At 38.0% G+C, this 144,179-nt stretch overlaps 2 protein-coding genes across 2 annotated transcripts in view; one reads left to right on the forward strand and one right to left on the reverse strand.

Moving 5' to 3' along the window:
* The window catches only part of UNC5C (unc-5 netrin receptor C), a 364,758-nt gene extending 351,832 nt beyond the window's left edge, over positions 1–12,926 (forward strand). Inside the window, exons 15-16 of the mRNA XM_070948266.1 lie at positions 7,751–7,929; positions 12,761–12,926. Coding sequence (XP_070804367.1) covers positions 7,751–7,929; positions 12,761–12,926 — 345 coding nt within the window. The remainder of the gene's footprint in view (positions 1–7,750; positions 7,930–12,760) is intronic.
* Positions 12,927–31,299: 18,373 nt separating this feature from the next.
* On the reverse strand, positions 31,300–104,888 carry BMPR1B (bone morphogenetic protein receptor type 1B). Its single transcript, XM_070949128.1, has 11 exons — positions 104,816–104,888; positions 62,257–62,416; positions 55,387–55,489; positions 54,251–54,353; positions 49,200–49,296; positions 45,914–46,061; positions 44,613–44,805; positions 40,960–41,257; positions 38,656–38,831; positions 34,546–34,676; positions 31,300–31,425 (listed from the first exon to the last, which is right to left on the reverse strand). The coding sequence occupies exons 1-11, from the start codon at positions 104,886–104,888 to the stop codon at positions 31,300–31,302; spliced, it is 1,608 nt and encodes a 535-aa protein (XP_070805229.1).
* Positions 104,889–144,179: the final 39,291 nt, after the last annotated feature.

Consider the following 144,179-nt stretch of genomic DNA (forward strand, 5'->3'; position numbering starts at 1 on the left):
ATAGTGGTGTGTCTTTTTTGGAAAGTATGTCTTTAATTGTATGAATGAAACAAATGTGCTTGCCAATCCTTACTACTGAAAACTGTAGCGAAGATAGTGGATTTTAGGACGAGACCTTCTGTTCTACCACTTCTTACAATACTAAACAACACAGTATCAATAGTAGAGACATTCAGGTTTTCTGGGTTCTGTAATCTCCCAGGATTTGAAACAGGCACCTAACATTAGAACCATCATTAAAAAGGCACAACAAAGAATGTTCTTCCTGTGTCAACTCAGAAAGTTCAAACTGCCCCAGGAGATGTTGATACAGTTCTACAGGGGAATTGTTGAGTCTGTCATTTGTACTTCTCTAACTGTCTGGTTTGGTACAACAACCAAACAGGACACCTACAGACTTCAATGGATAGTTAGGACTGCAGAAAAAATAACTGCAACCAGCCGGCATTTCATTTAGGACTTGTATGCTACACCGGTCAGAATGAGAGCTGAGAAAATATCTACAGACCCCTCACATCCTGGACATAAACTGTTTCAACTCCTTCCCTCAGGATGCTGCTATTGGGTGTTGTATGTCAAAACATTAGACACAAAAATAGTTTTTTCCCTTGAGCCATCACTCTGCTGAACACCTAATTACCACAATACTATCCTATGTCTAAGGATATTTACCTATGTAGTATGTCTGTATTACTATTATCCTTGTTATCTTTTCTATTATTTTTTCCTTTTGGTATCTTATGATTATATTACTTGGTTGTTTGTATGTACACTGAGAGTTTCTGCATCAAAGACAAATTTTTATGTGACCAATCATACTTGGCCAATAAAATATTCTATTCTATTCTATTCTATTCTATTCTATTCTATTCTATTCTATTCTATTCTATTCTATTCTATTCTATTCTATTCTACTCCATTCCATCCCATCCCATCCCATCCCATCCCATCCATCATAAATCACATAACTTTTGGTCATCTGCAATTATCTCTCTGTCAAGTGGACTTTTGGTGAAAACCAGAAATAATGAGCCACCATTCTCCAACTCATTTCATTATCGGATTTTACGGATTTATACCTTTAGTTATATTTTTAAAATCCATTTTCTGGTCTAGTGACCAATGACCTTGATGGGTGTATTTAAATGTATTAAAATTCTAATCAGTGAATATAATTCTTGAAACTTATAACTTTGAAATCAGTGTAACTGGAACAAATCCTCAAGCTGGAAAAGTCTAAGAAGTTAAAAGTTATTATGAATTATTTTAAAGCAATAACTAATCAAATCTGATCATATAGGCATTCTCAAAATATTGGTGTAAATATTAGAAAACTTATGAAAAAGGTGGTCTAATTATTAAGTATGAGAATTAATTCTTCAGAAGGCCCTATTAGGTGGTATTAAGCTTAAGATTTGACATGGTCAGATCACAAAGTCAAGTTAATTTTCATCTGATCATCTATCCTATCTCCTGGCTTCTGCTGAGACTCTATTTAGCAATAGTAATGTAGCACTTAAATTTATACAGTGCTTTACAGACCCCTCTAAGCGTTTTACAGAGTCAGCATATTGTCCCCAACAATCTGGGTCCTCATTTTACCGACCTCGGAAAGATGGAAGGCTGAGTCAACCTTGAGCCGATCAGGATTGAACTGCTGGCAGTCAGCAGAGCTAGCCTGCAATACTGAATTCTAACCACTGTGCCACCACAGGTCTATATTTATTATATTTACATATAATATTTATTTCTCAAGCAGTTAAAAGAAATCTGCGGAATTGCTGAACTTTTTTTTTTTTTTTTGCCTTTCAGAAGAATCTCTGTTCATTTGTTCATTTTTTTTCTTAATCACCCTGAAAAAGCTATTATATTTATTTTTTATTTATTTATTGGAATTTGTCAAACAAAAATTAGAACAAGAATAAGAGAATAAAAATACAATGATGATAGGCATGTTAGTGCACTTATGCACACCTCCTCTACTGACCACTTAAGTATGAAGTTATATATAAGTTCATTAGAATAACAGACTGGTTATATATTATAGGGCTGTGATGGCAAACCTATGGCATGTGTGCCACAGTGCCCATAGTGGGCATGCCAGCTCAACTCTGGCGCGCATGTGCGCCCCGGCCAGCTAATTTTCTGGGCCGACCAGAAGTAGGGAAACAGGCTGTTTCCTGCCTCCGGAGGGCCTGCGGGGGATGGGGAAGGCTCGTTTTTCTTTCTCACCTGGGTCCAGATCCTCTCTGTGCATCTGGGGAGGGTGAAAACAGCCTTTCCCATGCCTCTCTAGGAGTCTCTGGAGGCTGGGGACAGCAAAAAAGTCACTTCCTGTCCCACCGGGAGTTGGGAAATGGGCCATTTCAGGCCTCCAGAAGGCCGCCGAGGGAGTGGGAAAGGCTGTTTTCGCCCTCCCCAGATGCACAGAGAGGATCTGGAGCCAGGTGAAAAAGAAAAACAGGCCTACTGGGCCATCACATGCTAGGAGCAGGGGGGGAGGGGGGTTGCACACGCATGCGCAGGGCAGGGCACATAGAATAATGGGTGTGGACACGCGCACGCATGAACCTCCCCCACCCTACCCCCTCCTGCCACGCGATGGCAAAAAGGTTAGCCATCACTGTTATAGGGCATACAAAGTTGCGCCATTTTGTTCTTTATCTTAATTGCATTGTGGCATTTGAAAAGGAGAAAAAGCAACTATTTGCTTCACTTCACCAGAACGTACACTTGGGGGCATGAAGGGAGTGTCAGGATTTGAAGATTAAGTTTCCAGTTGGGAAAGCACAAACTTTACAATTCCTTTCAGTTGCTGCTTCCAACCACTATGGCAGACTCATTTTCACCTTAGAAAATCCATATTACATTATATAGTTGTCTTGTTGATAAAGTTCACCTTTCAAAAAGCAGTAACTGATTTTTGCACCATGCTGTCATTGTATTATATTATTGAGATAGTCCTTTCCTATTGCTACAGTGTCACTTCCATGTGAAGCCCAGACACCCAAATGCAATGCTACAGGCAAAGAAGCATCAATGTTTTGTTAATTTTTGTCGAATGAAAAATACTAGTGCTAATTTGATGAATGAATGAATTAGGAAAACCATTTCTAATTATATTTTGAAATGTTTTACCAGTTCTCATGTTTTTTTTCCTGTTTTTGATTAAAATCAGAGCATAATAATTTCTGCCTACTCTCCTGTTAGGTTTCTACATGAAACAAGGATTGTGTCTAAATTATGACATGTCCACAGTGATGACATGCAGCAAACTTCACTCTTGCTCTCCTCCATCTGACACGAGTATGCAAGTTATGGTTGTGTCATGAAGTCATGATATTTCATCATTTTCCTTTCTCCATGGTTGTCTATGTCCCTTTTTGTAACTCTAAAATAGGGGTGACCAACCTTGTCAACTTTGAGACATGTGGACTTCAACTTCCACAATTCTGCAGCCATTCATGCTGGCCGGGGAATTCTGAGAATTGAAGTCCAAAAATTTTAAAGTTGACAAGGTTGGACACCTCTGCTCTAACAAGAACCCTTCCGTCTTCTCCATGTACACCCCTGCCCAATAATGTAGAATAACCAAGGAAGAGGATAAAGGTATCATTTGCTATTAACTTTGCTTTAGCGCCTTGAGAGAAAAGGCATTTTAAAGATTCTTTTAGCCACTTCAAATTTTAGAGTACAGGAAAGCAATAAATTTTTTGAAAACATGGAAAGAAAGGGATAATCAAGAGGGACATGGAATAAGACCTCAGAAGTTTTGGTTGCCATGATGTAAAAAAGATGTGGAGACTCTAGAAAGAGTGCAGAGGAGAACAAAAAGATGATTAGGGGACTGGAGGCTAAAACATATAACGAACGGTTGCTGGAATTGGGTATGACTAATTTAATGAAAAGAAGGACTAGGTGTGACATGACATCTGTGTTCCGCTATCTCAGGAGTTACCACAGAGAAGAGGGAGTCAAACTAGTCTCCAAAGCAACTGAGGGCAGGACAAGAAGCAATGGATGGAAAGTAATCAAGGAGATAAGCAATCTCAACTAAGGAGAAATTTCCTGACAGTTAGAACAATTAGTTAGTGGAAAACATTGCCTGCAGAAGTTGTGAATGCTCCAAAACTGGAAGATTTTAAGAAGAGATTGGACAACCATTTATCTGAAATGTTTTAGGGTTTCTTGCCTAAGCAGAGGGTTGGGCTAGAAGACCTCCAAGATCCCTTCCAACTCTGTTGTTCTGTTAAGTGTTAAATAATTGAAAAAATGACAAAATCAGAGGATTGGAAATCTGTAGAGATTCTCAGTCATCCAGATCATGTTTGCAACTGGACTTTCTTGTTTTTTTTCTTTGGAGACGTTTTGCTTCTCATCCAAGAAGTTTCTTTAGCTCATCAGCTTCTTAGAACTGAAAAAGTTACCTTGGGGACAGAGGATCGGAAGTGACATCTGGCCCGAACTTTTAAAATAATACAATGGTACAATAATACAGTGGACCCTTTGAGCCCTTTGCAGAAGAGAAGAACATGCTAGAAAGCCAGAGAATGAATTTGGCTTTTCAAGGTTGGCCTTTTTCTTACTTTTTGATTTGGCCCCTTTAAAGTCTAGTCTAGTGTTTCTCAACTTTAGGAGGCATGGACTTCGATTCCCAGAATTCAACTCCCAGCATGGCTGGCTGGAGAATTCTGGAAATTAAAGTCTATCCCTCTTAAAATTGCCAAGGTTTCAAAACACTGCTATAGGCGCTGTATCCCAGCAGCCTGGCATCTTTAGGCACATAATTCCTACTTTGCAAAGTCAGTAGCACCCACACGACAAATTTGGCTGAGAGTATGCAAAATGCCTATCAGCCAGTAAAACTGGTCTTCCTTCTCTGCTATGGATTTTAGTCCAAGTAGGAATATGGGATCAGTCTTTATTGTTATAGCATCTATAAAACCTCACCCCTTTCCTATGTCCCTGAACTTCTTGCTGTCGTCTGTTTGGAAAAATTACTCTAGCAATTCTAATGTATAGAATATAGACTGTGAGCAATCACTTTGATCCAGCCACATCCACCTATGTCAGGCTTCATTCACTACACAGGTGAAATTTATTTACATTCTCAGGTGTTGACTATACTGTGACACTGACAAGGTCTAACATTGGTTTTATTTGTCGAAATGAGTTCTGGAACACTGCTGTACTCAAACCTGTAGATGAAATATAAAGAAACTGACATTTAAAGCAGATTCCTTTTTATTATTTAGTAGTTTACCAACAACATAACCTTTGCTTTGCTAGAGATAGAAGATCCTGAAACAATAAGTTTTTATTGGTTTCATCTCCTGTAAATGTCATCTAAGGTTTTCTTGTATGTGTGTGTGTGCATACTGTATATGTATTACCACAAAACAGATTTTTGATAACACACTTCTGCTTCTACCCGGCTTATACATAATCTTGTTTTCCAAGCAGTATAGTACTTTTCTCAAGAAAAGAAGCAAAAAGCAATGGCATAGTAGGGCTGTATTATAAAGGAGGAGGAAGTGGTGATGATAGTGTTTTACTCTTAATTTCCACATTTCTAAATGAACAGTCTCTAAATGGAGATAATTACACCTTGTAAATTGATTTGGAATATTACATCTTATGTGTCCATGAGTTATGGGAGCATTTTCAGGGTTATCAGGATTCCCAGAGTTGTGTTTACACTGTTATTTGTATTTCATTTGGGGGGGGGGGTTGGTTTCTCAATATAGTATAACCAGTGGATTTCAAATCTTCATTTTATTATGACATTTCCTGTTGCAGAAATGTTTTTTTTTTTTAAAGACTTGTGAATTTTATCTTTTATGGGCAAAAACAAACTGCAAATATATAGTGATGATAGTAGCATTTCAGGCTGAAATATTTAGGCACTACTCTCACTGCACTTTTTAAATACCATGATAAACTATGCATAGGTCCACCTATCATGTCTGAAGTATGATCTTACTTGTCCTTTTCTCAGCTTTGTTGATGCTTACCAATACTTTTGTTTGGGGAAAAAATGGGTGATTCCTAGGACTGAAGGAATTGTTCTATAATAGTTAGAACAGGGGTGAAATGCTACCGGTTTGCACTGGTAATAGCAGTGGCGGCGGGTGATTCAGAGAACCAGTAGCGGTGGCAGTGCAAGGCTCCGCCTACCTGCCCAGATGTCAGTACCTCCTGGTTTTAACCAGGAAGTAACCTGTTTTTACCCTCTGGACATGCACAGAAGGCTTTGCGTATGTGCAGAGGGTCCAAAATTACAGCACGCATGCAGGGCATGCACACTTCTGAATCGGTAGGGAAGGTAAGTAGATTTCACCCCTGGGCTAGAAGATTCATCTATCTGGTTCAGGACTATGGCAGTGACTGACATTAACTTTACAAATTTAAAGAGAGGAGTGTTGCCAACTCTGAAAAACCTACCTGAAAAACCTTAGAACCTTAAGCTTTTTACATACAGCATTGATAGCAAGAGCATCTTTTGACCAAGGGTTGTTCTCTAGCAGCAACACAGAGGAATTCTCTCAAGGGCAACACAAGGAATGATTTACTAGTGGCATTCAAGGATATGGACAGCATGGTGGCTTAGAGGTTAAGACACTGGGCTTGTTAGCTGTAAAGCTGACAGTTTGTGTTCAAGACCCTAGCTCCATGCGACCAGGTGAGCTCCCATCCTTGCCTCAGCTTCTGACAGCCTAGCAGTTTGAAAGCATGCAAATGCAAGTAGATAAATAGGTACCACTTCGGTGGGAAGGAAACAGTGTTCCGTGACGTCATGTTGGCCACATGATCAAGGAAATGTCTCCGGACAGCACCAGCTCAATGGCCTTGAAATGGAGATGAACACCATTTCCTATAGTTGGCAATGACTAGCAAATCTGCAGGGACTCCTTTACCTTTACTCAAGGATGTCTATGGAGATTCTCAGTCATCCAGGTCGTGGTCGTCCAAAAGATGATTTTTTTTTCAAGAGGCAACTGTACTGTCATGGTTTTTCTTTGAAGACGTTTCGCTTCTCCAGTTGACTCTTAAAAAAACACTTTTGGGTTTACTCAAGGATATTCCACTAAAGAATACTGAAAATACCTCAAGTCATTCCTGTCATATTAATTATCAATTGCAATTTAAAAAATCAAAGTCCTACTATATATGAGGACTATATAAGCATAGGAGAGAATGTAGTACCCAATTTGTTCCAGATAATCTTTTAAATAAAAAAAAGTAAGCAAATAAATAGGAAGCTGGTATTTGAAAGCCAAACACCAACTTCGCTTCATTTATTCATTGTTACATGAATGCCCCATTATGGTTCCACTGGGATGGTAATAAACATTCATTGTTACAACCACCAGATTGTAGAGAACTATATGACTGTGTCTCAGGCCGTTTCCTAAAATTAAGACTATGCTTAATTTATTAAGTTATTATGACACTATATAGGGGAAGCTGCATCAGACAGTGGTAAAATTCCCTGGATGCTATGGCTCGTATGAGGTATCTGAGGATACTAGTAATTTTAAAAGTTTATTTTAAAAGATTTTATGTTGTCTTTCTAGTAAAAGGTACTGTAGAAAAGCAATATAAAAGTAGAACTTCCAAAGATTCATGGCCATTAGGTTACGTCTAATACAACCCAAAGGGTTTATATTTCACAGATTGCTTCTTTGTTAATCTAATTCTGTCCCCTCGCTTATTGTCTGGCCATATTTTCTACTTTTCATATATGCAGGAACCAACTGGCATTGAATATCCACTTATGGATCCAGCAAGTACCATTACAACCGTAGTAGGACCCTGTGCATTCAGCATCCCTCTTCCTATCCGTCAGAAGCTTTGCAGTAGCCTAGATGCTCCTCAAACAAGAGGCCACGATTGGAGAATGTTGGCCCACAAACTAAAATTGGACAGGTAAGCAAGCATATTGTCAAAGTAAATTTGAAATTAGTTGAGTAACATTTTCATATGTGCTAGCAGTGCATTGCTGATCCTTCTGAAACTCGTAAGAGAGACTTACCATTGAAATCTGCTCTTCAAAAAGTTCCTTCCACAGACGTTTGTGTCAATAACCATGGGTATTGTGTAGGAGTAAGTCATATAATGATTTATGGCCATGATGGCGAACCTATGGCACGCCTGCACAAAGTGGCACGCGAAGCCATGTCGCACGGCACACATGGCCTTGCCTGTTTGTCTTCCGGGTTTCTGGTGCGCGTGCGCATGTGACGATCAGCTGCCTTTCGTGTGTGTGACAGTGCCGAAAACCAGTGTGTGCATGCGCGCTGGCCAGCTGATTGTCGGGCACGCATGTGCGATAGAATCCAGAAGTTTGGCTTTTCCGGAGCGTGATCCCTTTGTGCGTGCAGCAGTGCCAAAAACCGGCCTACACATGCCCGCTGGCCAGCTGATCATCGGGCGCACATGCGCGCTAGAACCCGAAAATTTGGCTTTTTCAGACCACAGCCCCGACAAGCGTGCAGCCGTACGTGCAACATTTCCACGCCATCACTGACTTACAATCCATGGCAGGGGTGTCAAACTCAAGGCCCAGAGCCCAGATCCGGGCCACGGGGTGCTTAGATCTGGCCTGCGGGGCTGCCCTGCAAACAGCAAGGACTGGCTTGCGGTGCCTCAAGCTGCCCTCCCGTGCTCTGTTTTTACTGGCAGAGAGTTGCAGGAGACTGTCACAGCCAAAAACAAAGCTTGGGAACCCAATTTCACTGGCAGAGCACTTGAGCCACCACAGGCACTCCTGATACGAGTGAGGTTGAGCTGGCCACGCCTACCCTGGCCACACCCACCCTGGCCTCCCACGGTCAAATACAACCCTGGTGCGGCTCTCAATAAAATCGAGTTTGACACCCCTGGTCTTTGGAAACAATTGTCTCAATCGACACTGGGGAACCCATCCAAATTGTAGCTGAGGGCTTGGTATATCAAATGGTCAAATCTTTTCACCCAAAACAGTAAAATTAATACATTAAAATATAGCTCCTGGGCATTAGTTTGGTATTTTTCACTTCTTTACACATTCCCATATACACACACCAGAGTAGAAAGCACTCTGTAAAAGTTCTAATTATGTTCTGTGTTCTTTAAAATGTGTAGCATGCGACAATTGAAGATTCATTGATGGCCTCTAGTGCATTTTAATTATATTATTCTACTGATCTGGAAAAAAAAAACCTGTTTAAAAAAGATGCTTCATTTTCTTCCTTTTCTTCTTTTCACTTTTGGAGTGACCACTATTATAACGGAGTTACAGATCAAACAGTAGAGAAGAACATAATATTCTGGATTGTTAATAAATGACAGTTGAAGGAAGAAGGACACAATGTCCTTATTAACATGGTATACCTGGAGACAGCAGAAGGACATGCAGAAATAATGTCTGTGTTTCCAGGTGGCTTATTTTATACGCTTATTAATTGCAACTGTTTCTGTATCCTTCACTTGATTCTCACTTATATTTTATTTTATTTATTTTATTTTATTTTGAATTTGTATACCGCCCTTCTCCCTGAGGACTCAGGGCGGTGAACAGCCAAGTAAAAACATCAAGTACAAATATTAAAATACAGTTAAAATATACATATATAAATTTGGCCCCATTAATTAAAAACAATAAACAAAACACTTAAAAACACTTAAAAAATTAGGCCAGCCCGGCTTGCTGGAAAAGGAAGGTTTTAAGGGCACGGCGGAAGGCACCGAGGTCTTGGATTCTCCTTATCTCTGGAGGCAATTGATTCCAGAGGGTAGGTGCCCCCACAGAGATATATAACATACTGTATATATTTTAATGCATTACAATAATTTAAAATTAATCAGACATATCAGATGCAAGAATAATAAATACCGTATTTTTCGGAGTATAAGACGCACCGGAGTATAAGACGCACCTACCTTTTTTGTGAGGAAAAGAAGAAAAAGAAATCTCTCTCTGCCTCTGAGCAATTTTGCCTCGTTGCAGCAAACAGCAAACAGCCTGCTTTACTTTCATTTTCGTTTTCGGCATAGCTTGATTAGCAAAAGAAAAAAAAAATCTGCTCCAGCAATTTACCTCTTTGCAGCAAGCAGCAGAGCCCTGCGCAAAACAGCTGAGAGCAAATCAGCTGAGAGTCAGGAGGCCGATCCAATCAACTTGTGCTAATTAACCTGTGCTGAAGCTGAAAGGAGCTATTTTTTTCTTGCTGTTTGCTTGCAAGGAGGTAACTGCTGCGAAGCAGAGGCCAAAGGGTGGGGGCCAGTGGGTGGGCAGGGCTACATTTGGTGTATAAGACGGGGGGGGGTAAATTTTCACCCCCTTTTAGGTAGGAAAAAGGTGCGTCTTATACTCCGAAAAATACGGTAATATTGGCAAACATTCAAAGTAATATTATAAATATGTAACATCAAGCATTTATTATAACCAGGTACATAATTCTTTATCTCCTCATTCCCCAAATATACATCTTATAAGCCAAGTTTTTAGAACCTTTCTAAATATTAAGAATTGGGGTATGGTTCTTCCTTACAATGACAGGAATGGAATGGAGCTTCTACAAAGACCACACTTCCTTCTGAATTCCTATTTCCTAGTTCCTCACAAGGGTAGGGACTCCCAAACATGCACTTCTGCAGGCATGATTTTGGATGGGTAGATTCAATCTGGAGTTTTCAAAGATAGAATGAACCACAAACCAGGTAGATCTTTAAAGGTGATCATCAAAATTTATCTTGAATTGCATTCAAAACAATTCTTGCCCAAAGATAGCAAAGGTTGTCCTAGCCACTGCTTCCATCTGTCTTCTAGCAGAAGATGACAGTCAAGGACCAGCTCCAGATTGCACACAACTCTTTCTGGACAAGCACAACCTTGTCTCAAACTAAAGTAGATATTATCCCAGCTTCCAATCCATTTAGTAGGGCTGAGTCTCAATTTGTTTCTCTCCATCCAGTCTCTAAGTAACAGAACAAGATTTAAGCTGCATCAACCAGACATCTGGGATAGATAGATATATAACCGACATATTACATGAATTTCCCCTGCAGCTTCATGTAACATTAAAGATAGGGATAAAGCCATTAAACACACTGTACTAAAATACCAGAGGGCTCCATCTGTCCTCTGTCCCAGGGTGCATACTCACTGGGAAACTCCACAATTACCACTATGAAACTCTAATAGATACATCCAGGGGTGGGTTGCTGGGGGTTTGCAGCGATTCAGGAGAACCTCTAGCTAAGATTCTGTGCAGTTTGGAGAACCCAAATCCCACTCCTGGCTGGCCCCACTCACCCTCCAGGAGTCCCCACACTGCCCGTTTTGGATGCAGGTAACTGCAGGGCATGCATAGAGGCTCGGGGAGGGTGAAAAACAGGCCTACCAGAAGTTTGGGAAGGCCAGAAATGGGCCCATTTCCGGCCTCCAGAGGGCCTCCGGAACCTGGGGCGGCCATTTTCGCCCTCCCGGAAGCTCAAAGAAAGCCTCCTGAGCCCAGGGAGAGAACCCCCACCCCACCATGGTGCAGGAAGCTGACTAGGCCACGACCACCATGTCCACGCCCACTCAGCAACTGGGCAGAGAATCCCTTGCTAAAATTTTTGAAGCCCACCCCTGGATACATCAAATGCCTGGAGAGATACAATACACCAATCTCTCTCCAAAGTTTGCACCCTTAGTCAATTCCATAGTCATAACAAAGTCCATAATAAGGACATAGTTCTTATATCCCCCCACTAACAGATTATTTCAAATGTCCTGAGGTATAAATGTGTGCCTCAAATGTGTGTCAGGCTGGCGATGACTTGAGATGAGTCCTTGGTTGTCATGGTGGCCATGAAATCTTGAACCCCCTGAGAACGCTCAGAAGTTAGAGATGATAAATTTGAATATCAACCTAGTCGTCTCAATCACCAACCCATATCAAAACATGGCAAAGTGATGCTATGGTATCTGCGTCACTGCGGTGGCGCAGTGGTTAGAGTGCAGTATTGCAGGCTACTTCTGCTGATCACCGGCTGCCAGCAATTTGGCAGATCGAATCTCACCAGACTCAAGGTTGACTCAGCCTTCCATCCTTCCAAGGTCAGTAAAATGAGGACCCAGATTGTTGGGGCAATATGCTGACTCTGTAAATCACTTAGAGAGGGCTGTAAAACACTAGGTATATAAACCTAGGTGCTATTGCTATTGCTATGGTAGAGGTGAGAAGAAACAACAGCAATAACATATCCATCTGGTCCTGTTACCTGTCAGACAACTACGTGTTCCAGTCCCATATCTTGTCTTTGCAGCATTTTGTTGATGCCCCCAAATATAAATGACTGCATAGTAACCCCCTGGCAATGATTCTGTAAAGTACTCCATCTACTATAGTCTCCAATTTCTGATGAGATTAGAAACAATGCCTAACAATGCTCACCTCTAATCTTTTACCTGAAGCAAAATGTAAGATATTTCATATTTTGCTCCATGTAAATTACATTTATATATAAGGTAGAAGCAATATATATATATTTATTTATTTATTTATTTATTTCACGGGTATATATGTGTGTACAGTTAATATCTCAGGTTTCTTCCCGTGTAATTGTAAACATATCCTTAAAAGGGTAGTAGCTACGTTTCGACGAAATCGCATTCATCATCTTCTGGCTGAAGTTCTCGGTTTGGTGCTTATGGGCAAACTGTGTGATCGTGACTGATATATATATAGCAAAGAGTACAGTTTTAATAGCAGCTGATTTCTCACTGCAGGTACCTCAATTATTTTGCTACAAAATCAAGTCCCACCGGTGTGATCTTAGACCTTTGGGAAGCCCAAAATTTTCCCGATGGAAATTTGAGCATGCTGGCCACCGTCCTCGAAGAGATGGGAAGACACGAGACAGTTGTTTCATTGGTAGCAGAAGAAAAGTACTGAACTGACCTTGGAATGAGAATGAAGGAATGTTAACCATCGCGTCAGCTGTGACTAACACAAACCAAGCACCCCCCAAACTAATGTGTTTCATAGCAAGAGGCATTCCAGAGGGACAAGACACAGAATCCTGCCTTTTCACGTGCATCCCTTTTTTGTATATTATCACAGGATTTGAAAGAAACCATGCAAAGTTGTTACCTTTATAGTATAATTCAACCTAACATTCCTCTCAGCTTGGCTGTACACTGCTTAGTGCAGGATTTTACAGTTTCCTAGGAAACGCTTTTTATTGCTATCCAGATATATGGATAAACTTTCTTAACAATCCCAGTTTCTATGAACGTTGTTTACATCAAATCCTGGGCAGCAGGATAGAAAATGACTGTCCATGGCTATCTTTTTATATATTGGTGTTTTTTTTTTCTTCTTTTGTTGAAAGCCATTTCTACACCAAGCTGTGGACAAAGCAGGGTTCTGGCTATTTTTCTGATGAATCGGTCTCCAACACACTTTTCAGACAATTTCATAATTGCAAATTTGCCCATTAGATGTCTTAAACTAACCTACCTATTCCGTTTCCTAGAATGAGTTAAGACAGAATTTTAAAACTTCTGCATCTGGCAAGAAAATAATCTGAAAGCTGATCAGGTATGCATGTTCCCTCTCTACCTTCACCAAGGTAGCTTGTGTCCCTTGGTGACTTCAACTGCAGGGATTCCCTCTTCCCTCCCCCAGTTTACAATATGCCCTGCCTTCATCTTTAAAGTGTGTGTGTGAGAGTGTGTGTGTGTAAGAGAGAGAGAGAGAGAGACAAATACTCACTTTGGTGTGCTTTGAGAAGAACCCTCCCTAAAAAAGAAAAAAGTTACTTGTACGATGATCGTAACTGAATAGTATTTAGTACAAATAATATTATATTTCTTTTAGTAGTAGTATTTTTGTTTACCAAAATTATCTGCAGCATTAATCATTTCAGCAATGGCAGCACCCTCCCTAAAAGCTGTTGATGGCTGCCTTGGGCCTTCTAATCCCTTTAAGAGGGAGAGTCTACCCCTCTCTGTCCTGGCCCTGGAGCTCCCTCTCTGCCTCCCCCCTCCCACCCCCTATCAATTTCAGTGAATTGCTGCATGAATTACTCTCATGCAATTCACTTTCTCCTGACAAGTTTTCTTTTTCAGATGAGTAACAGTGCATTCATCTTGATAAAGAAAATTCAGCCTAAAATGGATTATTTTACCCAGACAAGATGTTTCGCAAGAAACACAGCACGTTACTCCTGCTTATTTAGTAGTTTTGATATTAGATGCTTTTTCTCTTTGCTGTAAGCCATCAAAACTTCATGCATGTCCATGGGATCTGGATTAATTTTCTGTATCTGAATATTTACAATCTGTTCTTATGCAGTGATGGGTTTCAAAAACTTTTACTACCAGTTCTGTGGGTGTGGCTTGGTGGGAGTGGCATGGCTTGGTGGGCGTGGCATGGGAAGGATACTGTAAAATCTCCATTCCCTCCCAAATCCAGGGGAAGGTTACTGCAAAATCCCCATTTCCTCCCGATCAGCTAGGACTCAGGAGGCAGAGAATAGATGGGGGTGGGGACAGTCAGAGGTGGTATTTACCGGTTCTCCAAACTACTCAAAATTTCTGCTACCGGTTCTCCAGAACTGGTCAGAACCTGCTGAAACCCATCTCTGGTTCTATGCATATCGCTCCTTATTTACTATTCTTTCAGAGAGAAGTACAGATACTGGTTTTTATCCAAAGATGAAAAAGTATTTAATGCAAGTAATTGCAAAGTTTGAAGCTAAAGGACACAATAATTTCATTTGGGTGTTTCATATTTATTGTTAGGAATAAAAACCCCTATGCATTGTTGAGTTTTAAGTACTTGAGTTGGGTCCTGTTTTACATGCATGGGGTCTTGGATAGGTTTTGATGGCCTGTTAGCAAATGGTAATTAGCAAACCTAGTAAATTGTCCAGGTCTGGTACATTTTTCTCTTACAAAAACAATATTGTGGAATTTTGTTTCTAGCTTTCCCTTTCATTTTTCTCCCTTTCCATCTTAAAAAATGTTATTTTACCATCTTCACTTGCTTAAGATTCTGCATATTGTACGTATGTGCTCGTAATATTTTCTGTGAAGCTTCTTAAATCTGCATTTCTAAAAGTAACCATGGAAATACTGTTGGTTAGCAGGGAAGGTGAATTTTGCCTGACCTTTTCTTCATTTTGACATTTCCACAGAGTTTTATTATCCATCCAGTGACTAAGCTTTATTAAACACAGAGCACCATTCATAAAACATACCGTTAGGAAACTCAGACATTCGTCTTTCAGTAATCAGAAGCAGTGAACAGGTTTTGATCAAAGTTAATGTGGATTTTGTTTTGAAAGGGTAGTTAACATTTGGTCATGGAACGTCCTAGTTGGGCTTTAAAAGTAACTTTTGATCTGGTACAGTTGCCTTCTTGTGTTTAATCCAGTTCTGGCTCTTCAACAACCATTGAATTTAGATGAAGTCATTCCTAATGCCTCCTTTCACACATCTCTCTCTCTCTCTCCCTCCCTCTCTCTCTCTCTCTCTCTCCCTCTCCCTCTCTCCCTCCCTCCCTCCCTCCCTCTCTCTCTCTCTCTCTCTCTCATCTCTCTATATTTATCCATCTATCTATATCTATTATCTGCCTATCTATCAGTGGTGGAATTCAAAATTTTTTACTACCAGTTCTGTGGGCGTGGCTTGGTGGGCCTGGCTTGGCGAGCGTGGCAGGGGAAGGATACTGTAAAATCTCCATTCCCTCCCAATCAGCTGGGACTCAGGAGGCAGAGAATAGATGGGGGCGGGGCCAGTCAGAGGTGGTATTTACCAGTTCTCCGAACTACTCAAAATTTCCGCTACTGGTTCTCCAGAACTGGTCAGAACCTGCTGAATACCACCTCTGCTATCTATCCATCCATCTGCCATCTATATCTAGCCTCTATCTCTTATCTATCTCTGTTTATATCTATCTAGCATCTTATCTCTATCCATCATCCATCTCTCTCAGACATCTATCTGTCTGTCTGTCTATCTATCTCTGTCATCTATCTACTTTCAGTTTTGTTATCACTGCCTAATAATCATGTTAAACATATTCACTAATAAATGATCTATGTGATTTTTTTTCAAGTATCCATGCAAAAAAATAGCTATCGTGAAATGAAGTAGGCCTGATAACATACAGGTGAGAGAGAGAAAAGTGGGTATCTAAAGGAGGTTGATGAAACCACAGTTTTTCTCTCTGTGCCTAGAGATTCCATCTAAGAAACCTGAGAGATTATTAAAAGGGAAGCATCGTTTTAAAACATACACATACTTTCATTATCTGATCTATTTCTTTTTAATTGGACCATTATTTAGAATTGGCAAGATGGTGCCTATTAGCAGAAACCTCAAATAAAAAATAAAACTAACTTAACACATTTTTAATCAATTCTCTCGAGATCTACTAAGTTTTTGCATTTTTATTTTTATTTTTATTTTTTTATAAATAGTAATACCACACAAACGATACAGTGTCTGAAAAGTCATTTTCTGCTGTCAGCTTTACAGTGGATGCAGTGAATAGTAAATATACACATACATAGACTCACTATTTGTAAATTTAGAAAAGACAAGCTGGCCGTGAATTCCTACTTTAAAAATTTGAAAACTGTGTCTGGCTGAAGTGTGTATAGAAAATCCATGATTATAGGGATGAATGTGTATTTCTGTGATGTGGACTTACAGTCCATCAATGCTTAGCAAACTAGGAAATACACCTATCGTCATAGTTGTTCTGATATTGATCAAAGGTTTTTAAGTTACTGTAAAGCAGTTATGGAAAAGAAACATTCTATTCAGACTATTCTGAAGTAAGACTTGTGCAGTAGATGAGTGTGACCAAATAACCTTCAGGTTGCCCTGTAGTTTAAAGTACATAGAGTTAATCCCCAAGATGCAGCTTGACACACACTTCATATTTCAATAAGAAACATTGTTTGTGGAAGCAAAAAGAATGGTGGAGTTTATAAGGGAAAACAGATTCTCAGTTTGAATATGTTTGAGCCTACTGCCATCTAGTGGCGTAGTAGACCATCTAAATGCATTTTAGAAATATTGAAAACCAGTTTTTGTCTTAGCATTGAATGTAATTTTGTTTATCCTTGATATTTTTTTTAACTATATTGAGATCTAGTAGTAAGGTCTTCAAAACAGCATTTATGAGATACATATGTTTTTTTTGAGACCTATAGAAAAAAAATAAGGACTATCTGCTACAACTTCCCACTTAAGGTTCTAGAGACTTTGGGTACTTTTTAAAGGAATTTGTAAGTTTTCTCGCCTTTGAAGAATTCTGCAGATGTGTCTGTTGTGCATACAGGTATACACAATATATAGGTATTGTGCATACAGGTCCTCACAGTGATATATCAAATACTAGTGATAGAAGTAAAATATATAAATACTATACCTATACAGTTATATAAAGGTAACTAAATATATTTAAAACATTTTAGTTTTTCTCTTTTTTAAAAAAAAAAAGTCCTATAATGAAAAAGCATTTAAGGGTGTTTGATGGTTTGTTTGTTTTTGTTTATGTTTTGCTATTTTTTTTTCTTGAGAAAGTGATTCTCAAAATACTCATATGAAGTGAATTATAATATTCATATTGCTAGAATGTATGAACTTAACTCATTCTCAAACGTTACTGGAATGCTTAGCAGTAACTTCCTTTTTTGGCTGGTGCAGAAATAATATAATGCATTTCTGCACAATTCATTGAATTGGATGTTACCGTTGGATTATGATCAAGAGAATAATTATGCAGCTTTGCATTCACTGCTTGAACGGAGGAAAACTCACGTATCCCAATTCAGTCTTGAGGAAGGGGGAATCTCACATAGGGATGTACGGACTTGGTTTGCACAGTACACTTATCTAGATCAGTTATAAGATATAGCGGCTGCATTCATGTAACACGCTAAGTTTGAATATGTTAGACTATATCCAGTCTGTTCCTTGAACTCAGCCTATATTCTAGCAAATGTGTAAGATGTGATTCAATTCACTGTCCACATTGAGCATATTGTGTGAACCAATCCATGGAGTGACTGTGCAAATACTGAGATAATGTTTAGAATTTCTGCCGTGAACTAGTTTCATAGTTAGTCCCCATGAAAGCCTACAACTTTCCCCGATTCATCATTACCTTTCCCTGTGAGCTATTGTTTTCGTAGTAATATCAAAGACTCACACAGAAGCATTTTTCAATGATTACTTTTATGCATTGTGGAGTGCAATGGCTAAAAAACTGAGTTGTCTATGGAGAGTTGTCAGTCATCCAGCATCCAAAGGTGCTTTTTCAAGAGGCAACTGGACTTTCTGGTTTTTCTTTGAAGACATTTTGCTTCTTATGCGAGAAGCTTCTTCTGTTCTGACTGCATGGTGGGGAATGGAAGGATTTATACACCTTGCAGACAGCTGGTCATTTGCATTCTTTTAGTGAGATGTTAAGGCCACCTGGAGGTTTATCTGTGTCATCTGAGTCATCTGAGTCAGGAGTGGGTTCTACTTACCTTTACTACCCATTTGCATCGCACCCGCATGTGTGCTCCTCTGCGCACACGCAGATCACCTATGATGACATCCGGGTCAGTGGGTGGAGCCTCCTGCTGGTTTTACTACCAGTTCTTGCGAACCGGTCCAAACCAGGAGCAACACACCACTGATCTGAGTGCTGCAAACGGGTGTGGAGCCTTCTTGGAACTGCTGAAAGGACTATGTTGTAGACTGGAGTGAGATGATGCCATATCCCTCTTCCTCTGTTAAGAAAGGGCTGTTCAGTTTTGACATAGATGGTCCCTTTCATACCAGTGGCCCTTTCTGTCCAAAATGTAGAATTTGCTGTCTTCAAAAGAGTGGCCTTTGTATTTTAAATGCAGATGGACTGCTGAATCTAGCCCTGATGGGTTTGTTCTCCTATGTTGTGCCATGCTTTTATGAAGTGGTTGTTTTGTTTGCCCAATGTATAGATCTGCACATGCCTCTCTGCATTGTACTGCATATACCACGTTTCTCAGATTGTGTCTGGGTGTTTTATGAAAATGACCAGCTGTCTGCAAGGAGTATAGATCCTTCCATTCCCTACCATCCAGTCAGAGCTGAAGAAGCTTCTTGGATGAGAAGCAAAACATCTTCAAAGAAACACCCGAAAGTCCAGTTGCCTCTTGAAAAAGCACCTTTGAGGAATAAAAACTGAATTGGGCTCCCATTAAAAGGCTCTAAGCATGCCAGTAGCTACAATCTCAATTCCTTGTCTGACATGACATTGTCCATCTTATTGGTCAAATAACAGAGATAAATAATCCTTGACTCATCAACAGCGGTATGAAATTTTAAGTATACTATTCCATTAATTATGGGAGTGATTTTTTTTATCAATCAGCAGCAATAAATGTAAAACTGTCAAGAATTTTGTAGAAAATACGTTCTTTTTCTGCTTAGATTTATTAGGATAAGCAGACTTTCTGTTCGACTTTCACAAATTTTTGAGGATTTCTTTCTCTGATCCTCAATATCATGACCAGCATCTCTGGATGGCAAATATAATCAATATATCTTTCTTGAACGTAATTACTACCTATGCTACACAATGGCTTTAAGAAATCTACAACTTGAGCCCAGTAGGAAACATAGCTTGTTTGCTGGCAGGCTGAATTACCTACTTATCTTTCTTCAGTGTATTACATTGTGTGAATGAAGATATCAGTCTGATCAGGCAAATATATGCCCAGTCTGAGTAATGTATTTAAGAAGACAAGCAGTGCTGCAACTGATCACATTATACACATCAGCATTACAGCAATTATTTGAGTAGATAGAGCCAGAATAGAATTATAAGCCTATGGTAGAAGTATGGATAACAGTTGTGTCCATCAAACAACGTAACTTGAAACCTTGAAGCAAGCCTGCTGATTTTTATGTTTTGCATCTGTCCCCTTGTCAGTGTCAATTCTGTTTTAAGGCCTGTTGCTTTTGGTTTATGGAATAACGATGAGTGGAAGACATGTTTGATCTTTCTTCTTGGACAATAGTTGCCTAGTCCTAAAACTCAGGGCAAGGTTGAAGTTGAATTGTTTTCATAGAACATAAACTCATTTCCAAAATGGAATACTAAAATAGGAATACCGTGTTTCCCCAAAATTAAGACCAAGTCTTATTTTCTTTTAGGCTTGAAAATAAGCACTTGGGCTTATTTTCAGGGAAGTCTTTTTTTTTTCTTTTTTTTGAGGTGCAGGAGGCGGGAAGCACAGTCACTTCATGGCTGCTGGGCCCCTTAACTGCGGCCCGCAGATCAGCTACGGAACAGAGGGGCCCTCAGCTGCATAGCAAGAGTGTGCTGGAAATATCTCCAGACACCTGAAGAGACAGAAGTCCCAGCCCTTGCTGGATCAGCTGATCTGCAGGCTGCTGTTAAGGGGCCCAGCAGCTATGAAGTGACCAGGGAAGGGAAGGGAAGGGCTGCCTCCTGTGCTGGCCATGCCCACCCCCTTCACTAGAGCTTATTTTTGGGATAGGGCGTATATTAGGCCCACCCCAAAAAATCAGGCTAGGACTTATTTTGGGGGTAGGTCGTATTTTCGGGAAAACATGTTAGCAACAGTCTTGGTGATTATAGCATGTCATTCAATGCATCCATCTTTAGCAAGGATAAAAGGGCATAAAAATGTAAAGGCACAGGTCATTCATAGAAGATCATTGTTTGTGTGTGTGATGAATAACCTTTCCCCCCCCCTTGATCTTCAGGTAATAGCTGCTTTCATATCGCCATAGTTATTCCTTGTGATTCAAGTAGTGACAGTGTAGGCATATTTTGGATGTATGATCAATTCCCCCTATTAAATTAGTTGGATAGCTTTTTAGACAAATGGAGGTTAAGTCCATACAAAACCACCATTTTTTATGGCTGACTGTTGCTCCTCATGGACTTTATTCCTTATTTGATTAAATAGGCCTCACTCAAAGCCATTGGTTGAAGATCAATGGTTCAGACTATCTAAAGTGAAAGAAACTATCAGTAGTACACTTTGCATTATTGGTTAAAGACTTTGAACTTTGATCTGATCACAATATACTAGGCTGTTTCTTTATGAAGATATTTTTTAAAATGTGGCAGTTTGTGACTTCGCTGCTATTATAGTTCAATTCTCTTAACTGAGTCTTTGAAAAAGATCAAGACAGCCGGATGTATCTTACTGGGGGAAAAAAATAATAATTCAACCCTCTGTGACAACAGTGAAAATGTATATTGTGGTTTTAGTATTGATTTTAACTGACAAATATATTAATTCCTCAACTCCCTCTTTCTTATCTTCTTTTTATAAAATACAAATTGTGTGATTGATGTAAGCTTTGTTAGGTAAGATTATGATCTTTATGGTGCCCTTATCTGATAGTTTTGATTTTTAATTAAAATTTCACTTCTTTGGCAGTTCCATTTGGGCCTGCTGGGATTCAGATAAATGCCTTTTGCTGGGCTGGAAAAGTTTAGTTGAGCTTGTTGGTTTCCATATGTTGTGCTCAGGGGTGGGTTTTACTTACCTTTACTACCGGTTCGCAGCGGGGCCGCACGGTCTTCTGCGCATGCGCAGAAGTTTCTGTGTTTTGATGACGTTGGGGTCGATGGGCGGAGCCTCCCGCCGATTTTACTACCAGTTCTATAGAACCGGTGCGAACCAGGGACAACCCACCACTGGTTGTGCTTCGACAAACGAACTAAAATAAACCCAGAAGGAACAAGCAAACAAACAAACAAAGAAATAATAACCAAATTAAGTAGACAAGGTAGAATGAAGCAAAAATGCCTGATGTTCATTTTTATTCCCCCTTTGTGGCCTTTGCTGATTATCCCTTCTAAAATAATAACCATCACTACCACAATACATCACCTTCTAACCCCTCATTCTGTGAGCGGGCACTGAACATAATCATTGGTAAGAAATATGATTCTCTTGGGGCTGATAGTAGAGCATCTACATCTTAACTGAGATGCTCTTTCCATCTATTACTGAGCAGTAGCAGAAAGAAAGCAGACACTTGATACTGGTTTAAACCTGGGCTAAGACATCCCTGCTTAAAAGCAGGAGAGGAAAGAGGAAACAACGTACAATTTGAGAGGAGAATCTTGTTTCTTAACTTTTCACATTTCACAGTTGAACCGCAAGAATATTTGCTTTAGGTTTATGCTAGGAGTAGATTTTTGGGCTTGCATTTGTTTTGTTGAACCAGTTTAAGGGAACGGGTGTGGTTTGATTTTGATCTCCCTTATCGCTGTATCTTCTATGCAATTCTTTTTCTAAAGAATTACTATGACTAACAGAGCAAAGTGCTAGCCATTGCATTCTTTGTATTGCTGTACAGTGGAGGTGTAGTTTACTAGTTCAGAGTGTGCCTCTGTCCCCTTCTCCCTTTTTCCTTCAGCCCTCTGTTTGTAAATGCCTGCATTTATGCTGTCAGCCTGACATGTACAAAGTGTAAGAAAGAATTTTTAAACAGGTTATAAATTATATTTATAAGCAAGTGAAAAAAAAAATTGTGTGTGTCTTTTCATTTAGTAAAAGCATTTTCGGTTTTTCTTGTTGGTGGGAAAGCAGTTTGGGTTTTCCAGTATTATAGCCCAACTTGCTCACATTCACATTTATGCCTCCGCCTGAAGAGAGTCACTGCAGAGAATGACACATACAAATGCATTGGAAAATATACATATTTCAAGACATTAACTGCTTTGCAAACCACAATTCACAAATGAAACCATTTGCTTCATGAACCCAGAATTGGGTTTTTTTTTTCTGACATGTCATGCCATGGCCAAAGGTTGTATGCCTCGCAAAAATATTGGGTGTTCAAAGGAGCACATTAAAATTTCATCATATACTAGATTTAAGCAAATTAAAGGTAAGTCTTTGGAGCAATTAATGGTGGGCTGGTATTCTTATATTTTCCTTGGGGGGCCTTTCTGATTGGACAGAGAAGTTGGGATCTTGCTGATCAAATCATTGCAAAACACCAATCCATATGGTAACCAAGAAGAAGACATTGCACTAGAATGGACATTTCAATGATCGGACAACCAGTACTAAGGAAAAATATCTTCATAAAACACACTAAAAGCATAATAAAGGCTGCTAAAAAGCCAGACAAGAATTGGAATGGGAGTTAAATCAATCAATGACAATAACACTCTTTAAGTTACTGCCTTGTTCCCATGTAATACCATGTAGAATGTAGTTACACCAATTACTTTATTCCAAAAAGGAGAAAAATGGAGACGGAAATGCATAATTTGTTACCTGTCTCACTATTGTGTCCTGGATGAAAGAGTCTTTGCTGTTTTCTAAAGCATTCTTGTTGCTGCATCTTCCTCTTCAAAATGAATTTGCAGTTCCAATTTCAAAAGTGAAAGGCAGCTAAGTATCTCCTCTCCTTTTTCTACATCTCCACAGGCTCAGTGCACATGGCAAGTACTAATGTTAAAAGAGAGACTAGCAACCACAATGGAGACCGGCCAATCTGGTGCTAAGTGCTACGGTCATTAAGACCGTAGCACTACGGTCATTGGAAAAATCAGACTCATGATTTCACTTCCCCTTTGGTCATTAAACAGAACATTCTAAGACCTTACAACCTGACATCTGTGTTCTCTACTAATTCTTGTCGCAATGAATGATCTGATGGCCACAGAACATTGTGATTGTTGTAAAAGTGAGGATTGATCACAAAGATTTTTTTTTTACACTGTTGTAACTTTCCAGTAAGGACACGGTGGCTCGGTGGCTAAGATGCTGAGCTTGTCGATTGAAAGGTCAGCAGTTCGAATCCCTACTGCTGCGTAAGGGGTGAGCTCCCATTACCTATCCTAGCTTCTGCCAACCTAGCATGTAAAAATGCAAGTAGAAAAATAGGGACCACCTTTAGTGGAGAGGTAACAGTGTTCCGTGCGCCTTTGGTATTTAGTCATGACCACGGAGACGTCTTCGGACAGCACTGGTTCTTCAGCTTTGAAACGGAGATGAACACCGCCCCCTAGAGTCAGGAACGACTAGCACATATGTGCGAGGGGAACCTTTACCTAACTTTCAAGTTACTAAACAAGGTGATCAGTAAATAAGGTTTACATTTACTTTATTACAAGAGCTAACGTAAATCTAACTACATTCTTTTTCTGCTTTTAATGATTCTAAGAAAATAAATGTTTAGCTGCATTAAAGTCCTGTTTCTGTATGGTCATTTCAGAGTGACTACAGTTTGGCTGCAATAGGTTCCTAAAGAAGGAATGAACTAGCTTTTCCAGGCAATAATTCAATGTAAGTTTAGTAAACCCAACTAAACTATTAAATTTTGTAGGGTTTTTTAATTGAGTAAATAAATCTCTGAATATCTCAACCAATTTGTGTACCCCTTGGGTTCTCATCTAAATATTTTTATTTTTAGTCTAGAAAACATGGGGAAAATATATGTGGTTAAGAGTCAACAAGAACTTGATTGCATATACTGAATCAATAACTCCCTTTTTACGACCTTGTAATGTCTTAATTATGGAGGTGAGCATTTACTGACCTGATGCCCTTCCTGACACCACGTGGAGTTCACAGTAGCTGTTTTTTTTTCTTCTTTGCACTCTGAGAGAAAAACATCTACCTAGGATTGAACACTCAACCTTCCAAGTGGGTGGCAAGCCTCGTCACCACTAGGCCACCACACCGCTCATAAGAAATCAAATCCCCCCCCATTTTTTCTTTAAACAGCAGCCATTTATTTTTCTTTAATAGATTAAGATTAAGAAGTAATTTAAATACTAAGTGCAATAAACCAGGAATAAGGAAACTTCATACTTTTAAAACTTGTCAAAAAAATTGTGTTGAAAAACATTTTTCCTAATGACAATCTGCAATTTTAAAATAAATCTCAAACACTGCATTTCTATTTTGCCTATAATTCATGCCTATTAAAATAAACCTTTCTGCCAATTTAACACTGATCAGGAATTTCTTTGCACGTTTCCCAAACTGCAAAATTAAAAAATGGGCTGTGGGAATCTATGTTATTCTAGCCACAAAAATAAAATCAATTTCTGTTTTTCCGCCCACACCATATGCCAGCATTTCATAAACTAATCACTTTTTCTCACATATTATCCAATCTAGACAACTAATTATGGTTATTCCTTTTATGATGTGTACTAAATTTCATGGTGCTTGGATGGATATGTTTATTTTTATTGGCTGAAATTAAAGAAAATATTTTCTCTATGCTAAAATTCTCCTGTTTATGGATTTGTAACATTCAGTTGGGTGAAACGTTGCATCACAGAGCAACAGTTTTTGAATCAAGATACCACAAAAGGACTAATTTAAATAATGGTTCCAAAATCTGAGACCCAGGACGCCCATGGAATTGAAATTTCGAGAATCTTCATACTAGTACTGTTCATAGTTGTATGCAATTAGCCACGGTCATGTGATTGGGATTTCCAGCTACACTTCCCTGAAACCTGGTTGTGAGGTGTAAAGGAAGATGGGAGGGACAGATTCTCCATCCTATTTCCCACTTTCCTCTGGCCTCTACCTCCCTCCACCCCCACCCAATCAGCTAGCAACAAGACCTGATGGGTGAGTTGCAATTGTGTGCTTTGAAACTGAGGTCGACTGGCAAGGTCTCGTCCTCCCTGGAAGGGGAGAGCTTTGGGATAAGGAATAGGGTTGTAGTTCTCCTTATGGTCCATGACTTCCTTTGTTTCCTTTCCCTCCAGTAAAGTGGCAGGCAGTTCTACAGATTGGAGGAGAAGGAAAAAATGATTTCAGTGGAGCTCTGCTGAAGGTCATGAGGAAATGGGAAATGACGCCAGCCTAGATTACACCTGTCAACAAAGATGACCCAATGGATTATGGGTTGTCTACTGCAATCTTAAAAATTGCCTCATGCATGGGGTAAATAACCTGTCATAACTCGACAGAAAACAAATAACAGTAACAGTGAGAAATATAAAGTATTTAGAAGTTCTTCTCAATATTTTAAAGACTACACACTGTATGTTTTCTTTCACAACTTCAGTTTTTCTACTCAACTATCAAAAAAAAAACCCCAATGTTTACTCATTGCGAACATATTAATTTATTTTTTGATACAAAGTAAATTCACAAATAAATATAACTGCCTAATCATAACAAATCCACCACCAGCTAATTTTATGAAAGCATTTCAAATGATTTTCCATTCCAGCAGGGCTAATGATGAAGTACAATTTTCTCCCTACAGCTGCAATAAAATACTGGAGGATGAAAATCAGGTTGTTGGAAGCATAAATCAATTTAAATGCACACATAAAAAGTATTTGTAAAAAGTGAATGTTCGGTCTATCCAAATGCTAACACTGTCATCTTGTTTTAAATAATTACCATATTTTTCAGAGTATAAGACGCACCTTTTCCCCCCAAAAAAGAGGGTGAAAATCTGGGTGCATCTTATACTCCGAATGTAGCCCCGTCCAGCTTCTCAAACAAAGGTTTCAGAGGCTGAAAAAAGCCTCTGAAAGAAGCTTCAGAAAAAAAGCCTCTGAAAGGCTTTTATCTAAAATAATATGGCAAGCAACAAAACAAGAATCAGCAAAGGTTCTAACCAAACTATGTTAACAAATTTGGAGAATGAATGACACAATAACAAACAGAGGAAACCACATTCAATAGGGTGGAGAAAAGATCATCCACCACTATTTAAAACTTTCAGAAGAATGATAAACTTTATACTTTTTCCTATCGTCCTGTAGCAGAACTCTATTGTGTTTTAAACATGAGAAGTATAAATTGTGGAACAGGATGAACAACTTTCATGATAACTACAAATGCTACAGCTAGTAATGTCTAGCAATCTGGCCAGGAACAAGGAATTACTCCTACTGTAGAATTATCCTACATCCTACATAAAAATGTTTCTCCATTGTTCAATAATTTTTCAACTTGGCTCTTATATGGAAGGCAAAATTCTTTGATGCATTATAGAGTATTGTGATACTTTCCTCAAAGTATTGTTTTTATAGTTTACTAATTTACACTTGATGCTGATAAAAGGAACACTAAAGCATTTTGGTCAGCTTTTTGACTGCTTATAAATGGAAGAATGACAAAGGTTGGTAAAAGTTGCAAAGAAGCTAGCTGTTTGAAAAGACTTTTTTTTTAAATGAGGTATTGAAAACATTTTATTTGGGGAATGTTAAAATGAAATACAACATTATGAACAATCACAACCCAGGCCTGTTCCCTATGTTTCTGTTTGTTTTATAATTACAGATCGAATAAGGCACTGGTTCTCACAAGAACACAAATCAGTATCATTAAAAAAAATCACATCACCAACCTTCCTTGAACTGCATTAACAAACATTAAATCATTATTCATCTCAAACTTCCTTTCCTCTTAATGTACCTTGATAGTCAATACAACTTTCTAGACATTTTTTTAACTTGGTATTCTTTGAAGAAACTCAAACAATTGTGTCCAGGTATTCTCCCCTTTGGCCTGATATAAATCTGTAGTCATGAAATATAATAGATCCTTAAATAAAATATCTATTGTAGACAGCATTTTGAATCATTCATACCTGACTCTGTGAATGTGCAATTCACTTTTGGAGCAAAACAAAGAAAAATTATTGTATCTTTTTCATGTCTTGTTTTCAGATCACAGTATCACTGTGAAAATTACCTATAGTGTTTTCATAAATTAAAGTTTTATTTGCAGCTGTTATTGGCTATTATAGAACGCCTTACAATTGGATTTATTCCAATTCCCAACAGTGTGAGATACAACCACATATATATTTAAATCCAGGCACCTGGACAGATGTAAATCACACAAATATTCAACTCGAGGATAATATCACTTGAAGACCATTTCTTTCAAAAACAGATTTTTTTAAAAAAATCAGCTTTAAGGTTAGAAGTGAAATGATTTACAGATTTTGAGACTTTTAGGAACATTTTGAGACCAGGGCATAAAGAACTTTCTTTGATCCCTGAGAGGATTTGACTTCATCATTCAGGCATCCGATGGTTTCTTGAACTAGTGTGGACATTTATTCCAAAATTTCTAAATAACACCTGCAAATTCTGGTTGTTTGCTAATCAACCTAAGTGGTAAAGACTAACTGCATATGGAAACTATGAAGATAATGCAACTTGACTATAAATATTGTGTAGGGGCCAATAGGTTTCCTTAAGTTTCTTCTGCTTTGAAATGGAGTATTTTCTACAAGTTATTAACATGTATAAGTTACAGGATATGTCCAAATGAAACTGAGGAATTTATGCCTCTGAGGAATGAAAGATGTCTTGGAGATCTGCAGTTTAATTTCAATAGTTTAACCCATGTATGATGTAGTCAGAGCTTAAACTGGTTATATATCTCTTGGTTCAAACCATGTAGAAGATTCTTTATAGCTTTGCATTCTTAGCTTCCATTAAGCTAATCACAATCATGACTTGGGTAATTTATGGAAGCCAGCTGTCAAGACATCAGGCACCCAGGAGAAAGAAGAGTACAACTTATGAAGAGACTGGTTTTGTGCATGATCAACTCTGCTTTGGAACAGAAGTGTTCGTGTAAAGACAGCTAATAGCTTCAGAAGTCGAATTGCTTTTAGAATAGCCTATAAATTACTCTAAATCAATGAGAATCAGCCATGCTTAACTGAACGCAGCAATAAGTCCATGCTGGTTTTAAAAGCATGGAGGCTCTATGCTGTATTTAATTAATGAATCTTTCTAAATAGCTTTGTGGGATCTTAGGGAACTGAATGTAGAAATTCCTTCATATTACTAAAAGTGCCATTGTAAAAGGATACACTGATGAACACGATCCATCCAAATGCATCATATTCTTCTCTGAAATTTGGTATTGGAAATAATGTTTAACTATCATTTATATTTGCTTTCATTCCAATAATATCCATGCATCTTACAAAAAGACAGGAAGTTCAATAGTAGAATTCTAACAATTTCATAGAGGAAGAAGATTGGATTCAAAAATGTCCTATTAAATACATTGCTTTTAGAATGAGAAAATGCATAGTGCTTCCCAAATTTTCAATTTCTCTCTGTGAAGGGCACGGCAGAAAATCTCAGGTCCTCAAATCTATATTTTCCCAACCTGTTCTGAAAACAACTGTGGTTCTGTCATTTAAAATTACTCCTCAGACAAATTGTTTTAAAGATTGCATCAAAATTAATATGAATATGAAAATCTTTTATTAAAATTTATATGCTTCCATCTCGCTGTCTAGAGCAGCTTAGAAATATTTGGAGGGGGCATAACCAGGTCACAAAGACGTATCTTTCTTATATGTATCCCATTTATAGCTCTTATTACTGTTTTGTGAATTTCTTTAAATGAGCAATTCAAATTTAAGATTAAAAGGTAGAAAGTGTACAAAGTTTAAAGATTAAGACAGGCTGAGATCCATGTTCAAAATTATTTCTGCAATATACTGAAACTATTTTTGCTGTTCAAAAATGTAAAATTGAGAGAAAGTACCACAGGAATTCCGAAATATGCAGACTTTTGCATCTTGGCTGAAAGTTTTAAATAACATTATCCTTTTCCACCTACACTACCGGATGCTGGAAAGGGATTATCGTTGTCCAATTTATATATATATTTAAAAATAAATAAATAAAAGGAAACAGTACCTTAATTTTTCTCTAGAAACATTTCTATCAACAGAGTTTATTTTAAGTCAATTACCTTAAGGCAAAAGGTTTTTAATGCAATTTTGGGAACAGCTTCATTTACCATTGAAATGCTAGTGAGAATACACAAGTTCAACTTTTAACAAACCTTCTATAAGACATTCCTTTGAAAACACGTGTAAAAAGGCCAAAAAGAGTCAAAAAGCCCTCAAAGGCACAGTCCTTTGTCAGAATAACTTGCATAAGTCTCATTAAGTGAATAACTATATGCTGATATCACTCCCATATTTCCATGAGCAGAGCATACAGCCCGTGGGTATGACCAAAGTCCATGTTTCTACAAGTATGACAATAAAATTGGCCAAGAGAAATTTGTTTTGATGACATGCTCCTGCAAGTTTCATAAATGTAAAATATTAAAAGTTATGCACAAGGAACTGCATGACAATATCTCCTTTGTTCAAGGCACTGCTTGGTTGCAAATTCATGGGTGAGTCTTTTTTTTTTTTTCAGGTGTAGCATGTATCCTGCATAACAAGTTAAAATTGGGTTTGGGTCATTTTAAGAGTGCAACAATTTTTTTTTCTATCCGTAGGAAATAATAGGACCGTGATGGTGAACCTATGGCACGTGTGCCAGAGGTGGCATGTGGAGCCATGTCGCCTGGCCCACCAGGTCTGTTACGGTGTGCATGTGCGCGCCGGCCAGCTAATTTTCGGGCCTTCTAGGCCTACCAGAAGTAGGGAAACAGGCTATTTCCTGCCTCCGGAGGGCCTGGGGGTAGGGGGGAGAAGGCCCGTTTTTCTCACCTGGCTCCATATCCTCTCTATGCATCTGGGGAGTGCGAAAACAGCCTTCCTCACCCCCTCAGAGGCCCTCTGGAGGCCTGAAATGGCCCATTTCCCAACTCCCGGTTGGACAGGAAGTGACGTTTTTTGTTATCCCCAGCTTCCAGAGCCTCTCTAGAAGTCTCTGGAGGCTGGGGACAGCAAAAAATGTCACTTCCTGTCCAACCAAAAGAAAAACGGTCCTTCTGGGCCATCACATGCCAGGAGCAGGGGGGAGGGGGTCATGCGCGCATGTGCGGGGCGCATAGAATTATGGGTGTGGGCACACGCGCACACGAACCTCCCCCATGCCCCCTTCCTGGCATGCGATGGCAAAAAGGTTAGCCATCACTGTAATAGGACTTTGGATGCAATTTTGTATTTTTTTAGCATTAGAAAATAATTCTTTCCTTGGACTTTGCAACTGCAATGGTTCATTCCCATGAAAATTAAAAACTTCAAATATTAATAACAATATTAATAATAAAGGCTTTCACAGAAAGCAGCATACATATTCTAGAAACAATTATCGATACATTTTCTTGCATTAATCTCCAAGTAGGCTAAAAGTCTTCTTGTCTGGTCGGTCATACAGGAGCCAAAAATTCTTGACTGAGCCACATTTCTTTCCCCTGGAAAGGTTTCTGCCCCAGTGTGCAAAATGCTTTGCCAAAAATCTGTATTCAAGGTTCATATTACTGAAGGCATGTCATTCTTCTTCCTGTCTCTTTGAAACACAGAAGGAAAGTCCATTTTTTTCTGAGCTTTAGCTTTTGTTAGCTGAATCAAAGCTTAATGTCCTGTGACTCTGACATTTTGGCAAGTGTTTTCTTTACTCGCAGGGCTGTGAGCCGAGAAGCAGGGTTATGAGCCCAGCATTCATTCATTAATTTTCTCATTTGTCGTAGGCACTGTGAAAAAGAAATAGGTATACATATATTTACATCTATATACAAGCATTTGCCCTCCCTCTCTCTCACACACACAAACATATATGAAGAATATTTCATAGGTCAATATTACCTATTTGGCGTTATAGACAGAACACTTCAATATTACTGAAAAATCTATTCTAAATAAAAGAACTCATGTGAGCAAGGAAACTTACATGAAAAAGTCACCTTATTTTGCTCTTTGCTCTGATTATGTAGAGGTTACTAGATCTTTGTCTATAGTTCTGTTTAGACTTGGCCTCTGAGAGAATCTCATTCTCCTTCAAAATGAAACTAGATCAGTGGAATTAATAACATTCAGACAATGTATTTGTTCTCTCAGCATTTGATGATATGTATTTTTTTTCATCGAATAGCAATATCTGAAGATTACACCTAAAACTGTTGTTAGAACAAATATCCTGCTCCAGTTCTCTTCCAATCTGGATTCAATCCAGATTGGATTCAGCCGGTTCGGACTGGTTCGACCAAACCGGTAGCGGTGACTGCAGGTGGCTCTTCCCTCTCCCCCACCCCCCCGATGTAATACCATCCTATTTAGCCACGTTTTTGAAGCCATGCACATGCACAGAAGGCATATGCACGAGCAAAGCGCATGCGTGGAAGACCGGGTGCATGTGCTGAAGGGGTGCGCACGCAAGAAGCAAGCGTGCATGTGGCGAACTGGTGGTAAGAATATGTGAAACCCACCTCTGGTTCAATCGCATCGTATCTCTTAAAATGTTGGGGATAGGAAGGTATTTCTGGGGCTGGTTTGAACTTACAATAAGAGATCTGCAACTTATATAACATAACTACTCAGTTTCATGCTATTTTAAACCTGAATTGGGTTAAGTTACTGAAGATTACCAAGAAGTCAGTAAATGTAGTAAGCAAACATCTCTGTGGAATTTCTGCAATTTACTCTATTTTTTTCCCACTTTTTTAAAAAAGTCCAGTTTGCCCATGCCCCCACCATCACTCACTCAAGATTGTTTACAACTCTTGCCATTTTTAAGTCTTTTTAAATCTAATTGCAGAATACTTAAGTGAAGACTGCTATTCCCAAATCACAGCTGTCTCCTACAATAATAGCATTACACTGTACCACTTAACAAGATTAATGACCTCTGCATAGCATCGCCATAACTGTCGGCAGTTTTGTCTGCAATACATCAATTACTGGTCTACTGATTCCAAAACACAATTTTGCTTCATTATAAATTCTCAGTGGAAAGTGTACAGACTACTTTCTCCCGCCTCCCCCTAAAGGAAAATATCAGTATATCAGCTTCAGAAAAGCAATTTCCCATATTAATTTACAAAAGTGGAAACAAGGAGCAGAAGACTCTCAGCATCCCCAGACTATCTTTTGCAGAGCTACTCGCTGTTTAGCCAGTTTGTAAAATAATTTATATGTATCCATATTCTACAAAGTTTGTAGAGATTATTTTCAGTCACCCAGCTCATGGTTGTCCCCAAGGTGTTTTTTTCAGGAAGCAACTGGACTTTCTGGTTTTTTCTATGAAGATGTTTCACTTCTCATCCAAGATGCTTCTTCAGCTCTGACTGGATGGTGGGGAATGGGAGGATTTATATTCCTTGCAGACAGCTGGTCATTTGCATCCTTTTAGAGGGTCATTGAAGCACTTGGAGGCTTATCTATGTCCTCAGGGCCACGTGAGTAGTGAGCTATACAATTAGCTATACAATTTGGGATGAACACCCTTTGAATGGTGTGGGAGTAGGAATGGATTTCCAGAGAAAAAAATTGCAGATTACAGGAACCAGGAGCACTACTCAGGTGACCCTGAGGGCACAGATAAACCTCCAAGTGCTTAGATCGGCTGTCTGCAAGGAATATAAATCCTTCCATTTCCCATTATCCTGTCAGAGCTGAAGAAGCTTCTTGGATGAAAAGCGAAACATCTTCAAAACACCTTTGGGACATATTCTACAAAGAATTTATCTAGGACTGTATTTGGGAGAATATAAAGGGCATAGAAAAAAAACACAATTCCCTAAATACCCTCTTTGGTCATATATCATATGATCCAGTAGTTATCCAATCCATATTCTTGTCTTCCCACTTATCAGTCCATCTCCATTCCTTATTACACAAATTTTGGCCATCCTAGTTAGGGATTCATAGGGTTAAGAATTCCGCAAACACCGAAGTTGAAGAATTAGACCGATCCAGTCAACAGTGTACTTAAAAGCTAGCCATGCCTAGAAATGGGTTGGTTGGATGGTTGCGTTGTTCATGAGAAAAAACTATTAACAATATTTCAAGCAAATATGTCAAACCACTGGAACAGATTAGAATATAAAAGTTACAACTATTTTTGAGGTAAAAATAGTGCTCTTACATTCAACCTGATTCCTACTTAACAACAATCCATCGATGCTTTAAAAGTGGCTTTTCTATTTCCTTTTTCTGGAATCTTTTTTTTTTTTAATTTCTCTCTCTAAGCTACACCTCTGGTTTTCCATTATTAGGGTTAGGAATCTCTTTTTTGTGCCTATATTTTATTCAATAATTTTCAAAAGCATTCAGTACAGGTAGTCCTCGACTTACAACCATTCGTGTAGTGACCATTCGAAATTTCAACAGCTTTGAAAAAAAGTGACTTATGACCTTTTTTTCACACTTATGACCTTTGCAGCATCCCCATGGTCACATGATCAAAATTCAGGCGCTTGGCAACTGACTCATATTTGTAATGGGCGTAATGTCTCAGGGTCATGCGATCCCCCTTTTCAACCTCCTTGTCAAACGAAGTCAGTAGGGGAACCTGATTCATTTAACAACTGTCACTGATTCACTTAACGACTGTGGCAAGAAATGTTGTAAAATGGGGCAACATTCACTTAACAAATGTCTCAGCAACATACATTTTGGGTTCAATTGTAGTCGTAAGTCGAAGACTACCTGTAATGGATGGACTGAAGAGAAAATACCTCCCTAAAGTAAGAATAGTGTCCTAACGTTTAGGTATTCCTTTTCTTCTTTTAAAACACGTGATTCAAATTTAAAAAAAAAACACACACATAATTGGGGCAAAACAATCTTCTTATTTTTGAAAATGGTCTCCTTACCTCATCACTGCTCCACCTATTGGGAAATGAAGGTCGTAATCTCTTGATACATACTATTTCCCTCATGTCTTCATATGAAGGATCACTGGAAACAAGGTCATGATAAGGAAGCTGGTATTCCTCAAAAATACCTAGCAAGGAAACCATTTGGCAAATATATAAATCATGTCCAATTAAACATTCCTGTGAGACTAAAAACTTAGAAATTTAACTAAGCTCAAAACAGATATGGATAGTGGCAGGAAAAAGATCAAGCTATATTTTATTCTGATCAATATGGTGAAAGAGCATTTATTTAGAACAGGGGTATCAAACTCGATTTCATTGAGGGACGCATCAGGGTTGTGTTTGACCTTGCGGGGGCGGGATGGGTGTGACCAGGGTGGGCGTGGCCAGCTCGACATCACTCGTGTCAGGGTGCCTGTGGTGGCCCAAGCGCTCTGCCAGCGAAAACGGGCTCCTGAGCTGTTTTCGACTGCGACGGCCTTCTGCAACCCTGTGCCAGCGAAAATGGATCTTGGGAGGGCCACATGCAGCCCTCCCGAGCTCTGTTTTCACTGGCAGAGGCACTGCGGGCCGGTTCTTCACTGTTTCCAGGGCAGCCCCCACAGGCCAGATCTAAGCATCCCACAGGCTGGATCCGGCCTCTCGGGCCTTGATTTTGACACCCCTGATTTAGAAAGTTGCTGGGGTTCAGAAATCAAGAAAGACTCATAGTGATTCTTTGAAGCAGATTTGTTTATCAATTCACACCTATAAACAAAATCTTGCCACACTAAAGCAGACTACACATACATGAAATATATGCTCTGGGAACTATCAGGGAGGAGCTGTCTTCATCCCTCCCTGATCATTCCGCATCATAGCTGTTGAGTCCTGGTGGTTAGAATCAGGGGTGGGTTCTAAATTTTTTTACTACCGGTTCTGTGGGCGTGGCTTATTTTGTGGGTGTGGCTTGGAGGTCATGTGACTAGGTGGGCGTGGCTAGCTGGTCAGAGTCATTTCTGGAAGGTCCTCGCACTTACGACCAGTCCTCGCACTTACGACCAGTCCTCGCACTTACGACCCAACTCATTTGTTGGCTTTTAACACTGATCAGTGTTTGAAGCCCCGCAGCAAGAGTTTAAACAGTTTTTTTCCCTCTAGTCATCAGCTGGGACTCAGGAGGCAGCAATAGATTGGGGGTGGGACCAAATAAAGGTAAAAATAACGTGGGGGAGTGAGGGGGGGAGGGTGGAGGGGGAGAACCGGTTCGGTGACGTCATATCATCACCGCTACCGGCTCGGCCGAACCGGACCGAACCGGGAGGAACCCACCACTGGTTAGAATGCAGTATTGCATGCAAACTCTGCCCATAGTCTGGAGTTCGATCCTGATGGGGCTCACAATTGACTCAGCCTTCCATCCTTCCAAGGTCAGTAAAAGGAGGAGCCAGATTGTTAGGAGCAATATGCTGACATTTGTAACACCTCCCCCACCCCACCCCCCAAAATGCTATAAAGCATTGTGGGGTGGTATATAAACCAGCTAAAGCTGAAGGTCCTTTTCCAGTAATGGGTTTATAAGTCTCATGATGAAAACTTTAGAAAGAAAATTAGAACCTGGTCTTTCCCAAGATTAAGCTGTCCTCTGATTTTTTAGTAATAAAGGGTACTACCAAAATGTCCAACTTCCTTTTTTACATAACTTCAGATTATTAGAATAGATCTCCACGCAATGCCCCTTTAAAAAGGATACCACAATATGCTGATTTCACTTTACAAACATTTAAACATTAAACAGTCAAAAGACAAAGAATACAATAAATTAAAATGTTTTTAAAAGGTTAGCATTCCAAATCTCCCTGAATCCAGAATTAATTTTCTATCAGGATAATGTGTTCCTTCCTACAGACTTGCAGGCCTTCTAAAGCCAAGTAACACCTGTATTTTCTATATTTCTGCTCTTAAATCTAACTAATCTCCTTGTTAATCATGGTACCTCAGCAAAATCAACCTCATTGTATTTTTGCTCAAACAGCAGCTGTGCTCTTGCTTTAAGCAGTAATTTTTATAACCACAAGAGTTCCCATAAATGAACTCCAAATTCCCACTACAATTATGAAATATTGCATCTTTAAAAGAGTCTATTAAAATAGAGAATAAATCTTTATAGGCTAAGTAAGACCTTCCACAAAAGGAATAATAAGTCCCAAGAGTATAAAGGGACTTAGTTTAGTGCCACCAATTATTTTTAAAAAGCTATTATAATTCTTTTTCATTCTTGTTTAAAAAAAAATACACAAACATTTTCTGGAGAATAGCTTGGGTTAACAGGTTGCAGCAAAAATAAATTTTATGGCACCTTAAAAATCTAATTACAGGTAGTCCTGAGGTTACAAACCATTTATTAGGAACCACTTGAAGTTACAAGGACACTGAAAAAAGTTACTTGTAAGTGGTCCTTGTACTTATGATCCCCTATGATCCCCATAGCCATATGATCAAAATCTGGCCTCTTGGCAGCTGGCATGTATTTATGATAGTTTCAGCATCCTGGGGTCATGTAAATTGCCTTTTGTGATCTTCCCAGCCAACTTCCAATAACTACAGTAGTGGCCAAAATTGTGGAAACCTTTTGGGAAAAGTGTATTTTTGAGGTTTGATGGCTAATAACACCACTTTCTTTTCTTTTCTTTTCTTTTCTTTTCTTTTCTTTTTTTTTTGGGGGGGGAGTTTCAAGATAATCATATTCTATTGCTGGAATGGCCTGGGAATAGCCCAGACCTTAACCCAATTGAAAATTTATGGAGCCAACTAAATAATCTTGTTAGTCAGAAACGACCCAGCAATAAAACCCAGTTAATAGAAGCAAAGGGATGTGGTGGCTCAGCGGCTAAGACACTGAGTTTATTGATCGAAAGGTCAGCAGTTCAGCGGTTCGAATCCCTAGTGCTGCGTAACGGGGTGAGCTCCTGTTACTTGTCCCAGCTTCTGCCAACCTAGCAGTTCGAAAGCACATAAAAAATGCAAGTAGAAAAATAGGGACCACCTTTGGTGGGAAGGTAACAGCGTTCCGTGCATCTTTGGCGTTTAGTCATGCCGGCCAAATGACCATGGAGCCATTTTAGGACAGCGCTGGCTCTTCGGCTTTGATGAGCACTGCCCCCTAGAGGTGGGAACGACTAGCACATATGTGCGAGGGGAACCTTTACCTTTAATAGAAGCAATCATTCCATCTTGGTTTCATATTATAACAGCTGCAGAACTAAAAGACTTGGTTCACTCCATGGGAAGACGTTGTAAGGCTGTAATTCATGCTAAAGGTTACCCAACTAAGTATTAACTGACATGGTGATAATTTTTGTATATCTCGTTTTTTCTACGTGTTTCACTTTTCTTCTTTATACTGTAACTGCAATTCTAGTATCAAATCCTTCATAAAAGTTATTGCATTACATTTTTTTTTTTTATTTGATTTATATGCCGCCCTTCTCCGGAGACTCAGGGCAGCTTACAGTGCGTTAAGCAATAGCCTTCATACTTTTGTATATTTATACAAAGTCAGCTTATTGCCCCCACAAACTGGGTCCTCATTTAACCTACCTTAGAAAGGATGGAAGGCTGAGTCAACCTTGAGCCTTGGAGAGATTCGAACCAGCAGTAAATTGCAGGCAGCTGTGTTAATAACAGGGTGCTTTAAACCACTGTAGTACCAAGGCTCTTATGACATTTTGATTAAATTATCTTTCCATCGATACATAATTTTATGGTACTACTCCAAAAAAAAAAAAAAGTGGTGTTATTAGCTAGTTTTAGAAAATACACTTTTCCCAAAAGGTTTCCACAATTTTGGTCACTATTTTAAGTCAATGGGGGAAAATGGACTTGCTTAACGACCACATGATTACATTAACCACTGCAGTGATTCACTTTACAACTGGGGCAAATAAGGTCATAAAAGTCAGGTGTGACTTGTTTAACCACCATCTTGCTTAACATTGGAAGTTCTGTTCCTACTTGTGTTCCTAAGTTGAGGACGACACATAATACATTCCAACACAAATTTTGTAGATACTAAAAGATGATAATATAATGTTAAAGGCATGGAGCCATGCCTAAAATATTTACCTCCAGAAACACATTTCCTTGCTATTTCCCAAAGGATGAGCCCAAAGCTGTACATGTCAGCCATAATATATGACTGAAAGTGATTTCGATTCAAACTTTCATCCAGCACTTCTGGGGGCATGTAACGTTTTGTTCCTACTCTGGTGTTTGGTGGGATATCCACTTCATTTGTATCACTGGAAGATGGAGAAGGATGGTGAGGGGAAAGAGACATAAAAATTAAGTATGCAAGCAGTTTCTCTTCGAAAAGTGCTATTAAAAGAGAAACGCCCACTCCTTTTCAAATTAAAATTATATCTATGCAAATCAGAATTAACAGATAATCTCAATGGAAATTATTCTTACAGAGAAAGCTTGTCAAGTGTTAGCCAAATGCTCAACACAATCCATACCAAATGTTACATTAAACATTCAATTGCAAAATTCAGAATTCAGCAGAGGATGCTGGAGACTTTTCTGAGAGTTTGCTAGCAATAAATTGGAATTCTGATACTGAGAATTACAATTATATTTCTCTTACAAGTATCTTAAGACACTTCAGATGCTAAGGCTTTCATGGCGAGAAACAAAAAACTAAAGAATTACTATTCATGATCTTAATCAAGACATACGATGCTTAGCTAATAAAAATGTTTAGGAACAGAACCATTTATATTAATGTGTCTCTGCATCACAATCAGAATCAAGCTGGAAGGGACATTGGAGGTCTTCTAGTCCAGCCCCTACTCAAGCAGGAGGCCCTATACCATTTCAGACAAGTGACTGTCTAGTCTCTTCTTAAAAACCTCCAGTGATGAAGCACCCACAATTTCTGAAGGCAAGCTGTTCCATTGGTCAATTATCCTTACTGTTAGGAAGTTTCTCCTTAGTTTCAGGTTGCTTCTCTCCTTGATTAGTTTCCATCCATTGTTTCTTGTCCTGCCTTTAGGTGCTTTGGAAAATACGTTGACACCCCCCCCAATCTTTGTGGCAGCCCCTCAAATACTGGAATACTGCTATCATGTCACCCCTAGTCCTTCTTTTCTCTAGACTAGTCAAACCCAATTCTTGCAACCGTTCTTCATATGTTTTAGCCTCCAGGCCCTTAATCATCTTAGTTGCTGTTCTCTGCACTTTTTCCAAAGTCTGAATATCTTTTTTTTGTAACGTCATGACCAAAACTGGTTGCTAGTATTATTCTAGGTGTGGTCTTATCTCATTGGCACCTGTGCCCTGGCAGTATAATTCAAACTACTGAAAAGGACCGTCTTCCATTTGAAAACATATTAGATGAAACTGGTTTATTCTCATGATGCCACAAAATTCACACATCCTCTCTCTACTCCTTCTAGTGCCGTGATGGCGACCCTATGGCATGCATGCCAGAGGTGGCACGCAGAGCTGCTTTCCAGTATGCACATGCACACTGGCAAGCTGGTCTTCATGGGTGCCAAAGCGCCAGAAAATGACCTGAAAACGGTCCGAAAAACGGCCTGAAAATGGCCCAAAAAACAGGCATGCGTGTACCAGCCAGCTGGTCTTCGGGTTTCCGGTGCTCCGGCATATGCACACACACATGCATGCACCCGGGTTTTGATTTGGGCACTCGGTGCCGAAAAGATTTGCCATCACTGTTCTAGTGGGTAATATCATCATCTGGTGACCTTTTGAAATGGTTGCAAAGTTAGCTGTTCTGACCCGGCTCCCAAACACGACAAAACCTCTGTAGTTAAATAAGTGTTTCCTTTATTAGGAGCGCCAGCAGCCCCGGCAAAAAGTCTCCCTCTCTCTCACAGCAGGCTAACAAGTCTGTCCAGCAGAGAGATCTGCCACACCTATTCATCTCCCCGCCCCCTGCCTTTTATCCCCAGAGCTAGGGTGGGGCTTCGCTAGCAGCAGTGGCTCTTCCGTGCCAAGGATCGGCCCATAGATTTCCACTGCTCTCCTCTCTTCTGCCTTCTGCGCATCCGCGCATCAGGCACTGGACCCAGTTGTTCCTCCTCTTCCTCCTCAGACCTGGGGGCTGTTGACTCTCCATCTTAGAGCTGATATATGGCCCAGGTTCCACCTCTATCTCTGACAGCTCCATTTCCTCTTTTCCCTCGGAGCTCTCAGGCTGCTGGCCTTGACTCCCATGCCACCTCATCTGATTCGGCTGCTGGAGGGGCCGGCAGCTGACAGACCACAACATTAGCTGTGGTATTCAACTCCTCAAAATTGTTCCTTCCTACCACAACAGATTGGCTGCTAGAGAGGATGAACTTTTTTCCCCTTAAAAATGTTTAACAGACTCAGCTTCATTAAGATATGCAAGATTTTACCTACCTAATGAATTTAACCGCCAGACCAAGATCTGCTACACAGCAAGTTCCATTTTTCTTCACCAGAATGTTTTTACTTTTGAGGTCCCGGTGAGCAATTGCTGGTTTGCCTTGGGTGCTGAAGATCTCAGTATGCAAGTGGCACAATCCACTGATAGAGGAATAGGCCAGTTTCAGCATCGCTTTTGTATCCAAGGTAGTAGATTTTAGATAATCATACAGAGATCCATTTTCATGATAATCGGTGATCAGATAAAGTTGTGTCCAAGATCCAGTACCTTTAATATCTGCAGCAATGAAACCTGCAAGACAAAATTAAAACAAGACTTTTCTAAAAGGTAAAAGTAAAGGTTTCCCCTATCCAATCATGTCCATCACTAGGGGGCAGTGCTCATCTCCATTTTTTCACTAAGGGAGCCATCATAGTCCAAAGACACTTCCATTATCATGTGGCCAGCCAAAGGAGCCTACTGAAGTGGTACCTATTTATCTACTTGCATTCGTATGTTTTCAAACTGCTAAGTGAGCAGGAGCTGGGGTGAGTAATGGAGCTCACCCCTTCACACAGCGCTCAGGTCTTGAATCCCGTCTGTCAGCTTTCCAGCTGACAAGCTCAGCGTCTTTAACTGCCAAGCCATTGCGCCCCCTTAAGATTTTTCTAATGTCATTAGTAATTTTTAAGAAACAGCAAACCCAGATTCCCTAGCACATAAAAATTTAATAGGCATAAAAATTTAATAAATAAAACAAATACATAGCATTGCATGCAGCACCCAAAGCTCAGTACAGTTCATTGGGATGTGATAAGATTCTGAATGTTTTGTATTTAATCCAAAAGTACATGAATATATTAAATTATATTCATTTTTCAACACCTATTATTTATACTTAAGGATATGAAGAAAAAGTAGGATAGATTTATATTAAGAGTCAGATTAGCAGCAAACACTTTTTAAACATTATCTTTAGTGTGCAATACATCTGGGGAAAAAATGTTAGTCTCATCTTAATATCACAGTATCACATATTTGATAGTCTTTTAGCCACTAGCCATTGATTTCTTAACATGGAATTTTTTATTATTGTTCCAGGATTTTTATTCATGTAATTTACAATAATTTTAACTCAGCCACATCAGGAAAACTGATGTGTTTTCAATTAATTTTATTTAATTGCCACGTGATCTGCTTCTGATCCAATGAAAGCTTCTTCTGTAGAAGCTTTCTGTAGAAGAAAAATCTGGAACTATCATTATCTTCTTTGTTTTCTATTCAAGGATTTCATCTTAAGGGAAGATAATGTTTGCCAACATATTTATTAGCGGTATTGGTGCTTCTGGTAATGATTTTTTCTTCAAAGTTCAATTTAAATAAAAATGCCCTGGATGCTGGGATTAAATTAGGAGTTAGAGAAATCTATCTGCATTTTCCAAAGGTCCCAAAGTATTAAGACCTGGAATCCATTTCTGGTCTCTATGCTGAAGGAAGTCATCAAAAGTACGATTCGTTTACTGTCACAGATGAGAACGGTTTGTACTGCACCTTTCTGAATTAGAGAATTTTAAGGCCAAGATGCTGAACTACAACATTTTCACCAAAGTCATCCTGCTTTCTCTAGGAACAGCTCAGATTGCTCCATACTGTACGTTTCTTTCTAAATACAAAACTTTACATGTACAAAATTAGAAGCACCTTGGGGTTTTTAAGGTTTATTATCCAAACCTGAAATTTGGCTCAGAACAGATAAATATAGATTATCTGTATTATTAAATCTAAATTTTAATAATTATTTGATAAATTTATTATTTCCCTTTGTTGTCTCTCAGCTGAGTATAATGTATAGTGTTGTGACTAAAACTTACAACACAAGAAACATAAATTCACTTGTACCTTTCCAATTATCTCACTTGTGACTTAATAGTCAATAGTCAATTTTTATTGGCCAAGTGTGATTGGACACACAAGGAATTGTCTTGGTGCATATGCTTTCAAAGTACATAAAAGAAAAGATACGTTCATCAAGAATCATAAGGTACAACACTTAATGATAGTCATAGGGTACAAATAAGCAATCAGGAAACAATCAACAATCAATATTGAAAATGAATTGGGAAAATTAAGCTACAATATGAAAATTACTTGCATAGAATAAATGTCAAGTATTTCATGCATATGGTTCGCAGCAGTGACCAGTTTGTCTATTTTGGGAAAACAAATTAAAGTACCTGGTCTAGCACCTAATCTTCAAAACCCACACAAAAACACCTAGTGTGTACTTGCTCTGCTGCAGTACTGCAGTAGCATGTCATGTGGCTTTTTCTAAAATAATAAGCTGACAGGTTAGAGGGTTCTCTCTCTTTCTCTCTCTCCCCTCCCCTCTCTCTCCTATCTATATTTATCCATCTCTGTCTGTCTCTCTATCTCTCACAAACCATCTGTTCTGTTTTTACCTCTTTTTGAAGAAATAACAACCAACATGTTCAACTCAGGATAGTGGTAACAAATCATTGAAACACATTTAAAATGTTCTACAAAAACTTTCAATGTAGATGTAGAGACCCAGCTTTGCACTGGAAGTGATGCTCTAGGCCAGGGATGTCAAACTCGATTTCATTGAGCGCCACATCAGGATTGTGTTTGATCTCAAGGAGCCGGGGTGGGCGTGGCACGGGTACTGTAGGTGTGGCCAACTCGATATCACTCATGTCAGGGGCGCAGGTGGGGCCCGAGTGCTCTGCCAGTGAAAACGGGCTCCTGAGATCCGTTTTCAGCTGCGACAGTCTCCTGCCAGCCTTCTGGCAGCAAAAACGGAGCTCAGGAAAGCAGCATGCGGCCCTCCCAAGCTCCGTTTTTGCTGGCAGAGGCACCGTGGGCCAGTGCTTTGCTGTTTCCAGGGAGATCCCATGGGCCAGAACTAAGCGCTCCCGGGCCTTTAGTATGACACCCCTGCTCTAGGTCATAAATTTAGGATAGTTAATGGGCTTTTCAGCAAGCTGAGCTGAGAAATGGACAACGATTCAGCCAAACTAGTGGAAGACCAACTTCAAAACAGTAGGAGCTACTTCATCATAATAAAGTAGCAATGGGATATATAATTGCCTAAAGGCCCTGGGAATGGACATTAATAAGTGGGAAACCTTGACCGCCGATCGTTCAGCTTGGAGGCTACAAACGCAGCATGGCCTTCTCCAATTCGAAGAGACACTTGTTCGGCAGGCTGAGGCAAAGAGGCAGTCCCAGAACCAGCGAAATCTGGGGGCTGGGCAGGGGACAGAATGTATCTGCCCTCAGTGTGGAAGGGATTGCCACTCTCGAATTGGTCTTTTTAGTCACACTAGATGCTGTTTTAGGACCTCTTTCCAGAGCACGATACCATAGTCTCTTGAGACTGAAGGATGCTAATGATGGGATATATAACCCCAGCAATGTACTTATCTGAAAAACCTAGCTCTACTATTAAATTACTAAAAATGTTTATAATTATGTACAATTAAAATATCAAAAAGTATATAAAAAAAAACTTTTGCTGAAGTAAAAAGTAGAGGAAGACATGTTAACAATAGAGACCTTCAAAAGATCAGAAGGAAGGAGGCAAACTTCACCTCAGGCGAGACAAGATTGGACAATGCAAGAGATTACATTTAGCCGTGCCACTCACCCAAAATATTTTCATGCCTCATCAGGACAGTCTGATAGATTTCTGTCTCTCGAAACCAGCTGGCTTCCTCAGTGGTGAAGAAAACTTTGACAGCCACTTTTTCTCCTCTCCATTTTCCCATCCAAACCTCCCCATAGCGACCTTTGCCAATCTGCTTCACCATCTGAATCTGTTTCGCTATAGTCCTCTGTACCTGTTAAGAGACATAAGACATTGGAATTATACCTACTTCCGATTAGATACAATTTTTGTAATTTTTCAAGAATTGATATTTCTTCTTGGGCTAATAGTATTACCGTATTTTTCAGAGTATAAGATGCACCTTTTTTCCCCAAAAAAGAGGGTGAAAATCTGGGTGCGTTTTACACTCTGAATGTAGCCCCGCCCAGCTTCTCAAACGGAGGTTTCAGAGGCTGAAAAAAGCATCAGAAACAAAGCTTCAGAAAAGAAGCCCCCAAACAGAGCTTCAGAGGCTTTTTTTCTGAAGCTCTGTTTTGGAGGCTTTCAGAGGCAAGAAAAAAAGTTTTTTTCTGGAACAGAGTTTCAGAGACAGAAAAAAAAGAAAAAAAGAAAAAGAAAAAAAGCAAGGCACAGAACTCACAACCTGATCTTGCAGGTCTGCCCTATCTAGTCCAGGATTCTTTTCTCTCAGTGGCCAACAAATATCTTGAATAGGTCAAAATCAGGACAAAATATACTTTGAGTTGTGTTCACTAACAAATGATGCTCAGATATCTAGTGAGCTTCTATGATTAAGTAGAGATAGGCAATTGGACTTCCCTGGCCTTAATCAACTCCTTAACCGAATATTTCTCAACTTTAGCAACATTAAGATGTCTGAACTTAAATTCCCAGAATTCCTAGTCTAAAGTTGTCTATCTTAAGATGCATATCAAGTGTTTTTATATAAAGTTCACCCTGAATATTCAATTCATTCAGTTGTGAATATTCAGTTGGAAAATGAGGACAAAGCTCACTTATAAGATTCAAATTCTTTTAACTTGTTTTGAAATGAAAATGAAGTTTAAAAATACAAAATTAAAATGAAGTTTCTGTAGTTTTAAAAATGGACAAAATCCTATCAAAATAATAAAACGAAAGCATGAACTGAGAACCTACAAAACTGGGTTCTTCTTAGCTGTTCACCTGTATCCTACAGATTTTGTCCTATATTTTTCATGAAACACTAATGCTGTTATTTTCTTTAGTTGAGATACAATGCAAACAAAGTGTGCAAAGGATGACAATTCTTATATTATAGGTTGACCATTATAATTATGATCTCAGTACTCTTTTCTTACCAATAGAGGGAGCCCTGAACCACTTCCTGAACTCTGTGACTGCTCAATCAGGTCTTTCAAGGATTCTCCTGGTGGAATATAAGTCTCATCTTGTTCAAGTCCAATACTGTAATGAGGAGGTTGCCGTCTCCTTTCTAGCCTTTTATACCTGCAGGTATATATAAGAATAACTACAGGTGATGCTACCAATACTGGCAGGTCATAAAAGCAAGCAAAAGAATATATTTCTACCAGCAGTGAAGTCTGTTACTGGTTCTGTGAGTCTGCTACCAAGTGTACGATTAATGCTAAAAAAGAAACATTTTGAAGCCTTCCAAGTCTGCAAAGGTAAGTAGAACAGCGGGGGGGAGGCGGGGGGGGGGGAATCCACTGTGCCACGCGATTTAGATTATATAGAAAGCAGGAAATCCTATGATTCTAGCTAATATAAATCACATGTCACAGCTGATCATTGCCCAGCTGATTGTCAGAAATACCGATTTGCCCAAACCGATAGCATTTTTTACTACTGGTTCATCTGAACTGATCCGAACCGGTAGCATTTCACCCCTGATTTCTACCATTGTTTGCTACCATTTTTCCATCATTAAATGCTATGAATAATTAGCATTTTAGGGCCCTCATGACATTGTTTGTCTCTTTGTAAATTTGTGCCCTTCTCATTATCATCATTATATACATATATTATAACTATCTGATTACGTTTAAAAATGAGCAAAAAATTATTACCTTTGTAATAAACAGGGACAAGCACATGGCTGTCATGACAAACATTAACTCTGCCTCCTATCTGAGGGAAAGGAGGCTAAAATTACTCAGTACTAACAGCCTGGACGAAATCATAACCATCCTTGCAATGAAATTGAAAAACATATGCTGCCATGCAGCTGGGAGAATAGTAAATACAAGCTCTCTGAGTTTGTTCTGAGCATAATAAGCAAGCCCTAGTCCCAGTATACAATTCCCGCACAATTTTTCCCCTGCTCTGGGGTCAAGATTGATGCACAGAGACTAACTGAATAGGCCTCCATGAGGGGAAATTCTTCACCATCGGCAGATTTCGGTAATATATACCAGTCTATCCTCTCGTTCACAATTAAATTATGGATAGGGCTAGTGGACAACACTATTTTCTAGTACATTTTTCACACCAACTTATCCCTTCGCGAGTGGTCATGACCTGAAAATATAAGTAATGTACAAAAGTACATAAAGGGATTAAAGTAAAAGCAGGTTTATATATTACATAAAATATCTCAGAGACTCAGTAGAAAAGGAAGAAAGTGACAGGAATAAAAAAAGAAAAATCCATTCAAAGGTGCCAAGGTATACATGCAATCTAATAAAATTACACAGTGGAGCTGCAGGAAATACTTTTATGAATGGAAGAGCCAAATGGGAATCCATCCTAATTAAATCGATGGAAGAAAACAATGTATTTCAAAGAAAGTTTGGTCAGTTCTTCCCCCTATGAATGAAAGTGCTTTATTTTCATGCTATGTTGGTGGTACAGCTGTCCAGAGGAACATAATAATTAAATATTAAAACTGGTTTTAAAAAATCTGTCTTTTCATTCTGCAGGCCAGCAGCTTTGCCTAATTTGTGAATCTTCCAGATGTGAGCAATTTAGCTCCCCAAATTATCAGCAGTGGTTATGCTACCTGGGGAACTGAAGTCCACATGTCCTAAGGGTCCCCAGGTTGAGAAAGTGTGTTCAGAAAACATAACCTTCTTGGTAATATCCAACAGAGCTTATGCTATTTTATTTGTCACTGCCTTATCCAAGATGATTTGGGAATGAGGCTAATTATACACATACATGCTAATGGTAGATATACATAACTTGATAAGGGTTTTGTCTCTTGGATAGATGTACTTGCTTTGTGAGCTATTGTAAACCATGGGAAGGAAAGAAGGAAGGAAGGAAGGAAGGAAGGGAGGAAGGGAGGGAGGGAGGGAGGGAGGGAGGGAGGGAGGGAGGGAGGGAGGGAGGGAGGAAGGAAGGAAGGAAGGAAGGGAGGAAGGAAGGAAGGAAGGAAGGAAGGAAGGAAGGAAGGAAGGAAGGAAGGCCTCTTTTTCTAAGACACAGTGTTACTCAGAAAGAAAGAAAAAACAGAAATCACAAAGACTTAAGCATTAAGAATGTACAATGACCCAAATTCAATAGGAAAAAGGGTGATCTGAATTACCTATGGGCAAATATGGTACATCTGCTAGCACCTTCTTAAATTCAAAATATGTTTCCCAAGACCATGAGGCATAGTGGCATATACCCAAGAAAAGAAGCAAAGTTCAACCAGGATGTCCCAATATGTGTCATACAAGCACTTAAGTAAATCTCAAACCATATATAATGGGATATATGCCTCTAAGCATGTCAGCTAATAAACATATACTGTGTTTCCCCAAAAATAAGACCTTGTCTTATATTTTTTTTGAACCCTGAAATAAACGCTTGGCCTTATTTTCGGAGAGGTCTTATTATTTTGGGGCGCATGAAGCAAGATGGGGCTCCTCTTGCCGTCTTACCTGATTTCCAGCTCTGTCTCCCTAACTCTAACCAGAGGAAATGGCAGGGACCGGTTGCACATGCATTTAAATATTTTCAGGGAGGGCTTATTTTCGGGGAGGGGGACTTATTTTAGCACATGCGCTAAAAAGCCCGATTGGGCTTATTATCAGGCGATGTCTTATTTTCAGGGAAATACGGTAGAAAAATTAATTTTATGAAAGATGCCTTTGAGTACAACCCACTGCATGCTAGAGTATTATTTCCATGAGCCTAATTCACAAAACAATTCCGCAATGTTTATTTAAGCTCTGGCACAACCCGGAAAAGTAATAAAACTTTTAAAATTCATCATTAACCAAAAGAAAATTACAATTTGATGTCTAATCAAGTTTAACAGATAAATCTGAACATTTTAGACATTTCAATCTATGCCTGAATATCAAATACTTTTGGAATTATTACTTCACCCCAAATCCTAAAAATCTCAGTGCTTAATAATTTAAACCAGCATTTATGGCGATTTCTAACATACCAAACTAACTATGCTTGTTTTAGAACCCCACTTCTCATTTATCTCATACGTACAAATTCAGTTTTTATACGTTTTCATTCTGACTGACGAAGCCATGTCAAAAGTATTATTAAAAACAAATTGTTCTCTCAATCTTCATACAAACCCAAGAAATTAGAACACATTAAAATGATTGTTCATGTCAAATTGTGCTGTAAATAAACAGTTAAGGAAGAAAGTATGATTTTCTTTTCCAGACATACCTGAAGTAACAGAATATGATGATGCACACCAAGAGTATGCTACAGACAATCACTGAAATTAGCAGAGCCTTCTGGTGAACATTTCCCTTTGAAAAAGCTTAAATAAGAAAACAAAAGCTTTTATCAATCAGAGATAATGTTACTTATCATATTTAACTTCAGTTCGCACAATTTTATGAGCCCCACACAGGAGGGAATGATAAAATCAAGGCAGTGATGACATTAAAAATTGAAGTACCCGGATGTAACTTATAAAGTTTCTCACATTACCCATTGCTATTCAGAATAGGAGCTGGAACAAAATCACATTGGTTCAAAAATATGTCTGTCCTGAACTTTTTGGATTCAACCACAGTTTTTTAATAGGCTGAATCACTTTTAAATCCAGATTTCCTTGTTAATTACAAGGAAATCTGTTCTTCTTTTTTAATAGTTTGAGTATTGCACAATTCTGTGATAGTCGCAAATGCAGAAGTGACCGTAAAGTATGCATGGTAAAATACTTTACCATCACTTCCACGAATCTGCAATACTACCATCATAGTATTGTGCAATTATCAAATATACACATTGTGAGATAGGCAACTTATATCTAGAAAAAAATGAGTGGAAGTTAAAAGTTTACAAATTCGATCATATTCTATTATAACTTTCAGCCACCATTAACATTTTTCCATAAGAAACCTTGACTCTACACAGATTTAGTGGCACATAAATTTAACAAAGAAATGCATAAAAAATCAAACGTATCAGCAGTGGGATTTCCAGGGCTGAATATTAGCAGAGTCTGCAAATAGACAACATCATAAAGGACTGATCAAAACGTAGCTTAAAAATTAGAAACATGTTTTTATGAAAGTTACATCAGAACATCCACACAATAAATCATGACATTTGTAAATGTTTCTAGTGTAATTGTTATTAACAACTATGGAAATTCATGCTTTTTTATTAGGAAATGTTGGGATGTGGGAAAGTTAGGCAGAAAGAATATATATATATATATATATATATATATATATATATATATATATATATATATATATATATATATATATATATATATATATATATTCAATTAAAAAAATACTTCATAAAGAAATGAAATACTGAAATATTTCCTCCTGAAGTACTGTCCAATTAATATAGTAGCAGCAAAAAAGATTTACTGTGATTTATGTATCTCTAATAGCCACCATCACAAATATGAATAAGACTTTAGGAGATTATGGTCTCCATTTCAAGTATACATTTCTTTATCTGTGAACTGCAAACTGATCCAGCATGCATCTGGCTGTTTGAGAGTAAGAGGATCTCTTTTGGTGTTCTATAGAGCAAGACAAGATGAAGAGAAATAACACCATAAGCTGCAAGTCCTCTATCCTTATTGATCAGTCTTGGAATACGGCTATTGTATTTCGGATCTACCAGCATGATACAACAAGGAGGTGCCTAAGGGACTCTTAGCTTTCTTATTAAGCATGTTTACTTCCAAGCTCTGATTTCATCTTCTATTTTGGCCCCCCGAACAACATTTCCTTTCTGGTTTGCCTCTAATGGGAGAGGCAGACAAGGAATCTATCTTCAGTTTGCATCAGGTTTAATGTTTTAATTTTATAGTATCTACTATTAGCGTAGAGACCAAACAAGGCTGATGATTTTGAAATTTCTTACCATGTGAAAAAATACTTTTAGTGTCCATAGCAAGAATAAAAAAAAAGTCGTAAAATTGGGCAGAACTCACTTAACCACTGCTTTGCTTAACAATGAAAATTCTGGTCCCAACTGTAAATCAAGGTTGTAAGTCGAAGACTACATTCCTATATCTCCTGGCACTCAAACCCATGAAAGACTACTATCCTGCAGTGTCCTAGAGCTTGCACGAGTTGAGCTGTGCACATGTACACACTGGCCCACTGCTCACACAAGTCAAGCTGCGGGCATGTGCACACCGGCTCGTTGCTCACGTGGCCCAGTTCTAAATAGGCCGTGGCCCAGTAGTGCGCCACAGCTTGGGGGTTGGGGGCCGCTGTCCTAAAGAGAAGCAGCCATGTAGCAGTGGTGGAATTCAATTTTTTTTTACTACCGGTTCTGTGGGCGTGGCTTGGTGGGCATGGCAGAGGAAGGATACTACAAAATCTCCATTCCCACCCCACTCCAGGGAAAGGATACTGCAAAACTTCCATTCCCACCCCACTCTGGGGCCAACCACAGGTGGCATTTGCCACTTCTCTGAACTACTCAAAATTTCCGCTACCGGTTCTCTAGAACCTATCAGAACCTGCTGAATAGCACCCCTGATGTGGAGTATATGTGGGTCATCTCATGTCCTCTCTTTTCCGGAGAGGATTTGAGAATCAGTTTATTCCCTGATTTGTTTGGTCCTTGCTACAGTTATCAGCTCTGCTTTCAGAGAAATGTCTTCCATTTGCCATGCCTCTCCTTGAAGGCAGTTTGAATATTTCTGAGATAGATTCTATACAACCTCCTGTAAAAATGTATCTAGAGACCCCTCTACATTTCAGAAATACCTAATCTTTTCCAACTAATTTTCTCCATTCACAAACTAGAAGCGTTCAGGTTTACTACGGTTGCAGTCTAACTGTGCGATGAAAGCCTATCAAACTCAATTTCGTGTCCCCACTTATTTCATCGCCAGCCTGAGAGCCAGACATAGTGGCACCACCATTTCTGTTTGCAAGAGCATAAAATCAGTAAAGACATTTTTTTTTATCTGTTCTGCCTGAAACCTGCTTTTTTCACTTCCAATATTTTTATTCTTTCCAATGTTATAATGGGAATTAACTGTTTTTTCCTGCTTGTCTAATAAGCATCCTGCCTAACCATTATAGGGTCTTCTTGTTCTTACAAAGACATTTCATTTTACTGCGTAGGAAAGCTGTTTAAAATGAGGAACATTGGGTGGGGGTGAATGTTCTGTTTTTATCTTGTTTCCAGTAAATTAAGACTTTTTTTTTTTTGGCCTTTGTTTGGTTAGCTTTCACTCTGACATACCCATGTATACACATTTCTTTCATATTTAGAAAATGATCGTTTCTATTGCTAGCACATGGGAAGTACAGCATTTTTATTTTTCCTACCATCTCTTCTGTATCTGAGTTAATTTGTAGTTTAAGGAACCTACTACTAGAGAATTTCTTTAGACTGTGCTTTCCCTTGAGATATGACCATCGGTCATAAGCTTTCCGAATCAGAAACAACAATTTTTCCAATGACAAGTGAAAAATGGAAACCGATTTTGGTCAGGCTGTTTCCCGTTAAAGAAAAATATTGAGCTGGAGATTTAAATTTTTGATTTTCAGAATAATGAATTTAAGAATTTTGGACAGCTGACAATTGATAAATCAAAACTGTTCAAAGATTTTGTAAAATTTCCAGGTACTCTTCTTACTTGAGCCATGCTGGCACAGAGGTAAGAATGCAGTACTGCAGGCTATTTCTGCTGACTGCCAGCAGTTCGGCAGTTCGATTCTCACCGGTTCAAGGTTGACTCAGCCTTCCATCCTTCCAAGGTTGGGTAAAATGAGGACCAGATTGTTGGGAGCAATATGTTGACTCTATAAATTGCTTAGAAATGGCTGGAAAGATCGGTGAAGCAGTATATAAGTCTAAGTGCCATTGCCATTACTTCTCAGCACATTGTAGATTTCTTGAAAAACAAATATCACTTCATAAAGAGCACAATGAGCTAAAGAGCTGTGACATCAATTGTCTGCTTCTGTGATTGTGGATAGGTAGAAACCACAGAATATGTTCTTTGTTGCTCCTTTCATAGAGACATTTGCTCTTTTATTGCTCTGACTCAGCTCTGAAGCTGCTTAGAAATTAATTGCCTTTTACTATAGTGGCTAAGTTTTGCACTTTGTAAGGTCAAGCTCCTGCTACATAGATATATATTTATGTTATTTCAACTATTATTAACTTTTCTGCAATTTTAGATGTTATCACCCACATAAATTATTATCACTTTTGTAATTTTAGACATTGCAAGTAGCTCTCAAATTATAACCTTTTGTTTAGTGATCATTCAAAGTTACAACAGCACTGAAAAAAGTTATTAATGACCTTTTTTCACACTTATGACCATCCCCGTGGTCACGTGATTAAAATTTGGACAGTTGGTCACTGGCTCCTATTAGTGACAGCTGCAGTATCCTAGGGTTATTTGATCACCTTTTGCGACTTTCTGACAAGCAAAGTTAATCTGGAAGCCACAACTGTGGGAAGAAAAGTTGTAAACTGGACCAAAACTCACTTAATAACTTTGTCGCTTAGCAACAGAAATTTGAGTTCAAATCTGGTCGTAGTCAAGGACTACCTGTATCATATTTTATGTAATGTTATGTCATACTACTATACTTATAACTTAGACCAGTGATGGCTAACCTTTTTGCCATCGCGTGCCAAAAACTGGGGGAGTACAGGATAGTTGCGAGCGCACGTGCCCACACCCATAATTCTATGTGCCCTGCCCCCCGCGCATGCACATGCGACCCCTCCATGGTCCCCCTGCTTTTGGCATGTGATGGCACGGTGGGCATGGTAGGCCTGTTTTTTTGCCCTGCCCAGGCTCAAGAGGCTTTCTAGGAGCCTGGGGAGGGCGAAAACAGCTTTCCCCACCCCACTGGAGGCCTTCTGGAGGCCGGAAACAGCCTGTTTGCCAACTTCCGGTAGGCCCGGAAGGCCCAAAAATCAGCTGGCCAGCGTGCGCATGCATGCTGGAGCTGAGCTAGGGCAACACTCGCGTGCCCACCAATATGGCTCCGCGTGCCACAGGTTCGCCATCACGGACTTAGACAAAGATTGCTATGGTTGCTTTTAGACTTTAGTCAAAGGTTCTAGTGAGGCTATGTTATTAGATAAGTTTTTCTGATTTCAGAGGAGCAGACTATTTAGGATATCATCTTAGGTTGAATGAAAAAGGGCAGCATACAAAATGCTTACATTGTCCTATCATCATTGACAAACTTACATAGTCTTTTTCAAAAATAGATATGTGTTAGATATTAGGATTTAGTAATCTTTGTTACCTGGGTGTTCTAATGGTGGCAGAGTAGGGTGAAGATCTTTATTACAGAAATCCTGATCTGTGCAGCATGCAATTAATCTCCTTGGTTGAGACAATGGAGTGTCCTGTAATAATTATAGATAAGATTTATATAAAATAGCTATGAAACAGTTCATCACAATTTTAAACTATAAAGAGACACATAAAGAAAAGGTGTGTACATGCAAACAGTTCAAGGTGCTCGTCTTAAAAAAATTAAGAGTGCAACTATTTCAATATAAATGCAATGTATAACTCAGGTTGCTTATCATTATCAAACTCTTTTGGATATTTTTTTACATGTGCAGTTTAATTCCAATTATGAGAAAATGTTAAAAAAAACACACACACACACATTATAGTCAAGACCTTACTAATGACAAAATTGGCATTTACAGCCAGATGCAATGTATTGCAGCTACCTCATCGTGATTGTTTTGCCAATTTCCAGCAAAAACCTTGGAGAAGTTGGATTTGTTTAACGAGTGACAATTGTAAAACTGGATCTGACTCGAGTTACAACTGCGACAACTTAGGTTAGAAATTCCAGCTCCAATTGTGGACATACGTTAAGGTCCATTTGATTAGTGACTGAAATTAAAATTGCACTGAAAAAAATGACTCATGACCATTTTTCACATTTACAATTCCGTGGTCACATGACCAAAATTCAGATGCTTGGCAACTGTCTTCAGTTGCAGTGTCTTTATCGCCTTTTCCAACCTTCTGACAAGCAAAGTCAATGGGGAAGCCAGATTTACTTAACAACCATTTTACTAACTTAACAACGGCAGTGATTCATTTAATAACTATGTCAAGAAAGGTTGTAAAATGGGGCAAAATTCACTTAACAACTGTCTTGCTTAGCAACGGAAATGTTGGTCATAAGTCGAGGACTACTGTATTCAAGTTTTCTACTTTTACAATTCTGAGCCGGTCTTTCCTTAGCATTGTTGGTCAAACGCAACAGAATATTTCTGCTGATCATATTAATGGCAATAACATTCTCAATTTGTTTCTTTGACCTTGTAAAAATAATGGAAAACATTAATATTTTAATTCCCGACAATATTCAGATCGATTCTGAAAGTTCAGGTTGAGTTCACAACATTTTCTTACTCGGCATTGGAAGTCAGAACCTTCTAAACCTATGCAGCCTGTAGTAAAACTCTGTCCTCCCGTATCTTCATCTTCCACCATTGCAAAACAATAGCCATCCGTGCTGAATACAAGAAAAAGACAAAGATGTTTCATTTAGCCTTTAATATTCATGATTCTCATAAGCGTTGTTCATAATTCAGAAGCATCTTAACCTGGAAATCATTCAATTAACTGCAGTAAACATTTGTTAAAAACCAAACAGCATGATGCTCTGTGGTTAGCCATTCTTTGCAGAAAATCGCTTTTTGTCCAAAAATCTGGTACTTCTGATATTTGGGAGTTATTTTCCACTGGTGTTTGACTAGAAAAGAGTAAGGAAGACCAAATGTGCAGCATTTGTTGATTTCTAATGATTATTACTATATTCAATTATTTGGCAAACTGTTAGTATGAGCTTTCTGTTAGTGACTTCTCGTTCCTACTCCTCTGGGGACTGCCAGGAAAACGGATCAGAAAGAGGGTGGAGCAATGCACAAGCTGTATCATGCTATGGTTTGTTCACATCATCCTTAATTTTGGCAGAGAATGTTGCAAAAAACCACAGCCAACTTTATCAGAACAAGGAAAATCAACTTTCCAATCTAGACTGTTCACTAAGGAAGAATTGGCATATCTCCAGCCAGAACTGCCTATCACAAAGCAAATGTGATGAATGGAGAGCCAAAATGTTTGGGTTTCAATAAGCTGTACAATTATGCAAACTACACGGGACTCCGATGTTCATTTTTTTAAAACATCTTTTTGGTGGAGGATTTTTCCCCCCCAGTTTATGTTAAGTTTACAATATGTTTTATACTACAGCGCTACAATACTGTTTCCTGCTTCCAAGTGTGAGGAAGTAGCATCACTGTTTTTTTTTTGGCAAACAGTCTGATTTTTAATATGTTGTTATGACTGTCCTGGAATTCAGGATGAAAGATACAACATTTAATTACATTAGAAAGAGGCACTAACTGAGCCAGTTCAGGTATTAATCAGGGATCCATGAACTGAAAGCAAATAAATACCCACCCAGGCACTTCCTTTCCTCAGGAGACTAACTTTTGTGTTGTCATTCTAATCTTATTAAAAACTAGGATGCTCTACAAAGTCAAAATAAGGAAACTGAGATTTTTTTTAAAAAGGTTTCCAACAATCTACAGTATGAAAACAAAGTAAGACAAGACGAATAACCAAAAAAAGAATAACTTAATCATGACTTACCAGCTGAACTCAAATATTCCTGGTTTTTTTTTTTTTAAATATTGACATATTTTAGCATTGATGTATACACACATACAATCAAGATTGAATGGAAACCGGTTTATTACTATTTTACAGTCTTGTGTTGCATAGAACAACTAAGAAAGCAAAAATGAAATGAAGTATATTGTGTTCTATGGTCAATAGTAATTTTTTAATAGCCAAAGTAAACAGATGGGGGAAAAATAATAAAACATGTAATAGAATTACTGACAGACCCTGAAAATAAAAGGCAAAGTTTTAATTAAAGATTACCTAGCCCATGGTGTGATTTTAACTAAGATGTTAACTAAATATAAGAAAGGGGGGACATAACCCAGAGGCTTTGCAGCTGTTTAACCAGCATCATTATCCTGTTTCCATTCAACAAGTTGTAATATCTTAAATATTGATCATGATGAAAGAATTTGGAAGATAATTTTTTAAAAATCTCCAAAGGATTTTCAATTCTGATCCCCAGAGGACAACATATATGATTCTTTTCCACGCTGTGGTTGGAAAGAGAACTTTTTCAAATGGAATCACTTTGAGTAACACAGAGAACCTTGAAACAATAAAATTACTGTCATTTCTCTCTATTTAGTCCACCTTTTTTCTTTTGTTCTCGCCTTCTCTCTCTGCCATCTGTTTTTGCTCTTTCTTCTTTCCTCCTCCCCCACTCCCCACTCCATGTCTTTTCTCCTTTTTTTCCAACAACTGGTTTCCACTTCAAGCAAAGATTTTCAAAGCTCACCCTTCTTTTTTGCACTGACCCCCATCAAGCAAATTGAAACTTCATCCTCCTGGAGACACATTTTGAAAACTGTGCAGTCTCTTTTTCATAGGAATCTTTGGGACTGAGTGAAGCAGAATCTAAAGTGCAGCTGCTGCAAGCTACTGAAATTTTAGCCACGTGCAACAGATACACTACTACTGATATAGGCTTTAAATACCATATATTTCAATATATACATATTCTTCAAACATACCACATAGCTCCTGGATATGGTATGATAATTTGTAACTATAAGATGCTAAACACCCTTGCTTTAATTTTCAGAAATATATATATTGCCTCAAGTAAAAGAAGTTTAATTTGTTAGTGATTACATTTAAACGGAACTATGCCCTGAAGAAATGTTTATACCATTTATCTCAGAAGTCTGTGAATAAGACCTAAATTCAGTTTAAAACTTGTTTTGGATTAGTCACAATCCTTCTAAACTGAGAAGCCCTTACAACACTACTTACATATATATTTGGCACGAGGAATTACTCTCTTAAAGTGCAATAAATCTACTAAATCAATACACCCAAGTTAGAATAATGAAATCTATGGTAAATAGATTTCACTACTGAAAGGCTTTGTAGCCACTTTGAAGGCTACAAAATCCATATGAAAGAAGCCCATTGTGTCAAAAAATTCCTTGTATATAAATTAACATGTATGGTTTATTACTGGGTCACATGTCTTCTGTCTAGTATAGACAAAGAAATCAATAGGACAGAGAAGATAAGTTCTTTATTTTGGGCATATAAAAAAGCAGAAAGTGGGTTCAAGTTGGAGAAAAGGGTTAAATATTTTGGGGTTATATTGATGAATATAAATTCTAAATTGTTTCAAAACAATTTTGTAGCTGCATGGAATGATATTAAACATGAGATAACTTGCAATTATCCTTATTGGACAGAATCTATGTAAATAAGATGAATATTTTACCAAAGATGTTATTTTTATTTCAGAGTTTACCAATATTAACAACTGACAGTCCATTTCAACAATGGCAAAAGGATATTTCTACATTTATACGGCACAGGAAACCCCCTCCCCCAATAATTAGATATAAACCTGCAAGATGCTAAAGAAAGAGAAAGTTTGAGTTTACTAGATTTGAAATTTTATTTTGATGCCTGCTGTTTGATCTGGATGAGTGATTCTGTAAAACAAGAGATTATTTGAATTAGACAGCCATGAACTATGATTAAGACAGCAAGCCTACTTATGGTAAGGTAAATGTTAAGGTAAAAATAAATGTTGATTTTAAGAATCACTTTGTTAGACCTGCAGTCCCAAGAGTTTGGAACAGATATAAAAATGGGTTCTCTAAAAAGGTATCTCAAAAAGCCCTTTTCAGAAAAGAAATGGTAATACCAGACAGGTGGATCTATCCCTGTTTAAGGAACAGGTGAAAATCATGGCTAACAGGGCCTGCAGAATTTCATGTGCCCATTTCTGGATCATGAGGTTCTACTCTTCTTTTGCTTTATCCGTTATGTTTTTCTTTTATTTTTCTTATTTATAATAATAATAATAATAATTTTATTTCTATACCGCCCTTCTCCCGAAGGACTCAGGGCGGTGTACAGACAATTTAAAAACACAAGACACAACAATGATTAAAAATTAAAATAATTAAATAGATTTGGACCGGTTTAAAACCCCAAAAATTTAAAATACCCCAATTTAAAATCATTATGTTGATAGTCAGAATGCCTGATTTTTTTTATATTGTGATATGATTTTGTTATTTTGCTTCTAAGCCTCCCAGAGTCACTTTATGTGAGATGGACGGCTGTATAAATTTACTAAACATATAAAATAGTTAACAAGAGCCCAAGTAAAATAGCTCAGCATCTGAGGTTTGATAAAATATACACTCTTAATTTTACAAAATAAGGACCCTTGTCAATTAAGATGACAAAAATCTTCAATTTAATCTGGATTTATCTACTGTACTTTCTCTTCCCTTTTTCTTTAAAACACCACAAATACCACTTTCTCTTTTTATTTGTAAATACCTGAAGATCCAGTTAAGTCTTTGACTGGGCAATTAAATAAATCAATGAAAGTAGTAGATTCGAATCCCAGAGTATTTAATTAGATTATCCAAAGTGAGATTTTTTAAAAATCTAATATTCCATTCCCCTCACTGACTAATAAGAGCAATTAATAGCTCTTAGCCCAACCCACAGGATTGTTGTTGTTGGAAAAATAAGAGGAGTAGTGAACATGTCATTTGTAAAAACAATCTAGGTGGGATAGAAACAAACTAATAAAGAAATAAAACTTCTGTATGAAGAAGTTAACTTTTTGGTTAACTTATAAACAAATACAGATAGTCCTTGCTTAACAACTGCCCTGTTTAGTGACCATTTGAAGTTACAATAGTGCTGAGAAAATAATTTTACCATTGCAGCATCCCATGGTCATTGATCCCTATTTGTACACTTCACAGCTGGATTCAGATGAAGCAAATCAATGAAGTTGGCAGTGAAATCCCAAGTTCCTGTCATATGATGTCTTGCTTAAAGATTGACTTTATGAGTGCAGAGAAAATGATGTCACAGTCACATGAGGTTTCCCAACTGTATCCATTAAGTGGGGACTAACTGTAGAAGCAAGGTATTTTAAATCCGTGCTTTTTATATTTAGATTGCTTTTAACAAAAGTATAGTGACTAAAACATTTTTGACAGAAATAAATTACACACCTGCTCTTTCTTATTATGAGGACAAAACATGCCAGTTTTTAAAATTGATAAACATATTTTTTTCCTTGCTCAAAAGTGCCTTTACAATTATGGGGATATGTCAACATTTCCTAAATTCCTTTCCTTTCAATTTTTTAAATATAGAGCTGCTTCAAGATGAAAAGCACACTTAACTCTGTGAGGACAGTTGTTGTTGGCTACTTTTTATAAGCATCTTAAAGAAGATGTCTCAAATTCAGCATCTCAGATAAGCATCATGTTTTTAAATATGGCCAGCTCCCTAAAATGATCATTCGCTTGGCTGGAATTATTCACAATTCAATGCTTTTAAAAAGATGTGTGAGTGCTTTGATAACATCCAAGTTTTTATTACAGAAAGTTGTTCCTAAAGGGCTAGGAAAATAAATGTGTGTTTGGAACTTCCCAGGTGCAGGACGTTTACATGATGATGGTTAGTGTTTCCAAAGGCTGAAGGTTAACATAACCTTTACAAGCCCTGGTTTAGGAAATGCTTTCAATAGCTTTCACCTCTCCCAGGAAAAGGTCCTTGTTAATCCATCCAACAGACACACCTGTGCACTCAGCCATCTCCTCCTGCAGGTAGGTTGACAGTATTTACATATTCTTTGTGGTGATGCAAGGTAATAATGAAACCCTACACCACGGCCTTAAAAATATACCAGAGTCTGAGGGTTTCATTCTGAGCCGAAATTAAATGCTTTAAACAAATCTTGTCCCATTCTTGTGAAATTCTCCAAGCAGGATTCAAATTGCCAGCCCTCACTATGTGGCACTTGGACAGACATTGTGGTGTATTATGTACTCAAGTAAATATTTGCAGTTAGATGTTTCATGTTTGCATTCTTCACCGTACAGCTCTTATCTGTGTGAAGTTGCACAAAAGGAATAACTAAAGTTACACTTTCTATGAAGCAAAGGCCGGCAACCTCTTAAGAAAGTTAGAAACAGAGGGGAACACTTTTTAAAAAGTTCCTGAAAATGTGAGTTTATAAAAGTCATTTTCACATTCAACAATGCAGACATCCTAATGCCTTTTGAAAGAACTGAGTGTTTACATGTACAAACATATATTTTGTAAAAGAAGAGTCAAATTTTACAAGTGTTTTAAATTCTGCCTCTATAGAATATTGAGTTAACTATATTTTCAAACTATGAAGTTTGTTCCTTGATTTGCGGTAATTCTAACAATAGACTTGTTTTTTAATCCAAAGGTGTTTTTTTTAAGTAATCCAAGACAGCAAGTGTATTGTTAAGAAAAGAAGGAAGGACAACTTGAAAGCCATTCAAATCATCATCTTAACTGAATGAAAAACGTTAACAACATGCGTCTAAAATGTACTTGCCTTTTTATTCTATCAAGAGCCATTCTCCTTAAATCAGTGTAAACTCTATGTATGACTTGGGTGTCTCTGGGCCTAAGACTTGTAGGAAAATGTGTTGGCACAGAACAAATATACTTAATATTTTGTTGTGTATTAATCAGTATTAACTCCAAATACCAAATATAAAGTTTAAAAGGTTAACAAAATCAACACCATATGGAAAGACAGTTGTCTTCTTTTTCTGCCAAGAAAATATTTCTGTATTTTCAGAAATGTAAAAAGCATTATTCAGAAAGAATACCAAAATAGGAAAAGGAGCTTAGGAGGAGAAAAAAATAACCTGCACAAAGGCCACCATCAGATATGTTAAGCAGGAACATGAGTTAAACCTGGGGTCTCCAACCTTGGCAACTTTACGAGTTGTGGACTTCAACTCCCAGAATTCCTCAGCCAGCATGTGCTGGCTGAGGAATTCTGGGAGTTGAAGTCCACAACTCGTAAAGTTGCCAAGGTTGGAGACCCCTGAGTTAAACAACAGTTAGACAAAATTTTCCTTACCAGATTATCCCTTTCTTTAGCAACTGATATTTACTGTTCCTAAAATCTCAGTATTTATTTGGGTAGCAAAATTAGCAATCATTTACAGATGCATTTCTCATGATTTGGTTTAATCTTTTAAAAGCATTTAAGTCAAATGGACATGATACCAATTTAAATCATAGATGCAGCAAATTACGTAAATTGCACATTTGTGTGAAGATTTCCCCACCAACCTGCAAGTGTTGTTTTTTGAATTTTCAGGACAGTAGTGATGACAGTGACACCACAGCTTCTTCTGGGTAGGAGCAGCTGCTGTGCTCCCCCCATCTTCTTTCCTAGCATCTATGTTTCCTTTCCCAGAATTCCTCAAGGGCCTGCTGTCTAGGAAGTTTGCTGCACAGGAAAAGAAAACAACAATGCAAATAAGACTAAGAATTTTGAGTCGGCAGTCCACAGTTCTGGAAAATGTCAAGATTTAGGTTATGAAGGACCCATACATACAAATGTTAGATATACTCACTGTTGAAATATTGTTAACTTTTTCTAATTCATAGCAACATGAACATTTATTTGAAATTTTAATTTTCTTTACTATTGATTATATAAAATTTACTACCCATCATTATAACTTATCTCTCTGTATTTGAGAAACATTCCTATTAAAGATCCGTCCCCACATCTGGCATCCTTGATATTTATGATATTAAATATCAGCTTTTCCATACAGTATTGTTTACACTACTCAAATTCTTAAAGCTGAGTGCAGAGATATTTTCAGTTATGTAGAACGAAAATTCTATATGTTGCAAGAAAGTGAATTAAATTTAAATAGTTCTTAAATATGACAAAGGGAACATATATTTAATACTACATGTTTTGACTGCAGCGAGAATTGTATTTTCACAACACTGGAAAAATGTGGAAACTCCTACAGATGAAAATATAATTTAAAAAATATTAGATTGTGCAGAAATGGATAGGTTAACATTAAAGATAAAGGATAAAGAGGATACAAAATATTTTTCAACATGGGATTTGTTTTACCAATGGTTAGATAATAAACAGGAACTGTACTGTGATCTACCAAATCATAGTAGAAACTATGCAGCAGCATTAAACATAAAGCAGGTGAACATGATAACACACTTTTTAGACTTAAGGCAATGGTTGACTGCATATATGAATAGTCTTCAAATACAAACATCTTCAAGATAGTCCACATTTAGCAACTGCCTTGTTTAGTGACTATTTGCATTTACCACAGGGATAAAAATGTAACTTAACAACCAATCCTTGCCTTTATGACCTTTGCAGGTCTGTAAAGCAAAGGAAAACTGAAGATTGTAAACCCAATCTCTGCTTCACTTAGTGACTATTTTGCTTAACGACCGAGTTGTGGCTCCCAATTGTGGTCTACCTGCATTAGCATATTCATTTTAGCTTTCTTCAAACAACTAGTTATAAAACTAACTCCTGATTGGGGATGAACGGTTTTGCTTTCAAATATTTGAGCATAGAATGCTCAATGCAATGTCTCCCATCAATACATATAACAGATGGATTTTTTTTCTAGCTTTTAGCCCAGTGGAGAGCAGAATATATTAACAGTTACAAATTTGAAAATCTTGTTTTATATATTGAAAATGTATTTACTTAACGAACTTATATGTTGTCTTAAACAGAAAGGTAGGTGGTTTGGCTCTCTAAGAATTTTTTTAAGAATAGAATAGAATAGAATAGAATAGAATAGAATAGAATAGAATAGAATAGAATAGAATAGAATAGAATAGAATAGAATAGAATAGAATAGAATTCTTTATTGGCCAAGTGTGATTGGACACACAAGGAACACTGTGCACACTGAGAGCACAGTATGAGTATGTCTTGGTGCATACACTCTCAGTATACATAAAAGAAAAGATACATTCGTCACGAATCATAAGGTACAACACTTAATGATAGTCATAGGGTACAAATAAGCAATCAAATCATATTAGGAAACAGTCAATATAAATCGTAAGGATACCAGCAACAAGGTTACAGTCATACAGTCATAAGTGGGAGGAGATGGTTGATAGCAACGATGAGAAGATTAATAGAAATGCAGACTTAGTAAATCGTTTGACAGTGTTGAGGGAATTATTTGTTTAGCAGTGATGGCGTTCAGGAAAAAACTGTTCTTGTGTCTAGTTGTTCTGGTGTGCAGTTCTCTATAGCGTTGTTTTGAGGATAGGAGTTGAAACAATCTATGTCCAGGATGCGAGGGGTCTGTAAATATTTTCACAGTCCTCTTTTTGACTCGTGCAGTATACAAGTCCCCAATGGAAGGCAGGTTGGTAGCAATTGTTTTTTCTGCAGTTCTAATTATCCTCTGAAGTCTGTGTCTGTCTTGTTGGGTTGCAGAAGCAAACAGGTATTTCTTTTAGAAAACCTCTCTCACACACAATAACCAGCAATGAATTAATTTAGGGCATTTTAAATTCCAACCTACAAAGAAGAATTTAACATCAATAGGTGTTAGATTTTTGGGTCAGTGGAACAGAGCCTTTTAAAACTAAAGCTCCATTTTCAGCAAATAAGCACAAAACTGGGATTGTGACTAACATTGTTATTTATGGACAGAAGACTGACTTTTACAAATGTTCTAGGCAGAAGTTTCAGACAGCTGGCAAAGTGAAATAAAAAAATAATAATAATAATGAAGAATAAAAAGGCCAGCCATGTACATGCCTTTTTAAAAGACGTGAATATTTTCTCACTTTTCTGAAACTTATAGAGCAAGCAGATTCAATCTATTTTGTACATAAGTACCTCTCACACACAATCACCACAAACATTTAGGAACCCAAACTAATCAAGGTTAGGCACTTTTTAAATCCTATAAGATTTAAAGCACTCTTTAGAAAGCAACTTCCCAGAGCAGCAATTTAGTATAGACAGGTCACTGACTGTAGCAAATAATCTATAATCCAGACCCTTATGTAATTCAGACTTGGCTACTAAACTAAAATAGCTCTTGCAAAAAAAACAAAGAAACAAAGACAAATGTTAGACACCATCTAAAGTCTAGAGAAGAGTAGCTACTAGAGAAACATATTCGGAGTTTACTTTGTTAAAGCAATTTCCCCAGAGAGTTCCACTGATGTTCATCCATCCTTACATTCAGGAGACAGTTATAAGCTTGTATGAATAATTTTCCAGATGATTAATTTAATAACAGAACCCTTATTGTGTTAACGTTTTTCTGTGTGATGTGCTGTACTGATTAGAATGGTTTGTTTTAATATTATCCCCCAGTTTTCTCGTTTTGTTGTATTTGTGAGGATTCTTTTCATGATACCACAACAGGCTATTAATTTTAATGTAAGGAAATAGGATGTGTAATTTTATTGACAAGATAGCGAAGCAGGATCAGGAGGAGAGAGACTAAATTCACTGGCTTAATGTGGAATCTGTTATAATGGCAGAAAATGTTTCCTACTGCAAATCTTAATGACTGCAAGAAACAACAATGAGCTTTCACCCAACATAATCTGCCAAATTCACTCCCAAACTGTACAAATATTTCTGCTTTTCAGAAATTCAGAGCAGCTGCTAAGTTTGGTTATGCTGGAAGCACCCTGGCTTTCTAATATTCTAACAGGAATTCAGTGGAATCTCTTTGCTCTTTTGGCAGACAGCCAACAAAGTTGGAAAAGAGGTGGTTGTTAAGAAGAACACTGAAGCCATACAAAAAAGTGCTGTGTCAACTAACTAGTTCATAATACTTAGCTCCAGACAGAAGGAAAACAAATGTATCTCAGATCTTTTCATTTGTTTTTCAATCTACAAAGCTCTGTTTGCATGGATGTGTGTAAACATTTATATGCAGATTTTGGAGAAGAAAATCTCAGAAATTTGAATTAAAATATGAAACAAATGCTTATCTATAAAACAAGGCAATTTAACTGAAGCTCTAGGTCACAAGGTTCAGACATAAAGAATCCAAGCACAAAGAAATAGAAGTGGCTTTTGTTATTGCTTCTGCACTTTTCCACACTACAAGGAGAAAGTAAGAAAGAACTGGAATCAAATATCCTACATTTATCTAAACACAGGATCTCATCAATCCTATCAAGAAATTACTGAAGCGACATCAGGTTTCCTGTGCTCTAAGTACGTGGTTTATTTTAGCCCTAGAAAACCAGCAGCACTGCTTTTGCCTGATGGAAACACCAGATTACTGTAAATTAACAATATTTTAGCTTCTTCTGGAGAACACTGCGTATAAGAGACAAACCTTGGAAGCTGATGGAGAGAGTGAATGGGGACTAGTACATATAGGTCTGAACATCAGATTTTAGAAAGGATATTGACAAACTAGAACAGAGGTCGGCAACCCGTGGCTCTGGAGCCGCATATGGCTCTTTCATCCCTCTATTGCGGCTGCCGGTCGCCAGTCAGTAAAAGGAAAAATGACGCCGCTCTAGGGGGAGACTCTATGGTGGGGGAACTGGACTTCTGGTCAGCAGAGGTAAAAGGACACTGCATAGGAGGAGACTCTATGGTGGGGGAACCGGACTTCCAGTCGGCTCCAAAATTAAATGGGGGGGCTTCCGGTTAGGACTTTCGTGGCTCTTTGAATGTTTAAGGTTGCCAACCCCTGAGCTATAACATGTTCAAAGGAGAGCGACCAAAGTAATCAACGACCAGGAAAGAAAAATTTATATGAAGGTATGTCTAATCTGGAGATGAGAAAACTGAAGAAGGTGGGATAGCTGTTTCCAAGTGTCTAAAGCAGTATTTCTCAACAATGGCCACTAAAGATTGTGTGGATTTCAACTCCCAGTATGGCTGACTGGGGAATTCCAAGAGTTGAAGCCCGCACATTTTGAAGCTGCCAAAGTTGAGAAACACTGATCTAAAGAGCTGGTGCATACAAGAAAAGGCTTAACAGTCAGACTTGTCCAAGCATTGTAAGGAATATTGCATTTAAATCAGGGGTTTCATTGAGGGACGCATCAGGGTTGTGATTGACCTTTGGGTGGGCGGGGGGCGTGGCCAGTGTGGGCATGGGCAGCTCAACATCACTCGTGTTGGGGGTGCCTATGGAGGCCCGAGCGTTCTGCCAGTGAAAATGGACTCCCGAGTTCTAAAGATACCATTTATCTAAAGATACCTTAGATAAATGGTAAGAATCTTGTGACTGGCATTTCACTGTGTTTGAAATATTTTAAAAAAAACTTTGACCAATTTATCTTGTAATGGTGCTAACTCCTTTCACTCCTATGACCTGTTCTTTATTATTTATTACGGCTTTGGCCCCTGATCAACTTACCTACCACTTGGGTTGTCTATGGCCTATCATCTGCAATCAATACAACTTCTGATTGAAGCCTGACTTTCTCAGATAATGAGAAAGTCTTGGCCAGGACAGTGATTCACCCAAAAAGATGCAGTCAAAAATGAGCATTCAGCCATTGTCACATCTCACCAGGCACAGAAATGGATAGTCGTTCTACAGAACCTCCCAAGAGGTTAGCTACTGAAAACAGTCAAGTTTTCTGGATGCTGCAAAAGCTTGCTTCAGATGAAATAACTTCTCTCCTGTCATAATACCACCATGCCTGGTTTTTTTAAACAAAATGCTTCTGACCGTCTTTCTCCTTCCTTCACAGTGTACTCTGATATATACCGTGTTTTCCCGAAAATAAGGCCCTGTCTTATCTTTTTTTGAACCTCAAAATAAATGCTTGGCCTTATTTGCAGAGATGTCTTATTACCTTGGGGTGCATGGAGCAAGATGGGGCTCATCTAGCCATTTTACCTGATTTCTAGCTGTCTCCCTAACCCTAACCAGAGGAAATGGTGGAGACCGGCTGTGCATGCGTTTAAATATTTTCAGGGAGGGCTTATTTTTGGGGAGGCTTATTTTAGCACATCCACTCAAAAGCCCAATTGGGCTTATTATCAGGGGATGCCTTATTTTAGGGGAAGCAGGGTACTAATATATCAAGAATATATAATTCTTTTAAAAAAAACTTCCTGTGTATATTTTTAAGGAAAAAAACTATAATTTAGACCTTGCCTATTTACAATCATTTTACATTGGCTTGTTACAACCTTGCCAAATCTCCATCCCCAATGAAAACCACGTGACCAGACTGTAAAACGACTGTACTGCTGCTAAGCGGGTTTCCATTAACAAAACAGAGCGCCGTATGTTAGGTTAAGCCTGCACCTGTGATCAGTTATTCACCAGTTAAGAAATGCAGCCCAGGCTTGGGTGCTTAATCCACCTCAGCTGTTCTCTCCCCAGCCTCTCTTCTCTTTGATTGCACAGTTGGCAAGCGGAAACCTGTTTGACTAGGAAAAGAACCACGTGTGATTTTTATGCTAATTTATTTATTTATTACATTTTTAGGCCTCCCATCTTCCTTATAAGGTAAATCTGGACAGCTTGCAACTGATAAAACAAGTGGAAAAATAATTCTAAAATGTTAAAACTACACAGATTAAGATTTTAAAACTATACTGAAACCAGTACAAAGAGGCGACAGGACAGGGATGAGATCTTCTTACTCCATCAGCCACCTCCTCCATCATGAAAAACTGACTAAATGACAAAAGAAAGATGAAAGAAAAAGAATATACTGTGGAAAAATATAGAGCAGAGATGTCAAACTGGCGGCCGGATGAGTCATGCGCAGGCCACGCCCATCCCAGCTCTGCGAATGGGGAAAAGGTTGCCAAACGTCACATGATGGCAACGTAACACTGCGAATTTGATACCCGTAATGTAGAGGGATTGCAAAATGCCTATAAAGTCCATGTGGAATTTATAGACCAGCTGTAATAATATTGAGAAAAAGACTGATAGACAGGTAGATAACGTATGTTTCTAATAAAACTATACACATGATGCACATAAATAAAATAAGGCACCCATGAGAAATATTAGCTAAAATATAAGATACCTACTTACCTACCTGTATATATTTATATTCAGTCTAGAAGCAAATATAATGTAGTAGTAATAAATAATGAATAGAAAAAAACTGGAAAAAAATCACAAAATGCAAAGACCTACAAACAGAAGTAGAACAACTGTAGCAAAAGAAAGCAAACATAGTACCAATAGTAATAAGCCCCTTGGTGCAACCCTAAAACATCTGGAGCATCACTTGAAAACAACCATGGGCAAAATCCTCATCAATCAATTGCAAAAGGCAGTTGCTGTTTGCTTGAAACAGCTTACATCTTGCAATGATACCTTCAACACCATCAAATTGCCTATCCCAGGTCCTTAGAAAGGACTCAATAGACCAGGGGTGTCAAACTCAAGGCCCGGAGGCCAGATCTGGCCTGCGGGACCATCCTGGAAACAGCAAAGGACCGGCCCGCAGTGCCTCTGCCACGAAAACTGAGCTCGGGAGGGCCGTGGGCGGCACACCCAAGGTGTTCTGCCCCAGCTCCAGATCCCAAGGAGTGTGACACACACAAAGCTCCAAAAACTCCGTTTAATACAAACAGATCCCTTTCAAAATGCAGGCTTTCAGTGCAAATGTCCTTATCAGCCTGCTATGAATTACAGAGAATAAACAAAGTCCGACAAGGGTTGGCAACCAGCCCAGAAACTACAATATAACAAGAAACTCACTCTCAAAATGCTCTGTGTAGTAATTAAACATTGTTTCCAGCAGCGTTTGCTATCTGTGAGCGAACTTAAATAGGTTAAGGGAGTGGCCAATTAGCTCCAAGCCTTACTCTTGAGGAGACCTCCTCCTGAGTAGCCACTCCTGCCTTTTGGCAGCCCTGCGTGCTTGAGCATTGAGATGAGGCTCCTTCACTTCACTCTCTTCACTTGAAGGAGCCTCTGGAGGTTCTGAAGGCCCTGACTGAGTCTCTGCCTCTGGCACCACATCCTCTTCAGCCTCCTCGCTGTCCGACTCGAGCGCTGGCTGCACAGGCTGCTGGTGCGACACCACACCAGCCTCCTCGTCGTTGGGATCAGCCACAATCCATGCAGGCTGCTGGCGGGCCACAACACAAGGTCCATTTTCTCTGGCAGATGATTGCAGGAGGCCATTCCAGCTGAACACAGAGTTCGGGAGCCCATTTTCGCTGGCAGAGTGCTCAGGCCACCACAACACGAGTGATGTCGAGCTGGCCATGCCCACGTTGGCCATGCCCATTGCAGCCCCTCAAGGTCAAACACAACCCTGATGCAGCCCACAATGAAATTGAGTTTGACACCCTTGTGATAGACAGATAAAGATGCCAATTCTGGTCTAAACATCTGGTTAACTGTGCAGACAACCATAATAATAAAATTTATATGCTGCCTGGGCTGCCACTCGGTAAAATAAGGAAAGGAGGTTTCAATCATGATTGCCAAAGGCCTGGGGAAAGGGCCACTTCTTCAGGTTCCTTCAAAACACCAATAGGTAAGGACCATTTGAATATTGGACAGGGCAGACACTGCTACAGAAAAGATGCACTCTGAGTTCCCTATAGACGGCAGTGTTTAATTGAAGGAACTTGGAACATGGCAACCCTGCCATCATCAGCAGGGTAGTTATTATGGGAGATAGATGTTCCTTCGAGTAGACTGTATGCTGTATAGGGCATTATAGGTAGTAATCAGCACCTTGAACAGAAGTGTTACATGGGAATACAAAAGCATGTCCATCACTATCTATGCCACTGGAACCTGGAATAGTTGCATCTTCTAGGTCAGGGGTCCCCAAACTTGGCAGCTTTAAGATTTGTGGACTTCAACTCCCAGAATTTTCCAGCCAGCTATGCTGAAATTGAAGTCCACAAGTCTTAAAGTTGCCAAGTTTGAAGACCTCTGTTCTAGGTAGTCTTCAAGGAAAGCCCCACATAGATTTTCTCCTTCTCCTCTTCAAAGACTTGTTATAGTCATCCAGATACCATATTTGCAGTTTTTCTGCCTAAAGAATTCGAAATATTTGCTCTTGAAAATACTAAGAGCAATTATTTGGATTACAAGGAATAAAGAATCTTTCACCAAGTGCTTTCCCCTGAAGGCATCATAAATAACACCTTCCATAATGGTGTGCCATCTCTAGAATGCTTGCCGTGCATTTTAAATCGTTTCACACCAAGCACAATATTTTTCAAGTATTAGGCAAACCTTGTTTTCATTCCGAGGTTTCCTTTCATTTATGCTACTAAACTTAACTATATGGTGCGTTTTATTTGTTTTACAGCTGTCTGCAATTAGGTTGCCAATGTACTTTATTTTATAAATATGTCGGCAGTAAGTGAATATTAGAATTATAATGGCTTTACAAATGATGCATAGATGTTCTACACAGATTCCATAATAAATGTAAGCTCTCCATTTCATTAGGAAAGAAAAATAAATATATCTTTAAAACTCTTAACTGATACCTGAAATATGAAAATTTTAGAAAGGTTGTGCCAGCTATGATTTAGAAAACATTTTTCTTGAGTTACAAAAAGGTAAAATCTAGGAGATGTTTCCTAGTCAAAGGAGCCAGCATTGTCCAAGGAAGCTTCCATGATCAAGTGGCTGGCATGACTATATGCTGAGGCACACTGAACACAGTTGCCTTCCCACTGAAGTGGTACCTATTTATCTACTTACATTTGCATGCTTTCGAACTGCTAAATTGCTAGAAGCTGGAGCAAGAATGGGAGCTCATGGCATCATCCAGTGGTTGGATCTCGAACTGCCAATCTTCCAGTTAATAAGCCCAACATTTTAACCACTAGGCCAGGGGTCCCGAACCCTCCATTATAGCCTGGCACCGGTCTGCAGCATGTGCCATAAATTGAGTTGTGCAAAGCGAAACCCCATCTGTGGGATGCAAGCAGCACGTGAAATCATGCCCCCTCCGGTCCGCAGAAAAACTTTGCTCCACAGAACTAGTCCCTGGTGCTCCAAAGGTTGGGGGCTTCTGCGCTAGGCCATTAGACCCCACTTCATGAATTACATCATTCATACACACATACTCACACACGCACACACTTTTACATTTGTATGCCACTAAGCATATTATTATGCTTACGGCATATAAAATGAGAACAAGATTATTCAAAACAATTAAAAATTCAGAAAAATAAAAGTTCAAGAAACCAAGAAGACAGCCAACATGGGGGTGGAGATGTTTTTAGGTCTTTACTACAGATAATTTACATAATTATGATGAATTGTGCCTCACTTTATTTTTTTAATAATAAATGGGAGAATAAAACGTTTTTAGAGACAATAAAGTAAAAAGCTTTGGTGTGTATGGTCTAACAAATTAATACAATTATGTTGTTGGTGCACTTTTTTTAAAGTTACCTTGCCTTAAGCAGTGTTTCCTTTACAGTTAATTGTTCAATTACAGTAAGTTAGAGGTGAAGGGAGTATTTATCACATTCTGTTCTAATAAAAGCAGACAGTGAAACTCCTAAACAGGGACCACTATTTCATACTATCCACCTACTGTATGAAGAGTTTATCCTGATTTCTTCTGAGTTGCAACCAGTAGTTATGACTAGCAGGGTCTCAAAGATAATATGTTGATTTATTTTATTTTATTTTAGCCTCAGGAGCAATTTTACTGCAGTGTTTTGAAAGCTACCTATCTACATTTTTTTAGCATAAACAGGAGTCATTCTATTCAAAAGTGCAAAAAATAGTTACTCTTGTCATTCCACAGTAGTAAGTTTAAAAGAGAGTGCGAATAATGTGTTTTTAACTGATGCAGTCTCGCCAGAGATAAATAAATAGTAGGTCAGTAAATAACTAAGCTGCTGTACCCACAAAAAGATCCATTTGTCATGACAATTCATTTAGAAAATCCACAGTGGAAAGCACCATTCAAAAGACTAAATCACTAAGTAAGTATTAAGTAACAAGATATGCCAAGGACAAAAAAACCGCCAGAAACAGACTTGCCTATCTGAGTCTAGAAATGTTAAAAGGTGAATTTGCTGGGTGCTATGGCTTTGCTTGAAACTATGGTTTAGAAAGCAAAGCTTTTGTTTTCAAAAATCCTACTCTTTTTAATTGCACATACTATATTCTGGAAAAGACTATTGTAGATTTTTCAATGCACCTATTTTGAAACTCAAAATGTTTTCACTTTAGGATAAAGAAATTAAGTAGAGTCATTAAACAAAGGAGCATATTACACCTGTCCTCTGCCTTGTCACCCATCTCTCTCGGCTTCTCTATACATCTCAAGTACTGATTTAACTTTCTATACTATGTTATTTCAATAATGTTTCTAAGATTTACGTTCAAGTATAAGACCTATAGTGGTGCAGTGGTTAGAATATAGTATTGTGAGCTGACTCTGCCACTGCCAGGATTTCGATCCTGACCGGCTCAAGTTTGACTCAGCCTTCCATCCTTCCGAGGTTAATAAAATGAGGACCCAGATTGCTGGGGGCAATATACTGATTCTGTAAAACACTTAGAGAGGACTGTAAAGTACTATGGAGCAGTATATAAGTCTAAGTGCTATTCTATTTTGCAGCTACTGTATTTTAGAGTAACTACACATTCATGTAGCATGATGATATTTTCCATATAAGACCCATTGTAATATTTTAGGTTCATGGACAAACTTTAAATGTGAGGTCTTATGAAAACCAATCCAAAATAAGGGAATTTGGAGAATAGAGATCACATAGTCAAGATCCTGGAAAAATTGGACAATAGAACTTCTACTTCTCTGAAATTATAAACTCTGTACCAGAGATCCCTTCCTGCTTTTCTAGCACAATTGGATACTCAATGAAGTATTTTCTTTGGATAGTGTTTAAAAATCTCTAAACTTAGGAGGACAAGCAAATTAATAATATCTCCTTTCCATACTAAGTTTGTGATCCCAACTGTGATGCCTACAATTCATGCACCCTTTTTTCTCTGACTTTATCCTCAAGGTTCAATGTAGTTCTTTCCTATTGAAAATAAATAAGATATACCAGCTCTTCCTTATCCAATAGCATCCAATATTAAATATTTTACATTCAAAATATAAAAACAATTTATGTATTGAATTTATTGTTTACTGTATCTATACTGTACCCTCTGTTCCGAGGTCAAAATGAGGGTTTCACCTAAATTTATTCCCGTAATAACAACTCGGTCAGGTAGGTGGGACTGAGAAACAATGACAGCTCTAAAGCATGCAGGGATCTGCTTTTCTGAGTGAAGACTTTGATTTCATTCATTTATCTTCATATTTATCATTTTTAATAGCAATTCATTTTCTTGTAAGGAAGTAGTCATGATAATTTTGATTGGCTTCTTTTCAATCTTTCATAGGAGTTCTTTTAGAAACTGAATATATATCTTTTAGGGATAGTTAGGGACGTGGTGGCTAAAACACTGAGCTTGTCGATCGAAAGGTTGGCAGTTCAGCGGTTCAAATCCCTAGTGCTGCATAACGGGGTGAGCTCTTGTTACTTGTCCCAGCTTCTGCCAACCTAGCAGTTTGAAAGCATGTAAAAAATGCAAGTAGAAAAATAGGGACCCCCTTTGGTGGGAAGGTAACAGCATTCCATGTGCCTTTGGCGTTGAGTCATGCCGGTCACATGACCACGGAGACTTCTTCGGACAGGGCTGGCTCTTTGGCTTTGAAACAGAGATGAGCACCGCCCCCTAGAGTCAGGAACAACTAGCACAATTTATATATCTTTAGTCAACTCTTAGCAACTACAGTAATACAGTTTCCTCAGGTGGATCTATTCTCAACTTCATTCTTTAGGTCAGGCCTGTCAAATTGGCGGCCCGAGGGCCACATACACCATGCATAGGCCACACCCACCCCGGCTCCGCTTAGGCAAAAAATGTCACGATACATCACAATCCAGTCTGTGACGCAATCGAGTTTGACATGCATGCTTTATTTCTTCAATGCTGCAGTCACTGTTGCTATAATTGAATTCATCTTTTTTTTCTTCTTCTTCTCTTCCTCTTCCATCTTCAATCACACATGGGATGTACGGTCTCACACAATGTGTCCAAATTAAGATAATTTGAATCTGGATAGTTTGGAGATGGGTTATTGTAAACCTACCCAGGGGTGAAATCCAGCAGGTTCTGGAGAACTGGTAGCAGAAATTGTGAGCAGTTCGGAGAACTGGTAGTGGAAATTTTGAGTAGTTCAGAGAACCGGCAAATACCACCTCTGGCTGGTCCCAGAGTGGGGTGGGAATGGAGATTTTGCAATATCCTTCCCCCAGGAGTGGGGAGGGAATGGGGATTTTGCAGTATCCTTCCTCTGGAGTGAGGTGGAAATGGAGATTTTGCAGTATCCTTCCCCTGCCACGCCCACCAAACCATGCCCACCAAACCACGCCAACAGAACCAGTAGTAAAAAAATTTGAATTTCATCACTGAACCTACCCCAAGGGCTCTGTGTAAAAAAAAATGGAATATGGCCTAATCATATTTTAAATTATCTTCTCCTTCAGCTGCAATGGATTGAACTGATGTTTCTGTTGAGGATCACTTTCATAACCAATTCAGACACTATCACTTCTCTATGCTTTAATTTAAATTTTTTGATGCTTTACCTCCTTTCAATGAATTTAGGACAGACCCAGTAGAAAAGATTTGTTTTATATTTTGTCCCAGTTTGTCTGGATTCTACCTTTGACCATATTGCTTTGCTATTGCTTCTAAAGCTATTCAATCCATATCCCTATAGATCAGCATTTTAAATTTCAACCTAAATCATACTCACTAGAGCTATTTGTGTCCAGCATTTGGAGATCTGTAAATTGTATAATCCTGCAAAACTGTGCCAAATGTTGGACTATCTCCAAAATTATCATCTCATTAAATCCTTTTTTTTAATTCCAACTGGCTGTCTCAAGATGATCATTACTCTGCTTCACGATAAACTCAAACAAGGAATACATGACTGCTGAAATTATATTTCTCCTATCGGTTATGTTCTCAATATCACTTTTTGTAGAAACTCTGAGAGCTGAAATTGCAATTAATCTGGAACACACACATACACACACACACACACACACACACACACACACACACACACACACACCCCAGCCTGGAAAAAGACTGCAGTATTATCAGTTGAAATAAACCGAATTATAATTCCTATTTCTCCAACAACAAAGAACCCAAACCTTGCACAAGATCTACTCTCCCATTGCAAGTGTCAGGTGTTACAATGGCAGGCCAGAAGTGAGAATGCCCAGGTGTGCATTATGTCACTAACTGAAAACAACTCAGGTTGTCTGGAATCTGATCCCACTACCCACACATTCCTCTGGGCATTACACAACCCTCCCTAAAGGAATATTACACTAATGCTGCCGACTTCTTACAAACATCTTTATAAACCATACCTCCTCCTTTCCCTAGATTGTACAAAGCCTCGAAATGTGGAGACTGTTCACCTGAAGGGTTTTTATGCTCTTTTCAGTCAGTTCTTCTGGACATGCAATGCACAATCTCTTTTAAAAATATTTCCCTATTGATTCAGTTGTTATTTCAATTTATATTATGGTATCTTCCTAGTGCAGGGGTCAGCAACCTGTGGCTCTGGAGCCGCATGTGGCTCTTTCACCCCTCTGCTGTGGCTCCCTGTCACTCAAAATATGTGTTACAACCGCCAATGCGCGACACCTGCCGGCACATGATTTATTGAGCTTTTCAATTCCCAGTAGGCCAACTATGGATAAATCCAAGAAAAGAAAAGTTTCAGAAGGAAACAGAACATTTAATTCAACTACATATGCTAGTTTTGTGGCCGCTCAAAAAATAGTCAGGCACGGGAAGGGTTTTGTGGCTCCCGGTGTTTTCTTTTCTGTGGGAAACGGGTTTAAATGGCTCTTTGAGTGTTTAAGGTTGCAGACCCCTGTCCTAGTGTCTTGAAATACACTGGTATATAAATCACAAATGTATCTGAAGTCCTAATGTCTTCTTATAATGACAGAAGGCAATGGCTTCTTTTCCTAAACAAATGCTTAACACATTGTAAGCCACCCTGAGTCTCTGGAGAAGGGCGGCATATAAATCAAATTTAAAAAAAATAATTAAAAAAAAATGCTGCAGATACACATATTTGCTAAGATAACATAAGTGCAATTTTGGCTTGCGAAAGTGGAGTCAATTTATTGTCCTTTGTGCACATATTAGCTTATGATGAATTAAAAATTCAACTGCTAATGCATCTGGATGGAACTAGGTTGAAAAAAATCTTATCTACAGTATTTTGTAGATGGAAAAGTATTTTGTTTACAGAAACTTGGTTTCTGTAAAACAAGTCCAAAATATTTTTTTTTAAAATACGCAAGTTAGATATCACAAGGCCATATGGAAGAGAAAATCCAAAAACCCTAACCAAGTCACTCTACATATTTTTGTCATCACACAATCATTTCATGTTATCCACAGAGCTAACCAATATCTCCTTTTGTCTGTGTTCAATTATTTTCCCCACGTATGAATGCCTGAGCTATCAACAAACACACAAATGCTAGAGGTAATTCTTTCCCTTGAGAACATAAGGATTTCTTTTCTGTAAGGTGGAAAGTCCTAGTATTGCCTTTCTATTGATGACTTACTCATTGTTTTGTTTTGTTTTTTAAATGAATTGAGCAGAAACAAGGATTAGTATTAAGTAGCTATAACAAAACAATGTTAGATGAATGCAGTGAGCCACATCTGATGTTCACAAGTAAAATGGTAGGTGGAAAGAAGACAGCCGGATTCTTAGTGATCGAGATAATGTAGTTTAACAAAATCAAGTGTGTATTCCTGTGATGGCGAACCTATGGCACGCGTGCCAGAGGTGGCACATACAGCCCTCTCTGCTGGCACGCGCATCATCGCCCCAGTTCAGATCTCTGTGGTGTTTCTTTTGTGAGCTTCTGTTTCCCTGCAAACAATGAAACAGAAGCTCACGAAAGAAAAAGATCTTTACCTCTTGCTGCGCTGCCGGTGTTGGGATGCCCCACCTCCCGCCAGCCAACTGGTCTTCAGGTCACTGGTGCACATGCGTGCATGTCAGATGCACACACGCATGCATGTCTGGGCATACCGGCACATGTATGTGCACCTTTCAGTTTGGGCATGTGTGCACAGTTTGGGCCCTTGGTGTCTAAAAGGTTCACCATCACTGGTTTATCCTAATAAAATAGTACGCTTAATACCTTCCAACCCATTCTCAGAAGTCCTATTTACATTAACTGTTATTCCTTTAAGCATAGGATAAATAATTGTACTTTAGTGATAATTACAGTTAAGGTATTTTCACCTTCCTTTATGTTTTCTCCTGCAGGGATAGAAACAAACTGTTTTCTTCACACAATACAGCTAGGTAGTTGGCATTATGGCATACCACTAACATTTTATCTCCCTTTTTACAACTTGTCCCTTGCCATTCTTGTATTGTAGAAAAACATGGTAGCTTCAGTTTACACTATTTTCTGTGTCCTTGGTGCTCTCTGAGCTTTGGTGTTTGCTTGCAAATGTGTCATTTACCTGTCTAGGTAACATCATCAGTGCTTCCGAATGTGGGATTTTCCCCATATTTAGATACAGTAGCTTGCCTTGCAGGGTTGTTGGGAGAGTGGCCTTCTCTTTGGTGGCCCTTGATTAGGGTATTTCTGCTTGATTGTTTGACTGGTTTTAATCCCTGCTGATCTATTTATGATTTTATGTAGTGCATATTAGAGGTGGAGACCCTTTGAGAGCCGTAGGCAATGAAATTTCATTTTAATGTATGCCAAGTAGTATACATTCAAAGTGACAATACCCCGGAAACAGTGAAGGATTGGCCCGCAGTGCCTCTACCAGCGAAAATGGAGCTCAGGAAGGCTGCGTGCAGCCCTGCCGAGCTCCATTTTCACTGGCAAAGGATTGCAGGAGGCCGTCGCAGTCGGAAACAAAGCTCGGGAGCCCGTTTTCGCTGGCAGAGCGCTCAGGCCACCACACGCAACCCTGACATGAGTGATGTCAAGCTGGCCCCGCCCACCACGGCCCCTGAGGTCAAACACAACTCTGATGTGGCCCTTAATGAAATCCACTTTGACACCCCTGTTCTAAATCTAAATCTAATCTGGTTGTAGGCTGTTGGACAGCATCACTTTTGGTGTTTTTGTTTCTTTCTTGACACTTTTTATTGTCACTTTTGAGACAATATCTGAATGCCAAACTGAAATTATGGTTGAGCTTGCCCATGTGTTGTGATATTAAGAAGTTTTCATCATGTCTTTTGACTGCTAGTTGATGTTTATGGATGCATTATGCTAGTCTTTCACAGCGATTCAGCCAGAATGAGACATAATCTACAGTGGTCTAAGATTGTACACACAAAACCAGACTTTCCTTCTTACTTTACCTGTCCAAGCAGAGCAGGGGTAACAGTGATCCCACTTTGCATATATAACTCTCCCAATTAAGAACTAACTCTAATTTGTTCTCAACCCCCAGATGGATTCAAAACAGTTTGAGGGCATCTGCTACAGGAATACAGCCTCATTATCTGCATCCTACTCTTCATAAACATATCCCAAGGTAAGCTTTAATAATAGAAAAAAAATTAATTGGGGAAATGAATATTCTGGGGAAAAATTATCAATGATTTCAACAGGAAGTTCATTTGTAAAGACTTCACAGAATATTGGAAGCTAAGAACAATAAAGAGAAGTGCAGATTGGGACATTTCAAAGAAAGAATATGAAGGAACATGATATTCTCAGGACTCTTTTATGAACTGGCAAAAGGCACAAGGTACTTTTACCATTGTGTAATTTTCTCTTTGATATCTATTTATAATAATCTAAAAATACAAATGAAAACACATATGCAGTCATATGAATAAAAGGTGGCTTTGAAGAATTGCAGCTTTTTTAAAATTGCAGTTTTAAAAAAATCTAGTACATAAGAAGTGAAGAGCATGAAAGACGTTGATAGATTTTAGTATTAAAGAAGAAACTGGGAGAAAAAGATGAGTAGAGCCATGCAACATTTCTGAAAAGTTGCTTTAGAACACATTGGCACATGAAAGTCTGTACTCCTTAAAACCGCTAGATTTGTTTCCAGAGTTGATGTATATTTTAAGTGTAGTGTTCATGTACTGCATATTCCTAAGCAATTTTTTCCTGAATTTTATCTGGAGCATTTCACAGTTCCTGCAGCACCACAAATAATTTCTAAATATGAACCATGCACTTTCATATACTCTCCACAGTAATTATGCAAAGGACTCTGAAAATGAAGTTTAATTGCCTATTAAGCTGTGTAGACTAAGTTCAGAAGAAAATAATAATAAAAGATTATTAAGATCCTACAAGTAACATACTCTTTCATTTTTTTTTACCTAAATGTATTTGAATTCTTTTAACGAACTCAGTAGAAATGCTATCTGAATGCCAATATTCATTCGCTACAATAAAAGCAGTGGCCTATTCAAATGAAGTAACTATGCTAAAGATTAGTACCCCTTAGGTTTATATTACATTGTATTTTACCCAAATGAAAACACCTTTTATTGCAGGTGATACTTTCATTTCAGTTTTTCTCCTGGCAGAGGAATGAATGCTAACATTTATATTACATGTCTTTAAAGTATTTGTTAGCAAATGGGCAAATCAGTTACACTTACCAAGATTCATTCTAATTAAGTTAGTCAAATCGAAAACATAAAGTTCCTTTTATAAAATCTGTTTGTCTGGGTTATGGCATTTCTGGTTGATATTTACACTGAAAAATTTTCAAGTTTTATACAAACCTGCCTGAAATAACAGGCATGACAATTCAAAAAAAATGTGTGGAAAGCACAATGGATCCTTACAAAAATGTGTAGGATTCTGGAATATTTTCAAAAGGGACTATGACAAATATCAAAGAGATTCATTCAACCTGATCTACAGTGAGAAAAACTGTCATTCCCATTCTTCACTGTAACTGGCAACAAGTTTAGAATCACCATAATTATGAAACTACCATATTTTTCGGAGTATAAGATGCACCTTTTTCCCCCCTAAAAGGGGGTGAAAATTTAGGTACATCTTATACACCGAATGTAGCCCTGCCCACCCTCTGGCCCCCACCTTTTGGCCTCTGCCTCCTTGCAGCAAACAGCAAGAAGAAACAGCTCCTTTCAGCTTCAGCACAGCCTAATTACCACAAGTTGATTGTATCGGCCTTCCGACTCTCAGCTGTTTTGCTCTCAGCTGTTTTGCGCAGGGCTCTGCTGCTTGCTGCAAGGAGGTAAATTGCTGGAGAAGATTTTTTTTCCTTGTGCTAATCAAGCTAGGCTGAAAACGAAAATGAAAGTATAGCAGGCTGTTTGCTGTAATAAGGCAAAATTGCTGGGAGGCAGAGGCAGATTTCTTTTTCTTGTTTTCCTCACCAAAAAAGGTTAGGTGTGTCTTATACTCCGAAAAATATGGTAGGTTTCAAAATCACATTTAACCAATCAATTATCATTCAAAGGTAAACTCTTTTCAGCCCACTTTAGAAGACTATTAATAGAGAAAACACAACTGCAAAGTTATTTGATATTAAAATCTTACTACACATATTAGGGAATCTTCCTCTCCTACACAATACCTTTCACGGAAAAACAATTTCCAACCTTCATAGAAAGCAATATGGGTAGTCCTTGTTCAGCAACCACAACTGTGACTGGAAACTCCATCACTAAGTGCTGGGGTTGCTAAGCGAAATATCATGTGACTGCAATGAGCTTACCACCTCATTTTCTCTTTAGTCATTAAGCGAAACATCACATAATTGGAACAAACTTACAACCTCACATCCAGTGGTGAAATCCAATTTTTTTACTACCAGTTCTGTGGGCGTGGCTTGGTGGATGTGGTGTGGCTTGGTGGTAGTGGCTTGGTGGGCGTTGGCAGGGGAAGGATACTGCAAAATCTCCATTCCCACTCCACTCCAGGGGAAGGATACTGCAAAATCCCCATTCCCACCCCACTCTGGGGCCAGTTCAAACTGGTATTTGCCAGTTCTCAGAACTGCTCAAAATTTCCACTACCGGTTCTCCAGAACCTGCCAGAACCTGCTGTATTTCACCCCTGCTCACATCCCTTTTGCTTATTAAATGAAATATGATGTGAGCGCGACTTGTGATTTTATTTCCACCTATTCTATTAACTCTGCTTGCCAATGTGAAACATTCAAATGACAATCACATGACCACAGCACACAGCGGTGGTTGTAAATGCATGCATTGGCCCTAAGGCTTTTTATATTTTAATACTGTCATAATTTTGAGCAATTGTTAAACAAAGGAGTCTATAAACAAGGGCTACCTGAGTATAGAAAAAAAACCTGAAGCACCATTTTTTTCTGACTTCATCGTCTCTTATTCTGTGAGTACCAATGATACATTACTTAAAGATGAAGGAAAGCTTGGTTCAGTGCAGAAGGATGATCTTTCTTTTCTTTTTTCTTTCTTTTGCATGCATACATGAAGAAGGTCTTGAATTCAATCTTAACATATCCAGGTAAAGCCCCCAAAATCCTGCTGAGCACCTTTGAAAAGCACAAACAATATTTAGCTTGAGAATAAGTGATCTGCACCAATAGAAGGCAGATTCCTCTGTTTCTCTGTAACTTGTGAAGGAACCTTCTCTAGCAAAATTGCATAATATCATGAAAATACTTGGACATGCCACTCTAAGGCCTTAATATTAAAAATTGGTCATATCCAACAAGAATTCTGAGAGCTGAAAACCGAAATTCAACATGGAAGAACATTTTGTCCAGTTTCCCAAAGTTAAAGAAAATGAGGTGAGCAGAAAAATGCTCTTTGCATGTTTCATGCGTGAAACATGTTTCTATCAAACCCCACTCATCCCCAAAGATTTTGCTTAAAAAAAAAACTACTTGTCCCCCTTTGTTTTTGAAACACAAACTGTTCTTTGTGACAGAACAAATATGGAATTATCTGATTGGTTTTTAATGCTGTTACAATAACATGCTCCCAGTAAGGCAGCGTTTTGGATACTCAAAAATAAAAGCAAAGTAAGTACTGACAGAAAACAAAATAATCTGGTCACACTCAGAACCAACTGAACAGAAAGCAGAATATTTGCAGATGCCTTTGCTTCCAACTAAACAAATAAATAAAAATCTTTTATAAAAGCAAATGTATCATCCCAAAAAGAAGCTGAGGGATTGTTATTCTTATTCTTCTTGTTAATGAAGCACGCTTCCTTCTTCCCAGCTTCTGGTGCCACGCTTCAATCCAGCGTTCTGAAGAGAAGTAAACTACAGAAGCTCTTGCTGTAAATTTCTTTTTCTGACTACATTCCAGAAACCTTCCTGTACTTTGTTTTGCTTATATTTCAAATATTTCTAACACTCCCACAGAAGAAACGCTCAGGAAAGGAAGCTGAATGTTTTGAACCAGAAGAGTATCTCTGTTTGATTTATACTGTCAGAGGGAGAAAAAACTCCTGAGATAAATACTATTGGGATTAGGTGTTCCCCACCTCCCAAGAACATATACAGTAAATATACCAAATGCTCAAGATTTCACTGTGCCCTCCATTTAAAACAATGCAGGCTTAACTAAGAATAACTTTTGCAGGAATTGTGCCCATTTAAGATAACTGCCACCAAAGTACATTGCTAATTAATATACGTCTTCTTTTTTTCTCCCATATCTAAATAGCTCTTCCATAAGTGAACTTTGTTTATTTATTTATTTTTATTCAATTTCTATAACCACACATCTCATGCAAATGGCATTCGAGACAAAAGGCAGAAAATACTGAGAAAACATATGCACTGCTGGAGCATATGTCTTCTATCTGAGAGACAGACAGAGAGGGAGAAAGTCTTAATATTCTGATCTTACTTACTTCAGGTTTATAATAAATCAAATGTTATATACCCCTTTCCCCAATGTGATCACCTAAAGAAGCTTTAATGGAATCCTTCAGACTCATTTATATATGGTGTCTTACATGACATAGACCTGTGATGGCAAACCTATGGCACAGGTGCCACAGGTGGCACACAGAGCCATATCTGTGGGCACATGAGCGTTGCCCTAGCTCAGTTCCAGCACGCATGTCAGCTGATTTTCGGGCCTTCTGGGCCCACCGGAAGTCAGGAAACCGGCTGTTTCCGGCCTCTGGAGGGGTGGGGAAGGCCATTTTCGCCTTCCCCAGGCTCCAAGAAAGCCTCTGGAGCCTGGGGAGGGTAAAAACGGGCCTACTGGGCTCACCAGTAACCTTTTTGCTGTCGTGTGCCAAAAGCGGGGGGCGTGCGGAAGGGTCATGAGCGCATGCACAGGGGGGCGGGGCATGGGGAGGAATTGAATTATGGATGTGGGCATGCGGGTGCATGACCTCCCCCCACATTCTTCCTGCTTTTGGCACGCGACGGAAAAAAGGTTAGCCATCACTGACATAGACTATTGGCCAATCTTCTATTTCCAGAAAAAATAAACCTCATTATATGCAGAGGTGGGCTTCTGCTGGTTTGGACCGGTTCGCCCATACCGGTAGTTCCGACCACCGGCTGAGCCTGCCCACCCGCCCCAGTGCTATCCCATCCTATATATCTCACTTCCTGGCTCGCTTGCCCAGCCCACGCAGCCCAGCTGATTTCCGTACCTTGCCTGCTCTACTCACCGTGGCTTCCCAAGAAGGTGTGCTGGAAGCCGCGCACATAAAATCATCATATATTTGAAGCCGTGCACAAGTGTGGAAGGCACGCACATACGTGCTCACATTTTCAGTTCTGCACTAGGCAAGCCGGTTGTTAAATTATGTGAAGCCCACCTCTGATTATATGAGACCCTGAAAATGATCAAACTGGAAGACATAACTAGGTTTCTACATAGTTCCTCTCCAAGTAATAATAATACTGAGAACGGTAAAGTTCATTTTCATGACCAAAATTTGAATTGCAAGGGACACTAAGACAGATGTGCATGCAATGGTTCAGAGAATCATATATTATGCCCATCATAGCTGACTGTGTGGTGTAGTTCAGAACACTATTTGGTTTGTCAGTGTTGGCACCAGTTATAAAAGCTGGTAAGAGTGTTGAAAGATATCTGTCATCAAAACATTCTCAAGGGAAGCATTTTACAAGATCTTGATACAAAAAAGTAACTCTAGAGGTAGCTCCTGAAACTCCTAAGAGAAACTCTAGCAGACTCGGAAGAGCCAAACATTTTGGGAATGTCATGAATAATTGTGTACTCTACACATGTCTGGAAGCTCTTCAGGCTTCTTTCATTTGCTGACTTTTTTTGAAAAAGGAAAATAACCAAAGAATGGAAGAGGCATATGCTAATGTGGTTAAAAGGACAGCAGCTGTAAGATCAGTAATAGCTCTAGATAGTTTTTTTTCCCCTATTTACATCACTGATGTTGTTATAAAATTGGTTGTCAGTTATGTTTTCAGTTATGCTATTTTTTTAGCTCACAAAATAGCTCTGGACAGCTCCTGAGCACAACCATTTATCTACTCTCATACAATTATTAGATTTTGTTGTTTTAATTAAACAAATATCATTATTCTTATGGTCTGCACAGGGTTAACTAGATTTGCATGAAATTGCATTTATTAGCCACCAATGCAACTTCTGTGATTAATCATGTTTACCATGAAAATAGTTTCCTCTTTAATAAATATATATGAGCGATTTTACTTGTTAAATGCTATAATTGTACTATGCACATGGGTAATGGCTCATAGTTAAAAGGGGAAGAAAGATGGGCTAGAATTAAAGGATCTGGTGTTATGGCAAAGTGATTAGTTGGGTGGAGGGAAGAGATTTCCAAATACTATTCATGACAGATGTGAATTAAACGATACACACTATTTATTCTTTTATTTTCAAACTGCTTTTAAACTTCTAGGAACTTTGCATGTATACATATAAAGTCAAAAAGAAGTATAAATGATGGACACATAAGGAAAAACATAGCACAGCAAGCAGGTTTATTACCATAACAGTTTACATACAAATATATTGTACATGATAGCATTAGAACAAGCACCACATAAACAGATGCTATGCCATTAACTTCACTTTCAGCTAATTGTAAAACTCAGTGCTTTAATATGGATGTAGTTCTTTCCCTTCTATGGTATTGTAGCATTTTAATATTCATATGGATACCTGAAACTTCCAAAAAGTTCCAGATATCCATTAGTATTTATTTTATATACTTGAGAAACACGGTGTTATATCAGATGTTTGTGACTGTTGGGCTGCAAATTTCAGCCTACGTCTTCTGGTGATGTCGTTGAAGACGCTGGAAGCCATTTACTTGGGTTTACTTGGGTTTTAATATGCCCACATGTTTTTTTCTATCATAGAGGAAAAATATCCCTTCTTAGCCCTACACACACATGTGCACAAGCACATACAAGCACAAACAGAATTACATACAAACAACCCTATTTTGGATATTCCTTGTTTTTCTATGGATTCTGGGTTTTTTTATAAGACATTGCTTCCCAAAATTGCTGTCAAATTAAGTTTATATTTATGTTGATAAGCTGCCTAATAAAAATTGCAGATCTGTTTAACAATGGACCTCTTTACCATTTTAATGCATTTAGATTTAGTGCACAAATTTGTAACACAATTATTAGCATAGCCAAATATGTCGGCATTATTTGTGCTCCAAGCACTACTTCAGAAGATGGATATTGTTAATTTGTCTGGCAAAGCCAGTAGATCCTCTACTATCCATATACTGATCCCAGTGAGTCACAGGCAAGATAAGAACTTGTGCAATTTAATGTCATTAAGGGTCACTGAAATACATTTTACTTATCACTATCAGAGCAAACACTACAACATTTTTTTTCTTTATTCTCACAAGAGCTAAAATTTAGTTTATCAACTCCCTACTCTCCCAAGGAAGATAGCTAGAAGTATTATCTCAAAATGCTTCTGGGCAAAATAATGCTAAATCTCTTCTTTGACTCAAAAAAAAAAAAAAAGCTTCCTAAGGAAATAACCTACCATAGACTTGCAGTAAGTCCCGAGATTTAAGATGCTGTCAATATGTTTAAGCATACACCTGAACTATACCACTATTCTCAGGACAGCAACAAAATTCAGTAAATGCATTTTCTGTGTAGCAGCGAATTGCTGTTTTAGTAAAGTAGGAACCACCAGCATTTAACAATTAAAATTTTCTCCGAAATAGATTTGTTAAAAAAATTTTTTGGGATTTCTTATTTATTGCCTACAGGTAGCCCTCGACTTACAACACAACAGAGCTCAAAATTTCTGTTGTTAAGCGAGACATTTGCTAAGTGAATTTTGCCCTATTTTATGTCCCTTCTTGCCACAGTTGTTAAGTGAATCCCTGCAGCTGATAAATTAACAACCCAGTTGTTAAATGAATCTGGCTTCCCCACTGATTTTGCTTGTCAGAAAGTCGCAAGAGGGGAATCACATGACCTGGGAACACTGCAAGGGTCATAAATATGAACCAGTTGCCAAGCATCTGAATTTTGATCACATGATCATGGGGATGCTGCAAAGGTTGCAACTGTGAAAAACGGTCATAAGTCACTTTTTTCAATGCCATTGCAACTTTGAATGGTCATTAATTGAACTGTTTTAAATCAAGAACTGCCTGTATTTTTTTTCCTCACAGGATTTCAAATAGTTATCCCAAACTGTAATCTCTTAGCTAAATAGAAAACTGCAAGTGATTTGTCATAACAGTGAACTAAATCAGACAAAAAACTAATTTTTCCCCACACTCAGATTCTAAGCTCAGAATACTCATTCACAACTGTAAAGAGGAAAACGTGTGTAAGCATATTTTTTTTTAAAAAAGATCATTTTAATGAAAGTTTTTAATAATAAAAAGTATAAGAAAATACAAACTAAACTCAGAAATAAGGAAAAATAAAAAAAAAATATAGAAAGATATAGAAAAAATAAGAAAAACATATAGCTTCTAGTCTCCATCACAAGCATAAATGAGTTTAATACTTTTACGTAATAAGTACACTTATAACATTACATAGAGATCAGAGGTGGTATTCAGCCGGTTCGGACCAATTTGCCCGAACCGGTAGCAGAAATTGTGGATCGGCCTGCCCACCACCCCAGCTCTATGCCATACTATTTAGGCATGTTTTTGAGGCCGGGCGAATGCGCGGAAGGCAGGCGCGCAAATGAACCAGGTATGTGTGCGTACGAAGCGAGCGTGCACATACGCAGCAAACCGGTAAGATAATGTGAAACCCTGACAAGATATCTCTTCTTCCCATAACCCATCCCTTATCCATATGCAAATACATAGATCATTAACATTTTAGTCCTAATATTATCAGAAAGTCCATAAAGGCATCCCAGATTTTTACAAACGTGTCTTATTTTAACTTTGATCAAACCAACCAAACTTCCTTTTGCTTCTATCAATCTGAATCATGTGACAGCATCTGAATATTCATATGATTTGGTCTCTCTTCCATTTTTCTTTTTCTCATCTTGAAGATTCCTTCAAGGCTTAAACCAGTCCCTTTTTGTAAGTCTTGGAGAAAGTCCTTACCCAGGTCAATGTTTAGCTTTTTTTATTTCTGATTCTTTATATTATTAAGCTTCTATTTATTTTTATTTTATTTTATTCAAGAACAAAGGTAAACTTGCCAGTTGATATTTCTAATTTATCATTCTGAAGACCTCTAGTAATCCAGAATAATAATTCAGTAATTCAGAATAATTTCTGAAAGTGAATAGAACATGAGTTATCAAACTCAATGTTCTTTAAAAGGCTCAACTCCAGTTGAAAGCATGATGGTTCCCTTTGTCTCTCAGCATTCAAACCAGCTGTCCTGTAGTGTCATTGTATGGAGTAGCCATCTGGAAGAGATGTGGGCAATCTCCCATCTTCTCCGTATCTATTCTTTGGCATCAGAGTTTCTGTGGGATCAATCTACTTACCAGTCTTCAGTCTTAGTCATCATTCAGAAATGTCTTAGTCTGCCATTCCTTACCCAGAATAGCAATAGCAATAGCACTTAGACTTTTATACCGCTTCAAAGTGCTTTACAGCCCTCTCTAAGCGGTTTACAGAGTCAGCATACTGCCCCCAACAATCTGGGTCCTCATTTCATCCACCTCAGAAGGATGGAAGACTGAGTCAACCTTGAGCCTGGTGAGATTTGAACTGCCAAATTGCAGGCAGCTGGCAGTCAGCAGAAGTAGCCTGCAGTACTGCACTCTAACCATTGCGCCACCATGGCTTTTCCTTTCCTAGAGAAGAATCATACATGTTTCTTTGGGGGCAGATATTATGTTCCCTCTCTTGGTAGATGTTCTATAAGTTTCTTTACCATTTTATAGATTGATAGATATTACAGACTTTTTTAAAATAATCGGTAAGACAGAAATATTTTTGAGGACAGAAGTAAGCAAGGATGCAAGAATGTGATTGTCACTTTTCAATGCCATATTCCCTTATCGTGTTCTAGTACCTATTTCTTGCCAAACAAAGACAAAATCTGACTACTTAAAATGTCCCTCCCCTCACTTCTTTATTTTATCATAATAATACGAAGTAAAGTTAAAGGGGAAAATATAAATGCATGAAATAGAAGTCACTCCAACCAACATTCTTTAACATAAACTTTGTTTACATTTTCTTTTAAAGATTCAGTATTAAACAGGTGAAAATAAGAGAAAACATCATATCCCAAAAAAAACCACAATATACAGCCTGCGTGCATAAAAATATAACTGAACAGCTTGGTCCTTTTCCGAAGGTAATTTATTGTAGGTCTAAATATAAAGTAGGTTTCCTTGACACAGGGCTGTGTAATGTCTACAAGACAAAACCCAGCACACATTGTTAGACAGACAAGGGGATGGATAGAAACAACTATTCAGAGCTTTGTTGGCTGCCTGCCATTCTGCAAATGGTACAATTATGAAATATTTGAAATCATGACTTTTTATAAGATTAAATGCTGAGCTGTGTGTGATCAACACACAAGCTTAACAATAACTCACCTTGGATATATCAAAACCATGGCCTCAGAATGATAAATTGCATATCCCTTGCATGCATAAAGCAGCTCTACTCTAGGGACAGATAATGCACAGTAATAAACTGCATCCTCTCCCAGAAAGCTATCTTTTCAGAATGAGGCTAGGGGCTCTTGATTTAAGATAAACTATTTTACCCATGGAAAAAAAAATGTATCTGCAGCAGGTGACTTGCTATATTACTCTACGCCGATGAAGAGAAACACGACACCACAATATCGTGATTATAAACAGCTACCGGGATAAGTTTTGCTTTAGGCCACAGACAATGCCTGTCAGGAGGACAATAGGCTTAAGAGAAACTAAAATGTACTTAAGTACTTTCTGATTACATCAGAATCTAGATGCAAATTCATTATCATGATGGCTGCAAATATGTGCTCGAAGAGAATGGATCACTGAACATAAGGAGCATATTAAATCTGATAGAATTATGCAGTCTTTGTATGTGATCTGCCCATCAATAATAGGTCAAAATGTGATGACCATCAACAAATCATTCCCAGTAGACCAATGGATAGGGGAATATATTTCTTTTTCTTTAAGAAATCAATATCATTATAGAGTTATATTGTGTACATGAGTACAATCATTAACAGTTAATGACTGTACTCATCATATGATAACCCTATTATCTAAAACTCACATTACAAGGCAATTCATCATAACAGATTTATGTCTATTTATGTCCAAGGTATAGGCAATGAAATAGGATGATAACATGTTACATGGATACACATCATTATGATTTCCGTGAATTCCGGAAGGAAAAAAAAACCCATAAAAATATTCCAAACTATCTTTCTCTGACCTTGTGCATTCCTGAATTGAGAGACTAAAACCTTCAGTATTCAATGGGGGGGGGGAACCTTAATTACAGCAAGCTATATCTTAAAAAATGATGGAGGAGAAGGATACCCAAGTATGGCAAATTACATACAATTCTAAATTCCATGAGCATTCCAGTGGAAGAATGAAAAGGGCAAAGCAGACACATAGAAAAACTGCACAGCAAATAAATGATACCTCAAAAATTGCTATTACTATTATCTTTCTCATCTTTCCTATTACCTTCTACTATTGATATCTTATCATTATATTATTTTATTGTTTGTATGTACACTGAGAGCTTATGCACCGGAGACAAATTCCTTGTGTGTCCAATTACACTTGGCCAATAAAGAATATTCTATTGTATATTCCCATGATAGCACGCGTGCCTGAAATGGCATGCGGAGCCATGTTGCCTGGCACGTGTGGCGTTGTCCATTCCTCTTCCAGGTTTCCGGCATGCATGCGTGTGCAACAATCAGCTGGCCTTTTTGCTTGTGGCAGTGCCGGAAACTGGATGAGCTGGTCTTCCGTTTTCCTGCATGAGCATACGAGCCAGCCAGCTGATCATTGCGCACGCATGCATGCCAGAAGCCCGGAAGAGTAGTTGGCATGCGCACCGGAAACCGGAGGTTCATTTTCTGGCACACACATGCACCCTGGGCAGCTCCTCTTTCAGGTTGAGGCCCAGATGAGTGTGTGCAAAGCACAAAGCGTGTGCGTGTGCATGCTCCCTTTTTGGCACCTTGAAAAGGTTCACGATCGCTGGTATATTCTATTCTATATTCATCTCTCTTATTGTAACAGCAGACTTTACCACTTCCAGATATTCATTTGTTTTTCCCTAATGTGAACTGAGAAAAGAAACAAATGCTTGCATTTTAAGCATTTCTAAAATGCTTTGAATATTACTATGGTCTGTGTCAAAAAGAATTTCAGCAACAATAATCCTAACAAACATAGTTTAACAATAATTCTGCATATTTTCAAAAAGGACACGGAATTCAGCATTATTCTTTGGGAAGGACATAGATGATCTTTGAAACAAACAACTCATCTCAACTTGGCACCAAGATGCTGTTGCTGGTTTTGGAAATGGTTTTCAAGAACCTTCAACTCTATTTACACATTTTGATCTTGCATTCTCTCCTCTACCCCAAGTTATTACTGTAAAAGTCCATGTTATGGGGAATTTTAAATTACTATAAAGATATAATAAATTATGGGACACTGAAATGAGAAGAAGAAGAAAAGAGAAGGGATGGTTAAGATTTTACAAACTCTGCTTATGCAGATACGCAGGATAGTTTTAATCCCGATTTCCTTAACTTTGATTTTCTTATGCTGGTGAAATAAAAGACTTTTCCACTTCTGCTGCATATATCAGAGCAAGCAATTCTAACACAGTTATGGAATATGCGTACACCTAAGAACTTTCTGCTCTACTAATCCTCTTCATAGGAATGAAAACAGAAATAGGAAAAAGTAATCCTGAAGTCTTATTAAAGGATGAATTGGAATAAGTGCAAATCTTTATAGTATTAAATCCAAGAAGTTGTACTGAAATAATTACAGTGATAAGCTAGGTGAGGTCTGATTAGTAAACATATAGATAACTTTTATAAGTAGACTTGTAAAAAATAATATTCACAACACAGCCAGTCTTATAAGCAATTGTACTTTCCAGGTATGTCCTTCTCAACACTTATCTACAAGAAGAGGAAAATGGTAAGTGAACACCTGTCTACCCTAGATGAGTTCAAGTCACCAGGACTGGATGGATTACATCCCAGGGTTCTGAAGGAACTGGCAGATGAGATCTCAGAACCACTGAACTATTCTTTCAAAGATCCTGGCGCACCAGGGAACTGACAGAGGACTGGAAAAGAGCTGATGTATTTCCCATCTTCAAAAAAGGAAAAAAAATAGATCCAGGAAACTACAGACCTATCAGCAGCAATGGGTGGAAACTAATCAAGGAGAGAAGCAACTTAGAACTAAGGAGAAATTTCCTGACAATTAGAACAATTAATCAGTGGAACAACTTGCCTCCAGAAATTGTGCATGCTCCAACACTGGAAAAAATTCTTATCAAAAGCACCAGGTAAAACTGAAAAACTGAATCCTAAAATGTCATGTGTCTGGTCTCCATTATACCTAAAGAGGTCCCAAAGTTCACACCGAATCTCTCTACAAATTGCCTTTTGATTCTTCAAAAGCAGTCATTAAACTGTAAAGTGTTAAAATTCTAAAAAAATATGGAGTCATAGTAATGCACAAAATGTCAGATTTTTAAGCTACCTACCATTTTTGTCCAAAGGCTTATATACAGCCATGCAATGCTTTTGATTTAATCTCTAAAACAAAGTTTTGGAGCATGTGGGATAACAGGTGTGTAATTGGAAGGCCCAGATATTATATCATCAAAAAGCTTTTAATTTGGTCATCAGAAGTCCTGTAGAAATTTCAAGGACTATCTCTTAATTACTGATGTAGAAAATTGATTGCATAGGGTTAATTATATCAAATTAGTGATAACATTTTTTAACTGCAATGTTATTTACCTGAATGAAATGAAATCTTCTTTCTTTAATGTGGACCCAAGGTGTTCATCCAAAAACCAAATTAAAAAAAAAAAGACTGTGCAGACTTGATGCACGTATTAAAAACTGAAACAGTCCCATATAGGACTCAGCTGTTGACCAAAAGTGAAAGAAAATATCTCATGTACAACAATGAAAAAGAATGATTTTTCCCAAGAGTTTTCCTTCCTGAAAAAGTTTTGGTGATTATGATAGATCCCTTCAAACTGAACCCAAAGTAATTTCAGAATGACTGTATCCTATAGCAGTGAAGGCGAACCTTTTAGGCACAGAGTGCCCAAACCGGAAGACGTGCACGCATGCACACGCACACACATGCTAGAGCACCGGAAACCGACAACCAGCTGGCCAGTGCACATGCACGCCTCAGAAACCTGACGACCAGCTGGCTGGCACACATTCGCCCCTCGGAATTCCAACAACTAGCTGGCTTAGCTGAGGCAATGGTGCATATGCTTACAGAGAGGGCTCTGTGTGCCACCCCTGGCACGCGTGCCAGAGGTTTGCCATCACAGTCCTATAGGAATCTTGAGAAATAAGAAATAGTAGCCAAAAATCTATAATATTTTACCCAAAAGTATTCAGGAAGCATATTGTTTGTTGACCAATTATTAAGGCAACTGCAATGAATATTTTGCCCTTCATTTTTTGTTTTTTTGATTTTTCCTTTTCTGTTGCACCACTTAGCAAAACACTCAAAACCGCAGTGACTATTTTTCAGTATGCTCACCCTTCTATCCAAGATACTAGGAGTGAAAGGTAAATCTTGTCATTTTCACTAATAGCCTTGTAAAGACAAAATGTTATATAGCAACTGTACCACATCTTTAATTAGCTCTTTAAAGCCCTTCACTTATCGAACATGGGATTTAAAAGCTCAACCACAAAGCCAAAGTGCATATTCATTCAAAAGCTGCAGCCAAGATATATACAGCCGCTAGAAGTTAAAGCACAGAATTGGAAAGGAGATTTGCAAGCTCCAGGGGAAGAGATTTAATTTTTAAAACAATATGTCAATGTGCACAAGTATATATTTCTCATAGAAAAATGGAACTAATTATACTTACGTTATTAAATGGGATAGAATTAATATTGCAATATTAGAATTCAGCTTAAATAATATCCGATAGGCAGAAAGAGACTTTAGTAACAAAGAGAAAGAAAATGCTTCCTGGAGTTTTACAAATTAGGAGGGAAGATATGCATATAAACTATCTATTTTAACATAACTATAAAATGGAAAAAGTCAAACAAACGGATTAAACAAAGTAACAAAAAGAAAATAACTTTTTATACATGTATTTTCCACTTACATTATTGCATTTGAAGTTATTCACTATGTTGCAAAACAGAATGTAACATCCTGCTACTACTAAAATTATGGTTGAAATAATTTTAAAGGTTAGTTTGTTCACATTCAGGTCAATCTATTTTTCCCCAGATAACTTCCACAGCTACTTCTGAAAGTGGATAGAAATTATCAATGTAATAATAATCATGAATGACTGAAAATGTTATACTCCTGTAGGTGTTCCTTTTTTCATCCTAGGTGGTGAAAGTTGGGCTGTAGCTTCAGTGTTGCCTGAGAAAGATCATAAAGTACACAATTTATGTAGGGATAAATGCTTAGACAATTTCAAGAATCAAAGCTGAGTAGCTCCAGGTTTGCCCAAGCTGAAGTCTTTGTAGAAAGAGGAATTTAATATTTCATAACTGACTCATTATGATATAGCCTTCAGCTTTCAAACAACCTAAGCTCAATTAAGTTGACTCTATTGAAGATATAGGGTGTATAACACTTACATAACTATTTTGAATATTGTCTCGCATATCTCCTATGTATTAGTTGGAATGAGCACATACCTTTACATGTGGGTTACATGTCAGGAATTTGGGGAGCAAATTACCCAGATAACAAATCAAAGCATTCGTTCTGATAGGAAGTTTTAAAGAAGAAATTGGATAACCATTTGACTGAAATGGTATAGGGTTTCAAGCCTAAGCAGGGGGTTGGACTAGAAGACCTCCAAAGTTCCTTCCAACTCTGTTATTCTATTCTATTCTAAATCTTTACTGGGAACGAGGGAATACTTCATGGTCAATCAACTTTTCAATTTGTTCTTTTTATTTATAATTTGTATAGGGAATGTAATTTCTTTGTATTCAGCACTGACTTCTATTCCATAGAAAAAAATATACGGTATGTATCTCAGTCTGGGGTCTATGGAGTTCTTGGTGCTCTTGGGTGATTGTTTGCAGATGTTTTATTACCAGACTAGGTAACATCATCAGTGTCAGTGAGTGAGGAATTTGGTATAGTAAGTTGCCCTGCCAGTGTTGTTGGTGTGATTTTCTCCTTGGTAATTCCTTGATTATTGCTTTCTGCTTGATTATTTGTCTAGTTTAACCCCTGCTTATCTGGGTGTTAGATAATGGTCTTTTTGTACCTTTCTTAACTTTTTTTATTATCTGTTTTGAACCATCTGTAAATGTGGTTTATCTCTATGTGTCTATTGATGGCCAAGCTTCCAGGAAAACCATATCATTTTTGGATTTCGCTTGGTCCAGAATGTTCAGTGTTTCCAATTGAAACTATGGTTGAGTCTGTCAATGCGTTGTCCTATTAAGGAGTTTTCACAGGGTCTCCTGACTCCTAGCACACTGCTAGTCTTCTTCCTGTCTGTCCTACATAGTGGCTGTTACAGTCCTTATACTCTATGTTCTTTTTTTTTTTTTAAAGGAATCATTTACAACCTGTGCAAGCTTTATCTGGCTTTTGTTTGCCCTTGGGGGGCCGGAGTGGGCATGGCCTGGTTGTCATGGCCAACTTGGTGGGCGTGGCCAGGTTGGGCTGGGGCTGCATAGGCCAGTCCCTCACCGTCTCTAGGATGGCCTCAAGGGACAATTCTGGGCCTATCACGGCCCGTATCTGGCTCGTGGGCCACATGTTTGACATGTCTGGCCTACAAAATAGATGCCTCAAAATTACATTGTTATCTTTCAGCTTTGCTCTGGATTCCCCAAACTTCAGAAGTGCAAAGGATGAGGATTTTTTTAAAAAACAGTATTTGATTGGATTAACAATGTTCTTGTTCTCTGCAATATGCATTGTTTGTTTGTTTTTAATTTAAAAGAAGTAATCATTTTGATAAGATTAGGATCAAAGACTGGAACATTCTATTGTTCTAACATTCTCAAATATATTCGCAAAAGGCAGTAAAATGATATTACAGGTAGTCCTTGATTTACAACCATTCATTTACAAATGGTTTAAATTTACAATGGTCCTAAAAAATGCAATTTACAACCCATTCTCAAATTTATGACCACTGCACCATTCCTGTGGTCACACAATAGTGATTTAGGTGCTTGGCAAGTGGCTCACATTTACAATAATTGCAGAATCCTGAAGTCACACGATTGCAAATTACAACTGTCCCACTAACATCCAAGAAGCAATGGGAAAAGTTTGCTTAATGACCATGTGATTTTCTTAACAACTGCATTAAAAACAGTTGTAAAATTGAGTCAATGGTGACTTGCTTAATGATCACATCACTTAGCAATCGAAATTCCAGGCCAAAGTAGGTCATAAATCCAGAACTACCCATGTTTCCCTGAAAATAAGACCCTGTCTTATATTTTTTTGTCACCAAAAAAGGCAGGTCCTATTTTGGGGGTGGGGGAATATCATCCACTGATTCACCTCACTTGCACCCCCAACCTCCTTTTCACTGTCAGAGGCCTTCAGAAACTTCTGTGGCCAGCAAGCTTTCCTGAAGGCGTCTGTAGTCGATAACAGAGCTCCAGATCGATCTGGAGCTCTGTTATTGGCTGCAGAAGCCTTTAGGAAAGCCTTGCCAGCTGCAGAAGAAATGGGCCGGCAAGGCAGGTGTCAGGATGTGCAAGGCCTGGCTGCAACTGTGCAAAGATAAGTAGTAGGGCACTTGCACTCCCCCTATCCCCACCTTAGCTTAATTTTTACCCATGCACCCTGGAGAGGGTGGGGTCTTAATTAGGGCTTATATTGGGCACACATATAAAAATCAAGCTAGGACTTACTTTCGAAGTAGGTCCTATTTTTAGGGGGGAAACGGTATCTATATCTCATACCATACTTTTTCAGAACTGAGCTACATCACAGAAGAGAGACTGGCCACGAGAAACACCTTCAAGTACATGAAAGTAATAGCCATTTTAACCAAAGTAGAAAAATGATTTGAGGATGAAAGCAGGCTGAGTTATACAGGTGAACAAAAGAAAAAAGGATAGTAGACAAGATCTTGATTTCTTTCCTACCCAATGATGTGCTCTCTCAGGAAGCTACATATCACTTAAAAGGACACCTTGGAGAAAAAAAGTTCAGGGAAAAATAAAGAGTGGAGAGATATCTCATTGTAGTTATTCTACCTTGGAACTTGCCCTTCGAATGCTACTGATTTTCTTCTGTTCTGCTGACCCTAGAACGCCTCGGATTATTGTCTCCATGAGTTAAGATATGCAAAACACGTCACAGCTTTAACCTTCTAAATATTATCTCTACAGGACATGCAGTATCTGCCAAAGACTGGAATGACCGGCTAAAGTGTTAGCTTTCTCCACCTCAAGAAGGTTAAATGTTTGAGGTTTTAGGATAATTTACATTCTTTTCAAGTAATGCACCAACATGACATCAATCTTACACAAAACAATATATTTATTGGAGTGCTGCGGAACACCACAACCGAGAAAGGAAGATAAGCTTTTTAGATAATATAATGAGAGATCAACTTTCATTTAACTCTAAATAAATCAGTTTAAAGTATCCACTTAATACAATCCTTTAGAAATGATTATAAAAATATAGTAATAAACTTTGTCAAATGTTGTCAGACAGTTACAATGAGGGAGCCTGGAATATTAGATTGTAGATTTGCATTTAGGGACCTGTTACCTTCATTTTTGTACACTACCCAGTTATGGGCAGTATGCTGTAAGTAATAAACATAATTATTATAAAGTATTAATAGCTCTGACCTATGGCAAAATGTGAAAAAGCACACCCTAATTAGGAATTTGTCTTGGAATACTACATCCCTTTTCACAGCAAAAAAGGGAAAGGCAATGTAAAACAATACCAAGTTTTGGGAAATTTTTTCAAGGGATGATAGATACATTTGGCAAGATCTATCATAAGGAGGAGGTGAAGGAGTCCCTGAGAATTTTACTCTGCTAGTCACTGTCAACTATAGGGAGTGATGTTCATCTCTGTTTTAAGGCCATTGACCCAATGCTGTCCAAAGACATTTCTGCAGTCTTGTGGCCAGCATGATGTCACGGAGTGTTGTTACCTTCCCACTGAAGTGGCACCATGTTTCCCTGAAAATAAGACCCTGTCTTATATTTTTTTGAACTCTGAAATAAGCGCTTGGCCTTATTGCCATGCGCTCAAAAGCCTGATTGGGTTTATTATCAGGGGATGTCTTATTTTGGGGAAAACAGGGTACCTATTTATCTATTCGAAATTGCGTGCTTTCAAACTGTTAGGTTGGCAGGAGCTCACCCCATCACGTGGCACTTGGGTCTTGAACCTGAGCTGCAGGCTTTCCAGCCAACAAGCCCAGCTTCTTAACCGCTGAACCATCACACCACCTATGGTGAGCATTAAAACTGCTGTATTTACTGAATGTGTAGTTGAGAATAAAACCAGTAGTGCTGTGGAATAAATTTCATATTATACTTTGGGGAATTAGTTTTTAAATCAATAGAACAAACCCATTATCTTTACAAGATAATTTACCAGTTCTAAATATTCAAAAATATTTTCGGGATATTTTGTCTGTCCCAACTAATGAGATTTCCACTACATTTGCAATTTGATATCTAGGATCATTTTATGCCGAAATGAAGTATTATTAAAGAATGTGCCTTAAAACAACAAATTATTATTATGATTTTGGCCATTGTTTGAAACTTACAGCATCATGAGCATCTGAGCCACAATAAATCGTAAAACAAAACATTCATTTTTAGCCTCTCACGTTTTTTGCTAAGTGAATTTTGCCAAGGGTTTTTAGTTCAATTTGTATTAAGGAAGGATTCCTTGTGGATAAATAAAGGAACTTTGGGTTTATACCAGGATAATAAATCAGATTAATTAGTAAACCCAAGTGACATATTTTTACTATCCCAATTTGTTAACTACTATTAACAAGAGATTCCTGATTTGGATGTAAAAGGGGAAATTTTAATTTAAGATACCAAATACTATATTCTGAATCCCTAAAGCACAATTCATGGAACTCTGAATATTGTTCCAACCTGATTTTTTTCTCGTGATATCCATCCTTATATCTATTTAGCCCAGAGTTTCAGCTCACCTTCCCAAATTTAGTAGCCTTAGTAATATTTGAGTTACACCTCCCAAAATTTTCCACTAGCAGTTCCAATGAATTTGGACAATCACAATATAGAGAACTATCTTTCAAGTTATTAAACAAAAAGTATGTGGAAAGTTTGCGGAATTATTTTTTTTACATTTCTGAATAGAATTACTTACGAATAGTAAATTTAAGGAAGGAGCAACTCTAAGACACTGGATTGTTTTAACTGATCCCCCACCCCAAAACACAGCCCAGAATAGGATTTTCATAATCCAAATCAAGGCAATTTTTATTTTCCTCTATGTCCACTGAGTTTACCTGGACAAAATTAAGATTCATATTTTGCTTAAATAGTTATTTAAGTAGCTGGATTAGTTTGTGTAATTGTATGCAACAGATGAGAATCAGCAGCGACTGTATCAGAACCATTGTAAAAGCCTAACTCTTGTCATGGAGATATTCAGAATAATTTATAGTTGCTCCTAAACAGAGATGAGCAGCTTTCCTCTGGCTAAAGGGCTAAATCAGGTTTATATGGCATGATAATAGATGCCTTCTAAAACTGAGTGGGAGAAGAACCCAATATTTTAGATATTTTTAAGTTCCCATAAGGAATAGAAAAAACACCTCAGTCACTTGCCAATTCCATTTTGATCATTACCATCCCCAAATACCAACAATCTTCATCAATTTAAGTTTTTTTTCCCTACCTTACAATATGTACTAATTTAACTTTACCGGGTTATACAGATTTTCCTTATGAATATATATTTAAAAATAATTACCATTTGTACTTTTAGTTATGTGACCTATTTTGGAGTGATTTTAAAGATGGCTAAAATAGATGTGCCATGTAAATCCTGTCACCCCTTTACTAGCATCAAACCAAACTGTCTTTGCTTTGTAGAAAAACATCTGGGTAAACAGGAAAAAGTGAGATAAAGTACAGCAGCTGTGAACAACATAACAAATCCAAAAGAGAGTGCTACTAATCACCCCCTCTGAAATTCACTTCAGAAGTAAGTTTGCACATAGCTTAGAAAGTACTGAAGCAGTAACCTGTCTCTTAACACTTCTTCAACTTAAGTTCAAAGAGAAGGGAAAGAAACTGGTTAAGTTATATGACTATGTCTTCAAAACCCCAACTGAACTAAATAGCTTATCCACAAGCTGATCATTATATTCTCAGTCTTTTCCAAGTATTTAAAATCAATTCTGACCTCATAATCTGAAATTTAGGGTTTTTTTCATGCCTCAGGACACTAACTTGTATTTACTTGTAAGTTCCTCATCATAAATTATTTCTGCGAATTAATGAGCGTGTAAAATGTATCTGTGTGCCTAACCGAGAGACAGTTCTGTCTAGTAGTTAAGGTACCTGGCTAGAAAGCAGAAGATCATGAGTTCTAGTCCTGCCTTAGCCATGAAAACCAGCTGGGTGACTTTGGCCCAATCATTCCCTTGCAGCCCAACCCCACCTTACAAGGCTGTTGTTGTGATGAAAAGAGCCTTGGTAGTACCCTGTTATTAAGCTGGTTATTAAGACCAGCTGCCTGCAATTACTGCAGGTTCGAATCTCGCCAAGGCTCAAGGTTGACTCAGCCTTCCATCCTTTCTAAGGTAGGTAAATTGAGGACCCAGTTGTGGGGGCAATAAGCTGACTTTGTATAAATATACAAAAGGATGAAGGCTATTGCTGAGCACATTATAAGCCTCCCTGAGTCTCCGGAGAAGGGCGGCATATAAATCAAATTAAAAAAAAAAAAAGGAAGGTACGGTATGTTGGATATGTTCGCCACTTTTTGTTATTTGTAAAAATAATAAAAATGGTATACAAATAAATAAATAAATTCTAACTACAAACTATGTCTACATCTGCTATTCCAGGCATAACCTCATTCTTCTGTATTTGTGAAGCTCCTCTCTGAATTTAGAACTGTTATTGATTAGCATTCTAAATGATTGAAGTTTTTTTTTCCATGTTATACTGAAAATAGTAAGGGGATAAAGAAACAAAGCAACTTTTGTGCAAGGCAAATTCTCATGATGACATAAACTGAAACTGAGCTACCATATCTTTGTTTTATTCAAATATCTCTTATTTTAGCTACCTGCAATATACATGGATGATTTTTTTTATTCTTCATTTATAAATAAAAGAAACAGAATGCTTCATTCTACAATGGTGGTCTTTTGCTAAACTACTAAAATGCTGGAGATATATGAATAGATCTCCCAAACATTTTAGATTCAGGAAGACGCCTGGATCATAACTGGATTAGAATCTATTAAGCTCTTCCCTCCTCTTTTATTTTCCCAATATAATTAAAACTCAATCAAATTATTACTTGATTTGTTACGGAAAAGTTACAACTATACATATTTTCTCTAGTGAAAGCAACAGAAGCTCAGATATATCCATTTCAGTTGCGAAAAATCTGTGAAGGACAAACATCAACAGATAGTCCATCCCATTTCCACTCTATCTGATTTCAAGGAAAATCCATATACATTTAGCTTCTTGTTCAGTTTGGCCTTGGGCAACGTGTACACCAAGTGATTTTTAATCTTGTTTGAGATAAACAAGATCATTCATTTTGAGATGCAAAATGTTCTCCGATTCTAGGATGAGATATACAAATAAGTATATTTTTCTGAGTAAGAAAGATTTTTCTGAAAATAATAATTTGGGCTTTGTAAGTACCAAGTTAGGAACGCAGTGGCTCAGTGGCTAAGACAATGAGCTTGTCGATCAGAAGGTCAGCAGTTTGAATCGCTAGCGCTGCATAACGGAGTGAGCTCTCATTACTTGCCCCAGCTTCTGCCAACCTAACAGTTCAAAAGCACGTAAAAAATGCAAGTAGAAAAATAGGGACCACTTTGGTGGGAAAGTAACAGGGCTCCATGCACCTTCAGTGTTTAGTCATGCCGGCCACATGACCATGGAGTCGCCTTCGGACAGCACTGGTTCTTCGGTTTACAAACGGAGATGAGCAGCGCCCCCTAGAGCCGGAAACAACTAGCACACATGTGTGGGGAAATCTTTACCTTTACCTAAGTACCAAATGGCATATTTCTACATGCCAATAAATATCATTTGACTAAACATGGAAAGAAATAGTTATTTCCATATAAGAAATGTAGAAAATACCTTGCTCTCTGGAGAATCTGAATAATAGATATGAATTCCATAGCCTTATTTCCCTGTAAAATACCTGGATAATATTAATAATTGAAGTAGAGATGAAAGTAAGATCTATATATATGCTTTATATACAGACTCAGGAAAAGGAAAAGAAAGAAACCATTTTTAGTCCAGATTCTGTATTCATATTTGTTTAAGTTTTGTTCGTGTTTCCCATTTTTAATATTCTAATCAAAAAACAATATTCAGTTCCTTTCGATGGAAACATTGTCAGTATTAGTCTTTCAGCAGTTCACTGCAGGTTTCCTGCATAAATCTCTCCACACCCTTACAGATGTTCGTATCTCAGTACAGATCTATTTCCCTTGAGTATCAGCCAAACCATTAAGAATCTGCATTTTAAGGTGGGAAGAGCTGCATGCCATCTGGGAATGGAATATAAACTATCCAAAATCTGTTTAAGTCTTTAATTCTTCAAAAGTCACCCTTGAACTTCCTCAATAACATGGGAAAACAAGGATATTTCAAGGGGGACCCAAGTGAAAAGCATGCAATGAGAGGGTATGGCAAGTGCCATGGGGACCACCAAACATTAAAATGTATTATACTGCAAATACCATCTTGTTGAAACCAGAATACACAGCAGTTACTGTCCCAAAGCTCACATTACTCAAGTAATACATTACAGTAAGTGTGTAAATGCTGATCTTCTTCACCGGAATGGGACCTACACATGGGAGGATACTGGGGTAGAGGACCAAGAATGGACCAAAAGAACTAATTATGAAAACTGGATTTATCTTCCGTAAGCAATTCCTTGGATTGTTTTATCTAAGTGAGTATACAAAATTCTTTTCTCCTTGTGTTGGATACCAGCCAGATAATGCTACAAGTAAAATATAAGGCTATGTCACCATATTTCAGGTAGAGTGTGTAAATACAGGCAATGTATCCTCAAAGAGCATGTAAGGTAAGCCTTCATAAACCAAAGTGGTATATTTAAGACACTGGTTTGTTACCAGACAACTGTGAGAGCTGGATATTTTCAAATTAATTGATTTCACTAGGTCAAAAAAACGTATACCACTTTAAGTTACATAAAGCTTTGAAAATTAATTTCTCAACTACCAGTTAAGTTTAGCTGAACAGTATTGTTCAAATTAGTAGAAATGTTCTATTTTTGACCAGAGTAGTTCCACAGCTGTGTATACAACTGACTTCATGGAAATGTACTAATTGCTAATATAATTTATTTAAATCAGTCTGTTTTCTTTCTTTGGTTATATATCTGTTTCTAGATTTTTGAAGCACATCAAACATTTGATCCCAGAAGAGGTCATTAAATTTCCTTTCTTCCTTTTCAGTCATTTCTTAGTGCTTCTGAGGGGGAAAAAAGTTTGCTGTTCCTCAAGTGTCATTTGCATTAATTAGCTACTGTACCTTAAAAATGCTAAGAGCCCAAATCTCTTAATACTGTCTTTTTAATTCTTTCCAATAGCTCTTTTAAAATGGCATCATTAAGCAGCACTTGCTACTGATTTTGAAAGGGCTCTCTGGAGCACCGCATCATTCCATTTGAAATATTATTCAAAGAACCACACAGCAGTATTTTTAAAAGGCAGAAAAACAAAGGAGAGGCCTGGCAAGTTAGAAACATCCATCTATTTCTAAATTAAGCTTTTCCATGCACAACACTATAAACCTTGTGGAACCTTGAACACAAATCTTTTTTTTTTTTAAATAACCCAAGAAGCTCAGAGATTCTGCCTAAGTTGCACTTTTTAGTTCAGCCCCCTATCAGAGATACATTGCACAGCATTTAATCTTCTTACCCTTCGTGTGAATGGAGAGCAGCACAAGGAAGGAAATGTGAAGTTGCCAATTTGGTTCATCTAGCCAGTTCATTGCAGCAAGAAGCAATAGCGGCAGCAGCTCTAGCAGTTCTCTTCTTTTTCGCTTGCTTCGTTCCCAGAGAGGCTCTCGTGATCCTGCCTCTCAGCAATTCAGATGAGTTGTGGCAGCAGAGCCTAAAGAAGAGAAGTTGAAAGACAAGCCTGTTACAAACTGGTTCTGTCACCACATAGTCCTCAACTGATCACCCTTGGAGGAAGGACAACAAAAGGGCAGCAGGACTCCAAGCAGGACTGGATTCCTGAGACAGGAGCATGGACTGATGGCTGCCCACACAGGGAATTCATGTAAACTTAGAAGTTGCAGCAAATCAGGAGAGAGAGGGAGGAGAGAAACTCAGATAGAATGAGAAAGAATCTCAGCTCCCTTGTCAATTTCACACTCATGTTCGCAAAACAAAGCCATGGTGGTTCAAAAATCTAACACGTAGTTTCTAACAAGATGTATAAGTCTGCCAGGGATGATCCAGAAACAAAAATAAGTCTATTTTATTCACCTCCACAAATGTAACTGTAATTTTTTTAAAAAAAATATTGTTTCACAGAATGTATTACACTGGCAATTGCCCTTTTCTGACAGCATCCCCCCCCCACACACACATAAAGGAACGATAATAAATAAATCAAATCTTTCTTACACTATTCTTTATAAGTTTCTAGGCCAGCTAGAAGCCCACTGAGGTCAACAGGCTGCTCTCTCCTATGTAAGTAACCCAGTCTCATCACAAAACCCTGTACGTGTTTTCTTAGAAGCAAATTCCATTCTATCAGTGGGAGTTTATCCTTTGGTAAAGGGATCCATAGTGAAAGTATTGGGATAGGATGGAAAGATCAAGATTCAAATCTACCCTTATCATCCATGGATACTCAGAGGCCAGTCCCCCTCTCTTGTTCAGCCTAACAAAGCTTATATGCATAAATATCTACAGCAGGGATTTCAAACTCAAGGCCAAGGGCCTGATCCGCTCCGTGGGGTGCTTAGATGTGGCCCACGGCGCCACCCTGGAAACAGCACAGGACTTGTCCGTGGTGCCTCTGCCAGTGAAAATGGAGCTCGGGAGGGCCGCATGTAGCCTTCCATGCGGTCCATTTTCGTGGCAGACGGTTGCAGGAGGCCGTCGCAGCGGAAACAGAGCTCGGGAGCCCATTTTCGCTGGCAGAGCGTTCAGGCCACCACAGACGCCCCCAACACAAATGATGTCAAGCTGGCTATGCCCACCCTGGCCACGTCCACCCAGACCCGAGGTCAAACACAACCCTGATGCGGCCCTCAATTAAATCGATTTTGACACCCCTGATCTACAGGATCAAATGCTTTTCTCTCAATGACAGAAATTCAAGGTCCATCCCAATACAAGCTCACACCCTTTTGTAAAGGTGGCATTGCACCGTTGCTGTTTTTGTCACTTGTCCTCCCTCAAACTCCCATGACCCCACCTGCAGACATGTCCGTGTACAGGGGTGGCTGCCACGGGGATAACAAGATAACAAGTCATCTTTGAGTTCTTGTAGAAAAGAGTTATAAAACTAATAAATAAATTAAATTATATCTTTCATCTAGGTCCATTAGTTTAGTGATCGTAATTAGTTTAGTGTCTATGGAAATTGTCAGTCATCCAGGTCATGGTTCTTCTTCAGCTTTGAAGAAGCTTCTTGAGTGAGAAGCAAAAAGTCTTCAAAGAAAAACAAAAAGTCCAGTTACTTCTTGAAAAAAGCACCTTTGGGATAATTAGTTTAGTGTTCTTCTGCTGGACTATATTAAAACACAAACTTTTCTCCTCTATTTCTCTGGAGAGCATTGCCAGAAAGGTATGTCCTGCTTCAGTCAAGGATTATAAGAAAAAAAGCCTTACTATTTTACTGCTTGTAAAAAAAAAATTGAAACATCAAAAAAATAACTTGGAATTTAGCACATAGTCTCTAGTTAAGGTGGTCCATATTTGTTCCAAACTTCAGTTCAATCCCATAAAAGAATTCATGTTTTAACATTCTCTCTCTCTCAAACCCTCACCTCACCCCCATTCTGCAGATTTGACATCTATACGCTTTTTTAATATAATTTTGGAAAAGTACAGGTAGTCCTTGACTTATGACGTAACTGGGACTAGAATCACAATTACTAAGCAAGGCAATTAAGGGAGTTGTGCTCAATTTTAGCATGGTTGTTATGTGAATCACTGCAGTTGTTAAATGGGTTCAACTTCCCCCACTGATTTTGCTTGTTGACTGGGAGGATGGCAAATGGCAATCATGTGACCCTGGGATTCTCAAACCGTCATAAATACATGCTGGTTGCCAAGCAGGTTTTGATCACATGACCATGGGTGCTGCAATGAGTGAGAATCACCCATAAGTCACTTTCTCCCATACTATTGTAATTTCAAATGGTCACTAAAGGAATGGTTTGAACTGAAGACTGCCTGTATATCTTTCTGTTCAATTTTGGGAAAAACAATGGATCTTCTTCAAGCTTGTTGTGAAAGGCAGATGGTTGCTTTGAGGAAGTTTTGTCCAGCATTTAAACTGGTTTAAAAGCTTTTTTACGGCCTCTTAAATTTAAAAGCACTGAAGTTGTTTTGATCATACTACATTTCATAAACTAGGGGGCACGGTGGCTCAGCAGTAAAAGACGCTAAGCTTATCAGTTGGAAAGCTAACAGCCCGGATTTGAGACCAGAGCGCTAAACAACAGGATGAGCTCCCATTACTTGTCCCAGCTCCTGGCCGCCTAGTAGTTTGAAAGCATGCAAATGTAAGTAGATAAATAGGTACCACTTTGGTGGGAAAGTAACAGGGTTCTGTGCACTTTTGGCTTATAGTCATGCTGGCCATGGTGGCCACGGAAATGTCTTTGGACATTTCCAAAACTGGCTCCATCAGCTAAGGAATGGAGATGAGCACCAGCCCTAGAGTTGGACACAACTAGCCAGAGGAAACATTTATCTTTATGTTTACATTTTATCCTAAACTAGACCTGCCAATATGTCTTCAGTGTTTTCAGGAAAATTCTATATTGCAGAAAGAACCCAGTGAATCACATATGTCATATCTGTTCATTTAGTTATATAATACTATCTTAACACTTAGATTATATGCTGTTGCACATATTGAGAATATAGGATACAAAAAATAAATCATATCAATTTGCTTAAAAAAATATAATGCTATATCCTGCATTATGGTATAGGAATCAAATCTGTGAAAAAGAAACTAGATTCCTCTGGTTCAAACCTTGAGTATGTCACTAGGGGTGACATGATAGCAGTGTTCTGATATCAAGGGTTGCCACTAAGAATAAGGAGTCAAGCTATTCTCCAAAGTACCTGAGGGTAGGACAACAAGCAATGGATGGAAATTAATCAAGGAGAGAAGCAAGCTAGAACTAAGGAGAATTTTCCTGCAGTTAGAACAATTAACCAGTGGAACAACTTGCCTCCAGAAATTGTGAATTCTCCAACACTGGAAGTTTTAAAGAAGAGATTGGACAACCATTTGTCTGAAATGGGATAGGGTTTCCTGTCTGAGCAGGGGGTTGGACTAGAAGACCTCCAAGGTCCCTTCCAACTCTGTTATTCTATTCTATTCTATTCTATTCTATTCTATTCTATTCTATTCTATTCTATTCTATTCTATTCTATTCTATTCTATTCTATTCTATTCTATTCATTCTATTATTATTTTTTTAATAATTTTTTTTATTTTATAAACAAACAAACATACAATACATAATCAATCATTCAGTGTATCATCTAGATGCTTCTATTGTGTCTTCATCTTCTTCTTCTTACTCCTCGGATCTTCATCGTTTATTTTTCCCATTTCTTTATTACAACATTCTCCCCATACTTCATTTATTATAACATTTTCTTGTTTACTATTAATACATTTATCTATATCTTTTCTAACCAATTGTAAAATTGTCTCCATACCTTGCAATATTCTGAATCCTCTCTTTCTTTAATTATCAAAGTCAGTCTATTTATTTCTGCACAATCTAATATTTTCTTAATTACTTCATCTTCTAAATGGATTTTCTCTACTTTTCATCTTTGCGCAAATACTATCCTCGATGCTATTCTATTCTTTTCTGTTCTGTTCTATTCTATTCATAGGCCAATCACAAACTACTGAATACTATATGATTTTAAAGAAAACCAGGAACAGAATTCTGCAAACATTAATTATATTTGTTCATTCATTCAAGGCTCAGTTCATATGATCAGGGCTCATGTAATCTAAACATGCTAAGGAAAACTCACACAATAACAGCTTTCTGGAAAGGCTGCATATACTTGATTCTATAAAGGTCATGAAAATTTTAAATTAAAAATTTGGAACAAACTAGAAAAAGTGATACATTGCATACGTAGAGTTCCTCATGTTGATCCTTTTTGTTTTTGAAGAGGTGTGATTTTATCTGGAGATACTAGAAAACTATTTTCTCAATCTCCTTCCACAAATCTGTGTCCTACCATACAACATTTTTCGTGTCACAAAAGTGATTCTATTACCGTTCTTAATGTATCTTAAATGTGTGTCTGCTTTGTTTCAAAACCACTTTGAATTTTTTTTTCATAAATACTCGTCATTGTAGAAAGTTTGCAAAAAGGTGGTTTTTATCAACCACTGACATACTTTTTTTGAAAGAAAAAAAAAGGAAAGGGGCAAGACATCCATATGGATAAAAGCATATGATGCATTTGTTCCTACATTTCAACTTACTTAGTAACTTACTCTGCTAAACTTCAGTGACCTAAAGTTTAAGGCACAACATTGAAAGGAAATCTGATTTAAGCAGGCAACATCTCTTATGGTTATAAGTTTCATATTTAAGGGATATTTAACAATTTGCAAAATGATAGCAATGCTACTGAAGAAGATGGCTCTAATAAAAATTATCCTAATGTTACATATGACTCCATCCTTTATCCGAAATAATACTGTATATACAGATGGTTCTGACACAATACCAGTAAAATACCTTGCTTCCTTGGCAGGGTAAATAAGTCGGCTGAACTGTAAGAAGCTTAAGGAATTCTATTGGGAGGATCCAATTTTATTTCATTTTATTTTTGTTTTCATAGTCCTGAGACTCAGGCTTCATCTAAATAAACACTTTAGGCCCTCTATAATAACAGCAGCACAATTCAAAATAAATAGTATGTGAAGCTACTCTAATTATGCCAGAATAAGAAGACTTCTTAGTTTTTAGATTTTTTTTTCATTTTGATATAATCTATATTACATCATTCAATTACATATTGCTAGGATAAATATTCAATTCTGTAGGGAGGATTTCATCAATAAAAGTCTTTAAAAGTATATATAAATGAAAAATCAACATTGTGTCCGTGCTTTTTAATCCTGTCAGTGGTGTAATTCTACCTCCCTATTTCTAATTAGCCTATTGGAAAGGTCTGACAGCATTAAAAATGGCATAAACCAAGAGCTGAATATTACTGTTCTCTCGCTGATATGGAAACCAGTAAATTATAAAAATTCTGTACAGGTTAATGATTGGTTCTGGGTTTTTTTTTTAAATGTTAGTTTGTTTCACACACAAAAAACCCAGTTTTGTTGGTTACAGAGAGAGACAGTGGTGCAGGGTTAAGATGTTTAAATTAAAATGGTGGTATCCATTTTCTAATCCACTTTGAGTTATAGAATCTCATTGGATTGGCCTAACACCAGGCCAATCACTGTAAGCCCAGCCTCCCCCACAGGCTTATTTTTATTAGAAATATAAGGGAAGGGTAAATATGCTGTTTTTTGTTCCTGAAGGAAAAATAAAATAGGAAAGAAAATGATTAGACCTTAGCACCAGTGATGGGTTCCGCCCGGTTCTGCCGAGCTGGTAACAGTGACGATATGACGCTTTATGAGGCTTTATGTGTATTTCTCTTTAGCCAGATTCTTCCTACGTAAACCAAGATTTTTATGCAGCCCTAGTTCAGTGAAATCACAATCCACTAGTTTCTAGGCTTTTTTTCTGGCAGCCAGCAAAAGTACACATAAAGCCTACGAAAATGAAAGAAAACAAATACTGTACCTTTACAGAGAGGATACATGGGATGAGGGTGTGGCTAATTGATGAGGACTTATAAGTCCGAAATAGATCTATCTTAGTCTCCTTAGTCTCCCAATGGGCAGCAGAGTGTTTGCTGGCTGCCAGAAAAAAAGCCTAGAAACTAGTGGATTGTGATTTCACTGAACTAGGCCTGCAGAAAAATCTTGGTTTACATAGGAAGAACCTGGCTAAAGAGAAATACACATAAAGCCTACAAAAAGGAAACACACACACACACACACACACACACACACACACATATGTTTTCTGAGGTTTTCGCGGGTGTTTGTATGTAGGTCTTTGGTTATTCGGGTTTTCTCCCGCGTAAAATTGGAGGTTTCTTGGCAACGTTTCGACGAAGTCTCATTCGTCATCTTCAGGCTGGTGTTCTCGGCTTCGTGCTTCTAGGAGCAAACAGCTGCGATCACACACATTGCTCCTAGAAGCACGAAGCCGAGAACACCAGCCTGAAGATGACGAATGAGACTTTGTCGAAACGTTGCCAAGAAACCTCCAATTTTACGCGGGAGAAAACCCGAATAACCAAAGACCTACATATATATATATGTATTTCCCTGACATTTTATTTATTATAGTCTTAATATGGTTTCTTTGGTTTGACCTAAGATGTGGTGCCAATCCAAACAATTGTGACATTTTCTTTAAAGTACAACAAACCATGGCGTAATGTAATATGAACCTTAAGCCATGAGATGGACGGCATATAAATTTGATAATAACAAAAACACCAAATCCACTACCTGCCTATATCTACTAATATCAGATACTGACTGTACAATGGATGAGAAGGAGGAAGAGGAGGAGGATAACAAGTTTCATGTTTAATGAATAAAAGTTTATAATAATAATAAAAATAAAAATTTAAAAAAAACAGGCACTGGCCACATAACATCCGAGACTTAACAACTGTCGATAAAAAAAACAAAAAAGTCTGGATAGTGCATGTGGCGGTGCCTGGAGACAGCAGAATAGAAGAGAAAGAACTGGAGAAGATAACAAAATACAAAGACCTAAAATAGAACTAGAACGACTGTGGCAAAAGCAAGCAAGGATAGTAATAGACACCTTGGATGCAATCTCAAAGCAATTGGAGCACCACTTGAACACCACTGGCATTGACAGATTCGCCGTCAATCAATTGCAGAAGGCAGCTTTACCTGGAATAGCTTCCATCCTGCGGCATCTGTAACACTATCAAACATCCAGATCTGCCTACCCCAAGTCCTTGGTAAAGACTCAATAGTACACAAAAATGCCAAATCCAGTCTGAACATCTGGCTGACTGTGCGATGATGATGATGATGATGATGATGATGATGATGATGATAATGATGATATAATAATACTATTATTATTAAGGTACTTGGTTGATACCTAGGACGCTGGCAGCAATCCGATCAACCATTAGTACCAGTCAATCATATTTGTGACACATTTTTAAATGTTCAGTTGACTGAATTTCATGTTTAATGAATAAACGAGATAATAGTAATAAACCAGCTACAAATTGCATTCAAACTTTGCCTTCTCCAAATAGAAATATTTACCCAATTCAAATTTAAATCACTTTGTCTCAATCAACGACCAAACTACCATGTCCTAAAAGAGGACATAAAAAGAGCTGACTGACTCTATTTTATATATCAACTTGGTGCGGGGGTATCAGGATAGTTTTCCTATCCTTATCCATGTCTGGTGTTGCTTTAAAATCAGGCCAGGTCCAATGGAAATATTTTTTTTCCCACCAAGATTCATTTTATAGGATCACATAATGTCCATATTCAAAAGATTAGCAATCTATTGATTGGTTAACCAAAACAACAATAAAAACCCACCCAAGGTTGTTGTTGGGTTTTTTTTTTTTTTCAATTATTCTGAAAGAAAATTCAGTAAGCCTTTCTTTCCCCAACTTCAAATGGGGAAAGAATTTCTCCTCACTCCATTCCCAATTTGCAGTATTCCATGTTGCTAGCCAGAAAGAACCCAAAACTGAAACAGTTCCTTGAATCTTCCAGTGAAAAGACTAATGCTTCGTTACAAACAAACAAACAAAAAAATCTGCCCTCCGGTCCCCCCAGATCTGCCTTGAAGGAGCAGTATTACATTCCAAGCATGTATTCTCTTTCTTTTCAAGAAGAAGTTGGGTCATTCCCCTCCCACCCGTCTCCAAGATGGAAGGAGAAAGGGAGGTTTTTTTTTTTTAAAAAAAAAACACCTCACAAAGTCTGCAAAGGATGATTTGTGTTCTCACTTATGGGGTATGACTGTCACTCTTGATCTGCTTTCAGGCCTAGATTACATGGGATAAGGGCTGACCTTATTTGAGTATTCACACATTATGCACTCATGAAGAACAAGCAGGGAAACAAAAGTCCCTCAGATGTTTTCTGCATCAATCAAGCTCACAGCAGGGCGACTGCCAAAGCCTTCTTCCATTTAACTTCGGAGAGGAAAGAAGAGTCCAAGACAGACTTAATAAAGTTTAAAGCCGTGTCATCGTAGACTTAGGTACAATTGTCTACTAAAAGTGTGTTTTTCAACAAATTCTCACCATTGCTGCTGGCAACAAATGTCTTAAAGACAGTTAGCTAAGAAAAAGTCAAAGAATAGAATGGCAAAAGACGCTTTAGTACCGTTCTCATGGACTTTCAGTAATAAGCATCAGTCGGTTTCTCTTAAAGGAAAAAAAACACACCAAGATAATTACATCTTTTGATTAGAAAACAGGGGGAGAAAAAGGGAATTAACACCACTAAGCATTCCACCACTAGAATGCTTTTAGATTTCAGACAACCGAGAGTCCTATCCATTCCACTGAGCAACAATAGTAGATTTTTAAAACAGTAAGGCAGGCTTCTGCAATCTGATATTCTCCAGATGTTGTGGGGGCAACAACTGCCAACACTGAGAGTTTTTTTTTTTAAAAAAATGGCAATCCCACACAATAACTGGGGGGAGAAAAAAGCCAATTCAGCAGTACCCATTCTAGGAATCGAACAAGGATGATTTGCATGACTGCAGAAGTCTTTTTTTTTTTCTTTTTTCAAATTCCATAATCCAGATCAAAGGCCACGGCTAACCTTTCACTTTCCCAGATGCCTCTGTGAGGATTAGCACCCGCAATAAGCCATCTAGAGAATCCAAAACTGAACCCAATTATCCGCTGCATTAATATTCTGAGACAGGGATTGAGGGGGGGGGGGGGTGGAGGATGACAGAAGCCACTGAGAGAAGCCGGGAAGTTTAAGGATCTTAGGATACATTAATTAGGAAGATGAATATTTTTCAGTCCAAGGACTAATTCTTTGTAAACATTTGCATACACAGCAAATAGGCATAGCCAAAGAAAAGTGTGGGTTGGTAGATATCTGGACATTTTCACACATACACCCCACACATCTCTTATGGTTGTTAAGTTTCATGTTTAAGGGATTTTAACACTTTGCAAAATGATAGCAATGGTACTGAAGAAGATTGACTCTATTAAAATTATCCTAACATTACATATGACTCTACCCTTTATCCGAAATAATATATACAGGTGGTTCTGACATGATACCTATAAATACCTTGCTTCCTTGGCAGGTTAAACAAGTCGGCTGAAGCTGTAAGAAGGTTATGGATTTCAATTGGGAGGGTCCAATTTTATTTCATTTCATTTTTGTTTTCATAACCAAAGAAAAGTGGAGGTTGGGTATCTGTACTTTTTCACACATACACCCCAAATACAATCATACACACATATATACTCTCATATTTACTCCAACCTGAGTGAATTGGATGTTTTTCAAACTCATTGTCTTCTCTAGGCACAATCCCATGAACTTTGCCTTATACAAACAGTAATTCTATTTTTAAAAAAAAAACTGTTATTGTTTCCAATTCAAAATAAAACTCTTTCCTCTTCTCTTGGCTTCTGTTTTCCCATTCTTCTTCAAAGAGTGCAGCCTCTTGGATCACAGGAGTTTAGAAAATGTCTAAAGTGCTTTTGTGAGAAACAGACTTAAAATAATCTCCTTTAAATCGTTTCTAACACTTTCTAGTTCAGATGGGAATCTTTATTTTATTTTATTATTTATTTATTTATGCATGTATAAGATAACAGATATAAGTATAAACATGATTATGAATACAGTAAATGGACACAAATAAATGGGGACAGTAGGACAGGGACGGTAGGCACGTTGGTGCACTTATGCACGCCCCCTTTACGGACCTCTTAGGAATGGGGTGAAGTCAACAGTAGACAGTCTAAGGTTAAAGTTTTGGGGCTTTGGGGAAGAAATCACAGAGTCAGGTAGAGCATTCCAGGCATTGACCACTCTGTTGCTGAAGTCGTATTTTCTGCAATTGAGTTTGGAGCGATTTACCATGAGCTTGCATCTATTGTTTGCTCGTGTATTGTTGTGTTTGAAGCTGAAGTAGTCATTGACAGGTAGGACATTGTAGCAGATAATTTTATGTATTATGCTAAATCTTCAGCTCGGGAGCACGTGGCCTAAATTTTGCGTTTAAAAATCATTTAAACTGAGTAGATTAAAAAAAGATATGATAGGGACAAAGTGAAAAAAATATTAGCAAGGGGAAAAGATTTAGTATTAGTACTCCTCGATTTATGACCATTTGTTCAGGGACAGCACTGAAAAATAAAACTCTTGATCCTTCCTATGGCCGTCGTACATATGATCACATGTATACCCTAAGATCACATGATCAATTTTTGGGTGCTTGGCAGCCAAAACGTACAACTGCATGGGCATTTCAATTACTTCCTACCTATCTATCTCCTGCCCTCCCATTTATCTCCTTTTAGCCTCCCTGCACTCTGTCTCAAGGGCAGCAAACAACCCCAGAAAGGGCGACTCTGGGGCTGCTTGTGATGCTCCAGGAAAACCCAGTGGCCCCAGCCCCCCCCCCCCCCCCCCGCCAGCATATATTTGCCCAACTGCCTTCTCTTCCCACCCACACCCCAAATGCTCCCCAGCCCACCCAACAAACCAGCAACCATGTGCTTCCCCTGCTGCTTTCTTTCCTGGTTCACCTTTTTTCTATCTTCTTTTTGGATGCAGCTTTTGTGGCAAACATTTCCTATAGTACCTTAGTTCCACTTTTATTGCACTTGCCTTTAAAAAAATACAATGTACAAATTACAAAAGGAAGAAATGTTGAAAAAAATGTTTAAACATCTTATTCAATCTACCATTTGCATGCATGAACAAAGCTATCATCCTATTCATGATTAGGATCAATCAATTAGATCAAATCAGAATTAGAGCTGGAAGGGATCTTGGAGGTCTTCTAGTCTTACCCCCTGTTCAAGCAGGAGATCCTATACCATTTCAGATACGTGACTGTCCAGTCTTTTCCTAAAAAGCTCCAGTGATGAAGCACCTACAATTTCTGAAGGCAAGCAGCCCCACTGGTTAATTGTCTTCACTTTTAGGAAGTTTCTCCTTAATTCCAGGTTGCTTCTCTCCTTGATTAGTTTATATCCACCGTTTCTTGTCTTGCCTTCTGGTGCTTTGGAAAATACGTTGACCTCCTCTTCTTTGTGGCAGCCCCTCAAATACTGGAATATTGATATCATGTCCTTATTTTGCAGTATTTACAATGTATTTACAATTGATTACATTATTAGGCAATGAATGTCAGTATTTTCAAAATGGTTATTCCAAAGGAATTCTATTTAAAATGGCAAATGTAATCAAATGTAATCTTGAGAAGATACACCCCCATCTCCTCCAAGGTATGACGCATAAATCCTTTATCCAAGGATCATTAGTCACTGCTTGCTTTCAAGGATCATAGTTCACTGTGCCCTAGAAGTTTATCTTATAACAAGCTGGTTGTCCTTCAGATGGTGTTGGATTCTTAATTGATATTTCTTTTAAAAAAACTAACAAAGCTGCAATGTTGTTTTCTTACTTAATCTAAAATATCTTGTCCAGTATTTGTTTTAAGTGAAGTGTTCTTCTAGGATTCCATTAACATGGAACATAAAATTCAAATTCAATAGATTTTGAGTTACAAATTTGAGCTTATTCATTTAGGGAGATACCTATTTATTTTCTCCACTCCTAATTTAAGGTTGAGACAAGGGCAACCTTAATTTTACAAGTACGATAGCTGAATTTTCCAAAGTTGCCATTCTCTTTTCAGTGAGTGCCACTCAGTAGACTTAATTTTGATCATATTGTACTCTTAAAATTAAACAGGTTGATGGAAATATTAAAGTGCTTACAATTTTCACTTATTCGGAGCTAACATCTTCATATATATTTATTTTTAATATCTTGCTGACTTTACAGAAAGCTGTGAAAACCTGGTTTTTCCCTAGAAGTTGAGACCCAACGGAGGGCAGGAGAGGCTTCTAAGATACATAACTGCATTTCAATTATATGTTTGTTTGTTTTTTACTTATTTGCATCTTGTGTGGTCAATGGCCATGTACGTTTTCTAAACAACATACGGCTATGCATTATGAAAATCTAAATCATCAGCTAACTTTTAGAGAGATTATAAATGTCAATAAAACAGTCTGGATCAGAATATTTTTAAAGCACCATAAACCATAAATCATATCAAAATATTGCTTACCCCCAAAAAGTATGTTCAAATGTATTTAAAAGCACTTTTAACTATTCAAAGAAATTTTTAAAGGATCATCACTGGTAATCACACAGTACAGTAGGCCTACAAACCACAATGGATGGAAGTTACAATGTAATAAACTAAGCTAAACTATGTTATGAAACAGATATTGTGTTACTAAATGCTACCGTGTTTTCCCGAAAATAAGACCCCATCTTATATTTTTTTTGAACCCTGAAATAAGCGCTTGGCCTTATTGCCATGTGCTCAAAAGCCCGATTGGGCTTATTATCAGTGGATGTCTTATTTTGGGAAAAACAGGATAGAAACAATAAAAAACTTGAGAGATCATAAATCCATATTGAGATTGTTTAGGTATTTTTTTTTTAAATTTGATTTATATGCCGTCCTTCTCCAGAGACTCAGCGCGGCTTACAATGCGCTAAGCAATAGGTCTTGAGGTTCTTGCATATGGCTTGGCATTTTTATACCAAAGGAGTATAACTCAAATTCAACTCAAGTTTTTTAAAAAAGGAAGCAGCCAAAAAATAAGTGTACCAAGGTATTTTACAACCTCAGTATTCATGCTACTTCTGTGAATTTCACAAACATTTGATTTGTCCTAAAATGAAAGTAACCCAATTCACTTCCTACCGAGTTGTTTTATGGAAGGAAAATGCATTTTTGTTGATATGCAGAAAATCCTGCAGGATCAACATGTGATTAATCTGAAAAAAATAAACCCTACATTTACGAGAAAACACTAGGAAAGAAAAAAAAAAGGACAGTCCTACAGGATTTTTTCTTTTTAAATTAGGATAATTTTAAGATGCACAATTATATAAAATTATGAAATCTTACATGACTCAAATATACAAAATATCTAAAAAGTGGTGTTGAATCAAAGAAATCTTTATTACAGTTACTGAAATGTAAAGTCTTTAGAAAAGTTGAAAAATAAGAACTGAAATACATGTAGAAGGGCAGATTTGCAGCTGTATCAAATCTGATCTAAATCTGTAATAAACATTCTATTTACAGTTTTCTGTTGCTTTAATCATGGAATTAAAAATTCTGAACAAAGAACACTTAGGACTAAATGGAAAATTATGATTATCAACTTCTTATACAAAAATATATAAACATTTTTTAATATGTTTTGCAAAAAAAAATAATAATAATGAACTCCACCAAAACACAAATGGCACAAATTTACTAAGATGGGGAAAAATTAGTTGTCATTGTTGAGACGAATTTGTGCAATATAAATGAATGAGTTATTTACAATAACTGCTTTGACAATTGATGTACCACTTAAATAGTGGGAACATAGCCAGATTTTTACAGCAGGAGGAAAAAACACAAGGGTTAAATATAACATTCTCCCAGTTGCAAAGACAAGAAAAAACCTGGAACTGCCTGATTTTAAATTGTATTTTTCTGTCTGCTGTTAGGTTTGAATGAAAGAAATGGATGTTGTTAAGAAATAAGAGAATCTAAGATTTAGAAGTTTATGGTCTGAGATTTGATTAATGATTAGGTTAATGATAATCAACAAGGTAATGTTGATATTCTTACTTGCAAAATTAGATAGATTTGCCACTCGGGACTGCTAAAATACCTAGAGAAAATGTGTCACAAAGAGCCTCAAAACAGGTAGTCCTCAACTTACAAAAGTTTGTAAGTTCAAAGTTTCAACGGCACCAAAAAATGTGACTTATGACCATTTTTCACAGTTATGACCTTTGCGGCACCCCCATGGTCACATGATCAAAATTCAGACGCTTGGCAACTGACTCATATTTATGACTGTTGCAGTGTCCCAAGATCATGTGATTCCCCTTTTATGACCTTCTGACAAGCAAAGTCAACGGGAACCCAGATTCAGTTAACAACCAGGTTATTAACTTATCAACTGCAGTGATTCACTCAACCACTCAAGAAAGGTCATAGAATGGGGCAAAACTCAAAGTTTCACATAACAACAGAAATTTTGGACACAATTGTGGTCGTAAGTAGGGGACTACCTGTATCAAAAGCATCTAACCTGAAGAAAAGAGGGCAAGCCTAATGGGATTCCTCATCCCATATTGTCTCCTAAAACCTGCATGAAATATAGGAATCATATAGGAACCTTTTGCCTTCCCCATCTCCACTCAGAAAACTTAAATAAACATGAACCACCAGCAACAATGGAAAAATTTGTAACCAACTATACAGATTCTTGAACTTAAATTTAAGAATTCTGGATTTGCCCACTTTTCTCTTGCTTTCCACCAAACTCAATATAAGATGGCTACTCAAAGAAGTAAATATCTATTGATATTTTTACAAACCTTGAGCCTCCTTCAAGTCTTCTGCTTCACTGTTTGTCAATGCATCATTGTTGGCTACAATGCTGTCAGCTGCACTCACCAATTTGAACTCGTTAATAAAGAAAATGAATGCAAATCTATTAAATGGACTGAAAAGCCACCTCAAATTAATCATAAAATATGCTTAAAATTCTACTTGTATCCAATTCTGTAAGCTATTTGGTTTAATTAACATTTTAACATATGCTTATTACTCAAAAAAAAATATCTCTGAACAAAGAATGGATTTTTTTCCAACAGAAAAGATGTGCAAGAGCTGTAATCCACAGGACCGCATACACCACATGAAAAAGAGTGAATATTGTCACCTTTTCATCTACTTTTAACTAATTATTGGTATCCTAATTATGGAAACCAGCCATCCCTAACTTGCTGCCATCAAGCTGAGTTGGAGTACAGCTCCATGTTTCTCAGTCAACTCTGCAAACAATGTCCACATAGATTTTATAAGCTTTACACATATAGTTTCCTTGGCTACATAAACAAAAGTGCGCTGGAGCTGAAAAGTACTTCACATCCATTGCTTTCATTCTTAGGCAGAAAGATTTAAAACAACTTTGACATGCACACACTGCCAAGCAGCAACCACAGCCACATTATATAGCACAAAAGTATTATTGTCCCTATTTTTCTAATAAGTGGATTAAGAGAGAGTGGCATACGAATTCATGTCTGATATGAAACCTGAATTGCAAGCTCCAAGCTCACACAATTAAGGTAAAATGTTATGCATGTTTATTCAGAGACAAAGTCATTTAATAACGGGATTTAGCAATTTTTTTTTTTGTGATCTGAGCATCCTTTCATGATGGCATGTACATGCATATATACATACATTATCCATCATTATCAGCCTGAATCTGTACAATAAAAGCTTCTTTGTTGATTGATGGAAGTGGGCCCTGATCTATCATACTAATCCAGTACAATTTGGTAGACAGTTGTTGCTGTTGTTGTTTTACAACCCAGTCTAGACTTGACAGAGTGACTGGCCAAAAGTCACCAAGCCAGCTTCCATGCTTAAGGGAGGAATAGTCCACCATTTCAACTTGCTTACCTGAAATCTTTCCAGAAATCTTATTCAAACAGTTGAAAAGTTTTCAAGTTTTGACAATCACATGAGATATAGAGCATTTAAAATAGTAATAATAAACTGGGGGCCTTAAAGTTGTATCTCCAGCAAATACATTAGCATTCCCCTGACTGATCCTATAACCATGATGGCGAACCTATGACACGTGTGCCAAAGGTGGCACGCAGAGCCATATCAGTGGACACGCAAGCTCAGCTCTGGCATGCATACATGTGCCAGCCAGCTGATTTTCGGGCCGTTTGCGCCCACTGGAAGTCAGGAAAAAGGCTCTTTCCGGCCTCCAGAGGGCCTCTGGGGAAATGGGGAAGGCCATCTTTGCCTTCTCCAGCCTCCTAGAAAGGCTCTGGAGCCTGGGGAGAGCAAAAAACGGGCCTACCTTGCCATCACATGCCAAAAGTGGGGGGAGCGCGAGGAGTTGCACACGCATGTGTGGGGGCGGGGCGCATAGAATTATCGGTGTGGGCACGTACGTGAGCGACCCCCTGCCACATTCCCCCCACTTTTGGCACGCAATGGCAAAAAGGTTAGCCATCACTGTCCTATAACACTATAGCATGGTCTCAAAATATCTTCTTGCAATGTTTTGCTCACATTCATAGTGAGATATGGATTGTCACTCAAGATTTCCAAATTAGTAGAATTTGGTCACAAATATTTGGAATTTGAAATACAGGGGCTATTAAATTTCATTCTGTGAAAGAGCAACTTGAATGAACATTGAGGTCTAAAGAGAAGTTGTAAGGCAAAACTCACTATTAAAAACCACAACCGAAGCCAAACAAATAAATAATCCACAGTTGTCAAGGATAAATACCATCACTGCTACACTCCAGGCAGTGCACAACCATCAGTTCCGGTTCAAGGGGGCACATGACAAGCCATCAATAACCAGAAACATGTGTCACAACAATCTCATGATTTACTCAGCAACTTACAGTACATAGGGCAATTAACAATAAGAGATCATAAAGATGGCTTATTTAAAAAGTTGTCCCCCTAATACAAATAATCTATTTGACTTTTCAGATTTTCAGATATGCAATTAGAAAATACTATTGTCCATTTTGGAAATATTACAAAAAATTACAGTTGTTCCATTTAATAAAAATAAGAATCTTTAGCTCATTCAAAAATCAATATAAAATGCAAATCTATAAGAACTGCAGATATTGTAGCAATAAATATGTTTAATTTTAATGACCTAATATAAAAGATTACAGTTCTACATTCAATGGTGTCATTATCTATAAAAGATAAAAATGTGAAATAATAAACATTTAAAAAGATATTTTAATATCAATCAGATACCCAGTATTATTTCAGCTATAATTTATAACATACAAACTTTACATAATATTATCTAATGATTTGCTCTTTTTTTTAGTCATTTCCTGATCAGTTTTTCTATGTTGCAACACAAAAAGGAGGAACTTTTGCCTGTTAAAAGGGATTGTAATATCCACAGCATTTGCAAATCTGCACAATCAGCATGTTCTGGAAGTCTTGACAGCATCAAGGAGATAAAATATTTATGTATGTCTCTATACATCTGGCTTCTGGCAATGAAAAAAGATCTTCTCCACCGTCCTACCTTCATACAAGACCATCAACATTCCACGTATGGAATCTTACACGTTCCACCACAACAATGGACAGGTACACACAGTGATATAAAAGCCGTCTCTACTTCCAGATTTCTAATTTTAGCTTTTCAAGAATTAATATACAACTTCTGTGTTAATATTACAACTGTGTAAGGGCCCTCATGGTTCCTTTTGGAACCATGGAGGAAATAGCTGCATCATTTGTACAACAAGTCTTTTCTTCGTCTTAGAAAGGTATAAAAATAGATTATTGTTGATTAAATTATTTATATAACAGTTGAATAGAAGGGGGGGGGAATAGAACTGTAGCCTTACTTAGCTTCCTTTCAAGAGCTAGCAGAATAGTTGTGAAATGTCTTTCCAGATTACATCTAACTTTTAATAATGTATAATCAAAAGTATCAGTCAATGGTTAACTGCAGAACCTTCCAGGTTCTATTGCAGATTGTTTTGATGAACAGAATGAAATTCTGACTTAAAATCAACACATGCTGCATTCAGTGAGCTGATGGATCATAGAGAATGTTTCTCTGTTACTTGCTATGAACCAAATCTTGATCTATACTAGTGCCCCTCCCTAAAATTTCCCTATTCTTCTGCCAAAAGAACATATACTTCACTTTCCTCACTTTCCAATGTATGTTCCTAGCGCAGTTTACTAACGACACAGTCTAGGCCAGGGGTGTCAAACTGGCGGCCTGCGAGCCAAAGGCGTCATGTGCAGGCCATGCCTACCTCAGCTCCGCAAAGGGGGAAAAACATCACGATACATCACATGACGGCAATGTGACACAGAGAGTTTGACACCCGTGGTCTAGGCTAATGGTTCTTTAATTAACCGGGTCATTCAAGTACAGGTAGTCCTTGACTTACAGCCATTCATTTAGTGACCATTCAAAGTAACAATGGCATTTTCAAAAGTGATTTATGGTCATTTTTCACACGGCCATTGCAGCATTCCCATGGTCATGTGATCAAAATTCAGACACTTGGCAATTCGTATGTATTTATAATGGTTGAAGTTTCCAGGTGATCACCTTTTGTGACCTTCTGATGAGCAAAGTCAATGGGAAGCCGGATTCACTTAACAACCATATTACTAACATAACAACTGCTGTAATTCACTTAACAACTGTGGCAAAAAAGGTTGTAAAATGAAGTAAAACTCACTTAACAACTGTCTTGCTTAGAATTTTGGGCTCCATTGTGGTCGTAAGTCAGGGACTATTTTTATTCACTACCTGTAAGTACAGAATATTTTCATATTCATCCTTTACAGGAAAATAGGGAAACACCTTTCTAGTGCACCAATAAAAGATATTAGCAAGAGAATCGAGAAATCTGTGCCATAATGAATTTCCGAATAAATTGGATTCTAAATTAAATGTACCCAGCTGTCTAGATTTAGGTAACCTAATTCCATTTTCTTTTAAATAAAACTGCCCTCACAATTTGTACATTTTAGCAGATCCATTTCCAAATTATGAACACATGACTAATAAACAAAACACACTCTTCCATTTAAAATTCTCTAGAGATTATACTCTCGTCTGTGTATAAGTTTCCAGCTTTTCCTACCCACCACACCTGGAACTGGCTCCTCAAATTACATCCTCCCACACCATTTTTATTTACTTTAATCTCATACCAAGAGGTCACACTGAACTATTTTCTTGATAAGTCCCAGAAGTTCTGGGAAGCAATCTCCCAGGACATCTCTGAGTGAACATCTCGCTCCTCTTTAAATCATATGGGGAAAAAAATCATCCTTGATTTCCTTGAAATAAAAATAGACAACGAACAATTAACTATGTCACCCTTCAGAATGAGGTCATAAGTAAATGCAGATTGCAATATTCCAGGATTAGAAGACAATTTTATTGTCATATCTTATATACAAGGGAGGACAAGAATATTTGTAATTGTCACATATCAAATTAGAACACTAATCCACCTAAAGAAGACTCAAAACCACTCTCTAGGATTTCTGACTAGAGTCCATCCTAGCCCTATTTTGACAGCCAAACCTTTTCAATGCAAAAGCCTGTATTTGTCCTCCCTATATATCACAGTTAATGAAATAAGCCAAATCAAGTGAGATATCGTTGCTTAGGCACTTTGATGCCAGAAATTTATTATTCAGTTAAAACAACATTCACCTTCAATGTGTTGGAAATATAATTATTCTTGTACTTTTTTGCGGGGAAAGAGAAAATGCAGTAATATTTTCCTGGGTGGATTATAGAACTCTTGCATACGTGACAACACTGCTTACATCAAGCAGTATATAAACTGATATAGACCAGTTTGGTTTAATGCTTAAGGCACCAGGCTAGAAAATGGAAGACTCTGAGTTCAAGTCATACCTTAGCCATGAAAGCCAGCTGGGTGACTTTGGACCAGTCACTCTGTCTTAGCCTATCTAACCCACCTCACAGGATTGTGAGGAAAGGAGGAGAAAGGAAGAGCATTACATATGTTAGTTGCCTAACATATGAGTTATTTGTAAAAATAATAAAACTGAGATAAAAATAAATACAGAAAGAAAGAAAGAAAGAAAGAAAGAAAGAAAGAAAGAAAGAAAGAAAGAAAGAAAGAAAGAAAGAAAGAAAGATAGATAGATAGATAGATAGATAGATAGATAGATAGATAGATAGATAGATAGATAACCGAGGTGGCGCAGTGGTTAGAGTGCAGTACTGCAGGCTACTTCAGCTGACTGCTAGCTGGAGTTCGGCAGCTCAAATCTCACCAGGCTCAAGGTTGACTCAGCCTTCCATCCTTCCGAGGTTGGTAAAATGAGGACACAAATTGTTGGGGACAATATGCTGACTCTGTAAACTACTTAGAGAGGGCTGTAAAAGCACTATGAAGTGGTATATACAGTAAGTCTAAGTGTTTTGCTATTGTTTGCCCAGCTGACTGTAATTTTCCTGGCTTCCCATACTTCAATTAAATCTCAAAGGAACTCTAGTCAGACTTTTTCAGATTAGGAAGGAAAAGCAGCTATAGGGACTATTGTATGATATCAATTTATTTATCAATTTGTATGCCTAGATGACTCTAGGCTGCTTACCCAATAGGACTGAAACGTCAACTAAGAATAACAAATAACAATAACAAAGCAGAAATTTAGCTGTACAATACATAGCATGCATCAGGGAAGTTAACTAAACAAACATTTCCAGCCACTACCATCCTATTTCTAAGAGTCCTACTAGAGTTCTGGCTACAAGACTGTGAGGGTGGGAATGGCTTTATACAACCTAGAGCACGGGTGTCAAACGAGTCACATTGCTGTCACGTGACATTCCGTGATGTTTGTCCCATTCGTGGAGCTGGGGTGGGCGTGGCCTATGCGGGCTGCCAGTTTGACACCCCTGATACAGGGATAGGGCCAAGCAAACCTACCAATGAGGTGAGTATCCGGATCATAGGCCATGAAAGGCTTTATAGATGTCAACCAAACCCTTGAATTCCACCTGAAAGTCTACTAGTAATCAACTGATGAAGCAGTGATGTCGCTCTTTCAAAGTAGGCTAGACTAGGAAGTCAGTGTTACAAAGGATGATACTACTTTCACTGTAAAGTGAACTGTAACAGAAACTTGCAAGTCTGACTGCTTGTTTGACCCTTCTTTTGTTCATTCCTATCAGTCAATGTGTGCCAAAACATTGAGCCTCTTTGTGCACAGGTTGGATATTTAAAAAAAAATGCCTCTGTTTTCCTAATCAGTAAATTTGATTTGGGTTGGCAGTGTCCCCTTTGAATGGGTAGTAGAATACGATGTCCAGAACTCTTAAGAGAGGTCAGCACCAAAAAAATATTTTTTCCATGGTTCCTAGAATCTAGCTTACCTCCATAAATTATCAACAAATGTCAAGAATGTAAGGAAAGAAAAAAAAATCTCCATAAATTCAGGAGCAGAAAAATGGTCAATAGCTATGTAGTTAGTAGGAAGAACATATGATGTTGGAAATGCATAGACCAGTTAGCCCACTGTTATGCCACCAGCAAGGCTTGCTGGGAACTGAAATCAAACATATTTAGGTGGCACCAAATACAGGAAGTTTGTCACATATAAATGTAAGAGAAGGATTAAATTTCCCTGATCTTCCAGACATATCAATAAAAGAACAATACAGTCAAATACGATATAAATTTCAACGCTGATTGCCCAATTTAAAAAGAAATGGCTTGCCAATGGGGCTATTGGGCATTTATTACCAAATCAGAATGCTGCCATTTAAAATTTGTCACCAAATACCAACACGTCCAGCAAAAACTTAGAAACTAACATACAGTAATGCTATGTTTTTGACTGCACAATTTACATGTTGCATGTTAGACATTATAAAATTCAAAGCACCAGTGCAGCAAACTGTGCATCATGTTTATATTTCCAAGGAAAATGACAAACTGGTTGTAAATTTAGTGGTAGATTCTCATGTACTTCTAGGTCATGTTTGAAATATTAAGCTTCCTTTTACTCACTTGGCATTTATTTAAATCATACCAATTACAATACCACTTTCAAGCTTTTCCACCTTTGTATTATCTACATACAGTACATTCAAATACTGGATTTGTATTTTCAGAGAAGAAATCTTCTACAGAAAAAGAGAGGTCAGATGAGGAAATTTAAATTCACTCACAACTCCTGGGAGACCTGTATCTTTCGCCAGTATCAATTTGGAGGGCATCCTCAAGTAATGCATTTGAGACAGGAAGGTGACTAAAAAGTTACTTGTCCTTCTGATTCTCCAGAAAGGATTTGCCAGCTGAATAGCTTTCAAGGACTTATAGAATAAGTTCTTGTGCCTGGAAACGCTGCTAGATACTGCATCACCTGAAATATTTGTGTCTTTGCCGTTTGCTGTTTTTCTTCTAGTTATGGGCTGATATCAATTATGATTTGCAATCCAAAAAGGAAGCAAAATGTTTTATAGATGGCATATGCCCCCTGAGTAACTGGCAAAAATGTTTAAAGATAAATCAGCTAAATGTTGGAAATGTCACCAATTACCAGGTTCATATTACCGTATGTGGTGGATATGTCCTGAAGCAAAAACTATTGGAATAAAATTAAGTTATGGATGGAGGAAATGATACAGCACCGTATAGATTTAAAACCGGAGCTATTCCTATTGGGTATCTTACCAGAGAAAACTAGTAAATGATTATACATGTAATAACAGCAGCAAGGATTGTTTATGCAGAAAAGTGGAAAGCGGAGAATATACCTTTGGAGGGAGAAGTAATTTAAAATATCTTAGATTGTGCAGAAATGAATAGATTAACTATGATGATAAAGGAAAGAGAAGATACAGAATATTTTAAGATATGGAATAAATTTTACTATTGGTTAAAAAAGAGATACAAATAAGTTTTTAAAAGAGATTTTAAAAAATTGGTTCTAATTAGAATAATAATTAGTGGAAAACCTTTGTAATGGATTTGGTGAGATTGAAGACAGAAGAGGAGAAAAGAAACTTTTGAAGATAACACCGAAATGTCACATGGAAGAAACGAATGATGTACTAAATGTTTGTCTGTCTTAAAAAATAAAAAATAAAAGGAAGCAAAAGAACAATTATTCAAAAGATAGAACAGTTGGTTCTGGCACACGGAGAATAAAATAAAGGGGCCTGGTGGCTCAGTAGACTAAAAGCATTGTGATTAACGCCAACTGTCTGCAATTACTGTAAGTTCGAATCTCACCAGGCTCAAGGTTGACTCAGCCTTCCATCCTTTCTAAGGTAGGTAAACTGAGGACCCAGTTTGTGGGGGCAATAAGATGACTTTGTATAAATATACAAAAAGTATGAAGGCTATTGCTTAACGCATTGTAAGCCGCCCTGAGTCTCCCGAGAAGGGCGGCATATAAATCAATTTTTTTTTAAAAAAAATGATCCATTATCATGGAGAATTCTACATATAATCTTTCCACCCAAATTGCCTCTAGGAGAATAGCTATTCCAGTTATACACCGTGGGAAGAGGAAACCGGTGAATCTTCAGCATCCAAACGAAACCTAGTAATATATGAAATTAAGTTGTCTTTTGTTTTATATTTTTATAAGATGGGAATGCCAGCTTTTCATATTTCTTTCTAATTTGCTAAAGTGATAGGAAGCACATGTCTGTTTTCCTACCAAGACTCGGAGACCTTTTCTTACTACAAGTAAGAAACTTGATTTACAACCGTTCATTTATTGACCATTCAAAATAACTGCACTGAAACAAGAGATATGACTACTTATGACCGTTGTAGAAATCCCCATAGTCACATAACCAAAATTCGGGTGTTTGGCAACTGGCATGTATTTATGACAATTGCACTGTCCCAGAGTCATGTGATCACAATTTGTAACTTTCCCTGTCGCTTTCCAACAAGCAAAGGGGAAGTCAGATTCACTTAATGAACGCATGGGTCACTTACCATTTTCAGTGATTTGCTTAACAACTGTGGGAAAAAAAAGTTGTAAAATGGAAAAGTCACTTAACGACTTGCCTTGCTTAGGACTGTTTTGAGGCCTAGCTGTATCAAACTTACCCACTACCAAAGGTTTATTTTAGAAGCTCTAAGACCTTGAATGATATCTTTTCAGGAGCATGAGCTACACTTATGGGTGCTGTATGAAATGGCTACAATTAGATTTTAAATGCTCTATCCCTGTCCCCAAAAATTATGGGATGGAAGCTGGCAACACTGACTGTGCTGTTCCCTATGAGGGAAATGGCAAGCAGTCATTACGTCTGTCTTTCATATAGAAAGGAAAGTTCAACAGGGACTGTCCGGTTTACATAACAACTCAGATCAGTATCCTAATATAGGTAGTCCTTGACTTACAATGGTTCCTTTAGTGACTGTTAAAAGTTACAAAGGCACTGAAAAAAATGACTTATGATAGTTTTTCAGACTTACGACCATTGCAGAATCCCCGTGGTCACGTGATCAAAATTCAGATGCTTGACAACTGATTCATAAAGGTATAAATACCCTGTTTTCCTGAAAATAAGATCCAACCAGAAAATAAGCCCTAACATAATTTTTCAGGATGCTTGTAATATAAGCCCTACCCCAAAAATAAACCCCAGTTAAGAGTCAGCCAGATGGATGCATTTAGCACTGTACTGTATTTCTCCAAAAATAAGACCTAACCAGAAAATAAGCCCTAATGCGTCTTTTGGAAGAAAAATTAATATAAGACCTGGTCTTATTTTTGGGGAAATACAGTATATCTCTCATAAATATGAACACACTGCAGTATCCCAGGGTCGTATCCCTTTTGTGGCCTTTGGACAAACAAAGTCAATGGGGAAGTTAGATTCACTTAATAACTGTGTTACTAACTTAACAAATAGACTGATTCGCTTAACAAATATGGCAAGAAAGGTCGTAAAATTGGGCAAAACTCACTTAACCAATGTCTCACTTAGCAAGAGAAACATTGGGCTCAATTGTGGTCGTAAGTTGAGGACTACCTGTACAAATGCTCTACTTTGGATGCTACTAAAACAAGAGAGGCAACTGAAAAACTCAAGACAGAAATGCATATTAGTGTAGTTTTCATAGAAGTTAAGATTGCCCAATGATTTCCCATTATTTCTATGCCTTCCACACTTTTATTTTTTTATCATGTCAAGATCGTTCATGAAGGTTCCTTTGAAGAATTTTAAGACCAAAGTGAAAGCCGCATTCGTAATCGAAATTATGTATATTAGGGAGTTGAATATTTTCATACAGATTTTGGCAAACAAAGAATGGTAGTGTGTCTCCACTCGCTGTGACAATTCCACAATGGGGCTTTAACCTGGGAACTAAACCAACAGCAATAACCTATCAAAGTTTGTGAGCCCACATTTGTTTTAATTAAACAAAGAGATTATACAGATGCTGCTGACAAGGATTATCAAAACAGAATGGCAGCACCTGCCCTCTGCAACCTCACTAATTGGTACTGAATCTGAGGTACCAATTAACAGAAAAAGCAGGTGGGGGTCAGCAAACATAGTTCAAGGCCAACCATTTCACGCTGAGCACAAAGCATTTGCTGCCATTATTTCAGAAGAGGGGCTCTAAATAAAAGTTTCAGGGTTTTAGAGTATCTTTTGTGGCATGACATATTTCCATTGTCAGTTTTGCCTCTCTCGCTTGCATTCCAAGCAGGACAAAAGAGAAACTTCTGTGTGGTTTGGGTAAAAAGAAAAGACATTTTCTATGGGCTTCTCAGCTAAAGAAAGGCAGAGAAAACGATCTGCATTGTGCATTTGAACCGGAAGGCAACACTTTTTTCTAGCCTCTGAGTGGCATGATTGAAATTAAGACTACAGAGAACTGGGCAAGAGGAGAATAGAAACTAATTTGTAATGAAAGGTAATTTAAATGTAATTAACAGCATTCATCCAAGGCAATTAACTTCCTTTGCATTTAATAATTTCACCTTCTCCCTTTCCCTTTCTTTTAAACTACAGGTAGTCCTTGACTTACAAACATTCAGTTAGTGACCGTTCAAAGAAAAAACGGCACTGAAATATGACTATTTTTCACACGACTGTTTCCTTGGCAATATCTGTTTAACTTGTACATATTTTAATCTGGTATTTTTTATTTTAAATTTTATGTCCTATTACAGTGGTGGGATTCCAAACTTTTTACTACTGGTTCTGTGGGCGTGGCTTGGTGGGCGTGGCAGGGAAAGGATATTGTAAAATCCCCATTCCCTCCCCACTCCAGACAAAGGTTACAACAAAATCTCCATTTCCTCCCAATCAGCTGGGACTCGGGAGGCAGAGAATAGATGGGGGCAAATAGAATAGAATTTTTACTACTGGTTCTCCGAACTACTCAAAATTTCCGCTACTGGTTCTCCAGAACTGGTCAGAACCTGCTGAATACCACCTCTGGTCCTATAGATGCTTATGACATGAATAAACAAACATGACCATTGCAGCATGCCCACAGTCACATGATCAAAATTTGGATGCTTGGCAACTGGCTCATATTTATGAGGGTTGCAGTGTCCCAGGGTCACATGATCCCTTTTTGCGAACTTCTGACAAACAAAGTCAATGGGGAAGTCAGATTCACTTAACAACCGTGTTATTAACTTAACAACTGCAGTGATTCACTTAACAACTGTGGCAAGAAAGGTCATAAAATGGATCAAAATTCAACTGTCTCTCTTAGAAACAGAAATTTGGGGCTCAATTGTAGATGTAAGTCAAGGACTATAGTACCTCAGATAAGAATCTCACTATTTTCTTGACACAGCAACCTACGTCCCAGTGTTTTGTTCTTAAGGCCTAAAGGGATAGTGCCATATCAGCTTTACATGAATAACATCTATGCATTCGCTGAATACACAGTCATTTACAGGTTTCAAGCATGCCAGTCAAATATGGAAGCCAACATAACAATTCATGTGCTAAATGCATGTTGGAAATCTTCCTGGATAATCCATTTAGGAGGCCAGGCTTAAAGCAGTGAGAATCCACATGGCAGTTTACAGCAATACAAAATTTGTGGCCTAGATGGTAGGCGCAAGATCCAGATGGATCTCGACAAACTTGAATATTGAGTCCTATCTAACAAAATAAAATTCAACATAGAGCAAAGTAAAGTCTTCCACTTAGGCAAGACAAACCAAAAGTACACGTACAGATTTGATGAAATCTGGCTCAATAGCAGTAACTGTGAGACAATAGTGGACAATCAATTAAATTACTTGGTCTGTTGTGTGGATGTTTGGGTGGCTTAGGGGTGGGGAATTTGTGGTGGGTGGGGGTGTGTTTGAGGATTGTTATGTGTGTTGGACCTGGTCTTTTGAGTGTTAAGTGAATTTCGTTGTATGGGTATACTGTGTATACATGTACAATGACAATAATGACAACAAAGATGATTAGGGGCCTGGAGGCTAAAACATATGAAGAACAATTACAAGAATTGGGCATGGCTTGATTCCAATATTTGAGGGGCTATCACAGAGAAGCACTTGGAAGGCCAGGCAAGAAACAATGGATGGAAACTGATCAAGGAGAGATTTAACCTAGAAATACAGATAAATTTTCTGACAGTGGAACAATCAACCAATGGAAAAGCTTTCCTTCAGAAGTTGTGGGTGCTTCATTACTGGAAGCTTTCAAGAAGAGACTGGACTGTCATCTGTCAGATATGGTGTAGGGCCATGATGCCAAACCTATGGCACACATGCCAGAAGTGGCATGAACTGCTCTTCTGTTTTTCAGTGGTCCTGCGCATGCGCACCAGGGAGCTGCTGTTCCGGTTTCCAGCACTCCCCCGCGCACGCTCCCATTTCAGCACTCAGTGCTGAAAAGGTTCTCCAACACTGATGTAAGGTCTCCTGCTTGGGTGGGGGGTTGGACTAGATGACCTACTAGGTACCTCCCAAGTCTGTTATTCTAAGTATTCTAAATATTATTTGAACAAATTATCTAAACAAATACTTGATTAACATTCCTGTAGCATTTTTCTATTACTCGGTTCAAAAATCCACTGGATCAAAGGAGTACTTAAAAATGGTCATTTAGCCAACGGAAGTGTTTCATGTTAGAAAAAGCAAGAATGAAGACAGCTGGTTAATACCATACTTACATGGATAAATTTTTCCTAAATATCCAAAAGGGGCTTTTACTGATGGGAACATAATTGGTAACTGCAGTTATGAAGGTGCAAAGTCAGTCCGTCCTCCCTCCCTCCCTCCATCCCTTGTCCCAGCTCTTCTCCTTCCAACATTTCATCATGTTGCTTTTTTCCACCAGTAAAAATTTACCCTTGTTCTACATTAAAAAGAAATAAGGCAGTAGGTATGTCTGTCTGTCCATCCTTCTGTGTAAGAGTGGTTTCTATTTCAGATAGACTGATTAGTATACATACATCTAATGCAATAGCTTATTTTACAAACTAATTTTATTGGTAATTATAATTACCAATAATTCTTTTAATATGTACAGAGCTTATCAATTTTTTGAGAATACATAAATGTATATACAAGTGTGATATTTTAATGCATTTCCTGGGGAAATCACCAGGATTACTTTCAGAGTAAGCAACCATAAGTTGAAACAGTGAAGATGGTAGGAGCAACACACACACACACACATCCTTCAAGCTGTGCTCCTTTCTGGTAAATACCACATATACATTTTGACACCTTCTTAGTTTGATTTATTTGTCTTTCAAATGAGAATTAACAGAATGATTACAGGACGTAGTTATTCTCCTTGTCCTCTGGCAACTACGGGACCCATCAAATAATGACGGATTAACTCATTAGTACTTTAGATTCAACTGACCATTTCATTCTCTACTCATGTCATGTCCCACAAACATTTTCTCCTTTCCCAAGGCTATATAAAACACTGAAGAAACATTTGTCTTTGGTGATATATTTATTTATTCAGCCATTCTCTGCATTTAATCGGCTTGTCGGGTTACCAATTGCACATGGGATTTTGACCTCCAAACATAGAACAATATGATGAGAAAGAGAATAACAGAAGGCCAAAGGCCAATAAAGTTACATTAACATGCCACCCTGACTCTCTTCCATAGTTAGGGTTACCTTTCCCCCAAAACACACATATGACAAATGCTGAAATATGTATTTCAATTACGTGCCAGTTTTAAATACATTTTAGGTGATATTTTCAAATAAACCAACTTTCTGAATACCCAAGCATTCTTGTTTATTTAGGATATATATGTATATGCATATACAAACCCCCAATATGCATTAATGATAATCTGAGCGGTACAGGTAGTCCTCGAGATCTGACCACAATTGAGCCCAACATTTCTGTTACTTAGCAAGACATTTAAGTGAGCAGGGGCCTTCACTTGCTGAGTCCAGTTTTCTACTATCAATTTGCCTATGATTTGCTTATTTGCTACTATAAATTTGCTCATAATTCATAACAGCTCACAGGTTTTACAGACAAAAACATTGTCAACCTTTGTTCTAGAACTTAGGAGCTGATTTCTCCTAGTGTAAGTCTCTCATCTAAAAATAATGACAACTAAACCCTCAAAGAGTCATTGTAAGAGCTGAATACTGGCTAACGAAGAAATAAAAAAGAAAATTATAGGAAAATTATGAAACAAGCCAAACTGGAATTTGGTGAGTTGATCAGATAGTGTATGTATGGTCTCTAATGTCCTATAGCTATATCCAGGGTCTGGAAACTTTTATTACACTGCATGGTTCTTTCTCTCCAATCTACAGTTTTAAACTTTTGTTAATAATCCTGAATAAAACTATACACATTTATTAACCTGTAAATTATTTATACACACACTCACACTCACACACAAGCCAAATACCACTCACTCATCACGAAATCTCCACAACGGTAAAGCTACAAACTTGAAATTTGGCACGTATGTTCCTCTTGGCCTCTAGGTACTCACTAAGAAAGGATTTTTCAACATGACCATCAGATCATGAGTATTTCATATACAGTATTATATTCACGTGCTCTGATGCTATGGAGTTAGACGTTCTACTCCCCCTCCCCACCTGAAAAGAACTCTGTTCCAACTCCCAGTTCCTTATATTAACACGCCCTGATGCTACGAAGTTAACACATTCTACATTAAGTTTCAGGCTTTAAGTGCCAATTTATCACACCCGATCACATAGTTTCGTAGCGAAGCACAGGCATCCAGCTAGTGTCTATCTGTCTGTCTGTCTGTCTGTCTGTCTGTCTGTCTACCTGTCTGCCTGTCTCTTTCTCTCTCTCTCTCTCTCTCTGTGTGTGTGTGTGTGTGTGTGTGTGTGTGTGTGTGTGTGTGTGCATATATGGACACACACACACACACACATTCCTATATGCTGCATATTTAAAGTATGCAGCATTCAGGTTGCAACCAGCCATATAAAGAAGTCTTCCCATATTTTCCTCCACCCAAGAAGATACTTCATTAGTCAATATGGTGTAAAATTCCCGAGGCTTAAATAACGGCTAACCTCTGCATGAAACATGTTCTCAAATTCCTATGGACTGCTTTATTGTAAGGCGTATATTTGCTGATGCAGCCATGAAACACAAAACGTCTTTCAAAGATAATTATTAGCATGATTCGAACAACCTTCCAGCCAAGCTTCAAACTCACCTCATTGCTTCCTGGAAGTCATGCAACAGATGTTAAGGAAAGCCAAGTCTTGCTTACATTTGCCTAGTTAAGTACAGAGTTAATGGTCTGCCTTTTTCTCCTGAAAAGATAATAACCGCTGCACCAAAGGCAATTCATATTACAAAATATCAGTTAAAGAACTATTCACTGATAAGTGTGCACCGAACCAATATTCACCCATTATTTCTGAACAATAAAAAGATTAACATTATCATTTGGAAGTGACTCAGGCACATTCCTGATTCACTGGAATATAAGAAGGGGGAGGGGCTATAGCACAATCCGACTGGCACGATTCTATTATTATGGAGTTGATTATCTGGTCTAGTCTATCTAATGTTGCTGACATCCAGTGACAACAGAGGATAAAACAAAATATTCTCACACAGCAAATCTACTTTTTCTTGGGAAAAACAGCCCTACCCAAACTATATTGTCCTTTGAATGCTACCAATTTCTCTTGCACAAGATCAAAGTATCATGGGTGTAGTGGAATACAGCTCAAAATTTAGGCCCTTAAGTTTTAATTGTGGTGACTTGTACTGCAATATATGGATTGAAACAGAAATAAAAAGTCTTACACTCTGAGCAAGTCTTACACTATCAGAGCAAATAGTGTTAAATCAGATGGATTATTGATATCCTTTTATTAATAATAATAATAATAAGATTAGGTGGATAATAATACAAAATCTAGTCTAAATGTTTGGCTAATGAACCATAATAAGGTTAAAATACTGTAGGATTTCTGAATACAAACTGATAAAATCTTGGCTCATAACAAGATTTAACGGTGGTTGAAAAGAAGAAAATGTGAATAACTGATGTGGCAATATCAAGGTATAATAGAATAGAACTCAAAGAATTGGAGAAAAACACAAAATATCAAGATCTGTTTTGTTTGTTTATTTGTTTGGATTTATATACCGCCCTTCTCCCGAAGGACTTAGGGCGGTAAACAGCCAAAGATAAAACACATACAATATAAAATTTAAAAAACAAATCTGAAAATCGAAATTGAAAGATTATGGCATAAACCAGCCATGACGGTTAACTACTGGTGAATATACCAGTAGTTAATGGCAAACTGAGTGCCATTACAAAAACTCTTGAGCAGTGCTTAGAAAATCTGCATATTGACAAAATTTCCATCAGTCAATTGCCAAAGTCCATACTGCTTATATCTGCATATATACTATGCCATTTATATGTAAACTGCACATAAACATTATGACATCCTAGATTCTTGACACATATGAAGGCCAATACCAGCTAAAGAACTGTCATCCGTGATTTTAAATTATTGTGAATAGATAATAATAAAAATAATAAAGCTATATTGTTCAATTCAAGTAAGTGCCAAGTAAAACTGGTTCCCTTTACCACCCACTCAGTTTCATCTACGATCCAAATTTGGGACTTTTCCTTCTACAGATAGCCTTTGACTTACAACCATTCATTTCGTGACTATTCAAAATTACTTTAAAAAACTGATTTAGGACCATTCTTCACACTTATAATCATTGCAGCATCCCCATGATCATGTGAACAAAATTCAGACGCTTGGCAACTGGCATGTACTTATGACTGTTGCAGTGTCCTGGGGGTCATGTGATCACCTCTTGTGACCTTCTGACAAGCAAAGTCAATGGGGAAGACAGATTCACTGAACAACCGTGTTACTAATTTAACAACTGCAGTGACTAGCTTAACAACTGTGGTGAGAATGGTCTTAAAATGGGGCACAATTCACTTACAGCAGAAATGTTGGCCTCAAATGTGGTTGTAAGTCAAGGACAAACTGTACATTAACAGTAACATTTTTTTTCTTACACTTTTTTTCAAGATAAAAGGCCCTACAAAATGGGCTGTATATTTATTTATTTATATGAGTTACATTATAAATGGCCCCAGAGTGGGCCTCCTCAGGGTGCCGTCCGTCAGACAATGTCGGCTGGCGACCCCCAGGGGGAGAGCCTTCTCTGTGGTGGCGCCCACCCTCTGGAACAACCTCCCCCCAGAGATACGTACAATAACAGACCTCCGGATTTTTCGTCGGGCCCTGAAAACTTATTTATTTCAACTAGCTGGGCAGGCTTGAGTTAAATTTTAAACTGATTTTAAATTGGGTTGTTTTTAAATTACGGCCAAAAATATTTAATCATTTTAAACTGCTTTTAAATTTTGTATGTTCTGTTTTTTACTCTGGCTGTTCACCACCCTGAGTCCTATTGGAGAAGGGCGGTATAGAAATGGAAACAAACAAATAAATAAATAAATAAATGATTCATATAAAAAAGTACTCACAATTTTCTCTTTTCACAGAAACATCTTGAGTTAGGTTTGGTAGATTTTTTTAAAATCCACAATAAAAGAACCAAGACCTTTCTATAAGCAGTAATAATTGCATCCATGTTCTTTTATATATAAAATGTTTGAAATGGGGTTTGGGAGTCTGACATTTATACATTTAATAGAAAAAAATAGTATTATTATGTTTTCAAGAAGCGTATCTTCACAATTGTATAAATAGTTACTGTCTCTGTTCTAGTAGTAATATAAAATTAATCAAATAAATGTACTAAAAACAGATTCAACACTTTTCAGCCGGATAGTTCATCTGCCCAAGAGTAGTCAAAATTAGCCCAAATGAATACCTTCAAAGCATTCAGGAGTTGAATGATTGATTTTTTTGGGGGGGGGAGGGAAGCAGTGTCCCCCACTCAGGATACCGGGTCGTACTTTTCTAAAAATGTATTTTGCTTAAAGTCAACATTTATTTCTGTAATAGTAACCCATGAAGCTCAAATGAGTTCAACTATAGCTTTGTTAGACACTCAGTTTAAGTAAACTTAAATGAGTATTGCCATATGAATTGGTAAAAAAATAATAATACAGAAATCTTGGTCCCATGATTATACAATTATATCATTGTAACTAAACTCTCTCCCTCTCCCCACCCTCTCTCTCACACACACACAACCACCTACCCACCCACACACACTTTTTCCTGCAATAGTAGCGAATAGCTATAGCTCAGGTGTAGTATGAGGGTGAAGTTCTCCAAGCTTGTGGGTTGGTTTCCAAATATTTCGTTACCAGGCTAGGTAACATCTTCAGTGGAGTTTAGGGGATGTCACTCTCAGTGTTCTTCTGTTTAAAGCTCAGAGAAACAACTTTCACCCTGATTCTTTTTCATTCGAAGAAAGCTAAATCTTCAAATCTACATTTTGCATAAATTGCATATTCAATTTATCCAGTGGTAACTTGGGACAGTCATTTGATCACCAGCATCTAAGACATGAAAAATGTTCCCTATAATATAATGACACATCTTATTTACAGGCTTCCAGATCAGGGGTGAAATCCAGCAGGTTCTAACAGGTTCTAGAGAACCGGTAGCGGAAATTTTGAGTAGTTTGGAGATCCGGCAAATACCGCCTCTGGCTGGCCCCAGAATGGAGATTTTGCAGTATCCTTCCCCTGGAGTGGGGTGGGAAGATTTTTTTTTTATTATTTATTTATATGCCGGCCTTCTCCGGAGACTCAGGGCGGCTTACAATGCGCTAAGCAATAGCCTTCATTCTTTTGTATATTTATACAAAGTCAGCTTATTGCCCCCACAACTGGGTCCTCAATTTACCTACCTTAGAAAGGATGGAAGGCTGAGTCAACCTTGAGCCTTGGAGAGATTCGAACCTGCAGTAATTGCAGGCAGCTGGTCTTAATAACCAGCTTAATAACAGGGTGCCTTAGACCACTGTACTACCAAGGCTCTTTTTGCAATATCCTTCCCCTGCCACACCCACCAAGCCACGCCCACAGAACCAGTAGGGAAAAAATTTGGATTTCACCCCTGTTCCAGATAATCTCTTGTACAGTGAAACAAAATCTTGGAATCTAATTTTATTTTTTATTGTATAATAATACTCTAATGTAAAACAGCAAAACTAGATTTCCAGAACTTATCAAAACTGTTTTTCAGTCCATGGAATAGAACAGGCATTTAAGTGTTTCACAAGTACCATTTTACACAATTACTATTAACCAAAATGCCTGTCACTACTTCCCTGAATTGTAATAACTGAGGTAGATGAAGCACTAAACTTTAATGCAAAAAATCAAAGAACACAATAGCATAATTCCATTTGTCTCACTGTGATTCTTCTAGAGGAATTTCCCTAGAAATAAGTCAAAAAGATACATGTAAAATAATGAATGTTTTCCTGTTCATAAAAGGTTCACTTGGCCCACCAATCAGATGCCTTGCAACTTTTCTTGGTTTCTACAGTAAAACAGAAAACAGTGGGGGTAAAAAATCAGAAATTGCGGTGTCGGTTTTATCATTCTTCTGAATAGCATATTACTAACTATGTGAACGACAAGAGCAGTGGTGGGTTCCTCCCGGTTCGGCCCGGTTCTTCTGAGCCGGTAGGAGTGATGATATGACGTCACCGAACCACTTCTGCCCCCCCACCCCCCACGCTCCCCCAACCCCCCTTATTCTTACTTTTTATTTGGCCCCACCCCCAATCTATTGCTGCCTCCTGAGTCCCAGTTGATGGCTAGAGGAAAAAAAAAACCGTTTAAACTCTTGCCGTGGGGCTTCAAAGGGCTGCCCTACAGCTGATCAGTGTTAAAAGAAAACAGATGAGTAGACCAGTGCCTGCAAAAAGGAGGAGCCTGGATAGCTCTGCAGACAAGGCACTGTAATTTAACACCAGCTGTCTGCAATTAAAGTAAGTTCAAATCTTGCCAGGCTCAAGGTTGACTCAGCCTTCCATCCTTTCTAAGGTAGGTAAATTGAGGACCCAGTTTGTGGGGGCAATAAGCTGACTTTGTATAAAATATACAAAAGTATGAAGGCTATTGCTTAACGCACTGTAAGCCGCCCTGAGTCTCCGGAGAAGGGCGGCATATAAATCGAATTTAAAAAATAAAATAAAAAAAATACATGAGTATATCAGTGACTGCAAAAATAAATGGGTAAATCGGTACAGCTCTGCAAGCAGTTAAAAGCCTAGTAGACCAGTACCTCTGCTAAATCCTAAATAATTGTCACATGACCATCAAAATAAGCCACGCCCACAGAACCGGTAGTAAAAAATTTAGAACCCACCACTCTACAAGAGACTGATTTAGTCTTTAAGTATTGGTTTCATTTATTAACTCTGATTTATGACAGTCTTGATTTTAAAACAAGAATTCTGTATTGCACTTCCAGCATAAATAGCCACTGGCAGACAAGCAGAAAAAATATATCTTGTACTTTTGAAAGTTCAAGGTATCTAAGTTCCAGTTCCAACTGGAACTTAAGCCTTTCCTGAGCTAGTGTATTAACAACTGTGTGTGATTACGTGCTAAACAGATCATCGTTTGTAAGTGGCATGGAATTTTAGAACATTTTCAAATGTATATTGAGATTTGTTGGCATAGACAATATATCTCTGAAAACTAAAAGCACGGTATTTATATTTAGAGTGGTCTAATAGCTTTATTCAAGAAGGTCAAAAAGAACTCAGTACCTGTATTGAAAAAGAACTTAGTACTACCTCTATCAAGAAAGGAAGACTTTAGTAAAAAGCTATGAACAGCTAATATTTCTTAAGGACTTGAGTATAGATTTTCTAAACACAGTATTATGTTTTGTTAAAGGACATTTATTCTTGGCTCCCTCCCTCACCTCTGCCTTTTGCATTAAACCACCCAGTTTTTAAAGTGATTCTACCAAGGCATCTTTACTATCAGAAAAAAAAATTCTGGGATTCAGAGATAGCTATTCAGAGATAGCTGCAGAATATCCACACATTCAAATACTAAAGCCTTTATCATACTCCATTTTTAATGAAGATATATACTTAATCCCTTAGAATTCTCAGCAGTGGCCCTGCTGGCTAGAGAATTCTGTGGGTAAAGTCCACATATTTAGATGGCATCCAGGTTGGGAGGTCCTATCTGTTAAATACTAGAGATGTTCAAAGTCTAGATCAGGAAACAAAATAAAAATATCGGCAAAATACACGGTTATGATGAAACTAACATTTAACCACCACATCAAGTAATTGAGGATCAAAGTTGCAAAACCCTATCCCTAACCATAAAAAGCTGAAGGATAAGATACAGAATAAGGTGCCAATTTGAAGACCAAGACAGCAGTCAAGAAAAAGGAAAGGAGTGGTCATTTGTCAAAGTAATTTTGAATGTTGGTTATGTAAAGAACACTGTCACTGTATTGGCATCATCTTTTTTTCAAAATGTATCTTTGACAAAATGACATCCATATTATTTCCAAGGCATAACAACAAAATGTTTTGACCCAGCTCTGACATGAACTCAAAAGATTCCTTTATTAGGAATGCTGGCAGCCCTGGCAAAACGTTTATCTCACAGGCTACCAAAACTGGCCGGCCCGGAAGATTACTATTGTCTGCTAGACCTATTCAACTCCGCCCCCTGCCTTTTACCCCAGAGTTAGGGTGGGACCTCGCTCGCAGTGGTAGCTCTTCCTTCCCGAGGATCGGCCCACGGCTTTCCACTGCTCTCCTCTTCTCTGCCTTCTGCGCATCCGCGTGTCAGGCACTGGATCCATCTGTTCCTCTTCTTCTTCATCAACCACCTCCAGACCTGGGGGCTGCTGACTTTCCATCTGAGGGCCAGGATGGATGGCCCAGACTCCGCCTCTATCTCTCTCTCTGCCAGCTCCATTCTCTCTTCCGCCTCAGAGCTCACAGGTTGCCCAGATGCTGACCCTGACTCCCACACCCCCTCCTCCTCTGATTCGGCTGCTGGAGGGGCCGGCGGCCGACAGGCCACAACACAAAATATCTAAATGTGTCATTAATTTAATTTGTGGAAGACATTATGATGAACACCCAATCCCTAATTGCCAGCACACAAAGAATATAAAGGTTTAATTGTAATTTGCTATTGGAGATTTTAAAACCATATTGACTCAAATGCTTATTTTTGCAACGGTAAGCATCTTAATTTCAGATAAGCTTGTGATGAAGATATCACAATTCAGAAAAATAAATATAAAATATGGAGTTAAGAAGTAAAATCTCCACCATCTTAAAATAATTGATAAAAGTTTATCTATTTTATTTTATTTATTTATTTCATCAATCATGTATTAGATAATATATATAAGTATAAACATAATTATGAACACATGAGATGGATACATATGAAAGGAAACATTAGGACAGGGACAGTAGGCACATTGGTGCGCTTATGTACGCCCCTTAAAAACCTCTTAGGAATGGGGTGAGGTCGACAGTAGACAGTCTAAGGTTAAAGTTTTGGGGGTTTGGGGATGAAACCACAGAGTCAGGTAGTGCATTCCACTCTGTTGCTGAAGTCATATTTTCTGCAATCGAGTTTGGAGCGGTTTACCTTGAGTTTGTATCTATTACTTGCTTGTGTATTGTTATGAAGCTGAAGCAGTCATTGACAGGTAGGACATTGTAGCAGATAATTTTATGTACTACGCTTAGGTCAGACTGAAGGCGGCGTAGTTCTAAATTGTCTAAACACAAAATTTCAAGTCAAAAATTTCAAGTTGATTCATTTATCTATATATTTTGAGCTAGGGAACAGTAAGACTGGGGAATAAAGAAGCAATGGGAGATGCATATTGTGGCCCGCCAGCCACAATATGTATATACATTAAGAACTAAAATAATGTTATTTGAAACACATACTAACGCTTGTCACACCTCTAATATATGCAGTATTCAGATATATGCAATATTCATTTCAAACCTCTAGGTACAGTAGAATGTATATATAGAGTAAAAAACCAAAACTGCAGGAAGAAAAATTCTATGATCAAATCTGTATCTTTACTTACGTATTTTAGTTATCTAACCACTAGGTGGTGTATTTACAATTTATTTAGGTCATAAATAGGCTGATTAAACATAATGTAGGTGTGCGTGAATGTGCATGGTTGATTTTTAAAAAAGAAGCTCGAATATAACACAAATTCAAAATCACTGATTCGGTCTTAAATGTTGCTTTCAGCCATAAGCCTATGTCAGTGTTTCTCAATCTTGGGAACTTTAAGGCATGTTGCCTTCAACTCTCAGAATTCCCCAGTCAGCCATAGTTGGCTGGGGAATTCTGGGAGTTGAAGTCCACATTCCTTAAAGTTCCCAAAGTTGAGAAACACTGACCTATGTGGTGTCTTTGTAAACGTGATTAACTCACAATTCCCAGGGAGCATAATACCGTTTTCCCCAAAATAAGACATCCCCTGATAATAAGCCCAATCAGGCTTTTGAGCACATGGCAATAATGCCAAGCGCTTATTTCAGGGTTCAAAAAAATTATAAGACAGGGTCTTATTTTCGGGGAAACACAGTACTTCTCAGTG

Source organism: Pituophis catenifer, unplaced genomic scaffold, assembly GCF_029215685.1.
Source record: "Pituophis catenifer annectens isolate HBS135680 unplaced genomic scaffold, rPitCat1.0.hap2 SCAF_8, whole genome shotgun sequence".
NCBI classification, from domain to species: Eukaryota; Metazoa; Chordata; class Lepidosauria; order Squamata; family Colubridae; genus Pituophis; species Pituophis catenifer.

Excerpts from the sequence above, each read along its gene's own strand:
- BMPR1B (XM_070949128.1), bottom strand. The coding sequence starts at position 104,888 with ATGAACTGGCTAGATGAACCAAATTGGCAACTTCACATTTCCTTCCTT. Across the intron at positions 54,354-55,386 it reads GTTCTGACTTCCAATGCCGA|GACACTCCATTGTCTCAACC; the intron begins GTAAGAAAATGT and ends TAATTATTACAG. Across the intron at positions 44,806-45,913 it reads GTTCAGGGCTCCCTCTATTG|GTACAGAGGACTATAGCGAA; the intron begins GTAAGAAAAGAG and ends GTCTCTTAACAG.